Source organism: Copadichromis virginalis, linkage group LG16, assembly GCF_057382275.1.
Source record: "Copadichromis virginalis isolate Kocher_CV1m ecotype Utaka linkage group LG16, C_Virginalis_male_GT1.1, whole genome shotgun sequence".
Classification (NCBI taxonomy): domain Eukaryota; kingdom Metazoa; phylum Chordata; class Actinopteri; order Cichliformes; family Cichlidae; genus Copadichromis; species Copadichromis virginalis.
This window is the reverse complement of record NC_140633.1, coordinates 20,574,084-20,712,462: the sequence shown is the minus strand read 5'-3', so window position 1 is coordinate 20,712,462 and position 138,379 is coordinate 20,574,084. Positions and strand designations below refer to the sequence as shown.

At 40.2% G+C, this 138,379-nt stretch overlaps 9 protein-coding genes and 1 long non-coding RNA gene across 15 annotated transcripts in view; 5 read left to right on the top strand and 5 right to left on the bottom strand.

Moving 5' to 3' along the window:
• Nucleotides 1–6,996, top strand: part of sik1 (salt-inducible kinase 1) — a 10,326-nt gene extending 3,330 nt beyond the window's left edge. The window contains exons 4-14 of the mRNA XM_085433717.1: nucleotides 628–691; nucleotides 887–1,048; nucleotides 1,551–1,675; nucleotides 1,773–1,896; nucleotides 1,985–2,205; nucleotides 2,572–2,721; nucleotides 2,813–2,923; nucleotides 3,038–3,263; nucleotides 3,342–3,596; nucleotides 3,727–3,916; nucleotides 4,031–6,996. Coding sequence (XP_085289843.1) covers nucleotides 628–691; nucleotides 887–1,048; nucleotides 1,551–1,675; nucleotides 1,773–1,896; nucleotides 1,985–2,205; nucleotides 2,572–2,721; nucleotides 2,813–2,923; nucleotides 3,038–3,263; nucleotides 3,342–3,596; nucleotides 3,727–3,916; nucleotides 4,031–4,547 — 2,145 coding nt within the window. The 3' untranslated portion in view covers nucleotides 4,548–6,996. The remainder of the gene's footprint in view (nucleotides 1–627; nucleotides 692–886; nucleotides 1,049–1,550; nucleotides 1,676–1,772; nucleotides 1,897–1,984; nucleotides 2,206–2,571; nucleotides 2,722–2,812; nucleotides 2,924–3,037; nucleotides 3,264–3,341; nucleotides 3,597–3,726; nucleotides 3,917–4,030) is intronic.
• A 37,465-nt stretch (nucleotides 6,997–44,461) lies between these two features.
• Nucleotides 44,462–54,721, bottom strand: LOC146690673 (cystathionine beta-synthase-like). The gene is made up of 15 exons (XM_085433713.1): nucleotides 53,956–54,721; nucleotides 52,188–52,508; nucleotides 50,862–50,968; nucleotides 50,018–50,152; nucleotides 49,801–49,880; nucleotides 49,515–49,719; nucleotides 48,640–48,731; nucleotides 48,312–48,431; nucleotides 48,150–48,234; nucleotides 47,962–48,067; nucleotides 47,370–47,447; nucleotides 47,124–47,258; nucleotides 46,479–46,587; nucleotides 46,298–46,382; nucleotides 44,462–45,110 (listed from the first exon to the last, which is right to left on the bottom strand). The coding sequence occupies exons 2-15, from the start codon at nucleotides 52,499–52,501 to the stop codon at nucleotides 44,986–44,988; spliced, it is 1,776 nt and encodes a 591-aa protein (XP_085289839.1). The 5' UTR covers nucleotides 52,502–52,508; nucleotides 53,956–54,721; the 3' UTR covers nucleotides 44,462–44,985.
• LOC146690672 (uncharacterized) lies at nucleotides 47,398–56,418 on the top strand. The gene is made up of 4 exons (XR_014915456.1): nucleotides 47,398–47,463; nucleotides 47,968–48,455; nucleotides 52,180–52,350; nucleotides 56,368–56,418. It is a non-coding gene; the product is annotated as an uncharacterized LOC146690672 (long non-coding RNA).
• LOC146690671 (cystathionine beta-synthase-like) lies at nucleotides 54,899–72,661 on the bottom strand. Of its 2 annotated transcripts, XM_085433715.1 has the most exons (15): nucleotides 72,505–72,658; nucleotides 70,855–71,143; nucleotides 69,981–70,087; nucleotides 68,201–68,335; nucleotides 68,029–68,108; nucleotides 67,755–67,959; nucleotides 67,182–67,273; nucleotides 66,912–67,031; nucleotides 66,750–66,834; nucleotides 66,562–66,667; nucleotides 65,212–65,289; nucleotides 64,974–65,108; nucleotides 56,402–56,510; nucleotides 56,221–56,305; nucleotides 54,899–55,906 (listed from the first exon to the last, which is right to left on the bottom strand). In XM_085433715.1, exons 2-15 carry the CDS (start codon nucleotides 71,139–71,141, stop codon nucleotides 55,782–55,784), a joined length of 1,749 nt encoding a protein of 582 aa, XP_085289841.1. In that variant the 5' UTR covers nucleotides 71,142–71,143; nucleotides 72,505–72,658; the 3' UTR covers nucleotides 54,899–55,781. The 2 variants fall into 2 exon arrangements, with proteins under 2 accessions (XP_085289841.1, XP_085289842.1); XM_085433716.1 differs by lacking the exons at nucleotides 54,899–55,906; nucleotides 56,221–56,305; nucleotides 56,402–56,510 and adding an exon at nucleotides 57,447–59,602 and having other exon boundaries at nucleotides 72,505–72,661.
• Nucleotides 72,662–74,948: 2,287 nt separating this feature from the next.
• Nucleotides 74,949–79,555, top strand: LOC146690670 (uncharacterized). 2 transcript variants are annotated; one of them, XM_085433712.1, is made up of 10 exons: nucleotides 74,949–75,167; nucleotides 75,857–75,882; nucleotides 76,192–76,277; nucleotides 76,426–76,458; nucleotides 76,555–76,644; nucleotides 77,355–77,457; nucleotides 77,537–77,589; nucleotides 77,697–77,775; nucleotides 77,996–78,861; nucleotides 78,970–79,555. In XM_085433712.1, the coding sequence occupies exons 2-9, from the start codon at nucleotides 75,876–75,878 to the stop codon at nucleotides 78,529–78,531; spliced, it is 987 nt and encodes a 328-aa protein (XP_085289838.1). In that variant the 5' UTR covers nucleotides 74,949–75,167; nucleotides 75,857–75,875; the 3' UTR covers nucleotides 78,532–78,861; nucleotides 78,970–79,555. The 2 variants fall into 2 exon arrangements, with proteins under 2 accessions (XP_085289838.1, XP_085289837.1); XM_085433711.1 differs by lacking the exons at nucleotides 74,949–75,167; nucleotides 75,857–75,882 and having other exon boundaries at nucleotides 75,891–76,277.
• Nucleotides 79,556–80,689: 1,134 nt separating this feature from the next.
• LOC146690669 (uncharacterized) lies at nucleotides 80,690–84,744 on the bottom strand. The gene is made up of 5 exons (XM_085433710.1): nucleotides 83,791–84,744; nucleotides 83,426–83,522; nucleotides 82,942–83,052; nucleotides 82,326–82,492; nucleotides 80,690–81,993 (listed from the first exon to the last, which is right to left on the bottom strand). The coding sequence occupies exons 1-5, from the start codon at nucleotides 84,522–84,524 to the stop codon at nucleotides 81,531–81,533; spliced, it is 1,572 nt and encodes a 523-aa protein (XP_085289836.1). The 5' UTR covers nucleotides 84,525–84,744; the 3' UTR covers nucleotides 80,690–81,530.
• Nucleotides 84,745–87,459: 2,715 nt separating this feature from the next.
• u2af1 (U2 small nuclear RNA auxiliary factor 1) lies at nucleotides 87,460–93,632 on the bottom strand. The gene is made up of 8 exons (XM_085433709.1): nucleotides 93,549–93,632; nucleotides 91,964–92,051; nucleotides 91,675–91,741; nucleotides 90,681–90,730; nucleotides 89,764–89,862; nucleotides 89,534–89,667; nucleotides 87,882–87,974; nucleotides 87,460–87,789 (listed from the first exon to the last, which is right to left on the bottom strand). The coding sequence occupies exons 1-8, from the start codon at nucleotides 93,590–93,592 to the stop codon at nucleotides 87,648–87,650; spliced, it is 717 nt and encodes a 238-aa protein (XP_085289835.1). The 5' UTR covers nucleotides 93,593–93,632; the 3' UTR covers nucleotides 87,460–87,647.
• Nucleotides 93,633–95,821: 2,189 nt separating this feature from the next.
• Nucleotides 95,822–103,873, top strand: gabpa (GA binding protein transcription factor subunit alpha). Of its 3 annotated transcripts, none has more exons than XM_085433705.1 (10): nucleotides 95,822–96,080; nucleotides 98,416–98,493; nucleotides 98,585–98,729; nucleotides 98,847–98,931; nucleotides 99,024–99,248; nucleotides 99,358–99,552; nucleotides 99,641–99,697; nucleotides 100,762–100,887; nucleotides 101,281–101,473; nucleotides 103,140–103,873. In XM_085433705.1, exons 2-10 carry the CDS (start codon nucleotides 98,417–98,419, stop codon nucleotides 103,360–103,362), a joined length of 1,326 nt encoding a protein of 441 aa, XP_085289831.1. In that variant the 5' UTR covers nucleotides 95,822–96,080; nucleotide 98,416; the 3' UTR covers nucleotides 103,363–103,873. The 3 variants fall into 3 exon arrangements, with proteins under 3 accessions (XP_085289831.1, XP_085289833.1, XP_085289832.1); XM_085433707.1 differs by having other exon boundaries at nucleotides 98,413–98,493; XM_085433706.1 differs by having other exon boundaries at nucleotides 95,822–96,454.
• A 55-nt stretch (nucleotides 103,874–103,928) lies between these two features.
• On the bottom strand, nucleotides 103,929–122,595 carry LOC146690666 (amyloid-beta A4 protein-like). 2 transcript variants are annotated; one of them, XM_085433703.1, is made up of 18 exons: nucleotides 122,403–122,595; nucleotides 116,269–116,436; nucleotides 116,053–116,182; nucleotides 115,842–115,954; nucleotides 115,395–115,585; nucleotides 115,095–115,315; nucleotides 114,746–114,913; nucleotides 112,580–112,713; nucleotides 112,083–112,157; nucleotides 111,109–111,267; nucleotides 110,785–110,913; nucleotides 110,584–110,683; nucleotides 108,825–108,892; nucleotides 108,387–108,525; nucleotides 108,233–108,286; nucleotides 106,116–106,207; nucleotides 105,880–106,026; nucleotides 103,929–105,802 (listed from the first exon to the last, which is right to left on the bottom strand). In XM_085433703.1, exons 1-18 carry the CDS (start codon nucleotides 122,460–122,462, stop codon nucleotides 105,701–105,703), a joined length of 2,250 nt encoding a protein of 749 aa, XP_085289829.1. In that variant the 5' UTR covers nucleotides 122,463–122,595; the 3' UTR covers nucleotides 103,929–105,700. The 2 variants fall into 2 exon arrangements, with proteins under 2 accessions (XP_085289829.1, XP_085289830.1); XM_085433704.1 differs by lacking the exon at nucleotides 114,746–114,913 and having other exon boundaries at nucleotides 122,403–122,593.
• Nucleotides 122,596–122,843: 248 nt separating this feature from the next.
• Nucleotides 122,844–137,936, top strand: LOC146690665 (uncharacterized). The gene is made up of 9 exons (XM_085433708.1): nucleotides 122,844–123,101; nucleotides 125,939–126,271; nucleotides 126,353–126,616; nucleotides 134,016–134,342; nucleotides 134,424–134,690; nucleotides 136,517–136,843; nucleotides 136,925–137,191; nucleotides 137,367–137,486; nucleotides 137,657–137,936. Exons 1-9 carry the CDS (start codon nucleotides 123,059–123,061, stop codon nucleotides 137,725–137,727), a joined length of 2,019 nt encoding a protein of 672 aa, XP_085289834.1. The 5' UTR covers nucleotides 122,844–123,058; the 3' UTR covers nucleotides 137,728–137,936.
• Nucleotides 137,937–138,379: the final 443 nt, after the last annotated feature.

Genomic DNA, 138,379 nt, shown 5'->3' with positions numbered 1-138,379 from the left:
TCTGACGATAATTGCTTTGTTGTGCAACCTTTTTAGCTCAACTGCTCTGTCCCTGAGGGCTCTCATGGGAAACGGAGGCCTTGTGTGAGCTCCAGGAAAGAACCGGGAATTACGTCTTTCCGTCCCACAAAGTGCATTGAGCTCTGAGTGATTGCACTTTGAGTGTTTCTGATACACCATGTGAACAGCCCATGTGAATGTGCCCCGCTCTGTTTTCATAGATATAAAGAGATAGGGGGAAGCTTGAAATTCAACACTAGCATCCACTGCCAGCTGGTATCAGCCTCAAGAAAAACATTCCCAAGCATTGGATCAGCTGGTTTGAGTCTGAATGTTACGCATTCCTTTTTGGGTCTGTATTGACGTGTGTAAACGGGTTTTAAGACATGAGGAAAATGCGCACGGGAAGTCACTGACGGTTTACTTATGCAACAGGGCATATAATGGAAAACAGGGTGTTGGTGTTTTTTTAATTTTATGTGTATGGAGACATTTGCAAATGAGGAATGTGGTGGTTATAAATGCTGGAATGTGCTACAATGAAACACTGAGAACAACTTGAACTTTGAAATATGGTTATCCATGACACAGTTACACTCATTGTTTTTTTCTCTTTTTCTCTCTTAGGTCATGGAGACCAAAGACATGCTGTATATTGTGACAGAGTATGCAAAGAATGGAGAGATGTTTGGTGAGTGAAGCCTTAAGCCTTTTCATTTGCATTCACAAAGGTACATAGCACACCCAGAAACACAGAGGTTAATTTTAACCCTCCATGACAATTAAAAGGCCACTGGCAAAATAAAAGCATGGAAAAAGGAAGTAACCTCATAATAGACCCTCCTAAGAGTCTGATCCTGATAGTCTGGATCCTCTCTCCCTGCAGACCACCTAACCTCAAATGGCCGCTTGAGTGAAGATGAAGCACGAAAGAAGTTCTGGCAGATCCTTGCCGCGGTGGACTACTGCCATCGGCACCACATCGTTCACCGTGACCTAAAAACTGAGAACCTGTTGCTGGATGCCAACATGAATATCAAACTGGCCGGTAGGTCGATCATATTCTTAGTGTTGGCTGGTGATAAGATGCAGTGTTAATGGTTTTTAATGCAACAACGTCCTTCTGTACCTACTTGCTGTTTCTGTATTCTGTTCAGTTTACGCCTGAAGAACGTATTTGGTGCTCTGGGATTCTAATTAAATCATTGTTGTGCCATCTATGTGCTAATTAAATGTTAATTATTCACCCATTTTACTAAGACAAGCATCAACCAGAGGAAATGAGCTCAGCACACAATCACACGCTTTTACATGAAGAAACTGTAGAGCCAAATTATCAGAAACAGGAAAACAGTCAGTCTTTTGTATGAGAAGATATGTTAACCCGAGCTTACTTTGAAGTGTTGATGAATATCTCATGATGATAAATTACGTAACACACCATGAACAGTACTAAATCTGCGCTATAGGGCCTGCAGCGCTTCAAGCTGGAATGGAAAGCAAACAAGTTTGATTAAAAAAAGTTGTTCTACACTTGTGTCTGTGTGCAGACTTTGGATTTGGAAACTTCTACAATGCAGGGGAGCCTCTGTCTACATGGTGTGGCAGCCCGCCTTATGCTGCCCCTGAAGTGTTTGAAGGGAAGGAGTATGAGGGGCCTCAGCTGGATATTTGGGTAAGCTCCGGGAATGTAATACGGCATTACTGACAGAGGAAGCGATGACATTTACATAATCGTGATTACATTCTCCTTTTTGCTCTTTGCTTCGCAGAGTCTCGGTGTCGTGCTTTATGTCCTCGTCTGCGGCTCTCTTCCATTCGACGGAGCCAGCCTTCCCGCGCTCCGGCAGAGAGTCACCGAGGGACGATTCAGAATCCCTTTCTTTATGTCACAAGGTATAAATTATCCCAACAACAGTTACCGCAAATTACTAAAACGGTGTAAACTACATACAGAGACTCATTCACTGTTTGCGTACTTTAGACTGTGAGAATCTGATCCGTAAAATGCTGGTGGTGGATCCAGCCAAAAGGATCAGCATTGCTCAGATCAAGCAACACCGCTGGATGATGGCGGATCCGTCAGCTGCCCACCAGATCCTCAGCCATCCCCTCACGGAGTACAATTCCAACCTGGGCGACTACAGCGAACCCGTGCTGGGCATCATGAACACACTGGGCATCGACCGTCAGAGGACTATCGAGGTGACTGAACAAGAATCAAAATGTGTTTAGTGGTTTTATGAAAGTATTGCAGTCACAGTAAAAATACTCAGTTTACGGCTTTACAGGCAGCGGGTAGGCTGCAGCTAAGTTTTCATTCTCTCTTAAGTTGAACCTACATTGTATTCCTTCAAAGACCTTATTCTGTATTTAAATATAGATTTCTCACTCTGTCATCTCCAAATATATAAATGCAGATATATGCAGCTATATTTGTCTTTCCCTTAAAAGTTTTAAAGAGGTGCTAAAGAAAGCTATAAAGAGAGAGCACTGGTTATAAACTGTCATTACAAGCCACAGAAAGTAAACAAAATGGCAAAATGACTAATCTTCTGACCTTATCTTCAGTCTCTGCAGAGCAGCAGCTACAACCACTTCTCTGCCATCTACTACCTGCTGCTGGAGCGAGTGCGGGAGCATCGTGCACAGCAGCTGAGCCGCCAGTGTGGAACATGGAGCCAGAGACCAAGGAGCACCTCCGACTCCACAAGCCCAGAGGTCAGCACTATAGCTGCATGTAGCTGACTATCAATCTCCATTCTTATTTGCATGAAGTTTAATAATCTCTGTGCTTTCTGCTTCCTTCTAGGTGATCATGGAGTCCACTGAGAGTTTTAGAACAACAGCGTTTTCACTTCCAACCAAAAACACCCCCCCTGTGTACTCAGAGGTAGAGTGTGACCAAGCTGGATTGTTTCAGGTAAATTTCTTAAATAGCACGCTCTCTTGCATCTATATTAATAGACCAAATGCAAAAGCTGCACCCTGCCCTGCTAGCAGTCAGTGGCTAACAGTCAACCTCCTTCCTTTTCAGCGTGTAGTGTTTCCAGTGGAGGCCAGTCTGAACAGATTGCTCTGGAACCGCTCCATTTCACCCAACAGCCTGCTGGAGACAAGCATCAGCGAAGAGGTGCGACCCAGAGACCTGGAGGAGGAGGAGGCGACGCAAACTCTTGGGCCCCTGCTCCCTCCAACCACCACCTCTCGCAGACACACTCTGGCTGAGGTCTCCGCCCGTTTCCACCAGTGCAACCCTCCATGTTAGTATAATATACATGCGCACGCATGTTCTTCATTCTTGTAGCGATGCAGAGTCTTGACCTCTCCTGTTTCTTTAGGTATCGTGGTCAGCCCCTCAGACGGTGCCTCCTCTGACAGCTGCCTGAAGTCTTCTTCCAGTCCTGCCCCCACTTTGCAAGCTGCTGTAGGTGGGGTGGCAACACTTCGGGCCTCGGGGGCTGAGGGAGGAGCTCTGCTGTCTGCTGGAGCTCCCCTGGCTCTCTCTTCCCACCTCCTGCCCCAGGCCCAGGGCAGCCTGCCCCCTGCCAGCTTCCAGGAGGGTCGCAGAGCCTCTGACACCTCCCTCACACAAGGTACACACGCATGATCGTGAAATCATTTCCTGTATGCCACCTGCCTAAGCTGGTATTCAGGTTTTCTCACACGTACCATGTAGTAGGATCAACGCTGCATTGCATAACAGTTTCCCATGCCTTCACGCAGGCCTCAAAGCTTTCCGCCAGCAGCTGAGGAAAAACACGCGCACTAAAGGACTTCTGGGATTGAATAAGATCAAGGGTCTGACGAGGCAGGCTGCCCCATCACCCTCCTGTAACCGCGGTAGCCGGGGGTCACTGGGTCCAGCTCTCTCTGAGCACCGCAGCATGCTGGAGGAGGTGCTGCACCAGCAAAGGTGAGTCACATTATTGCAGGAGCACAAAGCATTATGGGATTGTTAATTTCATAAACTACAAACAATTGAACCCCAAGTCGAGCTGTTGATAACAAATCTCATCTCATTTCCCAGAATGCTGCAGATTAAGCACCAACCACAGCCTCAGGTCCAAGCCCCTCAGACAGGACCTCAACAGAAGCCCCTGCTCTTCTTGGCACACCAACAGTCACCATCTCCTCCGCCTACTACCGTGTTTGCTTCCTCCTCCATGTTTGACAACCCTGCTCAACCCGTCCTGCCTGCTCAGCAGGCTTCAGTGGGTCTGCAGCAGGGTCCCTGGCAACAGACCCTCGAGACCTCCGCCACAGGCTGCTCATCCTCACCCTGCTACTCCTCTTCTCTGTCCCCCGTGGCCTCTGCTGCCTACCTTCTCGAGGCACGTCTACACATCAGCCAGCAACCCCACCCTAACCACCACACTGGCCTCCGTCAACAGTCTGCAGCACAAGGCAATTTCCCCATCCTGTCCAAATCAGCCATGTGGAGGATGGGCTCGGTCTCTGGCACAGACCTCGACATGCAGGAGCTGGGTATGTCTGGACAGCAGCAGCAGCAGCAGCAGCTCAGCAGCTGTGTGATGGTGAAGTAAATCATCGGGCAAGCGAGACCGGCGAATGTTCTCTTGGTGGAAGAGCCAAAAAAGACTTGATGCTGAGCGCAGAAGAAAAGAGAGCAGAAGTGAAGAACAACAAAAAAAGCAGACGCAAGTGACGAATTTGTCTTTATGGGGTACACGTGAGAATGTGTCTGCACACGTGTTCGCTGTGTGTATGTGTTTTTTCTAATCGTATAAGCTAAAGACTAAGCAATAAACCAAACTCTGGATGAAGTGTTCGATTCGTAACAGCCAGAGAAGCAATAACAGACTGACAGACTCTCCTCGGCTCCGATGGACTCACTTGAATAGCTGACGTTGCTGAGTCACTCTCATATTTTTATGCTGTCTAGATTTACTTTTTGATCTTTTTTTTAACAGGAAAGTTCGCTCTTCCATTTTTTCCTGTTTGTTTTTTTTTTTTTTTTGCCACTTGTGTAAGCGCTCTCAGTGTTTTTCACTTGCCTGGACAGAAGACCAAAATTCATATTATTTTCAGTCTCCCCACTTTGTTCACCTTCCTGAAGAGACATTTCTCTGTAGCAGTGCAGTGAACACGCAGTATAGTAACCTAAGCTTACTCACACCGAAGGAGACGATTTTTATTTTTACTGAAACTGTGATTTTTTTTTTCCCCGTTTGTTTTTTCTGTGCAAGATTGTTAATTTTAGTGACGCAAAACGCTGCTTTTACCTCAAGCTGCAAAAAGACTGCTACACCCTCATCAGCCAAAACTGAGCGAAGACGGTGTTTCGCTGGTTGAGTTAAAGCACAGCAGGTACATCAGTCAGCCTGGTAGCACCCTACATGTGTGGATCCATACCCCTCCCTCTCCTTTGTCTGATAAGCACCTTTCTTTTTAGATGCTATTACTACCTCCTCAGGCAACAATTTGGAAAGGTTAAGAAAAACCTTTAAATGCTAATGAGCAAGTTGAATATCAGAGAAAGAGGGTTTTTCGTACGGAACAAAGACTGTGGGAACAGTGCAATATTTTACATGAAAGAAACCAATGGAAATGAGGCTTAACATAGGATGGTCAAAAACTCCACGTGTACTTGCCTGAGGTTTTGTGTTCGTCTTTCTTTTTTTTGTGTGTGTGTGTTTCATCTTGCCGTGCTAGCTAGCTGACTAGAAGAGGTACTTCTTATGATACTGTAGTGACTTAGAGAAGAGGCTCGAGGCATTTCAAAATGCTGTTTTGTTTTGTTTTTTTTGTTTTTTTGCTTTTTTTATTCACACAGCATGCTTGTAGATCCGAAAGGAAGAATTTGGGTTTTACCAAAGACTCAACAGCACAAGAAATAGAGGATCTGTCAAAAGACACACTACTGACTTTCCTCTTTGAATGCTGTCTCCAAGATGTAGCGTGGTGGTGTAGCGAACCAATTTCACACGATCTCCTTAGCCTTTTGCTGTGAGACAAAAGAAAAGAAAAGAAAAACTCCCGCTGCCACCAAATCCTAATGCTACGTGTATTGTGGGTATCTCTAGCTGTTACTATGAGGACCATGGTAGTGTTTGTTTTGTACTTTTCTAAAAAAAACAAAAAGAAAGAAAGAAAGAAAGAAAAAAGAAGAAGAAGAAGAAAACAATCAGAACATAGCAATACCATAATGTGCAGGAAGTGGAACTTTCTTCAGTTGCTCAGTAGTAGCTTGAAATAGACACAGATGTCCTGCACTGAATTGCATGTGCAGGCAGTCGAGTTAAGGTGTTTGAAAGCTGTAACAGATGTGTATTAATGTGAGTGTAGTTAGCTGTCTCATGTCTGTGAAACATCTTGTAGGTGAGAGCTGTGTCTTTTCGAGCCCGGCTCTTTTTTTGAAATTATATTGACCCCCCCTCCCCCCCCCTCCCCCCCCCCTTCGGTTTATTGCACTCACTTCAACACCTGTGCCTTTGCCTGAACAAACTGCAGTCAGATTGCCCCACCCCCAGCCCCTCCTCTCTGATCCCCACATTGAAGAAAAAACGATCGATGGCTCCATTACAGGACATTTCCTCAGACGTCCCCTTTGATATTTTCTTTGACCTTTGAACTTGCTATCTAAACAAGCGAGATTTGCACTTTACTCATATTTCTTATTGCTGATTTTTTTTCTTTCGTTTTTTTCTCATGATGGGAAAAAAAATCACAAATCTTTTGAAACACTAAGACTTTCGATGCAAACCTGTAAAATTACCCTTGTGATAAACTTTGGATAAGAAGTATTTCATGTTTTTTTTTTTTTTTCCTGATTTGTTACTTGACTGTGTGAGCATGAGCACGTCTTTGTGTGTATGGATGCATGCGTGTGGATGTGTGTGTGTGTGTGTGTGTGTGTGTGTGAGGTTATAAAGAGGAACAGAAGGAGGGAGGAAGGAAGGAGAAGAAATGTTAGTTGAAGAAAGTTGTTTATTTATGTGGCTATTTATTTAAATAAAGTTCACTTCCTAAACATTTTCTTTTGTGGTCTGACTTCTTGTTAAACCGCAGGATGTGTTTTTTAACCCCCTCTATACTGTTTACATTTCTGTAGATGACTAATTTTTTTATTTAGATCTCTTTGATTCAAGATTACAGCTTAAACTTTGAGGTTAAACTCTCAGAGATTCAGAAAACACCTTCAGGCCATCAGGATGGAGAATGAACGTCTCTAGATCTGTCGCATTGCCTTGGAATTAAGCAACATTTAGTGGCTGCACACTCACGTTCTAGCATTTCAATATTCATATACTAAACTAGAAGTGAAAAACAAACGTCTTAATCACAGAATCATTGACACTAAGATGCTTCACCCTCTTCCACTAACTGATGATGATGCATTAGCACCCCATCGTAATGGTGTGATGCACAGCGATGATGTCAACGATGACTGCATCGGGCCCTGATCAACCTCCTGCTGGTCGATTATTCATAAACATAAGACGGGATAGGGCTCTGATGTTTGACAGGAAGGGCTATGTGGGAGTCAAGCGACGAAACTGAAAAAGAGAAGCCAGAGCCTGCTGCCCGCCTCCACCCGTCCAGTCAAACCAGACAGAAAGAAAACAGAAAAAGGGGAAATGCGTGGATTTGCGGCTCGCTTCATGTGCAGATTTACACCATCTGGGGTCACTCACATTTACACGTGTAGCATATGGTTGGACATTTGGCATTTTGACTGTCGGGGAGCTGCTCGTGAGGGCTCAGCCTGAAAGGAACTGGATGTCCAGCTGCTACAAACACATCCGTCATCAGCTGCTGCCTGCTGCACAAGTGACTTTGTCTAATAAAATTTTTGCAACATGTTCACAGCAACTGTGTGACCATCTGCAGCATTTATGACGTGCGACCTCTGACTGCTGCTGTCTGAACTGGAGAACAATATAATTGTACCGGTAGTCATCTTCACTGGAGGTCGTTTTTTTTGTTTTTTTTTTATCTCAGGGCTCCGTCGTATCCAAACAAAGACATACTCAGTCTTGACATTAACTCTGATATTGTGCACTTACAGGGTTTCTTTGCACCGTTTATTCACCAGAGTCAAATTCCTCTTACCAGGAAGTGACACGACCGGCTTGAAAAGAATGAAACAGGTGGTTTGTGAAACAAAACCACTTATTGTTTTCTTTGCTGCTTCACTTGGGGCTTGATGAACAGGTTTAACCAGCCTGTTACAACAAATTGTTTGTATAGGTTTCTCTTTATCGATAGGAGTAAGTAAAAGTCTGATGAATGCCTCAACACGTGTTGAGTCAGGCTGTACTGCATTGTGATTTGTTATCACTGGATGTAGTAATAATCTCGCTGGTAAATCAAGGAATTTCTATCTACATGTACCTGTGTATGTGTATGTGTGTCTCTGTCCCTCACTGATCTCAACAGTACATCTCTGGTGCAGTATGCTTCTCTCTGCTGTATTTTCCCAGTCCCCAAAGAGACAAGTGTTTATGCCTTGGGTTTTTCCATGCTTATACATGCACGATCACATTGGTCAATAGAATAGTCCCAATATGTAATGTCATGTTAGTAAAACTGAATACATAAAGTCATATGAAAAAACAACGCTTCCACAGTACTGAGTGCAGTCCTGTGAAAAATACTTACTGCTTACGTGGGATTTAAAGGGATAAGTAGCAGCCAGATGCTGATAATCAGCTATTGATTACAATTGATTATTGCTGAGTGTGAGCACCTCAAACACAGCAGAAAATCTGCAACAGAATGGCTGAAAAAGAAAATCAAGATGGAGCAATGGTTCAGTCAAAGTCCAGACCTCAACCTGACTAAAAACTCGTGACCTTAAAAAGCTGTGGATAGAAGAGTGGGCCAAAACTGTGTCACAACCAATAATCACTAAGTTTAGCTGTAGAAAAAGTCTACAGACATTGGATCGTGAAAACAGGAACTGTGGAAATCTCGACAGTTTACAAAGGAAATCACAACGACCAACACACCCAGGTAGTGTTTCTTCTTTGCAAGTCATGTAAAGAGCACTTGGATCTCAGCTGCCAGTGACTAAGCGGCTGTCGACAGCTGAATCCTGAGATATGATCACATATCACATAGGCAGGTTTGAGCAGAACAGCATGTCTGCTTTTTTGCAATTTGGGTCAGCATGTCATCTGATACAAAACAAAAAAAATATTACTCCAAATGTGGAAGTACTTACGTTTTACATGTTTTAAATGGCCTTTGAATTATTCACATGTTAACAACAATATTAACAACAACGAAACAATGAAATAATGACCATGACTGTAATGTTATGTGTATATTGGTGATAGAGGTTCAGTTATGTATAGTGAAACAAAGGCACAAAGGGGGGAAGCTGTCCATAGAGGGCAAAACCATAGTAGTACCAGTCTCTAAATGGTATTTATTGTCATCTAGTTGGATAGTTTAAAGATACCAGCACTGGTTTTACAGTCCATAGCTGCTTTGTACAATCATCAGCAGGCTGTTGGTGACCCTTGTTCAGGCTGCGGTTGGTGTGTTCAGCCTCTGCACGTGGAGAAGACAGGAATTATATTACACAAATAACTTCTTTAGAGTGAAGTGAAACTTGGTGTTAAAAATAATGAAAACCACCTCTCATGTTGCATTTTTGATCTTTGATGGGTGTTTTTCGTCTTCCTCTTTGTGGTGAATTCTGCTGTCACTTCCTTTTCTGTTCTAAATTTACAGACACCTGTACTCTGTCTACACATAATAGCCCTGCCATCAGGCTACACACACTTGGCTTTTTGGAGGGCAAACTCATTATTATTGACTCTGCATACAGTCATGTTAAAAAGAAAGTGCATCCTATTTCTATTGGAGCTAAACATCTCTGAAAACTAACTTGGTAGCATAAATTCCTGTTAACAAGGGAGTCTATGAGGATTTACTCGCTTTTGGATCCAGTATCGACTGGCCATGAGAGGAACTGCAGATTCAGGCACTTTGGTTTTGGCTTAATTAAAACTGGAATGGCCATCTGTCTGCCATCCAAACCTTGGCCAAACTGGTTCATGCAACAGGACAATGACCTCAAACACACCAATGAACACAATGGCCTAGTCAAAGTCCAGACCTCAACCCAATTGAAACACCATGGTGGGATCTTACTTGCTTTTGGATTCCAGTATCAGCAGGCCATGGGAGGAACTGTAGATTCTAGCACTTTGCTGTTGGCTTGATTTTTTTAATTGTTTGATCCACAGTCACATCTTGAGATGTAAACAGTCCTGGAGTTTCGGAAAGGCAGGAAGACAAAACATTTTTCCTCTCTTGTATACTATGTGACACGTTTAGCAGCGACCTTCCACACAATCAGATTGAAATTTACAAGGAATTGTAGGAGAAGCACTTCAAGGAACATATCCAATGTCACCTCCTGCTTACTCAGAAACACACACATGCACACACACACACAGGCATTTTCTTGAGTAAGCCAGCTGTCAAAAGTCAAAGTACATGGAGCAAAAAGGTTTCCAAGAATCTGCATGGGTAGAAGCAGCAGGGCGGGCGGTTGTGGGTGGGGAAGGAGATGATACTGAAAAAGTGTAATCATACTAATGAAATGAGAAGTAACTTCCCATTCTAAGGATGAGCTACTGATAAGAGGGAAGGAAGTTTATCTCTGACTATTAAAGAGAAATTCATACTCAAAAGGTCAATGATACTAAAGTCGCAAAAAACACTCCATAAGAAACTATAAAGTTTAATGTTTGGTGTAAACAAAAAGCCCAGAACATGACGAAAAGCAAAGAAATATTGGTATGAAGGCAGCGTAAAAGCTTTAAGATCTCGCCCCTTGCTGAAAGATTAGCACACTCCTGATTATGTGTACGTGAGCGAGAAACTGTACACATGCGTCACTGCCAGTACTTCAGCTCTCTGGCAGGACAAGCATGAACACCAGAGGATCTGTGGAACTCTTGGAAGCTCAGTGCAAGGTAAATAAACAACACAGGAAGTGCTCATCATGACTCTGCACAACAGAGTTGGCTGGACAGATCATTCAGCCTTTAATCAGGAAAAAGAGACAGTAACAAAAAACTTTTCAAGCTTAGCTTTGGGAATTTAAAACAATATGCTGAATTTATTTTATAAGCCTGAGTAGTAGTACGCACATGTTGACTGAGAAAGAAAAGAAACTACTGCAGATTTCTTCTGGGGAAAAAAAACTCATGACTAACTAACTCAAAACTAACGTAATGCAAAATAATCTGGAGGTCCAGGACAAGTTAGTCAGTGTTTATTTTTATTAACTGGTTTTCCAAGTCTTTGCAATCGGGGAACAAATAAAACAATAATTTCAACTTACACACATTGGAAATTATTTACATTTCTCACAAAAGGCAGTTTTAATTTTCTCCAAAAATACAGGATTGTCACCTATGATGAATATAAAATCATACAATGTTAAATCACTGAAGTTCATCTAGTTGCTTGTGCTAGCTCTGTTTCTACAAATGTCCAGATGGTAACTGATCTCAGAGCAGTGAAACCAGGGCCAGCAGCAGCCTGTTTAGCCTGGTAGTCTACCATCAATCTCCTTAATGACAGAACACTGTTTGAGATGAAAGGAGAGAGATCACATTCACTTGAGTTTTAATAGTTGTCTGCTTTTAGAGTTCAGCGGGCAAGCACTGCCTGCCTTGCTTGCCCCCAGTGGAGTGCCACTGGTTCAGCAGTGGTAGTGTACTGGCAGTCTGCTGGCAGCTACAGACTTAGCAGATAGCAGATGGTCTTATCTGCTGCCAGATAGAAGTGTCTAAAGTATATAGTATAACTGGTTTGTGGGCTACTTTTGTTTGTGCTCCGGTAACCAGTCTCTGAGACGAATGAAGTTAAAGCATGCAAAATGCTAAAGTAAAACCAAGTGTTTAAACCAGGGGTCCCCAACTCCAGGCCTCGGGGGCCAGTGTCCTGCAGTTTTTAGATGTGTCCGTGATCCAAACCAGCTGATTCAAATGGCTAAATTAGCTCCTCAACATGTCTTGCAGTTCTCCAGAGGCCTGGTAATGAACTAATTTGATTCAGATGTGGTGACCCAGGGTGAGATCTAAAACCTGCAGGACACCGGGTTTCGAGGCCTGGAGTTGGGACCCCTGGTTTAAAACAACGAGAAGTATCCATTTCAGCCTCAGCCTGTACTTTTCATTCTGTATTTTTATTCTTTGATATGGTGTTTCTTTTTCCCACTCTTGCAAAGTGCTTGGTTTGATTGGTGAGGTTTTTCTCTTAATATTGTAGGGTCTCTACATTCACCTTGAGGTGATTGTTGTTGTGATGTGATGCTGTGAAATATGAATTGAATATTGAATTTGAAATCAATTAAAGTGAATGAATTAATAAATTTTGATCTTTTTCCATTCCTGGTGAACTCCACTGTCGCTCCCTTTCCACTTTTCAACAAGTCAGCATTCTATCAACATGTCATCCACATCATGTATCACATCATTTAAACCCTTCTCCATAAGCTGTCCATATGTAATATATAATCAAATTATAAATTAAGAATAGTCAAGTCTTCATCCATAGAGATTTTACATTACAATGCACCAACTGCACTTGAATCACAGGCACCAGATTTCAAGTAGACTTCTTAGAAGTACATCAGGAATGACTGCTTGGCCATCGTGTCTCTTGCTGTCCATGTCTGTCAGCAACGGGGAATAATCAGGCTTTAGATGTTAGAGGGTTAATAGTCTTGTCTCTTTCATTTGGTTTACTTTTTATAGCTTCACTGAAGTGTATAGCCAATATCAACTCATTTTGTCGACCTCACAATAATGGTTGACACTTTCTCAAGCCTGAATGAGTTATAACATTGCTCTTTGAAGTTTTAATGATCCTCGTCAAACCTCAAACCAGGCATTTGATCCCATTCGCTGGTGGAGTATCTTATTTTCATTCCTTTAAAAAAAAGAGAGACTTTGTCAGATGTTGTTGATGGTGATGATGATTCCAGGCTGTAAAAACCGACTTGACCAGAATGAACAGGAGGAAGTGTATAACAAAGGCGAGGAAGGAACCCTCATGTCTGTTTTTGTTAACATGGACAGGTTGTTAATCATGAAGCATGACAGCACAGAAGTTGCAGGGGGGTTTTATAGTTTACTTCTCTGTGTGTCATGTCACAGGCATAACACACAGAGAAGTATGTTTTGAAGCAACATTTCACAACAACACCTAAATGTCATTAAACTTGTAGTTTTTCAGTTGGATTTTTCAGTTACTGCCTGCAGCCGCAGCAAAAATGGTGAAGAAGTATAAACAGGTGATGAAGGAGGAACAGATGTCTTAACAGAAGTGTCACCTTAAACACGCACTGATCTATCAGAACAATCAAGATTCATTGTGTTGTGTTGGTATTGGTCGTATCCAGATAGGATGTCCTTGTGCCGTCAGAACTGCTTTAATTTCTTGTAGCATAAATTCAACAAGGTGCTGGAAAATGGGATTTTCAGACTTCAGTCTGGGATTTTGTTCTGCATATTTCATGATAACATCCCATACTTGCGCTACATAGATGATGCTTATCTCGTGTTGCTCCGCATTCCATGAGTAATCTATGGGATTAAGCTCTGCTGACTGTGGAGGGCACTTGAGTTCAGTCAACATATTGCCATGTTCAAGAAACAATTTTGAGAATATTTGTGCTATTTGATATGGCTGATTTGTACACTGAGGTCATAAGGGTATTGCTGTAGCTCAGGAGGTAGAACAGGACTACCTGTTAGACTCATGGATTAACTTTCCATGATTGGAAAGTTAGTACCGGTAGTTTGATCCCCGGCTGCTCCAGTCTGCATGCCAAAGGATTCTTGAGCAAGACACTGAACCCCAAGTTGTTTTCTGATCTAAATGATAATAGAAATGCTAAAAAGATATACACAAACTAGTCTATTTACATGAGGGGTCTCGAACTCCAGGCTTCAAGGGCCGGTGTCCTGCAGGTTTTAGATGTGTCCGTGATCCAACACAGCTGATTTAAATGGCTAAATGACCTCCTCAACATGTCTTGAAATTCTCCAGAGGCTGGTAACGAACTAATCATGTGATTCAGGTGTGTTGACCAAGGGTGAGATCTAAAACCTGCAGGGCACCGGCCCTCGAGGCCTGGAGTTGGACACCCCTGATTTACATGGTCAGCATCAAATCCTCAGACTGTGATATTGTGAAATGATGTTCATTTGGTTCTAAGAGTACCAAGGTATAAATTTACTGGGGAGCCAGTGCAAAACCAGTTTCATATGGGACATTTAAGAGGAGAAGATGGCGAGTAGAATTCTGTACCCCTTTTGTAAGTGATGATTTGCTCAGGCAAACAATAATGACTTAGTATAACTTAGGTGTGATGGAATAAAAGCATGTAATGTATAATTTCCCTTTCACAGTGATACACAATATACTTCTGCAAATAACAAAAACAAGACAATCACCGTGTTCAACAATACCTGTATCACCTTACAGTTGGGAGGAAAGAAGATCAAAGTCGGGATAGATCCATGATTTCATGGTGTTTTCATACCAAACTCTGACTCAGCTACCCAAATGTTGGAAATCAATGTACTATTGTTCCATTGTGGTGAACCTTTGTGAATTGTAGGCTCAGTTTCCTGTCCTCAGTTAACAGGAATGCCATCAGTGTGGTCTTCTGCTGCTGTAGCCCATCTGCTTCAAGGTTTGAGGTGTTGTGCATTCAGTGATGGATTCTGCATATCTTGGTTATTAGAGCTACTGTTTCCTTCCTATCAGCCTGAAGCGGTCTGGCCTTTCACTTCTGACCTCTGACATCATCAAGGCATTCTCACCCTGAGAACTGCTGCTCACCAGATGTTTCCTCTTTTTTGTATCATTTCCCATAAATGGTCTAATTGTGGAATCAGTCCACTGATTTTGCCAGATATTACTTTGCACATCAACGTTTTCTTTTTCCATTCAATGATTAATAAAGAACACACAAGGAGCTTAGTTTTCTGTAAAGATTTTGAGTCATATTATGGGAGAAGGTAAAGGTCTGACCTTTAAAACAACCCACACGATAAACCAGCTAACAGCTGTAGAAAGATTGTTATTAGTAGGATAATGCAATGGTTGCACCTGCCTTTGTGCCCTATTGTTCATCTGAAAAGGGAAGTTCTCAAATATTTTTGTCTTTTAATCCGCCTACATTCACCAATACATTTTTGGCTTTTGTATTACTCTTGGTACACTTTCCAGTACAAAGAACACTGAAATTCGCTTGCACCAGCTTGCACTGATGAATGTCTCCAGTGACTGGCTCAGACGACACGTATTCATCCATGTAGGTTCGAGACCAGTTGAAAAAATAACCAAATGGCTGTTCCAGTTGGGTAATGTCCATGTTCATTTTCACTCAGACTCCAAAAACAATATCTATTATGCTTAATGTGAACCGTTTTTTGCCAACCCACGAGGCACAATAGCCACATTAATGAGGAACTACTCTTTAAATGTCAACTTGTGCACAACTTCTCAAAATGTCTACTATAATAACTTGAATAGCTGCCTTCACTTTTTAGCTTTGAAAATCATCGTCATCATAATCACCCCACAAAGTCGAAAAAGGACCAGGAGCTATTATATCTTCAATGAGGCCTGAGGAACCAAAACACCACATAACTAATTGCCTTCTTTATCTCACACTCCATTCATAGCTCTAATCTTCCACGTAGCACTCACCCCGCGCATTACGTTAATGTGCAGCGCTGCCATTGTTCTCGTCACTATGGAGACGCCACCCAGTACTCTGATTTGGAGGCTCATACATCAGCACAAGACTGGTGTGACACTACAGTAGAGAGAGATTAAAGGGATGAGCATAGCACACACACACCCAGTGAAAGAGACTGTCAGCTGTGAGAGCTATGACGCACGTCGGGCTCCATTAATATTGTGCAGCAGGCTTTGGCGTCTGTGTGAGCATTCCATTACAGGCATTACATTCCAATACTGGCTCACACTGAGCTGTGTGCTGAATTAGCCTCTCTCCCAGTCACAAACACACACTCAGGTTGCTCAAGTTCTTTTATGCTTTGTATGGTTTTTAATTACCAAATCCCTCACATCAAACAGTAAACTGACCCAAGCTTGTATCTCTGCCAAAGACCTCTAATGTTTGTCTGTGCACATGTTAACAGAGGAAGTCTAAACTCATCGTGTTGACGTGCTTCAAATGTACATTCACCATCTGAACTACTGTAGTAATCTGCAGGGGGTTAATGAAAAGCTTAGGTTTTTGCTAGCGTTTGTGCGTGTGTCATGCTTTCTGTGCGTAAACACAATAGCACACAATACAAAGTCTTGAATCAACTCTGACCAAGATCAAGATCCAGGTGAAAATACAGTATTATAGATCCATTTAAATGAAGTTTCCTACTGTTTTTGCTTGCATTTGCAACATAGAGATATATACGGGGATTCTAACTATCACGTTGCCTTGCACCTCTGACCTTTTCTTCGAGGTCAAATAAGGTCAAACATTCCTAAAATGTCTTTTATTTTAAAAACTATCATTGAACTTCCACTGCCTTTGTCAATACTGACAACAATTAAGAAATCATGCAGCTATGAGGGCATTATAGTGCATCCAAATACCATGTCACATTTGACCTCTGACCTCACTTTTGCATTTCTCATCTGGCTTTCTTTCAAGCTGACCCCAAAGTGTCTTACATCTTTATGGAAGGTATCGTTGAGAGAAAGAAGAAGCTGCCTATACTTAGAAATATACTGTAGTATAATAAGTTCCAGGTATTCATGTCCAGTTATCTACAAATCAATACCTGTTATTCATTACCTACTCCTACATAATGTTTGTGTAATCAGAGCAAACATCAGTCATGCTACCCTTATCTGATTTTGACTACACTGAAAACGTATTATGGTATGTTTGAAAACAAAACAAAAAGCAAAATAAATTCTGCTTCCTTAAAAGTAAATACTACCCAGAGAGTGAGCAGCCTGGGTGAAAGTTTGCACTTTCTTTAGTTTAGTTGTTAGTATTTGCTAACTAGAGCCTCAACACATGACATATTACTGTGTCCTTACTTATTAAACAAATCTGAGCCGAAACGCCAAATTGAAGCGCTTCCCGTGATTCAGTAGCTTGTAGAACCACCTTTAGCAGCAATGATTTGGAGTAATTGTTTTCTTTTTAAATTTATCGGTCTGTCATGTCATTGCAGAGGAATTTTGGCTCACTCTTCTTTGCGAAGTTGTTTCAGTTCATTGAGCTTTACAGGCATTCATTTAAGCACAGCTCTTTAAATGTCTAGCCACAGGACTGACTGGGCTGTTGCAACACCTTTATTCTTTTCTTTTTCAGCCATTCTGTTATAGTTTCTGCTGTGTTTTTGGATCATTGTCCTGTAGCTACACCTAGCTAAGCTTCTTCTGGCAAAAAGATGGCCTCACATCTCACATACGGTTGACTCAATGACTGCAATGTGCTCAGATCCTGTGCACAACGAACCCAAATCATCACTCTTCCAACCACTGTGCTGATAGTTGGGGTTTGCAGGCTCTCTGGGTTTTTTGCAGTTTCTCTGAGCATTGCACAATCTGACCCGGGGGTGACTTCATTGGGACGTCCTCTCCTGGGAGGGCAACTGTCTTGAATGTTTTCCACTTTCTGTAGAATGATGAATGATCTTATAACCCTTCCAATCGCTGCTGATGTCTTTCCCCAGTGACACTGAGTTTCCACACACCGGCCAGTAAACAAATAAAACTTTTAATCGACGTGCTCGCAATAGCTGATGATCACATAATCAAGTGCATTTGATTACCAGCACTCAGCTGCTACTTACCGGCCTATGAAAACAGTAAGTGTGGGCTTAGCTTTTCATGCACTGCTTTAAAATACTTTGCATTTTGGCTTAATTTGTGTTTAATAGAATACTGACACAGTGTAATATATATGACTTTTATTATGCTTTAACATATTAAACCTTAGTAGTGGGTGTACTTTCATTCTGTACACCTATTAACCAGTCAGTGTTTATTTTCACTTTCACTACCTCTTTGTTTACGGTGTGACCCATCAACCCTTTTCATTGAAAAAGAAAACTCATGAGAATACCCCAGGCTTCTAAATGTGGTCCCCCAAACAAATATGCTTGTGAGATGAATTGGTAATGACACCACAGTAAAGTGATAAATAGTGATTGTGATAAAACAGTCCCAGTAAAAACCACATGATGTGTTGTGCATCATGTGATTCACTGCATTCTTCGACCTTTTGTCCGGTTTATTTAATTCTCTATTGAGTAATTTCCTACTCCGGCAGTTTCGTCTTTCTCTGCAAGGACTTTACGTAAGAGAAACGATGAGGAAATCGATAAACAGAGTCACACTGACTTGCTGCACCTCGTGTTCATGTCATGACACAGGAGTGTCAGAAGTTGTGCTTCTGTGGAAACTTGGAGGACTTGAGGTCAGATAGCGAGTGCGTCAATGAGACTCCTGCTCCTGTTACACCTGGCGTGTAACACCAGAAGCATCGTAACGCATGTACGCATCATGGGTATCATCAATGCTTGTCACCTGCCATCCCCAGCGCCACACTGCTGCACAAAGAGGCCTGTCTGTAGTCTCTGAAGCGGTCAGACCAATAGGACTTATGATGGAATTAACCCTATAAACTCTATAAAGTGCAGCATAGTGGTGCCATGGAAGACGTTAGCATTGTTGCCTCACATCAGTAAGGTCTTGGTTTTGTGTGGAGTCTACATGTTCTCCCTGTACCTTGTAAGTCTGTAAGGTTAACTGGCAATGCCCATAAGTGTGAATGTCAGCAAGAATAGTTCTCTGGTGACCTGTACTCACCTAAGACACTGACAGCTGAGACAAACTTAAACTCAACCCCGAACCTGAATTTGTTGAGCAGAAGGAAATGGATGAATGTAAGCTGTCATAGTTCTGAAAAACTGTGTGCAAAAGGTTGCGCAATGGCCTCGGTTAGCATGTTAAGTTTTAACTTTCGTGACAGTACCACTCGAAAAACACTAAATAAGTATGGCTTGTTTGCGATGGTTACCAAGGGAAAACTTCTTCTACATACAAAGAATGTGGCAGCACAGCTTAGGCTTGGAAAAGTTACATTTGAACTCCTGACTTTTCCCCTAGTGACAGATTTGTATTTGTAACATGTCACTGTTGGATCATTTGTCTTGAAATTTAGTTCAAACAGCAATCTTTTACCCAGAATAATATTATAATGACTTTCTTCTTTTCTTGGAGTTCCTACCACATTTTAAAATTTTTATTATTTTGTCAAATTGTATATAAAATGTTATTTCTGTCAGTTCCTCTATTTCTTTTAGGATTTGTATCGGTGATTTGTTTTTTGAAGATAGTATTAATTAGCAAAGAAATATTACGTTTTACACATTAGCCATTTGCCACTGTGTACAAGGGCATAAAACTCAGAATCATTGTTTTGCACAGCCACAAAGAGCTGCTGTAGATGCTTATGTTCGTATACTTTCTTACATAGACTGGCTATGCGCATAAAGCCACGTGAAATGTGGTTCCTTCGAAGACCGAGAAGTGCGAGGCTGTGAAATGGGACGGTCTAGCCTTAAGATTTGCGTCACCAGTTTAATAAACTCAGCCGTCTGCTCCTTGCTCCCTAAAATATAGGGAGCATTTGTTTGTTTTCATTTGTTGTTTGAGTGCCTGTTTTCATTGTGGAAGAATGTCATATTTTCTATGGCCAGAGGTTCAATAAGTTTTAAATTTACACCAATTACAGGGGTGATAGTGCAGCAGTTGTGGATAAATGCAATTCTTTTCCAGTGTTAAATTAACACTGGAGAGTGTCTATATGGGTCCACACCTCTGAGTGTTAAATACAACACTGTTGTACCTGTTGAGTGTTAAATTAACACTTTTGACAGTGTTATATGTTTAATTTAACACTCAACAGTGTTGTATTTAACACTCAGAGGTGTGGACCCATATAGACACTCTCCAGTGTTAATTTAACACTGGAGATTTTGCTGTGTGTTGTCTTTTAAGTTTAAGACTTCACTAGCATTCCCCTTGCTCTTAGGGTGAACTATCCAAAAGTAGACTGTTTTAGCACATACTGTGAAATAAAAAAAGATGGAGATAATTTCTGAAATGTAAATCCAGAGCTAAAGTGCCTTAAACCCATATTCCAGGGATGTCAAACTCATTTTACATCACGGACCAGTTACAGCCCACTCTGATCTTAAGTGAGCCAGACCATTGAAGCTCCCTTTCTACAGCAGATTGTAAAAAAAACATGAACTTTTCCATTATTTAAATTTTTATCTATTACCTAATTACTTTGGGGCAGCATGAATGGCCATGTGTGAGGTCTTTATCAGTAAAAGTAAAGAGTTTCTACTTATGAAAATAGAAATAGTCCAAAATTTTCCTTTCAAATTTAGCTTTAGTTTAATTAATTTTTAATTTTTAATTAATTTAGCTTTCCTTCAAATTTAACAAAGCTTTCCAGAGGGTCTAGATTGCAGTCTTTCTTTGCTTCTAGGCCTCATCTGTTGAACCCCCACCATATTATTTCCAGTAGTAAGAGAGTCAATCATGGGGGGCGACTCCTGTAGATGAAAAAAGAAGTCACATTTCTACAGAGGTCGATGGAAACCCCCCCCCCCCCCCCCCCCCCACCCTTACACACACAACACAGACATCACATGGGGATACAGGTCGGAGATCGGTAGCGTTACAGAAAAAAACAACAACACTGAAATATGCACTACAATGGGAAAGTACAAGAGGAAAAAAGACACCTCTACTCATGCTGGGCTCCTGGGAGGTCAGCATGAGAACAGGAAACAAAAAAACTCCTGTGCACAAAAAAGCACATAAATGTCCACAGCACAACATTATGGAACACGTGACAAGCCACAGGGTCGGGTGGGCTGTGAGGAGTAATCCGAAGCAAACACAGCAGCCATCCTGCCCAGCGCTACCATTCCAACGCGGGCTCAGACCCGCCGTGTTCCCCAGGAGGGAACAAGCATCGAAGGCGTTTGGAAAGGGAGGAGAGATGAGTGTGTGCATATCAGTGTATATGTATGTGTGTGCGTGTCCAGAGTTCAGCTGGGACAGTGTCCTTCGCCCTGCCAGGCTAAGTAAACAGTCTTCCAGCCAACCCAGGTGGCCTTGCACAGAATGGGAAGGAACAGACTAAACACAGTCGTTATCAGGGAGTTTTTGTTCGGCTCCAGCCTTGAGACCGCAGCTGGCGCTGAAAGGGTATCCGCATGAAGTGATGGTGCTTTTTACTTTAGTGCGAACAGCTCATATGAATTTCAAAGCTGTTCTAACAGTCCAACACTGGTCTCTCAATCTCCCGTTGGAGAGCCGTGAGCTTCTCCATGATGCTATCAAACTTGCGCTCTGTGATGTTGTCATTCTTGTGCTCAAAGAGCCGATTCTGAGAACTCACGACCAGAGGTGGGACCAAGTCATTGTTTTGCAAGTCTCAAGTAAGTCTCAAGTCTTTATCCTCAAGTCTCAAGTCAAGTCTCAAGTAATGTCAGGCAAGTCAGAGTCGAGTCTCAAGTCACTGGTGTAAAAGTCCAAGTCAAGTCACAAGTCTTACAACATTTTTTCAAGTCAAGTCTAAAGTCATAAAATTAATGACTCGAGTCTGACTCGAGTCCAAGTCATGTGACTCGAGTCCACACCTCTGCTCACGACCACAATGAGCCTCCCAAGATGTAATCCAATTTGCGCTCAGAGGTGTTATTCCGAGCGAGCCCTTCCAAGATTTAATCCAGTCTGCACTCAGAGATTTTATTCTGAGTATTCACAGCAGCCGTAGCCTCTCCAAGATCTTATCCGTGCTGCACTCAATGAACCCATTTTGAGAAACTCACGCCTCTTCCCATCGTTTCAATCCCAGCGGGCAGCCTTGTGGGGGTTTGAACAGCCGGTTCCGCTTTCTTAATTCTTCGATAAGTCAGGGCCAAGCCAGCTCCGATCAGCCAGAACCCTGTTACCATGGTTCCGAAAAGGTAGATATCTTCAGCACTCAGGCTCACCCAAGCCCAAACTTCTCGTTGAGAAAGGGGTGTCAATTGCATTCAGGGACCAGTTGATCAAATCCATAATTCCTCTTTTAGGTTTTAGAGAACAGAGAGTGTTCCAGGGAAAAGTAATACAAAAAACACGAGACTAGACAAGGACATAAGAGGCTAAGCAGGAAAGCTAAGGGAGAGGAGGAGGAGGAGAAAAGTGCGACCGCCTTCGTTAAGAGCAAGAGCAGAAATACTTCCTCAATAACTTTAGCAAACATTTTCCTAATGAGGTTGAGGACCAAATCACAAGTTTCAAGATGTGTTAAGTACAGCATAATGTACATTTTGTAAACTATGGTCCCATTAGAGTCAAATAAAGGACGGTAGGGCAGGGTACACTTTAAGGAAGGCCTACCTCTAATCTACAATCTGCATGTTTTGCTGTAGATTATTTGCCACGGTTTGTGCATCACAACACACTGAACCTTAATGCAGGTCATATTTAATGTTTCATATACTCTTCCCTCAACTTCAACCTCAAAACAAATTTGTGTGCTGGTGGAAGAACAATGTTTTTGATTAGAGCTCCCAGTAAGAAACACTTTAGCTCAAAGTGCATGCAGTAATCCTCACGTTTCACATGACTTTGTGCGTGCTACCGTGATTTTTGCTCTTTGTTGGTGCGTATTATAACAGCTTAATTATATATAATATAATATAATAAAAAGCCACGCAAAAATGAGTATATGCTTGCTCCAAACCAAATAATTACAAATGAACTCCAACTATTTAGTTATTATTATCATGGAGCACAGTAGCCCGCCACGCACCCTCTCCACTCGTTGCCCGGCTGCTTGTGTGTCTTTGTGTGTCACCTTTCCGTCTTTCTGTCTGTCACCCCCTGGGCTGCAGCAAACGCATGAAGTCATCGTCCTGTGCTGACGTCAGCTACGCCAGCTTCACAATAGAGCCAACAGTCTGCAAGGTGTTTACAAGTCTGCCTTTCATTTCTCAGAACTGTTGGTTATACAAGACTGCAGAGATTGTGTGTGTGCGTATGACACAGAGAGAGTGTGTGAGCCTCTTTAAATGGGTCATGTGTGTTTGTGCAGCCGCACAGAGGGCAGGGAGGTGGGTTGAGCACGGGGGCAAGGGTTGGCATTAGTGGAACTGATTGTTTGAGACAAAAAGCCCAGCAGTCATGAGGCTCTGTTGTATTTGTCAAGGTAATTAAGTCTGAGCTGAGAGATTTGAGGCATTTGCTTGTCTTTTTCCATTTGCTCCATTTTTTTTCATTTCCTCGTCGACCGCTGTATGTTCAGTGTCACATAGCCAGATCCTTGCAGAGGATTTTAAAGGTGACTGTGTGACACTTTTTTAAATCCTCTGCCTTGCTGTGCGCCTGTATTTAAAAAAACTCAGCTCCCACCTCAGCTGGAGAAAGTTATTTCATGACATCAACCCCAGTGACAGGAGCGAGGGGAAGTGATCGCATATCCTGTTGATGTTCAGTTTGCGTTTCACTTAGTGGACAAAATCACAAATTAGTCCACGATTTCACTGGACAAACACCTGCCTGGAAAATGCCAGGTCCTTAACAAAGGAGAACAAGGAAGCTGGCAGGCTAGTCAGGAAGTTTACTCACCGTTTCCACTGAAGTTATTCTCTCTAGCCTGTACAAAAAACCACTGGGCTGTGAAAATGCAGGCCCGACAGCAGCTCCCGGGGGGCATCGAGCGGGAAAACCCTCTCACTCAGCCGCAGTCGGGAGGCATTGACGTAAGAGTGGAACGGACACATGGGAGGATGGGGGCTCCCAAAATGGAAAAAGCTCCCAAGTTTGAACAACAACGAGCATCTTCCTTGGCATCTAACACAAACCCACACAAACCTTTATTTACATGTACACACAGCTTTTGTGCAGGTATTTGTCTTTAATTTTTTCCCCACTGAGATCTAATATTTGCTGCATCAAATCAATTGTACGCCACGCAGCCTGCTGCACAGCTCCTGGCGTGTTTAATAGCGGTCCTGCATGAGAGCAGACACATGCTGCAGAGGGATCTCACTCAGGCGGAACCAAGCTTATAGATCCCTGCGTCTGAGCTGTGTTGGTGAAAACAGAAACCACTGACGTTACATAAGCCCGTGGTAGCCAAGGTGACTGATAGCAAGCGGCACAGAATGAGGTTACTGATAAACTTTAAGAGGCACTGCAGCCAGTATTTTTAGTGCCGGTCCTTCAAATGTCAGTGTTATGGGGTCAACGGCATGAGGAGGAAAAAAGGAATATAAAGAGCCTCTGATACTATCTGCAGTTTTTCACGGGTTTTCTTTTCTTTCTTTAGTCTTTGATGATCTTTAGGCGTTCTCTACACTTATTTACAAAACCATTATCTTCTATGGAGTGGAAGATATATGCATCCCGTTATTTAATTACAAAAAATATCTATATTTTCTGAGTAACAGCAAATGCTAACTACCAAGAGTTAAGAGGGCATGCTTCTAATGGGCACATTGAAAACAACAAGTAACTGGTTGTAAAAGTAAGGTTAGAATTAATTAAGAGAAGTCTACTGGTCTTTATTAACATGCAAGTAAAGCCTATGTTTGCACAGCTGCAGCTGAATAAATCCTCAAGACTTCTGGAGGGATTAGACTAAAATGGAGATGTCAAAACGCATGGCACCACATTTGGTGAAAAACAACCACAGCATATCAGCACAAACACCTTGTACCAACTGTCAAGCATGGTGGAGGATGGGTGATGTCACTGAGGTGGCCACGAACTGCTGTACACCAAAGTCTTCTAGAGTCAAATGTGAAACCATCTGTCCCGCAGCTTAAGGTTGGCTGAAACTGGTTCATGCTTCTAACAAAACCTACAACAGAATAGTTACAAAAGCAAAAAATCAAAGTACTTAGTTTTTTACAGCACTGTGTAGAGTTATGGAAAGAGTTTTTCACATGACCGAGTAATTAGTGGCTGACCCTCTCTACAATCAGAGCTACAGACACTTTGATATATTAGAAAATCTACTTTCTGTATGCCTTGCAAGTTTCACTGAATTAACTACAAAACAAGCTAAAAATACATGTCAGGGAAATGGAAACGTAAAAGGAGTTCTGATGACAGTTTCATCCTAATCTTAAGTTTTATTTCTTATACCACAGAAAATCCAATAGGTCTGCCCACTTAACCCTAAATAAAAACTGATCAAGCAAAAACTGGGAGTGCCTCGGTTGATTCTGACCACACTGAGAGTTTATAAGAAATGTAGCTTAATCAGCTAACTGTAGTTTATGGAAATCTTTAAAAAGAATCAACAAGCTGCTGATCACACATGAATGCATTTTGCTCAGGAGGACAGCAAGCATGACGAACCTGCAGCGGTGACTGTAAATGAGCAATGGAAACCATTTATTTAAATAACAGGTAGAAACGAAGCTTAAAACTGACTAAAGCACATATTGCGAATATACACTCTGACGTAATGAGGGCTGAGAATAATCTGTTAATGGACGTTTGATTTAAACCCTTTTTTTTAAAAAAGAAAATTCTGGAGCACTGTGACCCTCCTATGAAGTGCTCCACTGCGTTACCTGACAGGCACGGCTGGCTTACAAAGATGTTTTTAATACTGGCCCTTGCATGTCATAAAGTATTGAAAAGCTGCAGCGACTACTGGCCCGAACTCTGGGTTTCGTAGCAGAAAAGCCTGTCCCCTGAGAGACACCTACACACAGCCCGGAGAGCAGTGTCTGTCTGGACGAGCTGACACGGCAGCAGCAAAGGCTGACTCACAGCAGCTCTACGCTCCATCTAATGCACCACCTCTGCCTTTCACTGCACATCAGCATCAAACTCCTCTCAGAGGCACGGCGGGGTTTTTGTGCTCGCGTACGTGTGTGTCTCTGTGCCAGTGATCTTCTGCACTTGTGCTTCTTTGCCCCAGTAATCTTTTTCTTTAGATACTCTGTGCACTCTCGACACTGTTACATTAGAAGGAAAGAGAAAGCGCTGAAAGTGTTCCCACCCATCATTTTTACAATTCCACATTTAGCTTGGCAGGCAGATCATGGGTGTGTGTGTGCTCCAAGAACATGACTGTGCCGGTTTGTATCATCCCTCTTTTTAATAAAGATGCTGCTAAAACTACAACTGAGAGGGCCAGACCAGATTAAACACGGAGCTTCTTTGTGCATAAAGGTTACTGCACAATTGTTCATCAGTTTATTTTCTGGGTTTGTACTGCAAGGTAAGCCCTGCCCACTCTGCTGCCTCACCCCCTCAAATTCTTCCAAAGGGACATGAGGTGTCTCCAAGCCAGCTGTGAGACATAATCTCGCCAGCGTGTCCTGCGTCTGCCTCTGGGTCTCCAGTTAGACATGCCTGAACTACCTCACATGGGAGGCAACCTGAAGGCATCCTGTCAGATGTCCAAACCTCCTCAACTGACTCCTTTTGATATGCAAGAGTTCCTCCCAAATGACTGAGCTCCTCACCCCGTCTCTAAGGGTCAGCCCAGAAACCCTTTAGAAGAAGCTCATTTCCGACGCTTGTATCTGCAATCGCATTCTTTCGGTCACTACGCACGGCTTGTGGCCACAGGCGAGGAGGGGAATGTAGATCAACCAGTTAATCAACAGCTTCATCTTTAGTGCAGCAGCTGCAATGATACCAGTCAGTCCGTTAATCTCTTGCCCCACTCTTGATCAACACCCAAACGAGGCGAGAACTCCCGAGCCCGGGGTGAAAAGGGTCACTCCACCTTTCTCAGGCTGTGAACCGTGACCTCAGACTTGGAAGCGTTAATTCTCAACCCAGCCACGTCGTATTCGGCTGCAAACCGAGCCAGTGCAACGTGAAGGTCAACATATCATCTTAAAAAAGCAAATATGTGATACTGAGACCACAGAACCGGATACCCTCCACCCCTCGGCCGCTCCTGGAAAATTCTGTACATAAAACTTATGAGCAGACAGCGACAAAGGACAGATCTACCTAAGGAACGGAAAGTGCTTGCAAATTATGATTATGGCGTAATGGTAATCTGGACCCACTTTACCAGCTTGTGGGCCAGATGTTGCTTATGCCAATCTTGCTATAGAGAACCATGTTTGTGCACCGAAGCCCTGAACTTTATAAGAGATCACCTGAACAGAGTTGCATGGAGAAATGTGCACAGTAGCTAATCTTTGACTTGTACAAGCTCCCTTGTACAAAGTGTGCTTTCCTCTAAAGCGCACAGAACAATAGGGAGAACAGATGAAGAAGAAGATTCCTGTTTTGTGCCACATTTTAATAATTTCCCACTTTGATTCTCCCATTTCTGTCTGGAGTTCGTGTGATAAAAACAAGTTAAGACTGACTTTGTGCATTTCTCTGGTTCACAGATAGGTCCGAGCTGTCGTGTCTGTTTCACCACTGCAGCTTTGTTTGGATTTTTATGAATTTATATCTTCTTGATTATACTTTAATCTTATGTATTAAGACCTAATTCTCTCCTTTACATGCTTTTAACAGCTTAAAGAATTATATATGTGCTGTAAATAAATGATATCAGGCATATTCAGTGTAGCAGGGATTCTTTAGCTTCTGGTTTATTCCCATCTTTGACGTCAGCACTCTGTATGCTATATCTGTGCTGTGATTCATTTCCCAAGGTAACATCCAGCCTTAAGAATTACTCCAAAAATGTCATTAATTACTCATTAAAGGTTACTCACTGAAAAACAAATGATATTACTAGTTACTCATAAGCAAAACCACCTAATTACACAAAGTCATCCTTTGTTAATCGCCCAGCAAACAGGTTCACGCATGTTCGTGCCAATTATGTGCAAAATAGGTGAGGCAAAGTGGGCGAAATAGGTGACTCCCAGCTTATTAACAGTGGCTAACGTCACCAACCAAGTTAAACATATTAAACCTTTTGTATCTTCAAACCCAGAGATTGAAGAGATGATGCAAATGAAGCCTATTTGCATGAGAATGGGGCTGAGTTTGGTACATGCACTGGACAGATCAGTCTGTACTACCATGATTAAAATGGATGCTGTATTTATTGTGTTTCCATGCTGCTTCTAATTTATTGCATTTGAGACTTTTAAGTCATTGTCCACCAGATGCTGTTCTGTTGTTTTCAATAAATTGCATGCGTAAAAAAATGTTTTGTCTCACTCCCATTTCTTCTTGTTGCATGTTGAAGCTCTACTTGGAACCTTGTTAAGATCCAACCATGCAAAATATGACTTTTTGCCATTTTTCAAGTGGTCTTAGACTTTTGATCAGGACTGCATTTTATTAATATCAAATTCAGGGTCACAGGGGCCTAAAGGGTCACAGGGGGCTATATATATATTGGGGTTCACAGTGGGTTCTCCCAGATGTTTGGGGATAGTGTTGTGTAAAAACAAATCTATATGGGTAGATTTCTGATTTATATGTTTTGACGGAGGAATGACGCAGAATGAGAAAGTTAAAACTAGGACATGGTTTCTTCCTGTCAGCTATGTCTGCTCTTACTTCGCAGTCTATAATAAAAACCTCTCACACTCTTTTCCACTGGGCTGCGTTCCTCCTGGCCAGAGTGGCATTTCCTAACAGGAATCCCGGGACTCCTTTTCTGAGAGGAAACTGAGCGTTCTTAAGGGGAAAAGTCACTTAAAGCAGGGACCAGAGTTGCTCTGCAGTCAGTCTGACCTTGGTGCAGTTACACAGAAGTATTACTCACTGCGTACAAAGGCAAAACGCTCAAGTGGAAAACCAGATGTTTCTGTTTAAGACTAGTTGTGTAAGTGCTGGTGATGGATGAGGCGGAGAGCTGTCAAGGTGGTAAAAAGATTAAAGCTGAACGGATCTTTCACTTTCATTTTCAAACCAAATTCTGTGCCAGCTGTCGTCACAAAGGATCCCAGCAAGAGAAACATTCAAGTAGGTTAAAAAAAGACAGGCTGTGCTCTATAACTACATTATAATGACAGATATATTGAATTAGAAGTGCATTTGGGCTAAAAAAAATGTGTTCAGTCATCCAAAAACATGCAATCTACAGCTGGCTTATTACTTCTCTGTGAGGCTTTACAATAATGCTGGACTGTAAGGGCATTTTTGTCAGATACAGAACAAAAGATGAGCCATGATGTTACCCACTGGTTAGTGTGATGATGATGATGCCTCAAAATGAGGGTTTTCATAGTCACCATCTTGAGGTTTTGAAGCACAGGGTGTTCCTCCTTTCTGACCCTAATCAATACCTCAGTTTAAGAAATGCACTTCATGCATACGACCTGAAGCTAACAAGTAAAACATAAGATCATCCAGAAAGTTGAGGTTTACTAACGTTAAAGAGGTTTTTTTTAGACTTCAGTGTAAAGCTAGATTTAGACTGCAAGAAATGCATGTCTTAACTTACGTGGTAACCAAACTACTTTTAACCCTATGTCGCAACCTTCCACGCCAATCAAGTCAGTATGCTGTGAGTCAACCCAACATGCAATTACATCATGTTACATAGAAGGTTGTGGCATTGGGTTAAAATGAGGTTCCATTTACGGCATACAGTATGACAATCTAACGCAAAGTATAATTTAGGGCTGGGCGATATGGCCTAAAATCCATATCACGGTATAATTTGAGGCATGTGCGGTAACGATATATATCGCGATATATTCTTTTCTTCTGTATAACGTATTTTCCACACTATAAGGCACACTTAAAATTACAGGTATTACAGGTACTGCACTGCAGTGGTTTGTATCATATCTATCTAATAGACTCCAATTTGTGCATGTAAATGGGGAGTCCTCTTCACACACTGAGGTTAATTATGGAGTTCCACAGGGTTCAGTGCTAGGACCAATTCTGTTTACATTATACATGCTTCCCTTAGGCAGTATCATTAGAAGACATAGCATACATTTTCACTGCTATGCAGATGACACCCAGCTCTATCTGTCCATGAAGCCAGATAACACACACCAATTAGTTAAACTGCAGGAATGTCTTAAAGACATAAAGACCTGGATGGCCACTAACTTTCTGCTTCTTAATTCAGATAAAACTGAGGTTATTGTACTCGGCCCTGAAAAGCCTAGAAATATGGTATCTAACCAGATTCTTACTCTGGATGGCATTACCTTGGCCTCCAGTAACGCTGTGAGGAACCTTGGAGTCATTTTTGACCAGGACATTTCCTTCAATGCACATATTAAACAAATATGTAAGACTGCTTTCTTCCATTTGTGCAACATCTCTAAAATTAGAAATATCCTGTCTCAGAGTGACGCTGAAAAACTAGTTCATGCATTTATTACTTCCAGGCTGGACTACTGTAATTCATTATTATCAGGATGTCCAAAAAATTCACTGAAAAGCCTTCAGCTAATCCAAAATGCTGCAGCAAGAGTCCTGACAGGGACTAGAAAGAGAGAGCATATTTCTCCTGTTTTGGCTTCCCTTAATTGGCTTCCTGTTAAATCCAGATTTGAATTCAAAATCCTGCTCCTCACATACAAGGTCTTAAATAATCAGGCCCCATCTTATCTTAATGACCTTGTAGTACCATATCACCCTATTAGAGCACTTCGCTCTTGCTCTGCAGGCCTACTTGTTGTTCCTAGAGTATTTAAAAGTAGAATGGGAGGGAGAGCCTTCAGTTTTCAGGCCCCTCTTCTGTGGAACCAGCTTCCAGTTTGGATTCAGGAGACAGACACTATCTCTACTTTGAAGATTAGGCTTAAAACTTTCCTTTTTGCTAAAGCATATAGTTAGGGCTGCACCAGGTGACCCTGAATCCTCCCTTAGTTATGCTGCAATAGACATATAGTGGGGCAAAAAAGTATTTAGTCAGCCACCGATTGTGCAAGTTCCCCCACCTAAAATGATGACAGAGGTCAGTAATTTGTACCAGAGGTACACTTCAACTGTGAGAGACAGAAGGTGAAAAAAAAAAATCCATGAATCCACATGGTAGGATTTGTAAAGAATTTATTCGTAAATCAGGGTGGAAAATAAGTATTTAGTCAATAACAAAAATACAACTCAATACTTTGTAACATAACCTTTGTTGGCAATAACAGAGGTCAAACGTTTACTATAGGTCTTTACCAGGTTTGCACACACAGTAGCTGGTATTTTGGCCCATTCCTCCATGCAGATCTTCTCGAGAGCAGTGATGTTTTGGGGCTGTCGCAGAGCAACACGGACTTTCAACTCCCGCCACAGATTTTCTATGGGGTTGAGGTCTGGAGACTGGCTAGGCCACTCCAGGACTTTCAAATGCTTCTTACGGAGCCACTCCTTTGTTGCCCGGGCGGTGTGTTTTGGATCATTGTCATGTTGGAAGACCCAGCCTCGTTTCATCTTCAAAGTTCTCACTGATGGAAGGAGGTTTTGGCTCAAAATCTCAAGATACATGGCCCCATTCATTCTGTCCTTAACACGGATCAGTCGTCCTGTCCCCTTGGCAGAAAAACAGCCCCATAGCATGATGTTTCCACCCCCATGCTTCACAGTAGGTATGGTGTTCTTGGGATGCAACTCAGTATTCTTCGTCCTCCAAACACGACGAGTTGAGTTTATACCAAAAAGTTCTACTTTGGTTTCATCTGACCACATGACATTCTCCCAATCCTCTGCTGTATCATCCATGTGCTCTCTGGCAAACTTCAGACGGGCCTGGACATGCACTGGCTTCAGCAGCGGAACACGTCTGGCACTGCGGGATTTGATTCCCTGCCGTTGTAGTGTGTTACTGATGGTGACCTTTGTTACTTTGGTCCCAGCTCTCTGCAGGTCATTCACCAGGTCCCCCCGTGTGGTTCTGGGATCTTTGCTCACCGTTCTCATGATCATTTTGACCCCACGGGATGAGATCTTGCGTGGAGCCCCAGATCGAGGGAGATTATCAGTGGTCTTGTATGTCTTCCATTTTCTGATGATTGCTCCCACAGTTGATTTTTTCACACCAAGCTGCTTGCCTATTGTAGATTCACTCTTCCCAGTCTGGTGCAGGTCTACAATACTTTTCCTGGTGTCCTTCGAAAGCTCTTTGGTCTTGGCCATGGCGGAGTTTGGAGTCTGACTGTTTGAGGCTGTGGACAGGTGTCTTTTATACAGATGATGAGTTCAAACAGGTGCCATTCATACAGGTAACGAGTGGGGGACAGAAAAGCTTCTTACAGAAGACGTTACAGGTCTGTGAGAGCCAGAGATTTTCCTTGTTTGAGGTGACCAAATACTTATTTTCCACCCTAATTTACGAATAAATTCTTTACAAATCCTACCATGTGAATTCATGGATTTTTTTTTCACATTCTGTCTCTCACAGTTGAAGTGTACCTCTGGTGCAAATTACTGACCTCTGTCATCATTTTAAGTGGGGAAACTTGCACAATCGGTGGCTGACTAAATACTTTTTTGCCCCACTGTAGGCTGCCGGGGGATTCCCATGATGCATTGAGTTTTTCCTTTCCAGTCACCTTTCTCACTCACTATGTATTAACAGATCTCTCTGCATTGAATCATATCTGTTATTAACCTCTGTCTCTCTTCCACAGCATGTCTTTTATCCTGTCTTCCTTCTCTCACCCCAACCGGTCGCAGCAGATGGCCGCCCCTCCCTGAGCCTGGTTCTGCCGGAGGTTTCTTCCTGTTAAAAGGGAGTTTTTCCTTCCCACTGTTGCCAAAGTGCTTGCTCATAGGGGGTCATATGATTGTTGGGTTTTTCTCTGTATCTATGAAGCGCCTTGAGGCAACTTTTGTTGTGATTTGGCGCTATATAAATAAAATTGAATTGAATTGAATTAAAATCCTTTAATTTTCTCAAACATCGACAGTGTGCCTTATATATGAATTCTGGTTGTGCTTACTGACTTTGGACCGATTTTATGTAGTACACAGCGCGCAGAAATCTATCAAAAATGTTTTAGTACAACTTTGGAAAGCTATGAAGGCGCACCACTTGATGGATTGCCGGAGCATTACGGAGCCGCGTGGAGTAATCTGGTTCCAAAACTCCGTCCTCTTTAGGTCCCAAAGTCAAACGAACACTGCGGCACACTGAGAGTTAAAAACTGTCTAAATTCTTTCATCTTTAATAAAATGATCAGCGTTGCTGTTTTACCAGGTGTAACAATTAAGTTTAACATCCAGGCATCCATGAAAACAGAATTTATTAAATTCAACGGAGTTAGAAGTTTGCAGGAAGTTAGCTCGCTGGTTTCCACCTAAACATGATATGCCATGTTCTGACTGAGAGATTTCTGAAAAAATGAAAACGTACAGCTCTGCTATCACTTCCAACATGAATGAAGACAGAAAACTAAACAGCAGTGACTTTTGGAGGGTTACTGAAGTTGGACTAGCTGGTATATAATGATGTCCTACGTGATTGCTAGCAAAACAGCTATGTTAGCATAACATTAGCACAGTGAAGCTGAAGGATGAACGCCAACTTTTTTTCCACTCAATAAAAGTTGACGTGAGGGTTTCTAGTTGTTAGGGACAAATGCAATTGCATGGCAGGATGCTATACACGGGCCAAACTTCAGTCAGGAGAACAACTGAGATTATTCATCCACAATACGAGGTTAGTCATTAATATACTGCAACAACATGGGAATAGAGAGAGAATTCGGCATTAATGAATCAATGGTACGGAAGTGGAGAAAGCGCCGTTTTTGGCTTTCCCCATATTCTGAAAGTGCTTCATCTCTTTGCTATTACTTTTTTTTTTTTTTTGCCTGTCCCGTTTGGTTCTTTTGCCATCAAAATTGTTGTCTAAAGGCAAAGAAAGATGCCCAACTGATTTACTTTACCAAATGGACCATCCCAGCCTTGCCGTATTGGTCTATTTGAGTCACCTTTCCTTTTATTGTTTATTTTATTTTCATTTGCTGAACACAGGACAGACTTGACTGGGGAAAAGAAAAGGGAGAAAGAAAGGGAAAGAAAAAGATCGGGGAAGAGGGGCGGTGATAAGGGGCAAAAACCAAAAACCAACAAAACAAACAGACAAAAAGTACATATATCAATCACCTGGATCACATGTTGAGAAACAAAAAAGGGAAAACAAGCAAAGAAAAAGAGAGCAATATAATAAACAACATCATCACGATGATCTATGTGAATATAACAGTAAATACTAAATATTAAACATTATTGTGCAGCACGCAAGATCGACAGCGCACAGTGTGCTTTTAGGTAGCAGCCAAAAAGGGTGTAGTTTGTGTGTACACCTGTGAGCATGAGCGCGCTTGTAGTTAAAAGGTTCCTTCATGTAATGATCTGCTAGAGGGTGTGGAGAGCCACAGCCCCGTCCTCCAGGGCATGAAGCAGGTATGGAGGAGATCAAAACTCCAGACATCCAGAGGCCCGGGCCCGGGAAACCGTGCCACTATCCCGGAAAGAGCAGCGGGGGAGCTGGCCCCCTCCCAGCTGACTCCAGTAGGCACCCCCACACGCTGCAACCCACCAGGGAAAGGGGTCCAGGCCCATCCGGACTGGGCGCAGTTCAGCAGCGCCGCCCAGCCACACAGAACCCGGGGCAGCCCACCCGACCCCACCACAGAGAAAACTGCACCCATCCACTTATCTTCCAGACTACACAAGACAATAGACACCCAGGCTGAGTATATCTCTCCCCACCTGCAGAGTCAGTTCCTGGAGAGAAGAGACCTCCTGCAAGATATAACAGCCTCCCCCACCAGCTGAAGAGCCCCCCAGGTGGCTCGATGCACCGGCGGCACCCTGCACCAGGGTTGAGCCAACCAGGACCCAAGCCCCCAAGACCCAGCCAGGGCCCCAGCCCTCTCTTTGCTATTACTGTTGCCCGGCATAATTTGCAGATGATATTGTTTGCAGCCGCTGCAATGCTTTTGACCAAAACAGGTGCCGCTTGATGACACCATCAACATGCGGTAGAGCGGTATAGTCAAAATCTCTACCGTTGACCAAATTTATATCGTTTATACTGCCCACCCCTAGTATAATTCATGTGTAACTCGAAGCCTTTGTGGCAAGAAATTCCAACAAAAAAAATGAATAGTTTGAAAATACAGAATTCAAACGTTCCATCCAACTTTTGCCTCTTACCTGAGTTCAGGTCGTGGGGATTCAGTGGAAATATTCAGTCACCTATATAATAAAAATTAACTTTGCCCTTTCTTTGCATTTACACATACAAAGAGACCACACAGTGTTTGTGTTACATGTGGATTTCAGTCCCCGTGGATGGCATTCACTGAACTTTAACAGTAATTGGACTAAATCGTCCTAAAGCCAAAAATGGTTTCTAGCTACCGCTGTCTGCTTCTCCTGCTTGGATCTCTTGACTCATACATTTGTGACACAGACAAAATGTACTTTTCAAGACTCTGGGAAAGTTTTCCAAACATACGTTTTCAGTGGATTAAATCAATGAATCATCATTGGTCTGGATTAAAATGCTGAATTTTATAGTTCTTTGTAAATCTCACATGAAACCCTTTTCACTGAATTTTCCTTAAAGTCCTTCAAGATTTATTTGTAATGTGCACTTGCAAACCTGTGGGGACTGAGCCAGAGTGCTGCAGTAGCTCTCTGGACACGGTGTATTCTTCATCATTAAACATTTAACTGTGCTATTTTCAACTTTATTGATTTCCCAGAAAGGATTTGCAAGGTTGCACCATTTGCTGCACTGACGCAAGTGTAACTTTCTTGGCGAGGGGTCGTGACTGCAGGTGTGTGACCCGGTGACTTCACTCTACTGGGTTAGATAATGGTGGCCGGGAGGTGTGATGTGCTGTACCAGCAGGACTGTTAGTGGCACTGGCACTGAGGGATTTGAGTCCCGAATCTCACTAAGTGACATAACTGAAGGCAACAGGCCAGTGACGAGAGTCCTCCATCACTGCCGGTAGCTGTGCACCGGCTCGGAAATGATGAGATTCAATTTGGGCCACTTAGACAGAGACATGTCATTCACACCTCAGTGTGTGTTTTCCGTGTGTGTGTCACTGTCGAGCATGTGTTGACAAGCACATCGATTACGTCTTTCCTGCATATCTCAGCATCCTCCATCTGATTCCCTGCACACTAAACAGAGAGCAGACAGGCATTTTTTTCATAGCAGCACAATCTCTGAACTCAACTGCGAGAGATGATATGCTTTGTCATATATGGGGAAACAAAACTATGGAGCCATGTCTTGTATGCAGGTTATACAGCATAATATGTAACCTTGCACGGGTGAGATCAGCGCTTATGCAGTCTAGGGTAGGGCTCTCTAACCTGCAATTGCAGGGCTGCATGAAGCTTCTGCTGTGGCTCTGATTAAAATCTAGATGAACAGGAATAATATATAAATTATAATTTTATTTATCATTGTAAGGAAGTCTAAATTTTCCAAATGTTAAAGGGTGTAACCTCTGCAAGTTTTAAAAATAAAGTTAGTTTTTTTGTCAGCTTAAATGTGCCATTGCTTATGCCTATCACTTTATTTCATTAGTTTATCCGAACCCATGCACACACATAAATGGCTAGTCATGACTCCTGCTATTTAATTTTATCTGTTATGAAAATTTGAATATAAAGAATTTAATTGTGCATGAATTTAACTGTGCATCAACCAACCCTGCTGCTGTCCCATGTGCATGACCTGCAGCTGGACTTTGGTCAAATTAAACTGAAAGTGGCCTATGTTTTTTAAATTTTCATTATTTTTAAAACTATTGGGTTTTTGTGTGTTTTATTTCTTATCAGTAATTTTAATAGGACTCATTTGCACAAACACAGGTAGCATTCAAATTGACCAACACAGATTAATATCTACTCCGTTTTAAATTAGGCCTATGCAAGATAATTGTTTTTTTTTCCCCAATTTGAGAATTGTTCCATAAAAAAGGAAATAGCATTTTTCTTATTTTTAGTGTTTAATTTCATTTTCAAGAAAAACATGGTATTATTTAAAGGAATATCCAAACAGTCATAAGTAGCACAGCGTAGGCATAAGTGATTATAGATTTGAATGTTTACACCACTTATAATATTGATAGTCTGATTTAGACTTAACAGGCTGGATCACCTTTATTATAAGACTAATATATTCTGTGGCTCCATACCATACATATACACCATACATGGCACATCTGTGTTTAAGCTACAGGCTAACATTGCCTAAATTACATCTCTGTGTGGATTCCTCTCATAATACATGTATGTATTGTATGTATGTTTCATATTACATGCTAGAGCCCAACAGTATATTTGCCAATATGTCAGTGTTGGTATTTTTAAGGAAAATAATTTAATAAAAAGTGAAAAAGCTGTGGGAGAAACACCCTTCAGCCATGTTACCAGTGTTGTTGTTGGATATTTTGTCCACCAGGGGGCATCCTGCAGTTTTTGCAAACACACCAACCAGCTGATCTGAATAGAGCCAGATCGTCAAGGAGTCACTTGTTGTGAAGGTGAAACGACCTTATTATGAAAAGGCATTGTCTTATTAGCTCAGTAAGGACTCATGCTGGGGAAAACTCAATGTTTGTGTGTCTCCTCCTTTCTCCTTTCTCCGGCTCCTTGCAGGGGTCTCCACAGCAGATCATCTGCATCCATCTTACCCTATCTGTAGCAGACGTCTCCTTTACATTAAAACATTTTTAATGTACCAAAAAGTACCAGCTGATATATTGGATTTTTAAATGACCCCTTATTTTTCTCAATATTAGTCTTTAAAAAATATGTCAGTCGGCCTAAACCACATGCATCGTTTAATGGGATGTGTTGCACTTAACAGTAATGACAAACTCTACTGTCATGCTAGTTTCTTCATTTTGTGAGCTTTTGACTGCACATCTAATATTAAATTCTACATTCTTCTGTCTATAAGACTAACGTGATTAACTAGGTCCAAATGCTTGAAAGCAAATAAGCTCTTGGAGAAGATGTTGCCAAGTTAGGTGTAAAGTGTAAAAGTGATTTCAAAATATATTCACACTATTTACAGACACTTATGATGATGTGTTAGCTTCATGGTTTCTCACGGAAGACCTTTCAGTTTCTGACAGGAAGAAGCTGTGTGGCTCAGCTTATGAACAGTGGCAAGAGTAAAGGCGCTGTTTCTTTTAGTAAAAACAGAACCACATTAACAAACAAAACAAAAAAACAAGCAAAAAACAAAACAAAACATCATATTCCAGAAGTTTTAGAAATTAATAATACACTACGTAGCTAGCTAGTAAGTTGACGTCTGTGTTCTGGTTCTTGGTATATCTCCAAAACAAAAAACAAGCCATTGCAGAAGTGACTTAAACCTGCCTTCTTTCCAGCTGAGGTTTTGCAGTGGCATGACCACCAACCACATGACGTTAACTTGAGACTTAATGACAATGCAGGGCCAAGTGAATAAGGCATCAGTCACAGTCTTTAACCATCTGGGAACCAAGGGTCACAGGGTGAGGGTTAAAAGTACCAGCTGAGAGTCAGTGAGCGATAAGAGATGTGCAGGAACAATGGGCCCAAAATAATCAGTGAAATGTGTTTGTATGTATGTATGGAGGCATGGTACATGAGGTACACTGTCAGTTTATATTGTTATATTAAGCACACCTAAATGAAGGAAAATGCAATCAGACTTTTGGTTGCAGTCTTCTTTACAGCTCATCTGGACTTTGGCTGGGTCAAAGTTGGTATGAGGTTTTCCAGACGTCTTGTTCAGATGCAGTTTTGGAAAACCTAATCCATGCTGCCGTGTTCTTTTAATGCGAAAGAGGCTTCCTCCTGGCAGCTTTTCCAAACACAGCATAAGTATTCAGACTTTTTAAGTGTAGTGTTGTGACCTTTAACATTTAACATGCTAACTGAGGCCTGTAGAGTCTGAGATGTAGCTCCTGGGTTTTTTGCAGTTTCTCTGTCTGGGTCTGAGGCTTGAGTGAATTTTTTTAGGAAGATTATAGCATTGCTCCAGAACAGAAAACTGTCAAAACGAATGCTTTTATTGAGGTGCTCACAGTTGATGATGGTCAGTTATTCAAGTGCATTAGATAAGAAACACATGGCTGTTGCTTACGCTCTTAATTCTTATGGATGCAATAAGGATATACTTAGTTTTCCCAGAACTGCATGTGATAATGTGATTATAACAGTAATACTCTGCATTTGCAAATGTATCTCAAGTGAGCTTGTAAAGCGGTCAGCCTGCATGAGGGTCAGCCTCAGTGGTTTTGTGGCTGAGGGCTAACGACCAAATGGGGAAGATGCAGACGTGAGAAAGGCAGAGATGGCGAGTACCAAGATTGTAATGTTGTATTTTCCAAACATGGAGGCATTTGAGTGAAGGTCACAGGCTGATTTAACATTTCTAATCATTATGAAGAAAATGTGTTTTTGCTCACTCTGAAAAGATTGTTGTCTTTAAGCTGTTTAAGTACAATGGCATATTAGGGCCACTGAAGAGAAAAGTGGCAAATTTGCCAGGAATAACTCAGAAAATATAATTATTTCATCAAGGCAACTCATCGCTTTGCACATCTCTTTGGTGTGCACTATGCCAACATTAGATGACCTAATTACATGAGGCTTTTCAACTGGATTTAGTAACAAAGAAATACTTGTGATTTTAGTGTGAATCACCCACTTTATCATGAACTGGGTCTATTCAGAAGAAAAAACCACACTGATTTGGATGAGGTCATAGTGTTTGTGTACCAAGAACTACAGCACAATGGGCATTTGGCACTTTAAAGGTAAAAATCTTGTGTTCCCCCCTCCCCCTTTAGTGGCCCTGATAAGCTGTGATAAGGAAGTGACATATGGAGAGAGAAAAAAGAAATGACAGGAAAGGACACGTTCACGATTGCGCGTCTTCCTGCTCGTGCCTCACAAACAGCACCGCACAGACAACATCCTGTATGCACAGAGTAAAGGGGGCAGTGCACCCGAGCGCTTGTGGAGTGCTGTGTGACATCATTTGTGTGCAATGACGTTTGTAATTACAGATAATGACGTATAATGTTATAGACAGCGTTAGTATTTAATTTTTCTCTGCGACCTCATATTAGTCACATTTACTCTATTCACGTCTTTATTTTTAAATGGCAAACATAAACATGTCTGAATGATTACAGTACACTTTCAGTCTCTTCATGTAGGTATTACCTACAGAGTAATACCATTTAATTTGAATATTTGTTGGTCTGCAAGACCCACTGAGGTTTAGTGATTGTGCACATGCCTATTGTAGCCAATTGTTCGCAAACCAAACCATGAACTGTGCAGCTAATTACCCGAAGCAAAGCTTTTCAGTCAGAGACATAAACGTCAGTTTGCTATTTTACGAGATCTTATCTCCCTTCCTGGAGTCTCAGTTGCCCGACAGCTGCTCCCAGCCAACAAGCGTCGCAGCACGTAACAAATAACCACGCCCACAAGGCCACAGCGTGGAGTTTCTACACTTTATTTTTTGTACAAACAAGATAAAAATGTGTTCATTAGTGAGCTTTATAGATGCTTGTGGGAGCAATTTGTTATTGTTCAGCAAACAGTTTTCCACTCATTTGTAGGCTTTGCATGCTGGTTGTTGCATCATATCTGACATACAAATGCTTGAGTGGTATCACACTTCTTATCTACCTGTCATGAGCAAACCATACAGACCGCATATATATGATGCTCGTAGCTACCATCATGGGCATTTTAAAGCTTTAAGCCTGGTTCTTTTAGTCGTCATGGTTTATTTAAAACCGATCATCATGCTAACATAAAGGGGTACACAGCAATAAAAGACTACTGCAGACTTGTTGACCAGTGGGGATTAATAATATTTAGTGCAAAAACTGAAGTGGCTCCCCCTGAAAATGAGTTACTGCCTTTAAGCTGCATTGTTTTTACTGGCTCTTATACAGAGACATTATAAAAATGCTTTGAAACCAGATGTGATGAGAGAGGGGCGGTCGGACTGGGAAACGTGCTTACCAATTAGCTAATGACTTCACAGTTCATGAGCCAAGGAGCATATCTAGATAATCTGGAACATAGTATGACCACGATTTACCAAATGGACCAAAATTTCGGTCCAGCGCGACCCAAAATGTGCAACTGAACCCACAAACTCATGAGGAAAATGCTTACAAAGGTCAGGGCAGGACTGTTTTCCCCCACAGACTTCCATAGGACCAGAAGTGTTCTTCAACCACAGCTATTGCTCCCAGGTGGCCGTTGAAAAGAATGCAGAAGGCACCTTTAAGAACCAGAAGCTACAGTATGTCCATCTTTTGTATAGAACATGTTGTACAGATGTCTGTAGGGGAACAACCTACTGCCCCCTCGCTGTGTGACCTGTGTAAGCATGAACTCTAGTTTATAGAAGCATTTTGTTGATATTAAATGGAAAATGTGGTCAGTTTTGTAAGTTATGGTATTTGGATAACAACTTATCAATCTCAAGCCAGGTTGGTTGCATCCATCTTTTATTGACGCCTCCTCAAGGATTCATTGTTTTTGGCGTCCGACTTTGGCTTCGGGTGCTGCTTGGTCTAAGTGCTATGCTAAGCTAACAGGCTAATTTGTATTTTATGCATAGATGTAAGTCTGGCAGTGAACACGTCTATTCATTTTAATTACTAAGACCTTTTTAAACTATTAGGAATTATAAAGGAGGCTTTGTAATTCCTGTCATTATTATTATTATTCAATAAAGAGCCATGTCAGAAAAAAGTCAAAGAAGGTAAACGTACTAGCAAGATATAGTGGATTACTAATTTTCCCAAGGGGCCACATGAGAACTGGAGGGCCTCAACAATAAGCTGAACTCCTTTTTTGCTCAATATTCATTTTTTGTCTTTTAGCTTATTGGTCTCGCTCCCCTAAAATTAAGGCATATTGTAATAGCCTTGAAAAGTAAACTGCAAACTCTCTCTACAGATGTATTGTACTAAGTCAGGTTCTGCATTTAAGGTCATTTAAGTGTTCCAGAGCTCCCCTCTGTCTGTGGTGTAACATTAAAACTTTGATTGCTTTTAAAAGTCTGTTTTGTGACTTCAAACACGCCCTTCCTGATTAGTAGCTTCAAGCCTGCAGGCCCAGGGCAAATAATTAACCTCCAATTCTGCAATTATCCCAGCAGGCAAAAGAAGCATTGAAAGACAGAGAGGACCTGAGCTGGAAGTGCGTCATGCTTAATTTTCGAATGCACCGACTGTTTTTAGTCGCCAGTCACACACTGGCAGCAATCTGCAGCACTTTGGATAACCTGTTGATTCTGAAAATGGTTTCATTTTCTCTTTACGTCAAAAACCAGCCGGATCTAAACAACCATCTTTCCAAACTAAATAGACCCACATCGGCATGCAGTAGTGTTATGTTAGAGTGGGTAAAGAAACTCAGCAGGGCTTTAAAGATTGAAGACATTTAAAACAAGGAAATGAAAGTGTGAAAGCCCGTCTGTCTGTGTGCCTCTGGCACTATAACTTACTAAAGTCAAAGTATGTGGTTTTATTCCTTATGCTTGATGATAAGAAGTTTAAATTATGTGTCTTTTACCATGAAAAACCACTTTCCATGTCATTTTAACCTACAAAATATTGTTATAGCTGCTTTAGAAGGCTTTTCTACACTCAGGGGGTCACTTAATCCAGTTGGAGTTTCTGGAAATCAACGTGTAAGCACATGGATACAGCCTGGTGTTAATGACAGAAAGAGACCAGCGTCATCATGGGATACTGCCTCTGCCTGCTGGTGATGACAGATCAGGCGAGGCTGTGATGTGCAGAGGACAGTCAGGGAGAGTGTGACAGTGGTTTTCCATCTGCTCTGATATTGGTTGTGCAATGACTAGTTTGGCTCTTTAGAGTGATGGTGTTAATGGTCATTTTGATGTGAGGGTCACCTTGTTAGTTTAAAAACGAAGTCTTTTACAAGACAGGAAATAATGGTGCAGTGACATGACAGATACATCACAGTGTGTTGCTTTTTAAATGTGATGTGCTCCTTGACAACGACAGGTGAGAATGAAGGAAGGAAGCAGCAGACTTTCAGCACATTTCTCTTTGACCAGACTCGCTGCTGGAAAAAACACGGCTGAGAAAAATAAAAGCTTTGTAGAAAGTTTAAATACGGCATGTTCCTTTATCCACTTTTGCATCTTTTTGTTTTAAATCAGCATTCAGACATGACTTTCATGTCATTTCCTTCTTATTTGGGTCTTTTTGCACTTTTATCTATGTACAATAAAAGCTTTCAAAACAAAAATAAAAATTAAATACAATAAAAACAATATAAAAAAGCTGCCATTTGGTCTCAGCTTTAATTGTTGTCAAGATAGTTTATTAAATCCAAGGCAGGGCATTAAGTTACACCTTGTTACACCTTGAATTATTGACATTACTGGCTGAAGGTCAGAAGGATGACGCTCCTACAATCTGTGTGTGTCCAGGAGGAACTGAATATACAGAGAGTTGCACAGCTGGTCTACCTGTGCCAATACTCCCTCCCTGTGGTTTAGTGAGTCATTACACTTCAACGCAGAGCAGTGAGTAAAATTAGGTTTATGCACAGAAGTGAGAGAAATGCTCAATTAAAAAAAAAGCACATGCCAGCATTTATGCATGTCTTCTATTTAAATCGACTATAGACAAAAATGAAATCTAGTGTCAGATTAAGCAGTAGAATAGAAACATCCTCAAACATGTTTTGGAGCACAAGAGGGACTTTAAAAAATAAGAAAATGAATAAAACAAAATCTGACATTGTCCCTTTTCTACTTTGTTCTAAGACATTTGAACTAATGTTTGAGCAGCAAATGAAAAAAATAATTAATAAAATAAGTGTAACTTCTCTACTTTATCATTACACGCTAATAGCGCTGTATAAACAGCGGAAAAGGCCTCAAAGTATCTCTGCAGAAGAAGCCGATACCTTTTGTCTTTTCACTGCATGATGCCTACATTTCCCACGGTGCAACTTGACAAACAGATAATCAGGTGTCCTCACAGTATTTAATGTAAGCTTGAAATGCAAGCCCTTACCCTCAATAACAACGCCACAAGTGACAATTTAGCCAAAACGAAAAAAAAAAGTTTGAAACGTTAAACTGAGGTTGTTTCCTCCTTTAAATGAAGTAAAATGTAGAAAGCAGCAACACCAGATCACAAACCCCGTTTTATGAGCTGTGCCGTAAACTTAGTTAAAGAGAAAAGTTGGACAACCTTGAAGCTCTATTCACTTTAATTACACTGCAAAAGCATTTTTTGTGCAACAAGCTTATAACTAAGCTTAACAAGTAAGTAAGTAAAACAGTGAGCTGAATTTATCATCACTTTCTGTTTTGCAGGTACCTGGTTTGAAGGTTTCTAGGTACCTGCTAGCTAAGAGGAAATACAGAAAATTAATAAAAACATGTCACAGAAAAGCAAAACAAACCAGAATCTGTAAGGCCCCACACTTTCCGTATGGCTCAAGTCTTTAATAGTAGGAGTAAAATGCAAAGAATATAAACACTGAACTATTCTGTAAGAAATGAGACTGTAGGCCTGCTTTCCACCATTCAAAGATTAAATGTAGATATCAGACCTAAGCCGGTCGCTGCATTATTGACGGTGAAGGGAACACATTCATTTCGCACAAGTCGGAGAAAAGAGTCAAAAAGCTCCAGAAAGATGATGGTAAAGTCCCTCATACAGCATTTAAAGCTGCAAGGTGAATACACTCAGATTACTTGTAACAACACTGACAGGATTAAAGTTAAAAAAAGATAATGTTATTTTCTATTTTGCTTCAACTGTCAACAAATCCCAAAAAACAACAACAACAACAGCTATAAATATAATTACAACTTCTCTGTCCTCTCTGCGACTGTATATCTTATAATTTCGGTGACACTGTAGGTGATTGTTTGCTGTGTCTCAGTGAGAAGAGAGTAAAATCCACCTTAAACAGGACACAGTCACTGGGTTACACTGCCTGACTTTGATGGTTGCAGTCCTGCCCCTCGTGTGTGGTGATGTAGGAGAGAAGGTCAATCGATGTCACGACGGCAAATAAAATCTCCCTCTGGAGGGCCGACCCATCGACCCCGTCTGCACAGAGACACAAAACTGCTGATGGACACAGATCTGCTAATCTCATAAACACGTATTTTATTTACAATATAGAAAATATATCAGATCTTTAAACTGAGACACACCGTTACAATAATAATACAATGTTTAAAGCGTTAAATGTTGACTTCAGAATTTGATGGCAGCATCACGAAGGAAAACAACAAAGGAAAGCCAGAACTGCAGTTAAAAGAAGAGGGGATGTTACACAGTGTCGAACACGGCCGTGTCCCAACTTCATTCAGACATCAAATTTAAAATCAGTTCTATTGTGAATAAAATATCAGCTTTTTTTAGGGGGGGGAGTAATAATTCACTCATTTAACAGTTGATTAATCCAGCCTCTGGGTCTCTTTTGTGTGACTGTAATTCAACATCTTGTTAGGATGCCTGGGTCGTCGACCCAGGGTTTTTGAGTTTATGTTATTATTTATAATTTCTAGTTTTTGGTTTCTTTGAGTTCCGTCTTATGGCTTATGTCTCTGTCGTCTTTAGTTGCTCTGTCTCCCCTATCACCTGCATCCCCTTGTCTAGTTCGCGTCTATGTGTATCTTAAGTTCCTATATCCCCGTGTTCAGTCAGTGTTTTGTGTCTGCCCTGTTCCCACGTCTCTGTTCCCTTTGTAGTGCCTGCATGTGAGTCTGTGTCTTTGTTCAGTCTGTGTTATGTGTTTCCTGTTTTACTTTGAAGGTCTCTGTCTTTTCTCAGTGTGTTCAGGTTATGCTTCTTTGGTCTCGTCAGTTCTGATTTGCCCCAGCTGTGTTTCCCTCCTGTTACCCATTCCCTGATTGCTCCCTCTGTGTATTTAAGCCCTGTGTTTCTCTGTGTCCGTGTCGTGATCTACCGTTTACTTTGCTGTGTGTTTTGTCATTTTTCTAGTTTAAGTTTGTTTTGAGTTTTTTCAGTCATGTTATATTTTGAGTCTTAAATTAAAGCCTTTTTGAGTTCACGTCTGTCTCCAGAGTCTGCACCTTGGGTCCTATTCCTGCCTGCACACAGCCATACCTAACACATCTTTGGTTTTGGTCCATTAGTCAGTCAAAAAAGTGGAGCCCTCGCAGCTTTGTGAATGACATTTATCAACCATGCAATAAACAGCTCATTATAAAAATGATCTGCACATAAATGTCCTGCATAAACACTATTTAGGAAATTAATTTTCTCACATTGCGTTTGATTGTGAACCACCAGGGCAAAGTTATCAGTTTTGAGGATATGGGAAAGCTTCCCCAGGTCGTCTGTCAGGTGCACCTGAAAGCACAAGTGGAGGAAGATTAAACAAGCGTGTAAAAATGTTCATTATGTCATCAAAGGTCGCCATGAAGAGCTCTGCATTCTCTGACTGACCTGTTTGAAGGCTTTGAGGAGCACCGCGCTGACAGCAGCTGAAAGTTCAACCTTCCCCGCCAACAGAGAGGACAGAATGGTTTCCAGAGTCACCATTCCCAGGATGGCCCTGTGGAAATACACAAAACCCACAAACTCCCATCAGACTCAGGTGACGAGAAGACTAACCCATCATGTCTCTGTCTGCTTATTTCAACCAAATGTCAAGATTAAAAAATGGGTAACCAAACTGGACGATTAATCAATATAGTTTTTAACTAGAGTTTATCTTGAGACGAGATCCAACTTATATGGTTACACACTCAAATAAGGATACCTCACATGGGGATTTACACTGGAGGGACAGGGTTGTAATGTATGTGTATATACCCATCAGACGTCCAACTGCCCACACACGTCTTTAAACTACAACACACATCTTAGCAAGCTGAATCAATTGACCAGAGGCAATGAGTAGTTAAGTCCACTAGAGGGCAGTCATCCTGGCACAAGTCAAGGACAGGACCCCAGGCAACCAAGAACTGCCAAGTACCAACATTCACAGGAAGGCAGGAACTTGTCCCATGTCCCACAGGGACCAAGGCTCAGGAAGCCTCAGGCCTGGCATTTATAATACTAACCTGATATTGAGAAGAAGAGACATACCCTGACTCAGTGACGACTGGTGCCTGATCCAGTGAGTTCTCCTTTAGGATCTCAATGGTTTTCTGGCAGGACACAGAATATGTGACAGTGAGGGGGGCAGACAGGTGTAGACTCTGAACAGTCCGGTTCCACCACCTGCAAGACGGAAAAACAGAGGTTTTAACACCAACCTGCCCCGTCATACCTCCTCTGAGGGGCATAAGCTATAGCTGATTCGGGGTGTTTTGTTATTATGGTGTTTTTTACCAGGGTTTTGGGTCCATTTGAGCGTCCAAGCAGAGGAAGCCTTTCTCACACATCCACTGATTCGTCAGGAACTTTGACCTGCAGGTAAAAATCGGTGAGTTTGAAGAAGTCTGCTGAGGTTTGGTCAGACTTCCACCTAAAACATGTCTGACTCTAGAAAATCTGTTTTGTAATGGTTGCAGCATTTCAGTTAAGGACAGGAAAGACACGTGGCTGTAAAAAATAAAAATGAAAAAACATAACAGCTGAAAGCCATCTCTCATTTTCTCTCACCTTTGTCTTGTAGAAAAAAATCCACATAAAAAAGAAAGTGTGTTTGTGTACTGATGTCTAACTGCAGAGGTTACTGATTTTTCTTTAGCATGTTTAAAAGCAGTAACATCGGTTGAAATGTTTTATAAGTTAATAGCAAACTTGTGAAATGACCATTGAAAAGTCCTAACGTCACCCCTATTTAAAAAGTATTGATGTTCATGGGCATGATGAGTGCATGTAAACGTCTGCCCACAACTGTATTTTTGAAGGCATGAAGGCCTGTGAGCACTCCAGACTCTCTCTGGATTCAAAGTGTATCTGCCATTGTGTCTCGTACATGTAGTTGCGGACAGAGTCAGGCAGGATGACCACGCAGCGCTGCCCCTCCTCCAGCTGCTGAGCCATCTTCACAGCTGCTGCCATCGCTGAGCCAGAGCTGCCACCTTCAGCAAAACAGGCAAATCGATCATTTAGAGCAAACTGAGGTTGCTCATAACATACCACAACTCACTGATATGAACTTACCGCACAAAAGACCCTCCTCTCTGATCAGTTTGCGGGACATAAGGAACGTTTCTGTGTCGGTTGATTTGTACCAGACATCCACAATCTGTGCAGATTCAACAGAGACGGGCGTTTAGCAAAAATACTCACTTTACAAATGTGCACGTTAACAAAAATACTCACAGATCTGTCCAGTACTGTGGGGATGAAGTCAAGGCCGATTCCCTCCACTTCAAATGGAAACTTTTTATTCTTCCCTTCTGAGCCTTCCAGAACAGAGCCTTCAGGATCCACACCGACTACCTAAAAACAGACATGAGGAATTGGGTAAGAGGCTGCAAACACTGCAGGGTTAAACAGTTATCAAGTAATGTTTGATGGAGCTGCCAATACATGCATTGCTTCACTGATGGATATGCATCAGTGTGAGTCAGAAATAATAAGAAGAAGAATACAGTAAATAAAAACCATTCATTAAAGACTGTGGACTGATAGGTTGTGTGGTGCTCACTTTGACATTTGGACATCTTTCCTTTAACTTTCGAGCAACACCAGTGAGCGTGCCGCCTGTGCTGACTCCAGCCACCAACATGTCCAACTGACCTAAAACAAAAACACATTTCCTTTTTCAAGCTGTAAAAAAGTTTTTTTTTAATAATAATATAATTTCACATTCATGCCTAATAAGCTAATATGAACGATTAGAGGAATTTTCAAGGTTTAACAAAGAGGACAAGCTATATGCCTTCATATATTCGTGCAGTTTGATATACAGCTCAGTGTTTCAGGCATGTTTCTTGTATGATTAAAAGTAATTTAATACATTTGTGCAAATAATGTGGAATCTGTCCATAGGTTTACTGTTCGTCTCCTCCCAACCGTCGACATTTTGTCATGTTTTCATGAGAAACAGTGGGAACGGGAGTTAAATGTGCTGTTTCACACGCCTCCATGGGCAGATCAAATGTGCAAGTCTAACCTCAGTGCACAAAAAGATTACTTCTGATTGGATCACTTCCAAACTCGTCCCACCTCATGTCTCCAGAAATTCTCATTATACTTTGTTTTTTGTTGATGAAAGTGTCAAAACATAATTTTGACACTTTTTTTGTGCGTTCGTTTTTATTTGGTTATTGTCTTTTCTCGTTCTTGTTTTCATCAGGAAAAAAAATATGGTTGTTGAGAACAAAATGAACGCTGCTCCTCAGAGCCAGGCTCAGACTTTCTACTTCAATGAGTGAAGGGAGAGAAAGAAAAGACTTAGTGGCAGAGCCATGTGTTTCTTTTCATTACCCTCAAAATCAGTTGTTGAATTAAACATGTACAGCAAAAATTAGACTCAAGCTAGAAGATGCATCAAAAATCAGAGTTTCTATCAGCTCGAACCATCACACTGCTCCAGTATCTCCTCAGCCGTGGTGTCGTAGTGAGCCAGGGGGTTGCTTGAATTGCCATACTGGTTGAGGATGTGCGAGTTGGGGATCTCGTTCTTCAGACGCCAGGCCGTACGTATATGAGACTCTGGTGAATCAAAAGCTGCAGCTGTGGGTGTGCGGACAATTTCTGCCCCGAGAGCTCTCAGGACATGCACCTAGGACACAGGAGAGGATGAAACTTCAATGCATTCCTCCCACTGAAAAGAAGAAGAAGAAGAAGAAACAGGGCTACTTACCTTCTCCATGCTCATCTTCTCAGGCATCACAATGATGCAATGGTAGCCTTTTACTGCAGCTATGAGGGCGAGGCCAATACCTGCACAAAGAGCAAGATTTATTTAAATGACCTTTTTCCTTCATCATGGAGCTACAATACTGCACTTCAGTTTGGTTTATGTTAAACCGTATCAAACACTGAGCCTTCAACCCATTTGTTCATTCACACTCATGTACCCGTGTTTCCAGAGGTGGGCTCGATGATGGTGTCTCCTGGTTTAAGGACCCCGGCTCTCTCGGCGTCCTCCACCATGCGCAGGGCGATCCTGTCTTTCACACTGCCTCCTGGATTGAAGAACTCACACTTGGCCACTAAACACAGTCACCCGTTAAAAAGAATACTGTCATACTACACAGATAATGTGTAAAAACTGAAATTAAACTAACAGAAATGAATAAATAAACAGATAAAAGAAACGCATGAACAAGAGGAGCCTATAGAGAATTTATACTCTCATCTTGGAAAAGCTAAATGTGTTTGGCACATTGCGTTCGGATCATCAACGTAGGTTTGAAAAGATCAAAGAACCTGGATTTTGAGATGGGCCGCCAGTGTGAAACACAGGTGGCGCAAACAGTTTTCAGCTTTCCAGCTCAATTTAATTTACAGGTGTTTTTGTTCTTTCATCAGAGAAACAGAGAAAGAAAGTCTTTCAGTCTCACCTCTCCATCCAGGGAACGAGCTGCCTCCTCATACAAAACAACAACAGTCTCACAGTAGGAAACATGATACTTCAACGCTCCCTTCTCAGCTATTTTGCTTGTTCTACGGCTGTGCCACAGTCATTCAAGGCCCTGCTGTTTACTTCTCCCATTTAAACAAGCGAAGTTTCGTGCAGATTCATTCACATAATGAATCTGCACGAAATGCATAATAATCATTCTAATGTTTATTTGGAAGATTTTGCAGAAACTGAAAGTAAAAATAGTCAAAGTGATTGTGTGCAGAGAAGCTTATGGATTCTGCTTGTACTGATATCCAGGCATGTGTGGGTGTGTCACATTTTACATTCATACTCACAGATATCACACTTGAGCCCAAACTCTTTTGGGATGTTGTTCAAGCGAACCAGAGGTGTGTGTCCAATTTTCTCAAGGATGCTGGAGAGGATGCCAGAGGGCTTGGTGCTGTAATGTACGAGATAACACACAATTAACAGTCATTACCATCTTGGAGATACCATACAGCATGTCATGTTCATTACATCTCGTGAGAATTTAATTTCAAAATACCAGAAATACCGTATCAGAAGTATCACTACAACATGCTCTAACTGGCCAATTTGTTAGGTACACGTTTTTATCATTGGGTTTAACGCCCTTTTTTCTTTCAGAAATGCCTTAATTCTTTATGGCATCAAATGGGTGACATGACCCATTTGGTGCTGCAGACCAGGTGCCTGACGTTCCACCAAATCCCAAAGATGCTCTACTGGATTGAGATCTGGTGACTGGAGGCCATTTGAGTGGAGTGGACTCATCATCATGTTCAAGAAACCAGTTTGAGTTGATTTGCGCGTTGCAGCACGGTGTCCTATCCTGCTAGAAGCAGGCATCAGAAGATGGGTACACTGTGGTCATAAAGTGATGGACATGGTCAGTAACAGTACTCAGGGAGGCTGTGGGGTTTAAATGATGCTCAGTTTATACTAAGGAACCCAAAGTGAGCCAAGAAGATACCCCCCAAATTATTATACCACCAGCAGTCTGAACCACTGACACAAGGCAGGATGGATCCATGCTTTTATGTTGATTATGCCAAATTCAGATCAGGTGAAGTTTTTCCAACCTTCTATTGTCCAGTTGTCCCTGTGAACTGTAGCCTCAGTTTCTGGTTTTTAGCTGTCAGGAGAGGCATCCAGTGTGGCCTGCTGCTGTAGCCCATCTGTTTTAGGTTTGATATGTTGATAACTTAGTTGTAACAAGTCTTTTCCCTCTAACTTCTGTCATCAACAAGGCATTTCCCCCCCAGAGAACTGGATATTATTGTCTTTGTTTGACCGTTTTCAGTAAAGCACAGAGATGATTGTGTGAGAAAATCTGAGTAGATCAGCAGTTTCTGATAGTTCTGAGTCAATTAAGTCACCGTTCTTCATTCTGGTGCTCAGTTTGAACTTCAGCAGGTCATCTTGATCATCTTGATCATCTTGATCATCTCTACATGCATTGAGTTGTTGCTGTCTGGTTGACTATTTATATGTTTGCCCATGAGTGTATGTGTGACATCTGTTTGTGAATCAACATTCTTTTACAGCTGTAATAGAGTTTCATTATTTAAAGACTGAGCTTAAGCTCAGAGCATTCTCTCCTCTACACAGCAACCTCTTTATTTTTTCCAGACTCTTACCGTGCTGAGTGGCTATGAGGCGACTCTGACATGGGCGCGCCCAGCTTCCAAGTACATCTCCTGGGCAAATCAGGACGGATCCACTTCGTCTCATCAGGAGTCTCGTCTGTGTTCTCCAGCTGAGTCTCAGTGAATGATTCATCCTTATCTTCATCATCAGCAGGTAACCTGTCACCACTGTTCACAGCTGCTGTAGCCTGACACACACTTGAAGATGCTTTAGCACAAGTGACTTCTGCATTTGTTGGGTTAGCTGCAAATGTGCAAGGAGAAGGAACTTCTTCCAAGGACTTTGTACCAAAATCAGTGGGCATGGTTCATCTGCAGCAAGATGGGACACATATTACACCACATTTACATCAAGCTTTCAAAAGTTACTGACAAGTTGGCAAGACCTTTTGTTTTAGTGGCCACTTAATTTGACTCATTCATCAATGACTTGTATCAGAAAAAGCTGCACTTTAACCTATCCCAGCTGTCTTAGGGGAGAGGCAGGGTACATGCACAGGTCGCCAGCCTGTCGCAGGGCTAAGACATAGACACAGACAAGCATTCACACTCACATTCACATATGCAGGCAACTTAGAGTTTCCAGTTAATCCCTACTAATTGCATGTCTCTGGAATTTGGGAGGAAGCTGGAGTACCCGGAGAGAACCCACACAAACACAGTGAGAACATGCAAACTCCACACAGAAAGACCCAGGCCTGATGGTGGAATTGAACTCAATAAATAAGCTACACATTATTTTATCTAACCTTAAATTAATTTAAAGCCAATTTGCATGACACAGTTTGATTGATGTCCTCCAGACATAATTTTAAGAATATGTTGCCCCTTCTGTGTCCACCCACACATTGTTTTGGCTGCCACTGGCCGACACAGGTCGCTGGTCCATTACGTGGCCAACACAGAGAAAAAGACAACCGCACACTATAACACCCCCACCTACAATTTAGAAGCATCAATTATCCTAGCAAGCACGTCTAATCAGTGGAAGGAAACCCACACAGACACAGTCTGGCCTCACAAACTTCACACAGACAGGCCCCGGCCAGACCGCAGTAGTAGTATGATCCTTTATTCTGTGCTGTTTTTCAGCTTTCTGGTTGTGGGGTTACGATTACTTTCCTTGTGCTTGATATGATCCTGTGTTCTGTGCCTTTTGTCTCCTACTTGCCTGAGTTGCTAGGTTTGTTTATTTCATTTTTCCTCTGTTCCTTCTCTCTTTGTGTGTCTGTTCCCTCATTACCCTCTGTGTGTATATATATATTATCCCTGCCCTTTGTCTCTCTTGCATCGTAGCCTTGTTCCTGAGTCCTACGTTTAGGACCTTAGTCCTGCCTGACACACAGCCTAAAGAAGAAATACATATTCCGACTCCAGTTTCAAAAGACTTCCAAGAACGCCCAGCCCGCATAATAATAAAACCATTAATATATACAGTCACAATGTTACAGTCATCTGTGGCTATAGGGACCCAACATTTCTGCTTAATCTTCAGAATAAATATAATGACAATTTCATTCACTTTGTAAACCATGGAATATGATTACATACTTTATTTTGTGAATTAAATCATATACTGCACTACTGAAAACACTGAACACTTAAAAAAACAACAACATAAAAGTACTAAAAGTACACAGCACAGATGTACTTCTGCATTTTAAGGATGACCCAGGTGAGGAAACCACACCCAACTCTCGCTGGCTGATACAGTTAGCTAAATCAGCTTAGCTAAAAACTTACTAAAACATTTACTCACCAAGACCATGAGAAAGTAGTTGGACATTATCAAGCTGGTACCACAATCACTTTTACTTTCATTCCTAAACAACAAGAAGAAGAAACAACAGGCTTTTTTTCCCACTCCTGTGTTGTTGCATTCAGGTTCAACCGGAGTGGGCGGGACTTGTTTCCTCCCTCCAATAGAATTTCAGTATATGCCCTAGGGGAATCCAAACTTCAGTAATACACAAATTAACCTAAGAGCTGGAGTTCTAAATCAGAATGTAAAATAAGACACACAGAGAGTTGCTGCTAGTGGGCTACATTGTAATAACATTGTAACAAGTGAACTCTGCTTTCTGCTGATAGCACACAGGTGAGTCCTAGTTTCAGCATAACCGCACCCTGGAGATAAAAACAGGAATCAACATGTTTCTCTAACTGTGTACTGAAATGCTGAATTCCTACTAACTGCAGTTAAAGGAGTGGTGTGCAATAACATTCACAGAAAGGCATGGAGTGACGCCCACCTCCATACACATGAACGAATATATCTTCCTCCGCTGTTTAGAAATTCAAGATAAATTGAATCAGATTAAAACATACCATTTGCACTCCCTGTCTGCAGAAAGACACAAACCTGTGTGCTGGTAGTGTGTCAAAAACTGATTTCCAATATTTGCCATAAAGATGATTGTTGGAATTTAAACAGTTATAAATGATTGCTGGCATCTAAGATATGCCAAACATATAATATCAAGTCATTTTGACTCAGCGATAACAATTTTTTGTGTATTCACTGTTATATGTCCTTTTAATTTTAATGTCTCACCAACATTAAAAATGTTTTTATTCAAGAGTGATCCGGCCATGAGGGCAGCTGAAATAAAATAAAAAAATCCAATTTCTGTGAACACGCTGAGAGACCAAAAAGAACTAGATTGATTATACTGCAGTTGCAAGAAGGCAGAGTCATAAAATGTTTGCAAAACAGGTTATTTCTTTATTTTCTATATAACCACATAATAAACCCCGTTCACTACAGTCTAATTACAACGTAAGTAAATATTAGACATAAAAGCACACGAGAACAGCAGAAATCATTGTTTGGCTTTTTTGGCACAACACCAACAACATCTGATATCTCCTATTGGTGCCGTTTCTGCATCATCATCATAATATTGGTCCATGATCAACATTGCAACTGACCAATAACATTGTCATGATGTTATATGCTTTGCATTGTGAGGTACACAGAAGAAACAAAATATGCCTCTGTTTATATCATACTTCTGGACATAATTGTATCTATATTCATTTATACAACATAATAAACTATTTTATCAACGTAGGCTTCTCTTAGTCAAATTTAGGTTATGTTGGTTTGCTAGTTTTTAAATGTATAAACTAACTTCTTGGCTAATGCTAAGTGACTTACACGGAGCAAATAAAGCAAATTGATAAAAACATGTACAAAAAAAGAAAAAACACTAAACACAAAGGCACCACACTTAAAAAAGACATTATGTGTGGCAGGAAAAAAAGAAAGAATAGAAATATTTTTACTGTATTGTAAGAGAAAAGAGTCAGTTCCAGAAAGATGATGGTAACGTCCCTCCAAAAAAAAACTAAGCTGCCCTTTAACTGGAGATTTTTCACTCATTACAAGATGCACAGTGTTAAAAAAAAGAACAAAGATAGCTCTGAATAGTGCTTTACAACTTCTCTGTCCTCTCTGGAGCTCTATTATTATTATCATCATCATTATTATTATGATTATTTCAGTGACACTACAGGTGATCGTTTGCTGTCCCTCAATGAACAGGAAGTAAAATCCACGTTAAACAGGACACAGTCACTGGGTTACACTGCCTGACTTTGATGGTTGCAGTCCTGCCCCTCGTGTCTGGTGATGTAGGAGAGAAGGTCAATCGCTGTCACGACAGCAAATAAAATCTCCCTCTGGAGGGCCGACCCATCGACCCCGTCTGCACAGAGACACAAAACTCCTGTTAAACACAGAAGACTGTTGTGGTTTGTTTACTGCACAGGCTCATGAACAAAGTTTCCCATGTCATCCACAAATACAGGTTTTAGCTCAATGATGGAAAGAAAGAGCCATATGTGAACATGATCCAGGAGAATGCAAATGTGTGATTGTAAATCAGTGTCTTTGGGTGTCACAACCAAAATGAAGCTTTGTGAATGACATTTATCAACCATGCAATAAACAGCTCATTATAATAATGATCTGCACATAAATGTCCTGCATAAACACTATTTAGGAAATGGATTTTCTCACATTGCGTTTGATTGTGAACCACCAGGGCAAAGTTATCAGTTTTGAGGATATGGGAAAGCTTCCCCAGGTCGTCTGTCAGGTGCACCTGAAAGCACAAGTGGAGGAAGATTAAACAAGCGTGTAAAAACGTTCATTATGTCATCAAAGGTCGCCATGAAGAGCTCTGCATTCTCTGACTGACCTGTTTGAAGGCTTTGAGGAGCACCGCGCTGACAGCCGCTGAAAGTTCAACCTTCCCCGCCAACAGAGAGGACAGAATGGTTTCCAGAGTCACCATTCCCAGGATGGCCCTGTGGAAATACACAAAACCCACAAACTCCCATCAGACTCAGGTGACGAGAAGACTAACCCTGTTGTGGCCATTTTTGTTGAATGTTTATAAAATGCAAAATGCAATTTGTATTCATTTTTGTTTTTTCTTTAAAGGTGTAAGAATATTCTGACCTGGTTTTGTTATGTAAATTTGTAATTAATTTTATTGGAGAAGCTTTTGGAAAGTGATTGGTTTATTAGCTTATGGACCCTCCCATTAATCAAGAGATTAAGAGCACCCTGGATGGGTGTGGTAAAGAGGTTTTTCGTTTTTTGTTTGCCAAATGTCAGATGGGAAGACGGGAGGGTTAGAAAATGATTTTTTGACCACTTTTGAAGAAGTTGTTAAAGCAAATTAAATTAGCTTTCGTTTAATTTTAAGTTTTAAGAAGTTATTTGGTTGATTATTGTTTATAATTTTGCACGAAATAAACCACATATGATTTTTAAACAATGGAGTCAGAAGTGCGTTCTAAAACAAACCTCCCGTTGCCACCCACGGCCTTTTCTTGGACTTTTTTGGTGTTTGGAACGTAAAAGGCCGCGACATTTAAGTCAAAAAATCATTTTGACTCGCTTGGATGTCAACTTGGAAGATGGAAAAGCTTGCAAGATTGGACTTGGAAGACTGGATCTTCGCAGAATGGACTGAAAAGAAATGACGCAAAGTTCGTGAGTAAATGCGAAACTTTGTTTGGATCAACCGAGATGCTGAGCTGCAACTTGAAACATTTGTATTAAACAATTATCTTTTGGACCCTGTGAAACGAATTTTCTGGTTAAAATGGAGGAACAAGAAAGAGAGCTTTTTAATTTAATTAAAAAACGCAGAGCGAAGCTTGGCGTTCTGACAAGAAAACGAAATGACATTAATGCTCTCATTGATGCTGGAGAATCAAAAGCCTCCATAGATGAACACATGAGAACATTTAATGATTATTTGGGAGAGTTTATGGACTTACAGACTTCAGTTCAAAAATTGCTGAACGATGATGAAAAGGAAACAGATCACAGCGATTGGTATGAACCTAAGCTGAGCAGTTTTAAAGACTTTCTGCATGAAATCGACACTTGGATAAATGCAGACCCTGATCCACAAAAGGATGAAGTTGCAGCCTCTAATGTTGAATCAAAGGTAGCATCTCATGACAGTGACATTGCGCCGCATGATAGTGTCTCACAAGTAGCGCAAGAAGCGAGCGACATGATTTCTGAACGAGTTGCTAAACCTGTCAGCAAGGGCTCTAGTAAAGCGCCCAGTAATGTTACTGCAGCCTTAAGTTTAAGGAGTAAAAGCTCGCGTGCGGCTTCAATGGCGCTGATGGAAGCTGAAGTGGAAAGAGCCGCTTTTTGTTTGCACTGAAGCACCGCAGCAATTTCCTAATGTTGTAAACCTGCTCAACATTTGGCAATAAACCCCATTCTGATTCTGATTCTGATTTAAAAGCGGAGGTGGACGCACTGCAAGAAAAACATGCGCTCGAACTGGAAGAAGTTCAATTAAAAGCAAGAAAAGAAGCATTGGCTCTAAGAACTAAGTTGGTTAAGGCTGATGCAAAAAGGCAAATTCTCACCTCTGCTCAGGATCGGCAGAGCCTTGCATCCAGGGCTGAGGTTGAATCAGAAGGCGGGATTACAGCGCCTTCTGGAACATCTACTGAGTTCATACCTGCTGCTACAGCTCGAAAGGCTCCAAGAACAAAGAAAGCCCCTTTAGTTCATTCTCCTTTGCCAATGCCCCTAGAGACACATGCACCTGCTAAGGTCAAACCAGAAGGGGAAAGCCCAAGGCCAATCTCTTCACAGGTTGATGTTCACAGCAGTGCCCTAATAGAGATTATGACAAAGCAAAATGAAATTACTCAGATGCTTGTAAACCAACAGAGGTTGTCACTGCTTCCAGCTATAGACATTCCTGTTTTTGGTGGTGATCCTTTGCGTTTTAGATCCTTTCTTAAGGCTTTTGAACAAGGAATAGAGACTAAAACTGATAATATGCAGGATAGGCTTTATTATTTAGAACAGTTTACTACAGGACAGCCCAGAATTTTAGTGAGAAGTTGTATGCACATGAGTCCACAGACAGCTTATGTTGAGGCAAAAAGGCAGCTTGAGTGGAACTTTGGTAACAGAGCAAAGATAACGTCTGCATTTATAGACAAGGCTCTTAACTGGTCAGTTTTAAAGTCTGATGATGCTTCAGCATTACGAGCTTACACATTCTTTCTAAGAAGCTGCTTCAACACAATGGATGAAGCTGGGTTTCTTGATGAGCTGGAAAATTCAACCAATATGAGGATTCTTGTTTCAAAGTTGCCTTTTAGACTTCGTGATAAATGGCGACTAATAATCGTTGATATAACAGAAAAGTGCGATCGCAGAGCAGGATTTAAAGATCTTCTTGATTTTCTTGAAAAGCAAACAAGAGCTGCATTAGATCCTGTTTTTGGAGAAAGTCAAAACACAAAAGAAAAGATGGCTTCAAAACCATCAAAGACACCGCTTAAAACTAAAAGCAGTAGCTTTGCTACTTCTGTTGCTGTAGTTTCAGAACAGATCAATGACAAACACAAACCGGAACGGACTCAGATAAGCCATGAAGATAAAGGGTTAGATCAAACTCGGTGCTTGTTTTGTGACCAAACTCATTTTTTGGACGTATGTGACTCATTCAAACTAAAAGCCAACAAAGAAAAGGTGACATTCCTTAAGAGTAAAGGTTTATGCTTTGGTTGCTTAAAGAGAGGCCACATGAGTAAAGCTTGTCCACATCGTTTGACGTGCCACACCTGTAACAAAAATCACCCTACTGTTCTTCACATAGACTCAAAAGAACGGCAGTGGCAAGCAGCTAAAGCTGAATTTAAGGAATCATCAGTCTCAAATGCTCTTGTTTCTTTGAACTTTGGTAGCCATACTGGGGCCGGGGCTAATGAATGTGCCTTGTCAGTTGTTCCAGTAAAAGTGAAGTTGGAAAATGGGACGAAGGTTGTGGAGACGTACGCCTTTCTTGATCCCGGCAGCTCTGCAACTTTTTGCACTGAGGCGTTGATGATGCAGTTAAATGCATCTGGAAAAAAAGTGGAAATCATGTTAAAGACTATGGGTCAGGAAAGGCCAGTAAGTAGCTATAAACTTTTTGGTATGGAAGTAGCTGCTTTGAAACAGAATGAGTATTTGAGGTTGCCTGATGTGTACACTCAAAAGGTTATTCCTGTCACTAAAGAAAATATCCCTAAAGAAGAAAACTTAAGAAAATGGCCTTACTTAAAGGATGTTGAGTTGACACCGATAAATGCTGGCATTGGGCTGCTTATTGGTGTAAATTCTCCCAAAGCGCTGGAACCTTGGAGAATCATTAACAGTGAGGGTAATGGACCCTATGCTGTGCTAACTCGTCTCGGTTGGGTTGTCAATGGGCCACTCAATCAGGGTAGTGAAAAGGATGAGCATGATGCTAGTTTTGTTCAGGTAAACCGCATTTCTATAAGTAGTTTAGAGGAAATGCTGGTTAAGCAGTATAATCAAGATTTTGTGGAGAACCAGTGTAATGAGCGTGCAGAAATGTCTGTAGAAGATAAACAGTTCATGAACATAATGTCAGAGTCAGCTGTACTTAAGGATGGCCATTATTACTTGAAATTACCCTTTCATAAACCTGAAGTAAGAATGCCAAACAACAAGCAGGTGGCTCAGCAGAGGGCGCAATATCTGCTAAAACGGTTTCAGAAGGATCAGTTATTCTTTGAAGAATACAAAGAATTCATGCACAATGTTAGTATGGAGGGACATTCAGAAATCATACCACAAGAACAGTTGAAGAATGAGGAAGGGAAGGTGTGGTATATGCCTCATCATGGGGTCTACCACCCCCGCAAGAAAACACTGCGTGTTGTGTATGATTGTGCTTCAACATTTTCTGGAACATCACTGAACAAAGAGCTATTACAAGGCCCAGATCTGACTAGCACTTTATTAGGTGTGCTGATTCGCTTTCGGCAGGGTCCAATAGCACTTATGACAGACATTAAAGGGATGTTTCATCAGGTCAGAGTAGCTGAGGAACACGTAAACTTTTTACGTTTTCTCTGGTGGCCTGATGGTGACATCACAAAACAGCTGGTGGAACATAGAATGCTAGTCCACATTTTTGGTGCAGTATCCTCCCCCAGCTGTGCCACCTATGCACTACTAAAGACTGCTGATGACAACCAACATCTGTACCCAGAGGAGGTTATACATACAATCAGGCATAGTTTCTATGTAGATGACTGTCTTAAATCTACTCAGTCTGTTGAGCAGGCCATCTCACTTTATCAGCAGCTTACTGAAGTGTGTGCCAAGGGGGGATTTAAGCTCAATAAGTGGGTATGTAGTGATCGCTCTGTCCTCTGTCAGATCCCGGAGGAAAATAGAGCCACAGGTGTAAAGATGCTGGACCTTAGTTGGGATCAGCTACCCACAGAAAGAGCTCTCGGTGTGCAATGGGATGTTGAACGTGATGTTTTCACATTCAGTATTGCGAACAAGAACAAACCACTTACAAGACGTGGTATTCTGTCCAATGTCAGCTCCATTTACGACCCTTTGGGTTTCTTAGCTCCAGTCATTCTGCCTGCAAAACAAATTCTGCAACATCTATGTAAACTGAGGTTTGGCTGGGATGAGACAATACCAGCAGAAATGGCACAAACTTGGCAAAAATGGGTTGAGGATTTAGTTCTTCTTAACAAGTTTAGTATTAGTAGATGTGTCACACCCAAAGGATTTGTGGAGATAAAAAATGCACAGCTGCATCACTTTTGTGATGCCAGTGAAACTGGGTATGGTGCTGTATCATATCTTAGGCTATCTAATAGCAAGCAGGAAGTGTGTGTTTCCTTTATTATTGCAAGGGTGGCGCCGTTAAAACAAGTCACCATCCCACGTCTTGAGCTGGCTGCTGCAGTTTTAGCTGTGCGCTTGGACAAAATGCTATCAGTTGAACTCAATCTTAATCTGAGTGAGTCAGTCTTTTGGTCTGACAGCACAACTGTGCTACAGTACATTGCAAACACAACCACACGGTTCAAAACGTATGTAGCTAATAGAGTTTCCACCATTCATGCTTTGACAAAAGTTGAGCAGTGGAGGTACATCAGTTCAAAGCTGAATCCAGCTGATGCAGCCTCTCGAGGAATGACAGTTGGCTGTTTCCTGAAATCTTCCACCTGGATCAATGGTCCAGAATTTCTCAGTAAACCTGTTGTTCACTGGCCTGTAGGCATGAATTGTGTATCTGTCCATTTGGAAGCTGACCCAGAAGTAAAAGTGTTGTGTGCAGCTGTGCTGAAAGAAGATGTGTGTCCCACTACTAAGCTGCTGTTGTACTTCTCCAGCTGGACAAAATTAAAAAGGTGTGTGGCATGGATCCTGAAAGTAAAAGAAAGACTTAAACTGCAAACAAGGAAAAGACAGAAGTTGCTGGGCACGCACTGTGGAAGTCAAATATGTGTTAAGCAAGATGATAAATGGAACCCTCTGCTCAAAACTGAGGATTTGTCCAAGGCTGAGGAAGCTATAGTGAGCTTTGTGCAGAGAAAACGTTTTGCTGACGAAATGACTGCCCTAAACTCTGGCACTGTAAGGAAGTCAAGTCATCTGTATAAGCTTGATCCTGTAGTTGCTAATGGTGTCTTGAGAGTGGGTGGAAGACTGAGCAAAGCGGATTTACCTGAGGAAACAAAACATCCGGCAATTTTGCCAAAAGAAAGCCATGTTTCAAAGCTTATTCTTCAGCATATTCACGAAAAGATTGGTCACAGAGGAAGAAATCACATGCTTTCAACACTTCGCCGTCAGTACTGGATTCCTCATGCTAATTCAGCAGCTAGAAAAATAATCAAAGATTGCATAGTGTGTCAAAGACAACGGCAAAAGCCAGGTGAGCAGAAAATGTCTGATCTTCCTATTGACAGAATCTCAGCTGATCTTCCACCATTTACCTATGTTGGTGTTGATTATTTTGGACCAATGGAAGTAAAGAGAGGCAGGAGTCTTGTTAAGAGGTATGGAGTTCTCTTCACATGCCTAACCTGTCGTGCGATCCACATGGCACATTCTCTTGATACAGGCTCCTGCATTAATGCCATCAGGAGATTCATCTGCCGTAGAGGACAGGTCAAAGAAATCCGGTCAGACAATGGAACCAACTTTGTCAGCTCGAATCGTGAGTTAAAACAAGCTATGTTAGAGCTAAACCAAAGTAAAATCCAAAAAGGCTTAGCACAGGATGGCATAAAGTGGACCTTTAACCCGCCCTATGGGGCCCATCATGGTGGAGTATGGGAGCGCTTGGTGCAAGAAATGAAGAGAATATTATGCTCTATCACAAACCAGCAAGTACTAGATGATGAAACCTTGCATACAGTTTTTTGTGAAGTGGAGGCTATACTGAATGACCGCCCAATCACACCTTCTTCTGACGATCCCAATGATGTAGAAGCTCTTACTCCAAATCACTTGCTCCAGTTAAAAGGCAAACCTGTGCTGCCACCAGGTTTATTTAAAAAAGAGGATCTGTATCTGCGAAGACGATGGAAACAAGCCCAGTATATTGTGGATCTATTCTGGAAAAGGTGGGTGAAAGAATACCTTCCTATGTTGCAGGAACGACAGAAATGGAACAAGATTCGTAGGAACTTTTGCATTGGTGATGTTGTGCTTGTTGTTGATGGAGCTGCACCAAGAAATTCTTGGCCCATTGGCCGCATCACTGAAACCATGGCCGATGCACACGGAGTAGTTCGCCGTGTTAGAGTTAAGACACGAACAAATGAGCTGGAGAGGCCAATCAACAAAATATGTCTCCTGGTGGAGGCCATCTAGAGGAAACAATGAATGTTTGCCTCCAACTGAGCCAAGTTCTGGAACCTCTGGCTCTACATTTACACTGACACTCACTTTGCTCTACACTCCATTATGCAACATACACCTTTTTTGAATACACACAAAGCAAACACATGAACAACAGAGACTTGAAATCATAGAACATTGACCTTTCCTTTTGTTTGGTTTTTAAGAAGACTTATACGGATGGACTACTGAAGAAAATTATTGGTATTGCATTTTGTGATGGCCACTTAGACAGATATAATTCATGTTACACAGGAATTAGGGGCCGGAATGTTGTGGCCATTTTTGTTGAATGTTTATAAAATGCAAAATGCAATTTGTATTCATTTTTGTTTTTTCTTTAAAGGTGTAAGAATATTCTGACCTGGTTTTGTTATGTAAATTTGTAATTAATTTTATTGGAGAAGCTTTTGGAAAGTGATTGGTTTATTAGCTTATGGACCCTCCCATTAATCAAGAGATTAAGAGCACCCTGGATGGGTGTGGTAAAGAGGTTTTTCGTTTTTTGTTTGCCAAATGTCAGATGGGAAGACGGGAGGGTTAGAAAATGATTTTTTGACCACTTTTGAAGTTGTTAAAGCAAATTAAATTAGCTTTCGTTTAATTTTAAGTTTTAAGAAGTTATTTGGTTGATTATTGTTTATAATTTTGCACGAAATAAACCACATATGCTTTTTAAACAATGGAGTCAGAAGTGTGTTCTAAAACAAACCTCCCGTTGCCACCCACGGCCTTTTCTTGGACTTTTTTGGTGTTTGGAACGTAAAAGGCCGCGACAAACCCATTGTGTCTCTGCCTGCTTATGTCCACCAAATGTCAAGATTAAAAAATGGGTAACCAAACTGGATGATTAATCAATGTAGTTTTTAACTAGAGTTTATCTTGAGACGAGATCCAACTTATATGGTTACACACTCAAATAAAGCTACCTCACATGGGGATTTACACTGGAGGGACAGGGTTGTAATGTATGTGTATATACCCATCAGACGTCCAGCTGCCCACACACATCTTTAAACTACATCCCTGCAAAGTTTAACATCTCTGACTACAAGTGAGCAACACTGCTGGAAGTGTTAATAAAAACATAAATAATCACTGAGGTTTTAAAAGCTGTGGGAAATACAAGCTTCACATGTTCATATTATTTATGTTTAAAAATATTTCAGTTGGGTAGTTATATAAAGATGAAAATAAGACAAAAAGATCAGACAAGACAAAGGTCACAGACAAAGTGTTAGAATCTCTTCCTGACACTGTGATGTCATCCCGAAATTCAATTTCCACCATCAACTCGAGAACAGAGCCACGTTTCAGTGTGAAATCCTGAGATCAAACTACGACCTGTGGAACATCTGCCGAGCATTTAGCTGCTCTGCACGAGCGAAGATGACGATACAGAGGATGAGATCTGTTTCCCTGAAATCTCCATGGAGACCACTGTTTGTGTTTATGCTGGAAGTTCCTGTCCTCTTCCTGTTTATACAAGGTCATATCCAAACAGAGCATTTATAATACTAACCTGATATTGAGAAGAAGAGACATACCCTGACTCAGTGACGACTGGTGCCTGACCCAGTGAGTTCTCCTTTAGGATCTCAATGGTTTTCTGGCAGGACACAGAATGTGTGATGGTGAGGGGGGCAGACAGGTGTAGACTCTGAACAGTCCGGTTCCACCACCTGCAAGACGGAAAAACAGAGGTTTTAACACCAACCTGCCCCGTCATACCTCCTCTGAGGGGTATAAGCTATAGCTGATTTGCGGATTTTTGTTGTTTTTTACCAGGGTTTTGGGTCCATTTGAGCGTCCAAGCAGAGGAAGCCTTTCTCACACATCCACTGATCCCTCAGGAACTTTGACCTGCGGGTAGATACGGGTGAGTTTGAAGAAGTGTGCTAAAGTTCAGCCAGGGTTCCACCTAAAACACATCTGACTCTAGACAATCTGTTATTTATCAGCTGCATCACTGCTTTACGTCAGTTTTTCTTTTTTTAATGCTGACAGCTTTATTGTGGGATTTATTGGTTATTTTAGGGATAGGAAATGGCTGTAAAAATAAAAGAAAGAAAGAAAGCATCCTAGTTGAAACACATGTGTCTCTTTCTCTCTCATTTCCTGTCACTGCTGTTCTGTCCTTAATAATGGGAAAAACATCCACACAAAGGGTTTCAAAAGAAAGTGCTTTTATGTTAAATTCTTGTCTAACTAATGGCTGGTGGGAGCCACATGATTACTGCTTTTAGCCAGACATAGCTCAGAGGAAGAGAGTCCAACTCTTTGAAACCATGAAGATCTCTAAACTGTTCAGTGGACTGAATCATTTCTACACACATTTACACATTTTTGAGGACAAAGCTAAAAACTGTTGGATGGTCTGTGGTTAAATTTGGTACATATGTTCATTCACTGGCTTTTAAAGATTTCATTAAAATGTTCTTTTTAAATGGGGAAAGATTATAAAGCATACATCTTTAATCATCTAAAAAAAAAAACAAGAATGGAAGCAGAAATTTTAATACATTTTCTCTCTAATCCACGCAGGATCAAAAGTATACGTACCAGCCCCTGGCCCAAAATCAGCAGCTTCAAGTTCAACGGAAAAGAGCAGCTGCCCCACATAGACAAGCCAAATGCCTTCTGAAGCAACGTTTTATGATCAGAAGGGACAAAAACTGAGCTATTCGGCCAGTAACAAGAGGTGTATTTGTAGGAATAAAGCGGAGGCATTCACAACAAAGAAGATTATAGCATCTGTTCATGCTCAAGGGTGTTTTGCACCCAGTAGTGTGTATGGATGCACAAATAATGAAGAAGGAAAACTACCTCTAAATTCTGAAACTTTACATCAAATTAACAGCTAGATAAACTTGACCTGATAAAACCTGGACACATTAAGGTGTTCCAGCAGGACACAAACACACATCCAAACTGGTTTTGGAATGGAAATAGCAAACTTGTGAAATGACCATTGAAAAGTCCTAACGTCACCCCTATTTAAAAAGTATTGATGTTCATGGGCATGATGAGTGCATGTAAACGTCTGCCCACAACTGTATTTTTGAAGGCATGAAGGCCTGTGAGCACTCCAGACTCTCACTGGATTCAAAGTGTATCTGCCATTGTGTCTCGTACATGTAGTTGCGGACAGAGTCAGGCAGGATGACCACGCAGCGCTGCCCCTCCTCCAGCTGCTGAGCCATCTTCACAGCTGCTGCCATCGCTGAGCCAGAGCTGCCACCTTCAGCAAAACAGGCAAATCGATCATTTAGAGCAAACTCAGGTTGCTCATAACATACCACAACTCACTGATATGAACTTACCGCACAAAAGACCCTCCTCTCTGATCAGTTTGCGGGACATAAGGAACGTTTCTGTGTCGGTTGATTTGTACCAGACATCCACAATCTGTGCAGATTCAACAGAGACGGGCGTTTAGCAAAAATACTCACTTTACAAATGTGCACGTTAACAAAAATACTCACAGATCTGTCCAGTACTGTGGGGATGAAGTCATATCCAATACCTTCCACTTCAAATGGAACCTTTTCACTTTTCTCCTCTGAGCCAACCAGAACAGAGCCTTCAGGATCCACACCGACTATCTAAAAAACAGAGATGAGAACTGAGGAAAGAGGCTGCAAACGGTGCAGGGTTGGAGCTGCCAATATACGGATTGCTTCACTGATTAATATAAATTTCAGTAAAACAAAACTTTTATTTCAGATTCTAGATAAGTGGGTTGGGAATCTCGCCTTGACATTTGGACATCTTTCCTTTAACTTTCGAGCAACACCAGTGAGTGTGCCGCCCGTGCCGGCTCCGGCCACCAACATATCCAATTTACCTAAAAACAGAAACACATTTTCTTTTCCAAACTACAAAAAACATATATTTTTGGGATTCAAATAAACACCTGTTCCATGAGGATTCGCAGTTACAGGACAAACTATTTACGCCTTCCTTCATTCATGTCAGTTTGACGTATAGATCTAAGTTCCAGGAAATATAAAATACACACCATGAAATTGTAGGCAAATCATCACTTGTTACAACTAAGGTCTGCAAAAGATCATCTCTGTTTGCACAAGACAAATCTTGTGCTACAGCAGCAGAAGACCACACTGGGTGTCACTGACAGGAGTGAATGGGAAACTTCTGCTGCCACATTCGAAGGGTAAGGTCAAAATTTGGCATAAAAGATAAGATCATCTTGTGTTAATGGTTTAAGGTGGTGGTGGTTTAATGGTGTGGGGGGTCATTTCTTGAAAAAATTCAACTTCAAGCTAGAAGATGCATCAAAAATCAGAGTTTCTATCAGCTCGAACCATCACACTGCCCCAGTATCTCCTCAGCCGTGGTGTCGTAGTGAGCCAGGGGGTTGCTTGCATTGCGATACTGGTCAAGGATGTGCGAGTTGGGGATCTCGTTCTTCAGACGCCAGGCCGTACGTATATGAGACTCTGGTGAATCAAAAGCTGCAGCTGTGGGTGTGCGGACAATTTCTGCCCCGAGAGCTTGCAGGACATGCACCTAGGACACAGGAGAGGATGAGACTTCAATACATTCCTCACATTGAAAAGAAGAAACAGAGCTACTTACCTTCTCCATGCTCATCTTCTCAGGCATCACAATGATGCAATGGTAGCCTTTTACTGCAGCTATGAGGGCGAGGCCAATACCTGCACAAAGAGCAAGATTTATTTAAATGACCTTTTTCCTTCATTATATAGTTATAATACAGCCGTCAGCTCATTCGCTCAAACTGATGTACCCGTGTTTCCAGAGGTGGGCTCGATGATGGTGTCTCCTGGTTTAAGGACCCCGGCTCTCTCGGCGTCCTCCACCATGCGCAGGGCGATCCTGTCTTTCACACTGCCTCCTGCATTGAAGAACTCACACTTGGCCACTAAACACAGTCACCCATTAAAAACAAAAAAAGATATATTGCATCAGGGAGTGTTCAAAGTTAATCCAAAAGGTTTGCATTAGATAATGCGTGACAAATTTAATATGCATTGTAAATAACTAGGACTGAACCAGTGCAGAGAGAAGAATAATAGTTAATCTATTAACCTTTACCAGGTCACTGACGACCCATCTATGGTTGGTAATTTGAGAGGAAACATCTTAAAGCTTTTGAAATAAAACCTCTATATATAACTCTAAACTTAGATGGCTCCCCAATCACCCGCTAAAAGGTTAACAAGTATGAAAAGCATGCTTCTGTCATCTGTAACTAGATTCTGGTTCCCACGAGAATCTAGTTTTTACTTTGCTTTTATTTGTCCTGCTGAAAGTGCGTGTCTATGCCAGTCCACGTCTTTTATTTCCACAGAGAACAGTTCATGTCAGATCTCCCTCTGTAATCCTGACTGACTGTGTTTGAAGGAATTAGGAAATTCAATTTGTGGAGTGTGAGATCTGGATCTGCTCTTTTGCAAACTCATAGCAACACAGGGATAATGACATGCCTGCCAGCTACTGCATCAGCAACAACATGTTGTTAAGGTACCGGAACAAATATAAACTCTATTATTTCTCAAGTTTAGAGCTGCATTTTATTTGCAAAGGTTTTCTTTTTACTCTGTTGGATGACAGAACAAAGAGTCTTTCAGTCTCACCTCTCCATCCAGGGGAGCGAGCTGCCCCCTCATACAAGAAAACAACAGTTGCACAGTGAAAAAACATAAGGCCACCAGCTACATGATACTTCAACGCTCCCTTTTTAACAGCTGAGCAGGAAGCCAAGAGGGACACACTGGGTTCAACAGCCCTAGATTAAACAACGGCACCTCTTCCACTCGGATGCATCAACTTAACAACATATCCCCTAAAAGACATTCTTTTACACAAATATGGTAAGCCAGGTGAGATGTCACTCTGTAATCTGCTGCTGCTCAACTACAGTCTCATCCAAGCAGAGGTTTTTTTCACCCCACTAAACACAGTAAACTTATCAGCTTTCTCGCTGCTTAGGAGGGAGAACAATAAAGCTGCTGTTAGGACATTTAAAGCATCTTCTATCCTGAAAATAAGAAGACTGCACTCCTGCTCATTTTCTTGCAAGGACATATCAACGTCATTTTGGGGTGAGCGAAGGGGACTATTCAAAGAGAAAACTTAACATTTCACATCCATAAATATCCATAAACCCATATCTTTTGGATTAAAGTTGTAGCTTTGCAGTACAAGTACATGGATAGCAGTCAGGTTAAGGATCATGTTATTTATTTATCAAGGTTAATGTCATGTTTTATATTCTAAAAGGTTAATTCTGTTTAAATCTGTTTTGTATAGTACTAAAACTTAAAGCATGAAAAATGTGAACCTTTCTCTAAGTTTCCTTTTCCTTTCTTTTTTACTTATTTATTTAATTAGCTTACCCTGTTGTGTAATATTCAAGCCTCTGCTTTTACAAGCAAACTTTCAATTAGACTTATTTGCTTGAATGCAGAATAATAATAAAGATTTTGCAAAACCGTAAGCAAAAATAAGTCTTTTTTTTAAATCATCTTCTTACTTTTACATAATTTGTCACATCTTTTACTCACAGATATCACACTTGAGCCCAAACTCTTTGGGGATTTTGTTCAAGCGAACCAGAGGTGTGTGTCCAATTTTCTCAAGAATGCTGGAGAGGATGTCAGAGGGCTTGGTGCTGTAATGTAAGAGATAACACACACTAGGAGATACCATACAGGATTTCATGTATCTGATGAGAGTTTAACCAAAATTAGTGGAATTGTCAGAAATATCATCACATCATACACTCACTGGGCAATTTGTTAGGTACACCTTGCAAGCACTGGGTTGGTTTTCAAAACTGGCTTGAAAACCAACCCGGGAAACATTCCTCAGAGATTTTGACCCATGTCGACATGATACTATCACACAATTCAATCACCTCACAAAGATTTTCTTTTGGATTGAGATGTGGTGACCTGTGAGCTGAGATCATCTGAGCTTTACAAACACTAAAGAGGGAAAAGTGTAAAAAAAAACAAACCCTGTACACTAATCCACCAACACAAAGTGCCAGAACCACTGATACATGTGATACATGGCAAGATGGAGCCATGTTTTCATGTTGTTTACATCAAATTCTAACCCTGCCGTCTGAATGTGGTGGAAAAACATTACCATTTTCCCTCATTCTGATGCTTTGTTTGATCTTAAGCAGGTCATCTAGATCGTGTTTACATGCACTGAGTTGCTGCCATGTGATTGGCGGTTTACATATTTGCATTAACCAGCAGTTGAACAAGTGTACCTAATAAAGTGACACATCAGTGTATGTGTGACATCTGTTTGTCAAATCAGAATTAAATATTGCTGGTGACTCAACTCTGCTGCAAAAAGTAAGTAGACAGAGTCACTAGTTTTATTTAAAGACACAGCGACCTCTTTATTTCTCCAGACTCTTACCGTGCTGAGTGGCTATGAGGCGACTCTGACATGGGCGCGCCCAGCTTCCAAGTACATCTGCTGGGCAAATCAGGACGGATCCACTTCGTCTCATCAGGAGTCTCGTCTGTGTTCTCCAGCTGACTCTCAGTGAATGATTCATCCTTATCTTCACCATCAGCAGATAACCTGTCACAACTGTTCACAGCTGCTGTAGCACAAGTGACTTCTGCATTTGTTGGGTTAGCTGCAGATGTGCAAGGAGAAGGAACTTCTTCCAAGGATGCAGCACCAGAAACAGAGGGCATGGCTGCAGTGGGATGAGACATATATTATCATCAAGCTGTATTTTTTATTTTATCTAACCATGCATTAATTCAAAGACAACTAGCATTAAACAGTTGGGTTGATATCCTCCAATTATAATTTTAAGAATTTGTTGCTTCTTCTGTCTCTGTCTCCACATTCCATTTATCCAACTTTGTCTTTGGACAGTGGGAGAAAACTCACACTGGTACAGTCTGGCCACATACACGTCACACAGACAGGCCCAAGCAAGCAAGCAGGCTTGAATCTAAGCTGTGTTGCTGTGAGGCAGCAGCACTGACCCGCACAAAATATGTGTCTGGTACAATTTATTTATATGGGGGGGGGGGGTTCCTACATAATTTTCTAGTGTTTAATCGGTTTTTATACTTTTTGCTCATTTATATCACAGCGCCACAGTCAGTGTTGGGGAGTAACGGAATACATGTACCGCCGTTATGTATTTAAAATACAAAACATGAGTATTTTACAATTGTGATGATCTCAGCGACATATTTTCAAGGCACAAAACGAAGAGTTCTTACATTAGTGAAATCTGAAACAAACCATTTGGCCTTCAACAGGCGTCTCCTAAAAGATTAAGAAACTAATGTAGCTGAGGGAGTGATCTCTGTGGTATTTCAACCTTGTACCAGCCTGTGATTCTCACACATCAATTCTTGGGTCAAAGAGAAAAATAACTAAAACAAAGGGGCCTTATTGAATGACAGAGTTTTCCTGTATAATGTCACTATAAAACAATATCCAGTAAATGCTACCATGGTACTAAAATACCTAACAGTAACCTTCCCAACACTGTCCACAGTGCAGTGCTTTAGACATCTGGCTAACAAGCAAAAGCACATTTTTGCTCCAGAATCAAAATCAAAACATGAATATGAATTGGAAAAATTATGATACACATTCTCCCTGATTGGCATTTGCTTCAGTAAACAACAAATCGATTTATTTAATAATTTAAAAAGTGATAGCCATTCCTCGTTTCACATTATACAACTTCAGTTTTGGGGAATTACAAGCTAGACAATTAATAGATAAAAGGCCTTTAAATTTAATAGTGTCAATAGTGTCAAAATAGTGTCAAATATAGTTAAATGTGTTCATATTTTCTCCCGACATAACAATAGCTCACGACTAGCATAAAAAAACAACGTTGTAATAACGTCGTAACATCTCAGCAGGTAAACTTGGGCTCTGTTTTTCCTGATAACGCACAAGTGAGTTCAGGAAAGCCTGGAAATAAGAACAAAACCAGTCTTTCCACAGCTGTGCACCAGAGTACTGAATCTCTGCTGTGTTTAAAGCCATTCATATTGAGCAACACGAAAAGGGCAGTGCACTCACCTGTGTGCCGGACATGAACCCTTGCAGCTGTCAGATGGACACCTGAGTTCTCTGCGCTTTATTTTCAGGTCCCTATCCGCCAATCAGCGCACAGTGATTGGTCTTGCCCCTGAGCATTTATGTCCAATAGCATGCAGCGTGGACGCTTCTTACAATGAATGTTCAGCGATCGCAGGATGCTTTTTATAGAACTGTTTTTACTTCAAAATGTATCTATATTTTCTACCGTTACTATCCAAACATACAAAGAAGTCTCTCACACAGCAGGGTTTAGCAGTGGGCTTTCAGTTTCACGTTTATGTGGTTTTGACTGTTACAAAGAAGCCATTTCTGAGAACTTTCATGTATATAACTTCTTAATTTTCAAATTAACGTGTTTTTAATCTGTAATTTTACATCGATACAGATTTTAAGCCTCTGAAAATGGGGCATTCCTAATTTAAATGAATTTAAAGGTCCGGGCTTCAACCGCATAATGATTGTTTGATTTAAAATCACAAAAACTGCCACTCTCCTAAAATATATTGTGGCATGAAGAATATATACTACGTTTCTGGCATCATTGCTGTTCACAGTGCTGCTACCGTGCATCGTCAAAAAAAAAAAAAAATCAGAGAATCTGGAGAAAGTTCTGTATGAAAATCTGTAGTGGATGCCCGTGATGTTTGGGTCTTTGAAATGCATTAAAAGCAGACATGGAAATAACTTTCTGTGAATGCAGTTCACTGTACCAACCACAAAAGCTCCATCGTGTAAAGAAAGTGCGTGAACGTGATCTAGAAATGCTGCTGTTTTCACTGAGCCAAAGATCGTTCAAAATGGACTTTTTGGGTGTTTCGTGGCCCGGGGGTTGGGTCAGGCAAAATTGCAGTAGCTTCCCTGATCATTTTACAAACATAAGTGAAGAGAATCTGGACTAAAAGGCCTAGACTTATGGTTGTGTGCTGAATCTATGAATCAAACTATCACCTGGAAACATAATTAACTGGTCCATAGCTGTGAAACTGGACATGAGTTCTTGATTCTATGGAGATTAACAGTAATTTACAAATTTGTCCTGGTACATCGCGTAAATGTTGTCCCTGGGACATCATGTAGAAGTTGCCCTGGGACATCGTGTAGATGTTGTCCCTGGGACATCGTGTAAATGTTGTCCCTGGGACATCGTGTAAATGTTGTCCCTGGGACATCGTGTAAATGTTGTCCCAGGGACATCGTGTAAATGTTGTCCCAGGGACATCGTGTAGATGTTGTCCCTGGGACATCGTGTGATAGCTTGTAAATAATGGAATGAAAATTATTGATTGTTATTAACTTGTGAAAAAGAAGTGTAACAAATCCACATGTTATGTTCTTACACCCTTACAGAAACTGTGACTCCTTCACAATGTCAGGTAAATGTCAACTCATGTTGAATAATCAACCAATCAAGCCTTTTATTATCACATGCAATGTTACACGTACAACTGCAATGAAAATTTCACCCCCTTCTGACCATACATATATTGCTTAAACATCACATTGGGAAGACAGGTCGGAAACAGTTAGGAAGGTCAGAAAACAATTTAATTAATAGATGAAGGGAGAGAAGGAGAAAAAAGAACTACAACCAGACAAAGCTCCTAGAAGACTGAAATGGATGATGGTTGCAGCATGCAAAAAGAAAATGATATCTGTTGACTACAGCATATGCTTTCTCACAGATTACCTTGTGGGAGTAGCTGGACCAAACTCTATTGGTATTTCAAGTTTGAAATCCCTGTTTGACCAGACTAACATTTCAGATGAGGTACCTCTTGACATAAAAATCCTTTTATGTTGTCATAAAACTAATGTTAAATTCTGCTTTAAATACACTTTATTGTACAATTTACTTAATGAATCGTATTCCTTAGTTCTGTTTTTATTTATATGTATTTATTTATTTGTTTTATAAGGTAATAGATGGCCTAATCTATTTGCAGTGTGAGGTATGTTTAAGCCTCTGAAAATGGGGCATTCCTAATTTAAATGAATTTAAAGGTCCGGGCTTCAACCGCATAATGATTGTTTGATTTAAAATCACAAAAACTGCCACTCTCCTAAAATATATTGTGGCATGAAGAATATATACTACGTTTCTGGCATCATTGCTGTTCACAGTGCTGCTACCGTGCATCGTCAAAAAAAAAAAAAAATCAGAGAATCTGGAGAAAGTTCTGTATGAAAATCTGTAGTGGATGCCCGTGATGTTTGGGTCTTTGAAATGCATTAAAAGCAGACATGGAAATAACTTTCTGTGAATGCAGTTCACTGTACCAACCACAAAAGCTCCATCGTGTAAAGAAAGTGCGTGAACGTGATCTAGAAATGCTGCTGTTTTCACTGAGCCAAAGTTCGTTCAAAATGGACCGAGCCAAAGTGGAAAACTGTTCTGTGATCAGATGAGCACATGTCCCCCGGACGATCTGATTTCCTCGTGTCAGCATTGTTCCCACATCATCATAATTAATGTTGTTCCAGGTTCAACATTGCAAGTGACCAATCACCTTCTTGTGACGTCATTCCTTTGCGACTTCGAAATACCCGCCTTCGATTATTTCGAAATACAAGTGAAGAAGCGAAAAACCGCCGCCTGTCCGCCGAATTTGAAGTCAATTTAGGATACTTTCCTTTAATAAACGGTAAGCATTATACATATGTTCCTCACTTGGCTTGCTGTTTGTTTGCTAGCGATAGGCTACTTGACGACAGCATTAGCTAACCAGTGTTCCCCAACTTTTTGGGTGTTTCGTGGCCCGGGGGTTGGGTCAGGCAAAATTGCAGTAGCTTCCCTGATCATTTTACAAACATAAGTGAAGAGAATCTGGACTAAAAGGCCTAGACTTATGGTTGTGTGCTGAATCTATGAATCAAACTATCACCTGGAAACATAATTAACTGGTCCATAGCTGTGAAACTGGACATGAGTTCTTGATTCTATGGAGATTAACAGTAATTTACAAATTTGTCCTGGTACATCGCGTAAATGTTGTCCCTGGGACATCATGTAGAAGTTGCCCTGGGACATCGTGTAGATGTTGTCCCTGGGACATCGTGTAAATGTTGTCCCTGGGACATCGTGTAAATGTTGTCCCTGGGACATCGTGTAAATGTTGTCCCTGGGACATCGTGTAAATGTTGTCCCTGGGACATCGTGTAAATGTTGTCCCAGGGACATCGTGTAAATGTTGTCCCAGGGACATCGTGTAGATGTTGTCCCTGGGACATCGTGTGATAGCTTGTAAATAATGGAATGAAAATTATTGATTGTTATTAACTTGTGAAAAAGAAGTGTAACAAATCCACATGTTATGTTCTTACACCCTTACAGAAACTGTGACTCCTTCACAATGTCAGGTAAATGTCAACTCATGTTGAATAATCAACCAATCAAGCCTTTTATTATCACATGCAATGTTACACGTACAACTGCAATGAAAATTTCACCCCCTTCTGACCATACATATATTGCTTAAACATCACATTGGGAAGACAGGTCGGAAACAGTTAGGAAGGTCAGAAAACAATTTAATTAATAGATGAAGGGAGAGAAGGAGAAAAAAGAACTACAACCAGACAAAGCTCCTAGAAGACTGAAATGGATGATGGTTGCAGCATGCAAAAAGAAAATGATATCTGTTGACTACAGCATATGCTTTCTCACAGATTACCTTGTGGGAGTAGCTGGACCAAACTCTATTGGTATTTCAAGTTTGAAATCCCTGTTTGACCAGACTAACATTTCAGATGAGGTACCTCTTGACATAAAAATCCTTTTATGTTGTCATAAAACTAATGTTAAATTCTGCTTTAAATACACTTTATTGTACAATTTACTTAATGAATCGTATTCCTTAGTTCTGTTTTTATTTATATGTATTTATTTATTTGTTTTATAAGGTAATAGATGGCCTAATCTATTTGCAGTGTGAGGTATGTTGTAAAGCTTGTTTGATCATAATGACATAGCATGTTTACGTTTTTTGTAATGTATTTGAAAACATAGGTGTATTTATGTTATTTTTATAGAATTTCCCTCACATTTATCCAATACCAAGCCAAATCACTGGAAAAATTTTGGATGGGTCCACAAGAGCACAAAGTGCATACTTTTTGAAGGTATGACTTGGACTGTGGTAACTATGTTCTTATCACAAAGGGTTTATAAGTTGCCACTATAAACAAACAGCATTTTCCAAAATTGAAGCCTTGTCAGAAGAACCTGAAAAATACCTTTCTGAAACCTTTTCTGTGTAAAGACTTGTTCAAAAGCAATGCACACAGATTAAAACATTTCTGTCTTGGCCAACTGATAAAGAACACCAAAAATTGAGTGGTGCGTGTTGAGTCTGTGGTCTTGATTTGTTTTGTACACACTATAGAAATTAATTAATGTAAACCAAAAATGACACTTTCTATATGTTTGTGTATCTGCAGAATTAATTACAAGTCTCACCTGACAAGCTTTTGCAGTTTTGCAGTGTCATTCTTGACAGAAAAACATACTTGTCACATTATTTTTATTTCCAGAAAAACATCTTTCAGATGTATGAGAAATTGATTGGAGCCTGTCTGGAAAACGGCAGCCACTGGACCTTGTTTGTAAGTTGCACAGATTTTGCACTCTCTCTAGTGCATGATACTTTTCAGTGTCCCTCATTAGGAAAGCTCAAGGCCCAAGAGCTCAAGGCCCAAGCCTACCATATCCATCTTTTTACAAAACAGTTTTGTGACATACCCAAGAGGACCAAAACAAACAAACATTTCTTTGTTAATCTAATTCTTTTTGTTCTTTTTTTTTTTTTTTTTTCTTCTTCGTCAATTATTAGTTTGCCCAATCTCTCATTGACGGTAAAACACAAGTGGAGGAGTACAACACTGAAATCACAAAGCTCAGGTCCCGACTTTGCCACTACTTATTTTCCTCAATAGGTAAAGATAAAATTAGCTGCTTTCTTTTTCTCTAACATTGGAAAATGTAACTTGTACTTAAACAAATTATATTTTGCAGATCGAACTAGGAAGTGCAGTCAGTGCTGGTGTGTGATTGCAGCCAAAGACCGGGTACACTATGACATGTCCTTAGCCATATAGATTGTTTATATAATGGACTTTGTTCATTTGTTTTTTGTTTGTTTATTTCTTCTTCTTTTTTTTTTTTTAATTCACAGGTGCAGTGCCAGAAATGTGGTGCATACAAGCACATGCGTTGTTCAAAGTCTGTTTGTGGCATCTGTATCTTCTGTGAGAGTAAGTCACAATATAACTAAACAACGTCCAAAAATGTTTAAAGTGAATTTTTTTTCGTAATTTTGCCTTTGCACACCAGGACTGTGTAATTAAAGTGGACGTTTCAAGATCCAGTTTTTACACAAAACTATTTTAGACATAACTGTGTCGTATTGTGGGGATTTCTCTTCACAATTAAATTGATATAGTGCTGTTTATATCATTCTTCTTTATGTAACAGCACAGTGCAGCACAGCAGAGGGAAAGGAGTTGTGCAGCATAGTGGGTGGCTATACAGGAGGAGCAATAGAAGTAGCCAGTGAAGAATGTCATCAGGGAAAGCATCAGGCAGCGAATGACAAAGGAAAAGTTCCTAAGGGAGAGAACATCTGCAGCAAATCGACAAGTAACAGTGAGATAGGAAGACTGACAGTCAGAGATGAAGGTACACAGACTGAAGACAACGAAAAAGAAGCAGAAGTATACGGCACAAGTCTGAGTACAGATAATGCTGCTGCTGATGATGTTGACAGGATCGATGCAGATACAGAATTCCAAACTGATTCAGAAGGAACTAGTACAGTTTACAGAGTGCATGGTCGCTTATCTGTACCAAGCTCAAAAAAGAAAACCTACACAATAACAGAAGACGAGATCAAGCGCAGAATCAACGCAGAGAACATGTCAGTTCATGTTTTCAGAGGTTTGATTGGGGTAGGTATACATTTCGTGATTTTGATGTCACCTGAAATAAATCCGGGTTACTCGTATCAATGAAGTGACAATGTGGCTGGAAATTGTGCATTTGCTGCAACATATACACAATTACACCATGTAAACAAAAGCATTTAACTTTGTGCGCGTGTGTGTGTCTCTCTCTGCTCTTTTGGTGTTTGCATTTTTTCTTTTTTAGGGCCGTAAAGCCAAACTGCCCGCAATGATTCTTGACAGGCCTAAGAAGGCCAAAACTAAAGTAACAGTGTTTAGTGTTCTGAGTGAAGAGGAGGCTGGGGAGCTAGCCCTCGGGTTTGCCGGAAGATTGGCCTGCGATGTCACAACAGACATGGTCTGTAAAGGCATCGACCATTCAAGTGCTGATATGACAAAGTAAGTTAGTAAAACAATATGAAAGTTGTATCTTTTTTGGTATTATTTGTCATTTCCCCGTATTTGGGTTATTGGTGTAACATTGTTAATCTTACTTTCTAATAACAGACAGACTCTTCTCAAAATCCAACACAATCTTAAACATGAGCTGACTGATTCCTCAACCTTCAGTTTGCTGACACACACCTTTGGCCCCGCTGCACTGGATTCTGTCATTTCATTCCTGTGTGAAAAACTTGATCTTGTCTCTTAAATAATGAAACCTTTTGTGACTTTTGTTTGTTCTGTAAATCAGAATCTTGAAAATTGTTCATTGTTGTTCTAAGTTTGTGTTAACTATTTGGCAAAAATGATTGGTTCCTAATCCAAACAGCATAATGACTGTTCTAACACATATCTTAAAAATGCTACAAAGAAAGAAAATTATCACATATGTTTCAATATGAATGTAATTGTGTCACACTCGGTTTGTAGTAGCTTTCCTGTTTTATTTTGAGTTTTGGTATGTTTACACTGTTATTTTTATTTCCCGTGTGTTCGTCTTCCCTTATTAGTTTTACTGTATTTAATTAGTCTGATTTAATAACTTATAATTATTTACTTTCCAGTGTGTATATATGCTCCTCGTTTGGATTATTGTTTGTTTGAGTTCTGCCTGTCTTTTCTATTAAAGATTTGGACTTTTGGACTATTAGTGGACCTCGTAGGTTTTTATTCTGTTCAATTGGTAATTGACTGGGTTTAATTTAGTGGCCTGGAAAACAGGCCGGAGGGGTCTGGTCATTTTAACCCCCCAAGACCCGAAATCTTCCATGGCATGCATTTTTAATTTCTCTTTGATATTTGGGCCGATTGGAACCCGATGAATGTAAAAAAAGAATTACCAGGTTTTGTTTTTTTTTACCTAATTTTTGTTTCTGAGAAAAATGAGAGCCACATATGAGGACATTAATTTGAAATTTCGATAGAACAGTTGCAGTATAATGTCCTCATAACTGTATATCAGGCACTTGTTGATCAAGATTTAGTATTTTGGTCTAAATAACCCAAAATGTGATGTCCACATGTGTGGACGCCAGGCTGGAGTAAAGAGCTATTTATACCTATGTAAACTTTTATACACTGGTTTTTACCTGTCTTGTTTCAGAAAGGTTTAAAAGGGTAATGTCCACAGTTTATTTGTTTATTTATTTGTTTGAATTCAACATATTTTATTAAAGTAATTGAGCTTGAACACAGAAAAAACTGAATCAAATAATCATGAAATCAAATCACTTGCACTATACTGAAGTCTAATCTACTCTGAGCTAATGCCGGTTTCCAACACTAATGATCGGGTGAAGGAGAGAGATGAGGGTGTGCACGGCCACTGGTGCTCTTATCCCTGTTCTTTGTGATACAATCCAACAGGAAAGCAGTCAAACCCTTGGACATTAGCCAAGTTAACGTTCACAAATATATACACACAGAGGAACTCTGAGCCCCAATGTCAGCATTAGCACAAACATGCCACTTCATACCAAATCTCAGTGTGAGGTCAGGTGTTAGTCTCATTCCATTATTCTGGCTATATTTTCTTACTCATTACTATTAAACTTATACTTAAGACTAACTATTAACAAAATCACACCCCAATAACTCTGTTATTACACTTTGTATTTAATCATAAAAAGGCTGGATGTTGAAACCTTTTACTTCTATTTTGTATGAGCCAGGATTCTCAACAGCTGATACTCTATGTCCAAAAAGTGACAGGTATCGTTTTATGGAGCAAAAAACTTAAGAGCGCATATTTTATAAATAATACCAACAATTACAAATGCAGACCTTTAGTAATAAGTAATCCTTTATTTATAATGCATAGCAATATAAAAATAGTAACATATGAAAATATTACAATGGGCACAGATGAAAACAGCAAAAACAGCAACCAAGCCAAAGTAATGAATAACACACATAAATAACAACTGCTTGAGAGACCAAACAATTTCTTTTCATCTGTTCCTTGGCAGAAAGTTAATACAGCTATTCAGCTTTAGGTTTCAATAAACAGAAGTAATGGATGCAGTCCCTTTGAAATGTCACACAAAAGTCTACTTGTGCATATACTTAGCTTTAACTCTTCTCTTTTTTGTTTTGTATTCCAAAAGGTTTTCATTTTCTCCAGAGGATGTCTCTCTTTCAGTGGTTATCGACTGTTCACATTCATTTTCAGACTGTTGGAATGTCGATGCTGGCCGAACGTTTCTTGCTAGAATACAATGGCCTAATTTTGCGTGCATTATCTGTCGTCTTTATTTCGTACTGGCATATACTTTTGCCTACTTGTTTTGTTTTTAAGACATTTGTATGCAGTTCATCTATCATTGGAGTAATACCCTCTGGAATGAATGTCCACTGTTTAACTGTATCTAAAACAGCATTTAGTTTTCCAACTGCATCTTCTGTGCATTTTTTGTCTGTGCTTTCAACTACAGGAGTGTCATTCAAAGTTGATAGAGGACTTTTCAGAGAGTTTTTCATTTGTTTAAAATGGCTACAAGCCACCTTCAGGCAAGCACATGTGTTATAGTGAGAGAACGTACAACAAGTGCACTGAAGTGTTTCAGCCGATGCAAAAAAACACAGATTTCCCAAACAAACTTGGCATTTTTATCACTTTCAAGTCCTCACAGTGTACAAAGTAATGCCTTTCTTTCACTGCAATTCTTGCCAAGGTCTGTTTCCATGTTTGGATAGATGTCATTGTCAGCCTCTGCTAATTTTGCAAGTAACACTAGATGCTTGCAAAGAAGTCCTCGTAAGCCATATGTACAGTTGCAGTAGGACTCAACAGGGCAGACATCATACACCATGTCTTCTCTTGACTCAGATGGGACTTGATATGCATTAACTCCATGGCTGTTCTTGACTGTAATTTTAAGAGCCCAACCACTTTCCATCAGTCTTGAAGCAGAGTCTGAAACTTGAGACAAGGTGTCAGCAAACCTGTTTTTCATGCGGCCCACATCTTGCAGGGTTTTTATGACTGAGAAGTAGTCGTCGGCCTTCCCTAGGAGCACTTCAATCAGATCATCCAAACGCCTATTCTTGTAGCCAGATAAAAACTGGTATTTCAGGCGGTGGAAAAATCTGAAAAACAGTTATTTGAAATGATTAGTAACTGTAATTGAAGGAATTTAAAGTTTTAATCAAGACTGTATTATTTTTTAAAAAATTGGAATACCTATTGCACACGTCTTTTATAAAGGAATGCTCTGTGCCGGTTTAGCTGATTTAGGCAAATCCACCTACTCTGTTTTTTGTTGTGATAACATAAAAAACGCTGCTAGAATTTAAAGGATTTGCCTAAAACCTGTTCTGGCAATGACATGACGAACCTACTCAGTTTAGCCTCTTGGATTAAAGCATAATATCTTTTTTTCAGCAATACAATTGAATGAGGTCAAAATAATAAATCATACCTTTCAATCACATTGTTTGTTTCAGAACGAGCGTGACTGAAGCGACGGCCGTAGTCACACCACATGTGGCCAATGCCTTCCCAGTGCTTCTGAAAATACTGGCACACCAAAGGGTATTGCTTAAATGTCTGGCAGAACTCTGCTGATGTGGCTTTAAAGTCGTCCTCCTAAGAGAATTGGATGCAACAGAATATATTTCAATCCATTTAACAGACCTATTGAAATCTTTAATATTATGTATTGAAGCCCTTTTCCTTTTATTGAATAACATTAAGAATTTTAAGTTATTAATAATATGTCATGTTTTTGTATTAAGAAGCAATTATTTCTTCCCTTACAATGGCTAAGAAGGAACACTAAACCTATAAGCATATTTGGTTTCAGCATCTGTCTGTGAAAGAATCCCACTCACAAGTTCTCCTGCACAGTGGGTGACACAATGATGTTCTGCACAGCTTAAGTACTTGTTTTGATAAGCAAGATAAGAAGCCAGTTTTAGAAATTGTTTCAAAAATCTATTTTGTATCTCTCTGTAACTTTTTTTTAGCAACTGAAAGTTATTATGCTCTTAGTGTAATCAAGAAATCAAAATGTGAAATAGACAAATTACACTTACAGATGTGCAAGCTTTCAGCTTACAAAAGAAAGAAATGATTTCATTTCTCTTTTGGGTGTTAGAAAGCCCATGGACCCCGGACTCTGATTTTGAAAGCCATCGATTAACAGCCTGTGAATGTAAGAGAAAAAAAGTTAATCTGGAGAGAGAGACAGAGGAGCAGCTGTACAAAAAGCATAAAAGAAAGCTGACGTCCAAAAATAACTTTGTCACTCACTGGACAAGAGGACCTGTGCATTACAGAAATCAACCAGGCAAACATATTTTTAAATGTCAAAAAGAGCTTTGGGAAGCAGCCACCAGAAGATGAGTGCACTGTGGTCTTAAATGGATGGACATAGTCACTCAACATTTTATCCCTTTATATTCATTAACCTGAGTAGGTGAATATCACAATGAGGCAAATCATAACAACAGGACCCTGTTGTAAAAATGTGTTTCAGGTGCATCTTAGACAACGTGAAAAGAAAACAATGTGGTTTACCTGCAAGACATGGTACCAGCATAGAAGGATAGCTGACTCTGGAAAAACCTTCTGCAAAGCATTTATTTCCGCAAAGTCTTTGTCAACCATAAATGCTCTACAGAAAAAAAGAAAACACTAAATGAGATTAAACAGTATTGAAATGTTTTTGCTATCTCAAAGCACCACTTCAATGCCAAATTAAACATTTCAACTCACAAGTAGATATATAAAATACTGCATACAGCCTATAGGAATAACTTTAACAACTGGAAAGGAAAGTTTTTTGCAGCCCATGCTGCAGCTATAGCATTAGATTCTGGCATGTTATAACTTTTTTGAAAAGGAATTGTTTCAAAATTAATAGCTGTCAATGTATTATTTACCTCGGGGAAGTTGGGAAATGCTCACAAACTATTCCAAGAACAGTTTCCAGGGTTTTCTGACTTTCGTTGCTGACAATAGCATAGGCCACAGGGACTCCATGCCCATGATCATCTCTTACAACAAGTGTGAATAAGGGAAATGAATACTGGTTAACGCAGTGCGTGGTGTCAACAAATACTAACTGTTTTGCATAGTTCTCCATGTTTGATTTCATTACAGGTGTCTGCAAAACAATCATTAGTTCTTGGTCAGATGTGTATGGTTGATAGAAGAGAACATGTTCTTGATGTTTTCCATTAAGTAAGGTATGTACACTTTGACTGTCTCCACAGTTAAAGTGCTTCTTCCTCATCATGCAGGTTCTAACACTGTCAATGTCACGTGGTGTGACAAAATGCTCTCTGTTGTGAAGATCTCTGTGTCCATGTTCTTTGGCCCATTTATGACATTCGGTTAGTATGATGGCTGGCTTAGTTCCAAGGGAAAGCAGTTCCTCAATCTTCCTCCTCAAATCACTGGAAATATTGTTGAAATGTGCGTCTTTTGGGTCCGAAGGATCATGCCCATCATGCTTATCATATGTACGCTGCACGATGACTGTGTGGTCTTTCCAACATTTGAGTACTTTAAATGAAACATAGGCCTTACAGCCCACTGCTCTGTAGCTGTTTCGACTTTTTCCCCAGCTCTGATGCAGTTGAATTTGTAATAGTCTCTTTACCTGAGGCAACATTTAAACATTTATAATGTCCATGAAGGGTTAATGAGTTCAATTTTTCTAACACAACACTGAATGGGTCCTCCTGGCATTGTGACACATGCACACAAAGTTGTGTGTCTTTTCCAGTTCTTTTTTTTTCGTCATTCAGAACACTTCTTCTAATTATGTCGTCCATTTCTGGTGGAAAAATAACGAAGGTTTAATTAGTCAATATTCATTAATTCATTTTAACTTGTTTTGGGGTTTTTTGCAATACAATGTAAATATTAAATATAATATTAAAAAAATATATATATATAAAATAATATAAAACAAACAGGGGCTAAAAGAAGCTAAACTTTCATATGGTATGTCTCTGGCAACTTTAACATGATGTCCCAGGGACAACATCTACACGATGTCCCAGGGACAACATTTACGCGATGTCCCAGGGACAACATTTACGCGATGTCCCAGGGACAACATTTACGCGATGTCCCTGGGACAACATTTACGCGATGTCCCTGGGACAACATTTACGCGATGTCCCTGGGACAACATTTACGCGATGTCCCGGGGACAACATTTACGCGATGTCCCGGGGACAACATTTACGCGATGTCCCGGGGACAACATTTACGCGATGTCCCGGGGACAACATTTACGCGATGTCCCGGGGACAACATTTACGCGATGTCCCGGGGACAACATTTACGCGATGTCCCGGGGACAACATTTACGCGATGTCCCAGGGACAACATTTACACGATGTCCCAGGGACAACATTTACGCGATGTCCCAGGGACAACATTTACGCGATGTCCCAGGGACAACATCTACGCGATGTCCCTGGGACAAATTTGTAAATTTCTGGATTACTGTTAATCTCCATAGAATCAAGAACTCATGTCCAGTTTCACAGCTATGGACCAGTTAATTATGTTTCCAGGTGATAGTTTGATTCATAGATTCAGCACACAACCATAAGTCTAGGCCTTTTAGTCCAGATTCTCTTCACTTATGTTTGTAAAATGATCAGGGAAGCTACTGCAATTTTGCCTGACCCAACCCCCGGGCCACGAAACACCCAAAAAGTTGGGGAACACTGGTTAGCTAATGCTGTCGTCAAGTAGCCTATCGCTAGCAAACAAACAGCAAGCCAAGTGAGGAACATATGTATAATGCTTACCGTTTATTAAAGGAAAGTATCCTAAATTGACTTCAAATTCGGCGGACAGGCGGCGGTTTTTCGCTTCTTCACTTGTATTTCGAAATACTCGAAGGCGGGTATTTCGAAGTCGCAAAGGAATGACGTCACAAGAAGGTGATTGGTCACTTGCAATGTTGAACCTGGAACAACATTAATTATGATGATGTGGGAACAATGCTGACACGAGGAAATCAGATCGTCCCATGTCCCCCTCCTCTTCAGGGAAGGCCTTGCATATTTCAGCAAGACAATGCTAAACTTCATACAGCATCTATACAACAAGCATGGCTTCACAGTAGAAGAGTCCACGTGCTGAACTGGCCTGCAGTTCAGACCTTTCACCAAATGAAAACATCTGGAGCATTATGAAAAATAATGATGACGAATACAACAAAGAAGACCCGGGACTGTCGAGCAACTTATCCTCTATGAAACAACAATGGAACAACAGTCCTCTCCCAAAAGTCCAGCATCTGGGTCCTGGACAACGAAGCTAGCTCGCCACATTCGGTGATATCTTCACATTATCTGAATCAACTTACCTGTAACCTGCACAAATCAAATCAATGAGCGGCCACACGATCAACTCGATAGATTAACCCTGGGTTTCCCTGCGCGTTCACATGAAAGGGGTGGCGTTAGCAGAATCTGACCAATCACAAGCGGTGCGACTGACTTCAGAGAGATAAAACTATATTATAAGAGGTTAGAAGCACGGGGAAAGAGGTTAATAGAATTCAATATTGTTGAAATTACAACTCCATCGTAAAGTCGCGTTATGCTTTTAGGGATTATAATAAATATATATATATTTTAAATCTTTATGCATTTGTTGTTTAAAGCGGAACAAAATCCAGAATCTGGGCAAATTTGATGTCAGCAAACACAAATAAATGCTCTATTTTGACATCGTGTATTTATAGAGCGATAATACTTTAAATTATTTTCCAGAGAGCTGATTGGTCAGTAGGGTGATTTCATACCAGCGGATCTCTAATCTTAAAACTACAACCGGCTTCAGAGCAGGTTATGGTCACAGCATAGGTTTCCATGGAGACACTCCTCCTTTAAGAAGTGAACCACCTTAAATGTGCAGGAAACGCAGAGTTAATCCTGAAATTAGCTGGATAAGACAAAAGTGCTTCATAGTATGGGCCTCTGGTCTCAGTTCCCCACGGAAGAGGATTAGGGCCAACAAAAAACAAAAACGTGGGCACATCTTTTCTTTTTTTTCTCCTTTTCCAGATTAAAGTCAGAATTCTGACTTTTTTCTCAGAATTCTGGAAAAGAAGAAAAAGGACATACCCATGTTTTTCCCCTCGGTGGCCCTAATCCTCAGTTGTAGTTTAAACATTCAGTTCTGTTCTACTGTGAATAAAACAAACAAACAAACAAATAAATGTTCTCATGAGATTCGCAAATCATTGCATTGTTTTTATTTACATTTTACACAGCCGGATATTGTTTTATCCGCCTATGAAACAAATGATCCAATTTCTGTCTACAGCCTATATGAGATATAAAATCTTGAATCACATGTAATAGAAATGGAAGTAACTATGGCAGCAGAAATGAGTGGGCAAGAAAATCCTGTTTTTAAATTTTTAAACTAAGAAATTATCCTAGATCATGAACTTCTTCACGACTAAGTTCAACAACACACTACATGTGAGGAATAATGACTCATCAGTGGCTATATCTGATTTTGAAATGAATGCTTACTATGAAATATGAAATGAGACTCAGTAATCATTATCGTTTGGTACAAATTTAAATTTAATGAAGTGAAAGTCATTTTCAGAAATCAAGAAAAACCAAACTCCTCAGTGGATTCACATCTTCGAAACAGCTACCTTTCAGTTAGTCCCAAAACAGATCTGCAAGGGTACAAACTTAAAAAAAGACAGGGATGAACACAGGGAGGGCAAGTAGTCACTGCTCGAAGTTCAGAATCGCCCCGAACGTTCTCTGTCTCTGGAGCGACGTCTCTCATGGTCACGGCCGCCTCCTCGACCCCTGTCCCTGTCTCTGTCCCTGTCCCTCGAGCGAGACCGCCTGTCTCTTGACCGAGACCGAGACCTGATGCGGCTGTAGGTGTGAGGAAGTAGAGGATTAGGAACCGTGACAAAATGTGAAACATCCGAAGGTTTAACGACGTGCCTGACATGCAAAGTTTGTACCTCTTCCTTCGACGGCCGTAGAGCTCTCTCCTCAGCTCACGTGAGATGGGTTTCAGATGCATGAAGTTACAGAAACCACCACGAGTGCATTCCCTGTGGAGAGAGCACACAAAGCATATGAAAACCAGGGCAGCAAGAATCAGAGAACCCAGAGGACATATTTCACCCATCTCTCTACTATACTGGCTTCTCTTCATTGGTCCCCTCTTGAATCAAGAATCTAATTTAAAATAATTCATATACAAGGTCTTGAATAATCAGGCCCCATCTCATCTTAAAGACCTCATAGTACCATATCACCCAAATAAAGCACTTCACTCTCAGATTGCTGGTTTACTTGTGGTTCCTGGAGTAGTTAAAAGTAAAATGGCTTTCAGGTCCCCTTCTCTGGAACCAGCTCCCAGTTTGGATTCGGGAGACAAGACACCTGCTCTACTTTTAGGATTGGGGTTAACACTTTTCTTTTTTGCTAAAGCATATAGTTAGGGCTGGATCAGGTGGCCCTGAATCCTCCCTTAGATATGCTGCAATAGCTGTAGGTTGCTGGGAGATTCCCATGATGCATTAAGTGTATCCTTTTCATTCCCCGTTCTTTCTCTCCAATCACTATGACTTTATACACCACTCTCCATTTAATCATTAGTTATTATTAATCTCTAGCTCTTCCATAGAATCTTCTAGAACCTGGTTTTGCTGGAGGTGTCTTCTCATTAAAAAGGAGTTTTTCCTTCCCACTCTCGCCAAACCACTTGCTCACAGGGAGTCATCTGATTGTTGAGTTTTCTCTGTATTATTTTAAGGACTTTACCTTACAATATAAAGCGCCTTGAGGCAACTATTGTTGTGATTTGGCGTTTTATAAATAAAAATTAATTTAATTACTTTTCCCAGGAACAAACAGAAGCTTCTAGTTAGAAACTTTACCTTGAACTTAAAAAAGAAGTACTCATGAGTGGACTGTGACAGTGACTTTCATTAGGCGCACCATGAATAGGATACCAAACACTGCTTTAAACTTTAAACCTCTAAAATGAATCAGCTAATTGGCAAATAGGTCTTACTTGTGCTGATTAAATGATCAGAAATTGCCGAACAGATCTGAGTTTCTGTTTCTCTCCAGCACTTTTTTTTTTTTTTTTTTACAATAAATAAATAAATACATAAAACAAGGTAAAATAATCAAAACTGGCCAAACCTATACTGAACAAGAATTTCACCACTGCTAAAACATTTTTCATATTTCTACCATCCTCACTTTAGTTCAATAAAACAAATACTGAACTACTGGAAACACATAGCTGGTTTTGCAAATGAACTTGATGTTGGAAAAAACAAAAAACAGTTTAGGACACAGTCTGAAGCTGTCCTTTATTACATGTGGTACACAACATTAAACAACTGGAAATACTGTGTTGGTTTTGGCTGAAGCAGCTGGCTAAACAGAGCGAATAATAATGCAACGGGGGGGGGGACGACGACACACACCAGGCATCTGCTCACTAGCTGTGAATTTACCGAACTATTATAATCTGACTCTGTATCAGAAAGCTGGCCCACCCTGACTGTGTTGGATATTCCTGTTCTGGACCCTCTGTAAGGCCTTTTGGGGTTAAATACAGCTTGTAAGCTGTTTCCTTTGATGTAAAACTCACCCGATCTCATACTGGCGACAGCAGGCTTCTCTAAAGTCTGTGACAGGAGACAGCTCAGCATGGATGGGCTGTCCATTAAACCACCGATTGTTTAGGTCTATCACAGCCTTCTCAGCGTCCTCCTCTTTACGAAACTACAAAGAGAGATGGCAGTCGAAGAGAAAAGTTATGTCAGTGGATCAAAGCCAAATTTCACTACATTTCAGGGAAAGTGGAAGCCTGACACTCACCTTCACATACACGTTTCCAACTAGGTGGTCACCGAGGTTGTCACATACGTTCATTTCCTCCACTTCGCCGTACTTTTCTTCCATCTCTGTGAACACCTCCTGTGAGAAAATGATAGAGAAGTCAAGTCTGATGTTATGTGCGCAGTGTTTGGGAGTAACGGAATACATGTACCGCCGTTACGTATTTAAAATACAAAATATGAGTAACTGTATTCCGTTACCATTTAAAAAGGTGGTATTTAGAATATAGTTACTTTGTTGAAATAAATGGATTACACGGCGGTATTTTCCTGTTTCATATTGTCGTGGGTCAGGACTGTTTGGGTTTTGTTTGACAGCTAGGTTCCAGGTGGCAGCGTTATGGTTGCCATGGTTACAGACTCTCTGCGACTGTGTGTTTCCTGGGTGAGAGAGCGCCTTTTTGTTGTTGTTGTTGTGCTAAGCTACAGAATGCTACAGGCATAGCCCTAAAGAATGTAGCCTCATGGGCAGTGTAGTCCGTGCTGCAGGGAGAATGGACTGCCATACCCGTTATGTGTCTGTGAGCGTGAGGAGGGAGAAAAAGGAAGTAGAAAAGTACAAGCTGTCATCGAGTAGAAACGGGAGCTGGAAGCATGTAAATATAATAATAACCAGTATTTATCTTAGACTAAGCAAACTAACTGCTGGTTGACGTTCACCATACAGACATCAGAATGACATCAGTTGTCATCCAATTGCCCAACAAAAACTATATTTTGCATGATGTCACACCAATCCAACAACTTTGCATCTTTTATTTTTAGTTCTTGAGAATGGATCTTCATTAATTACCTCAAACACGGTTAGAAACAAATGCACCAGTGGAAAAGCGGTGCGGTCATGGTTTGAGGCAGAGAGGCACAACATGAGAAATACTTCACAAGGGAATGAATTACCTCAAAAAACTCATCATAGTGCTCCTGCATCTCCGTGTCACTGATGGTACCTAGTGGTTAAAGATAATTCACAGTTTCAGCAACAAACACTAAGTTGCATAAAATAATTGCTTGCAATGACATCAATGGTCAGTTCACATTAACTGCTCGTTTTCAGGTGGTAAACGTAATTAACGTGCAAATGCATTTCTTTAAATTAATAGGTGTGAGTTAGCATTCAAAATATCTGATAAATGAGACTTGAGAAACACCCTTAAACAGCGTCATGAGTGGCACTGGCAACCTATGCTTGGAGCAAGAAATTAGGAACTGATCTGAGCAGAGCCAGGGAAAGCTCGCATCTGTTTGGGAAATCTGTTTATACTTTATATGCTTGAAAGTAAATAAAACATATCCACAGATATATTTAAATATTTTAGATTTTAATATCAGCAAATGTCATTATCAGTATATCGGTCTTAAAATCCCTGTACGCAGAACGCTCTTTCAGAGTAAACCTCAGACTCTAATGTCTAATTTGTCTGTGATCCAAACAACACAGGTTAAACCAAGCTAACCTTTAAATGTAACAAATGTCGAATAAGATTAAAAAACAGCTAACCAACAGTTTGTTATAAATAACAGAATAAATAAATCCAGTGAATAAGTGCTTAAGATGTAGACATGAATAATCTATACACAGTGTAATTGTTGCTATATTCCAGATAGAAGACACTTTTCAGTTGGCGTGTTTCTGTAAGTACAGCTAACACATTGATTTTAATTAACTATGTAAATAAAACCATTAGAAAGGGCTTGATAAGCTTCGCTTCATTGTGTCACTTTAAACCTCAACTGCTGTCTACTCGCAGCAGCACGGGTGGCAAACAGACACAACATGGGTAAAGGTCAATAAAAAATAAATAACTTTTCAGACACTCACAGACCACATTTTTAATAATAGTAATATTTTAATATATAATAATAATGGCCTATTTTTTTTTTTTTTACTTACAGGTCAGGCCGTCCACAGACTGGGCGCTGTTCTGGGGGTTCCGGTAAATGTTCAGGAGGGCAATCGTCTGAAGCACAAACGTTGATGATGATGAGCACTTATACACATTGGGTATCAAATTACAATATTTAGCAGATCAAGCCAATCCCAAAATCAAAAATTGTGATTGTAAAGTACACTTTTATTTTGTGCGCAGTTTATTAACTCTTATCTGCCATTTCTGTGAGGTCTGTGCTGCTCTTTTATCAATTTGAATACTAGAAATAAAACTCGAGGATCGGCAACTTACCTGGCTAAATGTCGGCTTATTGTGTAATCTGGAGCAGCGGTCACCATGTCGGCAGGCACCAATTTTAAAATAAAAAGAGCAGTTCACCCTGTAAAACAAAATATATTAAGAGCACTGAAAAATGGGAGGCTGTACTCTCAGGTGAGGTAAACATAAAAACAATGTTTATTAATATTTCTGAATACAAAAAACAAACAAACAAACTGATACCCTAAAAGATCTAGATGGGACTAGAAAACATGCAACACATAACAAATAACATTAAAAAGAACAAGTATGGAAAACCCTGTGAACTCCTGGTAGTTTACATGACTACTGACATTATTTCTTATTTCATTGTATCTTCTTCCAGCTGCTCCTACCTCAATCTGCCTTTCCTCCTTCACTACATTCATCAATTATCTGTTGTTTTCCTTGTTTCCCTCCTTCCTAGCAGCTCCATATTCAACATCCTTTGTCCAGTATTTTCACCACGTCCAAACCATCTGAACCTTGCTTCTCTATCGTTGTCTCCAAATCACTTAACTTGAGTCATCCTATTTTACATATATACTCATTTCTAATCCTGTCCATCAAGGTCATTCTCAATGTCAATCTAGCATATTCAACTGTTTTTTTGTCAGTGCCATTATCTCCAAACCATGCATCATAGCAGGTCTCACCCCTGACACTCCTGCCTGCACACTCTTCTTCAACTGTTGTTTCGGATGACTGTATGGCCCAATATTTCAGAATTGTTTATAATACTGAAAAAAGTACGTTTCCGTCACCTTCGAGTTGTACCATTTACTTAAATGGTAAATTTCAAAATTCTACTGTACAAAAAATCAGCTCAATTTCTTCATAATCGCCCTGCTCTAATACACCCAAACTACTGCTGGTTACACATTCCACTTTCACTTTACATGATCATTTTACTCAGTATTGAACCGTTTTCACTCAGTATTATTATTAAAAAATGTTTTAATAACAACCCATGAAGTTTTACACGTTTTCATTTCAATGTCTGCTTTACATTTCTACGAGGCTACGTTGCTTCATTGGGCATAAAACGCTTTTTTGTTGGCGGTTCAGCAAATTAACTGTTACAACCCGGAAAGAGGACAATAGAAAAAAAAGTGCAATGAATAAAATAGCGGTCTAGACAAATTACAAAGACGAAGTTCATTTACCTAAATGCGATTAATGAGCACTTCTAGTACGTTGGAGGTTTCCATTGTTTCAAACACGTGTGAGTTTTACAAAGTATGATATTTGTTAACGCCAATAAAGGGTCTAGTTTGTGCACCACTTACGCTCAACTTGGAATATGAATTTACTATATTTTCATTTAAAGTTACCCGCTGTGATTGCTTTCTGACCAGCTCAGCACTGTTCATCACCCAGATGTTGCTAGCTAGCTTTTAGCACGCGCGGTTTTTCACTTGCGAAAGCTAGCATATCGCGCTAGCAGATAAAGCCACAGAAGCCTAGCCAGCTGCATGCTGTAAATACCACAAGACCAAATCCTGTCAGCAAAAAGTAGCCATAGGATAAACAGATGAAAATTAATACTGAAATTACCAAGTTAACATTAAATACTTACTTATCTTTTTCTGTCCCAAAAATGGATGCTAGGTACTCCGCCATCTTGGCTCGCTTGTAGCGTCAACAATTGTATTTCCGGTAAAGGGCCTCCAAAGTAAAAGCCTAACCTCTGTCTGCGCTAATAATAAAAAAAAATTAACAGTTTATAAGGCACCCATTCATAGTATCTTTGTAAAATTATTTTTTTACCAGCATAGGGAACTGTCCTTTAAATTTAAAATGTAAAACGTGCTCAACTGCATAATGGTGGCATCATTAAGTTAAATTATCCCCTGTACAATGAACGGTTAAAATTTATTTATTTATGTGTGGCTCAAGAGTTAAAGTTTCTTTTGTTTCTTGCCCCTTTTTTTTAAGATTAGAAACTCCCAAAATATTCCTCAACAGAGAAAAATCATTTATATTTGTACAAAAGCCCCATACTCTTACAGATTTTACATCTGATTATTTATTTTATATCCAGCTAATTCGACCCTTAATCTAGCAAATCTAGAGTTGACATATTTCAGAATTCACTAATCAACTTAAACTTGTTTTAAATTCTGATAAAATAAGGTCTATATTATACACATGCTTATTTAAAAGTATCCAGCCAGTCCATATTGAAACAAAATGAAACTACTGATTCTTATGGATGTTTAAGACTCTGCCTGGATGCTAGTCTCATTTTTAAGACCTATGTGGAACACCTGTGAAGAAAATCAAAAGGAAAGATTGGATTCATATTTTGAAACAAATTCTGTTTTTCAATCATTAGTCATCACATAGCTTTACAAGTCACAATTTTGTCTCTGTGTTATTATGGTAATATTGCTAATATACATGCTTCTGCATCCATCTTCAAGTTTCTTGATTCAGTCTCACAGTTGTAATTTATCAAAGCAGAATCTTTTCTTATTCAACCTTGCTATAATATGAAAAGATGTGATGGTAGCATTGTGTGATGTTTATTTCCAAAGTTATACTGCAAAGATTGCCTGATTACCTCTACTCTTTGATTACTATTAAATCAAAAATTAGATTTAAATGGAACAAGCAACAAGTCTCTGATTTCATTGGATCTGCATCTGAATCCCTGTATTCTTTTTCTTTCTGTACACAAATGTTTTTGAAAAGGAGATCTCATTCTCAGTGCATCAACCTGTTTAAATGAAGGATTTAACAATAGTTCACATGTACGTGTGTGTATTTGTTTTCCTTAGAAATGGTTTAATAATTTACCGATTTAGCTTTCTTGATTACATTTTCATATTACATCATTAAAAAAACAAAATGATAAATTACTGCAACATCCAGCGCCTTGAAATACATGAAAGTGATACACAAAACCGACTTGCAATGTTTTACAAATAAAATAAGGAAACATGAATGCTATGGACTTCATCAGAAGATATTTATTTAGTAATCTCTATATTTTACATGTCAAAACATTACAGGGAATCAAAAGGAAACATAACCACATGTTTAGTGGATAGATTGGCTGGTCCATTGCATTATGTTTGCAGCTCCTTTATGAAAAAAAAAGAAAAGCAAAAACACATGTAGGGTCTATACCCATCAAAGTAAATGGTAAATGGCCTGTATTTGTATAGCGCTTTTCTATAAAACTTTAATGATTTAGCTTTCCTATTAGTTATAATCCCATCAGTGATAATAATGCACATCAATATAGGCATGGACAAAAAACTGAAACTAGACCCTGAAAAGTTTATATATTTACTTATAATGTAGCACTTTTCACAGACAGACAGTCACAGTGTTTTGTACAAAATAAAAAGTAGGAATAACCAGAAATAAAAATATAATAGCAACTTAAAATGAAGTTTAAAGCAAAAAACCCCAACATGTTAGAAAAGAGAACACCAAAAAAAATGCGAGAATAACATAATCTTAGTAGAAATCTGCTTTTTACAGAGGTGGTGTGTGTCAAAGGCGGAAAATTCAGCCTACTCCTAAAAGGAAAAAGAAGTTGAGATAGAGGATCATGTGGGGATGCACACAGCTCATTTCTTTGCCCAGAGGAACTGTTGCAAATATTTGAAATAGCCCAGTACAAAACTTTTGCTTTTCACATGCTTTTCAGTACTGAAAACAGTCTGTAGCATACATTAAGGAGAAAAACTAAAAATCAGTTACGGGAGGGCATGGTTGCAGTAAAACTGATTAAATTTATGGTAACATTTTCAAGAGACTACCTTTATATTTACAGTTGGTCCTATTAAAAGGCAGTTTTATTTAGCCATTAATGCTATCTAGTCAGGATACATCTGGACTAGACATTTGTTCCTAAATTGCCACAAAGTTGGAGCTGAGAAAGGCACGTCCAGCTACTATTGAAACATTTAGCTGGCGGTTTTTCCACTACACAGACTTTAAGGTAACTACAGTCTCTCCGGTTAGTCTCCGCCCCTCCTCAGATTGAGTGTAGTTGGCTAAAAACTTGCATGATATCTCTCGACTGTGTGCATTTTTTTGCCGATTATCTTCCACAATAGAACATCAACATCTCTGAAGGTCTAAATTTTAAGAGGTATGATTATTTCAGAGACATATATGCTTGTTGTGAGGAAAATGTACCACACCGTCGTCACGTTTGTTGTATCTGGGGTGTTCCCGCTATTTTATGTAGCTCAAGCAGCAAAGCTAACCTAGCTAGCGTGTTGTTGATTCCTAGTCAGCCTGCTGGGAAGAGGCCGCCCACCTACGAGGCAGAAACCCACATTAGCCAACTTCCACAAAGGCTAGGCTAACGCTGACTCCCTCGGACTTTTGCTTCCTCTTCGGCTTGAAAATAGAAATAACGTTGGTTGTTATAGCAGTCGCTAGTTAGCTGTTTTGCTAACAGCACAGTGGAGAAGCTGCGTACTGTCGCGGTGCTGATTACCGTCCAACCACAAACTCAGGGTGGGTATAATTCCATACGCGGTGAAACAGATTTTTTTAGTTCTTTCTTCTCCTTATTATCCATTTACACGTCTAAACGAGCGTTGTTTCAGTGTATCTCGGTCGCTTTCCTCTAAAACTTGTCGTTGGATCGATCATCGCTGCTCTCGGAAGTCTTGCAACGCTGTAAAACCTTAGCCAGGATTTCCGGCTCCTTTCCATTTGCCCTATGCTGTTTTGTTTCCGTTTATTCTATTTCCGTTTTAAAAGTTTTCTACGTGCAGAGTTAAAGTGTGCTTTAACAAAGATTTGCTGAAGTTACGAAGCACTCGGAGTTTATAGGATATTTTCACGGTTGTTTAGCACGCCGGGATCGATGGTTGTGTAATGCAGCTGCCTCGCCCCGCGTTGCTATATTGAAGCTAACTTGTTTTTTGTAGGCCTGCTTCACTGTACACGTGTAGCCTAACGCATAAATTTGAGTTTGGTGAATTTTTCCAACACGTTTTTTGGACGTGTAGTTATACGTGGTTACTATTTTCTGTAACTACTGGCCTACTAGTTGGCCTTTAGAAGCCACAGCCTCGCCCTCGAGTTGGCTAACGTTAGCAGTCACTGAACTGTTGTAGACGGCCAATGAGGAGTCGAGGCTGAGAGGCCTTTATGGTAGAAAACCCCCATCAAAGTGCCCTGTTTTATTTAACAGGCACAGTATGCTCTTTAAGTAACACGACAGTGAAGTCGTTATTGTTATTTACACTGTAGTATGTATTAGTTGTTTGTATTACTTCGATTAAAGAAATTACAACAGAAAGGTGTTATTGTAGTGATATTGCCCTGTTAATACCTAGTTTCATATTTATTTTTAAACTTTTTTAAAGAACGTAATTATTCGTTTAATAATTTATTAGTTTAAAAGATCTATTAAATATCGTTTTTCAAGTATGTTTTATTTTAGGAATTTATTAGAAGATTACAAGCTATATCAAAACAACCACTTTTATGTTTATTTTCACTTTATTTTTACTTAAATATTTTTAAGAAAGTAAGTTTAGAAATTTAGTAGAAGAATAAAAGATCAATTAAATATCCACTTTTATTTAGTTCTTTTTAACTTTAAATTAGTATTTTAAATGATTATTAGTTCTATCAAAAATCAACTTTTTTATTTTTATTTTTTTACAATTTTAGGTAAAAAAATATTACTTGATTTATTTATTAGTTGATTAAAAAGATAAATTTTGTTTAATGATTTCATACTGTATTTGTTATAATTTTGTTTTACAAAACCAAAATTTGCTTGCACCAACTTTGGCTGTTTAATATAATTTTTGTGATTTAAAAATAAATTTAATTAATATTAGTCTTTACAAATGGGTTAATTAAATTCTGATTAAAATATATTTTTGTTTATGGATTGTCTAAAAGTAACTAAGGTAACAAAGACTCTTTCCCCATATAAATATATGTGGACCAGTCCTTCTTACATGTGTAGTGACCCCCAGAGGCCTACTTTGGAAAAAAAAATAATGGTGCATCTCATGTTATAAAGTTATTCCAAAAAACCCAAAACAAAAGCACATGCATTGATAAGTCAGTGCAGCATGGTGTTGTGTTGGTTAGCACCATCACCTGGGTTGGACTCCCGCCCAGCTGTGAATGTAAACTGGATAAGCAAGAGGAGATGGATGGATGGAATGCCATTAATAATCACTACAAACATCAATTTGATGTGCTGGATAGATTTTTGGGTTTTCTAATTAAAATTAGCTGTTTAATTTAACAGTGAGGAGGAGGATAGAAGCTAATTATAGTTTTAGTTTAAATTTAGCATTTTTTAAGTGATTAATTAGGTAGTGTGACCAGCTACCTAATTAAGAGTTTATTGGTTCTTTTCTTTTATGCTGATTATCTGGTTGACAGTAATTTTTGTTTAATGTGTCACTTTATATTCGTGTTGGTAAAACGTTATCTCCCAGCAGAATGTCTAAAAGTGAGCCAGAAGAGATGATAGAGATCGAGATAGATGAACGGGAGAAACAGGCATGCCTGGAAGAAGGGTGAGAGAGATGATTGCATAAATAAAACAATTAATTTGTTCATGCAGCAGCTGTGTTTTTACATTTCTGTCTCATGTTATTTGATTTGTAGTGTTGAGGAGCAGACCATCACTGCGTCAGACTTGATTCAGCAAGATATCGACATAAACGAACCAATTGGTAATCTGAAGAAGCTTTTGGAGCCTCGTATCCAAATCTCATTGGATGCTTATGAAATTTGTTTGCAGGACATTCAGGTAAGAATTAGATAATGACACCTTTCATAATCTGTTCATGATTAAATGATTTTTGTTTGGTCCTGGGTTGAACTGTTTCTCACTGCTGTCTCGCTTTATCTGTTCTTTTCCTCTTAGCTCCACCCTGATCACAGTCTCTTCGATCAGGGAGTAAAGACCGATGGCACAGTGCAGCTCAGCCTGCAGATAATAACCAAACCAGGTACCAAAAGCGTGACACATTTCATATCAAGTACTCAAGTTAGTAAAGAGAGAGTACATTTTAAAATGCATTGTTTTTACTTTTGTTTCTAGGAGAGGAGAGGTTGAACATCTTGGAGATTGTAAAGCCAGTAGAAACAGTTGAAGTAGTGATTGATCCAGATGCAGCAGGGGAAGAGGGTGCTCTGGTGGAGGAGGGACAGCTTATTGCTGTAGAGCGGTCTTCCCTGTCTGATGAGACCTCAGAGCAGGTTACACGTTGGGCCGCAGCTCTCGAAGGCTACCGGAAAGAGCAAGTCCGCCTGGGCATACCGTACGGTGAGGAATACTTGAATGAACTACCTTATTGTAGTGGAAAACAATCATTATTGTGCTAACAAACAAAGACACAAACACGGTTGGTAATGTGTGAGGTTTCTCTCCTCAGACCCTATGCTCTGGTCTGCTGATCAGGTGATCCACTGGGCTGTGTGGGTAATGAAAGAGTTTAACATTGATGAGATGGAAATAGGAAGCATTCACATCCAGGGGCGAGACCTCTGCACTTTCACTCAGGAGGAGTTCCTTCAGAAAGTGCCCAATGGAGAGATACTCTGGAGTCACCTGGAACTCCTTCGCAAATGTAGGTCTGACTCAAATGTTTGTTTCAGCTGATGGAATAAAATGTGTTTTCATGCCAAAATGAAACTAATATTTTGTGCTAATTTCAGACGTGTTGGCCAGCCAGGACCAGTCTGGAGGAGACGCCACCGTCACGATTGATCAGCGTAAGTGTTAGCGTGAAAAATCATCCAAAAGACAATTAAAATAACTGTTTACCTTACACTGAAGAACTCAAATGGATGAGTGATGAACAAATGTTCCCTCTAAGCTGCGCGTGTGCGCAATTGCGCACTGCTGGCACGGTCTCTGCGCACAGAAAATCTGCGTTGCGCACAAAATAAAATCTAACCTGAATTGAAATTAAAATTAATACTCTGACAATTCTCTTTTGCAGTGTTAGTCAGTAAGTGACTGTCTGCTCCCGTATGGAATTAGAACGATGTTCTGTAAATAGTTTGCAATGTTTATTTAAAAAAAAAAAAAAAAAACCCGCCTTGGCCGCATTTTTAGGTAAACAGCTGCAAAAAACTTTGTTTGCATAACTCTTTTTTGAAGAACTATATAATTAATTGCCCAACATTGGTCATTATATACTGTATTTTGCAGACAGAGTTACAGGACTCTGTCCCAGACCACTGACTCATAATACAAGTCAGCTTTTATTAAAAAATAAAAAGAAGAAAGAAAATTTTGTTTTCAAAATTGGAGTTCCAATAGTGTTAACATACTAAACAGGTCATGGACAAGATTTATTTATTAATTTTCATTGTAAGTGGGCTAAAGCAGTTAATTAAAACCAGTCTAACATAAATGTAAATGCTGTAATTTGATTATTTTAATAAACCATGTAACTTGGATGGATTCGATGCTGGCGTGACCACAGTGTACAAGTCTGCTGTTGCTCACAGTGGTCCAAGGGACCGCTCAGGGAGTTTGTGTGTTCGCTCAGACACGTGAAAAATTAGAGGGAACATTGTGTTTTCAGTGAGAGACATTTCATCACCAATGTCCAGATAAAGATAATCAACTTTATTGTGCTATGTTTAAACTTTGTAAATTCCCTCGGTTGTTTGGGTTATCTTGTCTGATTATACATGACCATGCCCTCCACATAGTTCTGCTCGTTAAACTCTGGACAAAATCCATATATTTAACAGGAAGTTATTTATTAAATAGATTCAGATCCAAAACACATGTTAATGAAGAGTTTTCCCATCTGTTCCTCCAGCTGTGCAGATAATCCCAGCTCAAGTGAGCACACCCACTGCTATAAAGGTGTTGAAACAGAACCGTGGTCCCAGAGCACCTCGCATTTCAGGAGGGGAGGAGCGCAGCTCACCTGGGAACCGTACAGGTAGGACACACGCACACAGCCGCTCTCTAGGCAACTCACTTTTTGTAAAGTCAGAAAGTTTTCAAAAGTGTTCAGGGATAGTTTTGTCACCAATTTTAGGTTTTAGTTTTTAAATTTACAATCTGACAGTAATGTTGCTTTGCATTCAAACTGAAAATGCAACGTTTTTAGCCATTTTGTCTGACAAAACCTTCCTTAATGCGCTATTTTAGACTAAATAGTTGAATACATTTAGAATTGGCAGATTTAGTAATGGTACAAAATACTCCTATTACCATTTCTAATGTTATGTTCTAATCAGTTGTGGCTGTTAAATTGTCTTTTTATTACAGATACACACATTTTATTTGAATAATCTTTTTCAAATACTTTGTGTTGTTTTTCTGTTGTCAGGTAACAATGGTCAGATCCAGCTGTGGCAGTTTCTGCTCGAGCTGCTGACCGACAAGGACGCAAGAGACTGCATCTCCTGGGTAGGCGAGGAGGGAGAGTTCAAACTCAACCAGCCTGAGCTCGTGGCACAGAAATGGGGGCAACGCAAGAACAAGCCTACCATGAACTATGAGAAGCTCAGTCGAGCCCTCAGGTTTGTGTGTTTTTGTTTAATGGCAACTTTTTGTGGCACTCTATCTAAAGTTTGGAGCCAGACATAAGCCATTACCTCACAGGCACCGCAGACAAATGTCTGGTGCAGTGAGATTGACTTTAAACATGCTGCCAACTTTCCAGTACAAAGTCGATTTAGAGTGTAGCTGCAAGTTAGCAAGGCTTCCTCCTGCAGACGCAGACAGCAGTCTTCTTAAAACAGAATATTTCCAGTAGTAGGCCGATGATGCTGACTGTTTCCCTTATGTGGTAATAACAATAATAAAAACAATAGTACATTTTATTTTTTGGCGCCCTTCAAACACACCCTTTGCAAGCCTGAACATTACAGTTAAAAGGGGGATTTTCCTGTCAGTGTAGCTAGCCAAACAACGGAGAACCACTTACTGCTTAAGAGACAGAGTGAAAGTGGACAGTAGAGCCTTGATTTCTTAACAAAAATGTCATTGTTGCAGCCAGGGACAGCAGAAGAGTGATCCCCTTATTTTCAGTTTCAGTGCCCTTTTTTCTGACTGAGTTATTGGGTTTTTTTGGGGTTTTTTATTAGTTAGCTAAAATAAACTACTGTAAGTCTATTAGCAGTAATTAACCAATTAACCTGGAGATGACACATTCTGTACTGACACAAGATGGCGCTCAAAACTTTAAACACTTATCTTAAATCCAGCTTCACAGACAGCGTGACATCTGTCAGGTTTTTGAGAGCAGGGCACCATGGTGTAAATGAGCCTTTATACATGTAGTGCAACATGCCCACTTTATAAATGAAATGGTCGTAGCTTAGTTATAGCAGGGTTTTGAGGTGCGATTTGAACTGTGTCAAAGAATTTAGGCGATAAAAGTGAAGTGGAAGTAAATTCCAAAGACAAAGTGCATCACACCTAAAGGCTCTGGCACTCATCGCTCAGCAGGAGAGCAGCTCAAGCTGAGCAAAGGGAAGGGGTGTAAGGATGAAGGAGGTCTGAAAGATATGGGGCTGCCAAGTCACCGAGAAGGAAAATCTTGCATTGGATATGCTGAGGAATAGGGAGCCAATGAAGCTGGATGAGAATGGCTGTAATATGGTCAGAGTTCTGTACCGTCTGGAGCTGATTAAGGAGATTTTCTGGGAGACCAGAGAGAGTGGTATTGCAGGAATCCAAATGGGAGGCAACCAGGACTTGAGTGCTGTGTTGAGAAAGAAGTCTAGAAATCTTAAGTGGGTGGTAGTAGGCCGAATGTGATGTGGACGATAAAGAGTATTGTTCAAGATGACTTTAAGACTTTTGACGCTTTGGGAAGTGTGGACCTGACAACCATCTTTAGAGACAACAAAATGGTTTATTTTGTGAAGTCAGGATAAGTTTTATTGCCATTGATATTTAGCTGATTGACTGTCACCCTAGTAGTGATGGCCTGTAGGCAGGAGTGACGATCCAAGATAGGAGGATATGAAGAGGAAGAAGAGAGGTTCTTTCTGCTACTAAGAGAACTTAGAACAAACCTGATTATTCTGATATTTTAAAATGTAAAGCTGCTGTAATATAAAAGAACGGATACACTGATGTATTGTCCATTATTCATTTGTTGAAAGCCATCTGCATATCTGTTGTCTCTCATCAGTTGATATACTTTGGTGTGATTCTGAGTTTTGTATTTTCATTCAGATACTACTACGACGGGGACATGATCTGCAAGGTGCAGGGAAAGCGCTTTGTCTACAAGTTTGTGTGTGACCTGAGGACTCTGATTGGCTACAGCGCTGCTGAGCTCAACAGCCTGGTGACCGAGTGCGAGCAGAAGAAACTGGCTCGCATGCAGATGCACGGCATCGGGCAGCCGATCACTACAGTGACCCTGGCCACCACGACGCTAGACAAGGACAGCTGAAGGTCGTCACATTATAGCGCTTGTCAGGTGTTGCGGACAAAACGTGCGCTCCACTGCTGATAAAAAACGTCTCTCAGACACAGAAATGCAAAGCTGGTCTCTGATCAGCGTGGATTACCACCTTTATTATTGTCTTTACAGTTTGATTCAAGTTAGACTGAGACAGGTGAAGTTTTTTTTAGCTTTTCTGTTACTCTAACCAAGAGAAGAGTGTTCAGGATGAAGGGAGAATGTCTTTCTGATTACTGATTGTTGCGTGCATGTCATTGAATGCTTGAGTGTGACTGAAAAATCCAGTTAAGAGCTTTGTGTTGTGTGTTCCTTGTCTGTAGTTAGGACCATTTCCACTGTATATACCGGTATTTCATGTTTTTGATAGCCACAAGGGCAAGTGTATTTTCATATTTTCCATTTATAGAGGACCCGTTTTGTATTTTATTTAGTGTTTGTTCCCTGAATTATTGGACCCTTTTTGTCCACTGGGGGAATAAAGTGGCAAGCATTTTCTTAATAGCTGTGTGAGAAGTTTCTCTTTTTAAGACTCACATTGACAGACACCCAAATGCTTCTATGTACATTCAAAATTTTATTGATGGTATAGTGAGTGTAGAAAGCTTTTTCTAAGCAAATTGTTCATTTAACTACACACAGAGAAAGGTCACTGAATCAATGAGCAGAGGGACAAAGAGTTTGTTTCATCACTAGGCTCCAAAGATACCCAGAGTGAGCATCAATACAAATTGAAACATTTGCCTGATTAAGAGCTTCAGTCAGTGTCTATCCACGTGTGGGTGCAATGTGCAGGCGATATGTGTTGTATTTCTCATAGAAATGCACAATATGTCACATTCATGGTTAATAATTTAGAGAGAGGGCCATGTTTCCTCCTAATAAGTTACAGATTCGACAGGAGCTGAAATATTGAGCACAGGACAAACAGAAGCGCTGTACACGTATACATTGGTGATGTAGAAAAATAGAATGTGACATTTGGTGGAGGAATGTGTCCAGAGAGGAGAAAATGTCTGATTTCCCCACGCCCAAACAGTCCTATTTATGAAATGCTCACATACGACGTCCCAAAGTGCCGCAATGTACAATATTGCTGACACAGCAAGAAGGAGAGGATAAACATGAGGGAAGGGGGGTTGGGAAAGAAATGACTGGAAGTGGGAATGGAAGTGAAGGAAGGTGTCGTCATCTGAATTATTTACAGCAAAGACAGTGGAATGATAGGCTTTCATAAAAACTTTCCATCTTAAAAGGTTTGAACCTCGAGCCTCTTTCTAAGAAAAATCCAAAGTGCAGCGACAGTTGGCATCAGAGACTGTAACAGCAATATTTGGTGGCAATAATCAAAACTCCCAAAAATGACAAGAGTGCATAGAACGCAAACAAGTAACACAATCATCTTCCTTTCGGATACTATTACACTTCATATATTACATACATAGAGCTTTTTTTTCTGCCCATGCAGCTAACACAACAGTGAAGCATGGAGATGAGCAATAAAGAGCCAAGATTCAGTTAAAGCAAGTCTGTGACGACAAAGCAGACCGGATTCTGAATACTCGTTTTTTTCTTCATGTCACAAAGAAGACGCCAGAAATGTACAATCCTTCTAAAATATCTAGGGAGAGGACCCCCCCCCCCCTTCCCCTCCTCGTCCTGAGGACCTTCACATACAGTATACTTTTAATCAGTCATCAATATTGCCATGCACTACATATACTTACAGCTAATCTCTGTCTTAATATATTACACGTTTAAAAAAAAAATGTTTTTCCTGCTTTTACATATTTTTGATTGTATATATTTATGTATTTTTTTCTTCATTTTTTTCTCATTTTTTGAAAAATAAACCTGAAACACTATTCGTGCGACGGGTCGCTCTGAGAGCTCTCGTCGGACCGGTTTGAGGAGCAGTGAGGGAGTAATTGGTAAATTACAAGTTTCGGCTGTGGGTGTCTTACTGCCGTGATGTCGTATAAACAGTCGACGAGGGGTTTTCCAGTACAAATGCTATGAGAACTCCAGGGGCTGACTGAAATGTGTAGGTGTAACAGGATACCTTTGACTAACCGGGCTGCTGGGTAATGCTTAGCTCTGTACAATCAAGGGATTTAAGGAGGCTTTGTTCCATATCAGTTTTCTTTGGCCCAAACCCCTGACAAAAATGTCTCCTTTCCTTACTTTCAAAGACACAAACCAGGCTATGCAGTCATCCTCGCACCCTTCACCTCCTGAACAGGGCGCTGAAGGTGCTGGGGCTGAGGGCAAAGGAGCTGAATGGAACAGAGCGCAGGCTGACACTGTGGGGGAAATGTTGTGCAGCTTTTTAGTTCTGCATCTGCTCGAAGAATTTGTAGGTGGGATTCTCGTAGCCGTTCTGCTGCATCTTGGCCAGGTGACGCTCCTCTGGCGTCACAGCTGCATCCACCTTTGGACAAGAGGATGAGGAGTTACTAACACGCGAACCGTGTTTGATCTATGAGCACAAACTGGTGAGCCTTTTACCTCGATCACGCCGTGGTGAATTGAAGTGTACTGTTTCTTCCTCAGCATCACCAAGGTAATGACAATGACTGTTGCTATGACCACCCCACCAACCATCAGCCCGATAATGGCGCCTTTATTGGATCCAGCGTCATTAGCGAAAAACACCTGACATTAAAGAAAATAATAATAGTAAGTCAGTCATAAATCCCTGAAGGAGATGATATTTGATGACTGGGTTTGCTGGGTTTTCCTACCAGTTTTTCATGATAAACTTCATATCCAGCACTCTGCCTCTCTTCAGTGTCCATCCGCACTTCTGGCATCTCCTCCGGCTTCAGGGCAGACACTGAAACCACAGAATCAATCACCCAAATTAATCCCAGAAATCGAGCACATGGATTTCTGCATCTCTCCTAAAACAGAGAGAAACAGAAAATCATTTGCACCCACAGCCATCGACCTTTTAATTCTCATCCAAATAGCAGATGAGCTATTTAAGACATATGAATTTCCCTCTGGGATTTAAAAAAAAAAAAAAAAAAGATTCTTATCCTTAGTCTTATAGGAAATGAAGCAGTAGAAAGACATTTAGAGGTGAAATAAAACCCCAAACTGTCTTTTAATACACAAACAGAGGGAGGAGGTGATTTCATTTGACACTGTGGATTCCTGTAAAGTCCTCAGAGTACGTGGGATTATTTGCCCCCGTATTAATCTATCAAGTAGTTGAACAATTTTTGGTAGATCAAAGGACACTTAAAAGAGTCTCATCGAAACCCAGGAGCCAACCACATCTCAAATGAATCTCGAAACTGGATATAGACCTGCCTTGTAAGTTTGAGATGTTTTTATTTGGCATAAGTGTCAACTGCTATTATCCAATTATAATCATTAAGATAAGATAGAACTTTATTAATCCCTCGGGTGGGTTCCTCTGGGAAATTCGACTTCCAAAAAGCACAGCAACGACCGAAGTTACAGTTACAGAATTGTTATTTATATATATATATATATATATATATATATATATATATATATATATATATATATATATATATATATATATATATATATATATATATATATACACACACACACATACATACATACATATAAATACAGAGACAAATATAAATAAAATATACAAAGGGGATAAATAGAATAAATAGGAATAAAAAAATAAAAATACAAGTGAATTGCACATTTCAAGTATTGAGTCTAAGAAATCCTTCACCAACAGCAACTGATAGAAAACTTGCGTGTGATTCAAATACAAATCATTTACAGGAAATGATTACAACAGCTTTGTGCAGATGTTGCAACACTTTGATATGGACATATGCACACCACTTATTAATGTAACATTGTAGAGTATTTCAATCACTTTACTGCCCAGTATCTTGTTTGTGTGTGTTTAGTGTTATGAGAACATGTGTGCAGTAAGACTGCAAAACCACAATCAGCACCACAGCATGTGAGTCACGGTCTACTCTGTCTCACCCTCTTTATGGGAAATATGAGTTACTACCATAATGTCAGGAGTACAGGGTACCACCTTTTTTTAAAATTTCTCAGATATTCTTCTCACCTCATGATCCCACCATCATTAGGTGTGAGTCTCCTGTCACACTGTGGTGCTCCGATTCTTGGTGATGATGTCGCTGCCGTTATGGAGCTCACTTAAGTTTATCTATGAGACACTTCTCTATCAAACACTAAATGGTTTTTTTCCCAAAAGGATCAAAAAGGCTACAACCTAATATTAAAGAAAGCCTGAAAGCTTTAGTGGAATTATAAAGACTCAGGAAACTGTAATAACTTATTGCTGTCTTTCAGCTCTCCAACTAACAGTTTAAAATCACTCATTTAAGGTTAGCTTTTCGCTCCTGATGCTTTTAGACGCCACTCTTCTTCCTCCTCTCATTTCCCTCATCCCTAAACCAATCGTGCCAGAACGCTTCCCCCTCCTTTAGCCTGGTTCTGCCAGAGGTCTCTTCATCATGTGTGTCCTCACAGGGGATTCTCTCTAATATATTAGGCTCTTTTTCATGTAGTATAAAGCACCTTATAATAACTGTTGTTGAACTGGTGCTTATTAAATAACAGGAATTGAGTGAAACTGAATATAGCCAGTGTTATATTATGTTCATACTCCCTGAGGTTTCTCTCTTCAGTCTCCTTCTCTCATCTGCTTAAGAGGAGCACAAGTTGCACCTGTGCTGCTGTTTCGACTGACTCTTAGCATGAGGTCTGGCAAGTGCAATGTTAGAAACGACCTGAATTTTGAAACCTGTCCTTAATATGCAGTAAATGTATACGAGTGAGGATGTAAGTATGTACTTGTGTTTCCGTTTGGACTTCACATACATACCAGGCCGTGTGGGGAGTCCTCTGTCTGGAATTGGACGAGCATCGACGGGTTCAACTACAGAAATACAGCGTGTAACAAAAATATTCAATATCAAACCACATTTTTTAAAAGTTAATAAAATTCAATTTATGTCACAAAATGTAGTGTGTGTTACCATGGTTCTCTGTGTTGGGCTGATTGAAGCTCTCAGGGTGAATGAACCCCAGCCCATCCAGGCCAGGGTCCATAGGAGCCGAGCTGTAGGCCTGATCAGGCATCAGAGCGTCGTTGCCATAACTCACCCTGCCATCCATCTGCAAACACAGAGGAATGTTAATCAGGATACGTGGCGTTTGGGTGGCTTTTTATTTATAACCCGATCAAATTATGATGTCTATGTGGAAAAGATCACTAATAAAACCTCATTTAAACAGGCGCAGTATCACAACATCATTTTCTTTGTTAATCGCTTTAATTACACTACTCCCATCACGTCAGTGGTTACAGTGACTTTGTTTTGTCATGTCAGTCTATGTGATTCCAATATTTATGCCAGAATGTCCACGTTCACAAAGAAGACTTTGCATTTGTGAGTTGGTGCAACTTGACTCACCCGACCATCGCTCTGCAGTGAAGAGACTTGCTGAAACAGCTCCGCCTGAACTCGCTGCATTATAATTGCTACAAAGAAAAGGAACAAAATGAGAATGAAGCAGATGGTTAAGTGATAACAAATCCGAGAAAGGAATGTGGCGGTTAGAGGGAAAAACAAATCAAGGCTACAGAATAGCCTAAAGTGGTGAAAGTAATCATGGCGGAATGAAACTGCATTATCAGTGTTTTAGTGTCCTGTAATCAGTGGACTTCAAACACATGTTAAAAGCATCGCTTTAATTCACACTACAGGGAGTTAAAGGGTACTGAATAAGTGTGGTTTGGATGGTTGTTGCATAACACAGATTGTATAATCTCAAGTTTTCTATTTAATCAGGACAACATAAGATCTCAGAATCTCTTTTTACATATGCTGCCCAAAGTAGCAGCACATACATAACAACAGTTAAGTACATGCAATTAGAAAATAAACATACATAAAAACAGAGAAACAACCAAAATTTATAAACTTTGTTGTCAATAAAAAATGAATACCTCAGTAAAAGTAACTGGATAATGCTGGAAACAAAGGTAATAATACTCAGGCGAAACATTTGCATCCGAGGAATTTAAAAATTGCCTTAAATTCATGAAGTTAGAGCAGTCCCTCAAGTTTTAGTTGATTCTCACTTATTTCAGGAGGAAATTCCAAATTCCGCATGACCCTTTGGGACAGGTAGAGGGAATGAATCTTGGGACCTTGGGGCCTAAAAGACAAGCTTCCCACACTTTTTTTGATGAACGCAATTACACTTGTTTTCTTAATAACGGCCAAAACTGGTCTGATTCGATATGTAGCCATCTGTAGTGGACTACAACGGTGAAACAGGGGAACTGCAAAAAACCCGATGAAAGATGCAACATTTATTATCTGACTTTTTCACTCTCTTTTATGAGCTGAGACTCTGTCCGTTGAATATTACTGTCACTGTGGCTGGACTTATGCTTTGCCCTACACTAATGTTGAAAGGCATATTCACATTTCTGCCATTGTCAAATACAGGCTTTTGCAGTTACATATAATCTGTAGGAGTTGGTACACACCTCATGCTGTAACTGGCATATCTACATGAGATCTCCTCTGCTTCACCTTTCTTGGTTAAAACGCAAATCAAAACTAAGCTATCAGTCTTTCGATGAACCATGCTCGCCTTTATTTCTTTTTAATATTACATTCTGTTCCAGCATGGTCCCTTTGACCCATGCCTGAACAGCATGCCTTAGGAACGAATTGAGAAAGACTTTCTCCCAGCAGGTAAACTGCCCCGTCAAACAAACCAAACAAACAAACAACATAAAATATAAGTGAAAAACTTTAGTCATCGGCTTTCACAACAATTAAACAAACATGCTATTATGGTAATGGTAAATGGCAAATGGCCTGTATTTATATAGCGCTGGAAGGTTTTTCCCATTCTGAAGGCAACAAAACAGCCATTTAATAGGACTGTCAAAATAATCCCTTTATGTCTGCTGAGCACTTGTACCTCTTGCTGAGTGAGCAATCGCGTTTAGCATGTGAATAAAACAACAAGAATACTTTCATAGATTTCGCAACCTATGACCTAATTTTAATACCAACTGCCTAAAACCAGTGAGGCGCTGGAAGCTACAAATGACATTTGGATGAATTCTCAGTAATAGATGTTTCGGGGATTTACTGTGATGAGTGTCCTCAACCTTTGACTTTTAAGAATAAGACATGAATAAACACATACCGACTTGGTTTTGGATCTCATTTGCCACACTTGGCACCTTGTAGAGCAGACCCAACGACTGATTCATCCTCTCATCAATGACACGAAGATGAGTCAACACCTGGAGATGAGAAAAAAAACCCACTTTGTGATTGTGTCTATTTTAAAAGCCGTAACTTATTTTTATGATGCTTAAAGACTTTGACTGTTTGATCCAGATACCTGAGGGCGGATCTGAGCAGCCTTCTTGGGATCGACTGTGCGGACATGCTCATAATGCTTCAGCGTGTGCTGCCTGTCCTTTTGCTCTGCGCGGATGTACTTTTTCAGCAGGCTCAAAACTTGACGGGGCTGGTGGTGGCACAGGGTTATGTAATAAGTGGAATTATAACACGTTGGATACGCTTCTTAAACATGTGCGCCTTGCTGATAAACAACCTCAAAAGACTCATTGATCGAAACTGTTTGGCACCAATTTAGAGTATTAAATCAATGTAGCGTTCCTGTTATTAGGATGTTGTTAGGTGTGTGGGGACGTGCACGTACCCGTGGAGGATTGGCCTGCAGGGCGCTTAGGTAATTTTCGAGAGCCCGGCGTCGGCGGCTGTTCAGCAGAGCTTCCACCCGGGCCATGTGGGTTTCCACCAGCTGCTGCCTCTCCCCCGCTGCCTCCTGCTCCAAAGCCTCCACCTTTATCTGGAAGTGCTGCAGATACAGTACTTTTTACACAGTCGGTATATGAACAAATACCCACACTGCATTACGGTAGAAACATGTGTTTGGAAAGAAGAGGTCTGTCTTATTTCCACCATTAAATACAATGATACACTTTCAACCTCAGGCCTGACAGATATATTGGCTAACAAGTATCACAGGCTGATATTGGCCATCATCATTTATTTATCTGAAATGTATTCTACAGGGTTAAAAATACTGACGACCTCCAATGCTACTCCTCAGCCTTCTTGAGTTATCACATTTACAAGATTTTCAGAAGACTTGACATGTGGACCTTGAGGTCAAGTATTTTAGTAGATGCACATATGGTATCAATTTTCAAATTTTACGTTGCCTCATTCTTGAATTGTCTTGTTCATAAACTTGGATGTCCATGCTGCTCGCCCAGCCACCCATCGGGATGACGACAGCACCCCATCGTCCTTTTACTGCTCAAGTGTAAGTTTAACCTCTCGCTGACCCTTTTCAGAATATCAGCTGACACATCGTCAATTACAATTATTAAATCTTATTTTTAGCTCCCCATCGCAAACTCCATGGACATTTAAATCCATTCAATTCATTAGGGTTAATTAAGATATAATAACTCACTTAACTGGCTTTAAATGTAATCTCCCTTATAAATGCACCCGTAACCAAGAAACTCTAAATTCTATTTCTCTTCAACTTTTGCCAAATTTGTCCTGGATAATATAAATCTCAGTTATGTAATGTATATGTATGTAATGTAACTCTTTTTGGCAATTAGACATTTACAGCAGACACTGTGGCCTGATTCCTACCTGGATGACTGCTTTCTTGTCTGCACGAGGCAGATTCTTGGCCTGCCTCTCAGCCTCCTCCCACTCCTTCATAACCTGAAGTGTCAGATTGAAAGAAAAAGCAAGACGTTTAAGCTTCTGTCATGGTCTACATCAGCGGTCCCCAACCCCCGGGCCTCGGACCGGTCCGTGAGTCATTTGGTACCGGGCCGCGAGAGTTGAGGCTCAGGTGTGAAATGTATGGTTTTCAGGGTTTTAATCGGTTTTCAGCGTTATTTTGTTATCGTTTTTATCGTTAACTCGGTTTTCCTGGGTCTTTTTACGTGTGTCATCTTTTTTTTGTTTTTCGGTACCGGTACTAGTTTTATTTTGTTGTATTTATCCGCGACACCTTAAAGGCCGGTCCGTGAAAATATTGTCGGGCATAAACCGGTCCGTGGCGCGAAAAAGGTTGGAGACCGCTGGTCTACATCACATTGAGAGGAATGCTTACGATAAGAAAACACACAAACACACACCTGGGACATCTTTTCACGGTGTTTGGCTTCCAGGCTTTCTTTGGCCTTCTGGAAGTCTGTGTGTTCGCTGTCGTCACCGGGTGATTCCAGGTAGCGATCCACAGCGTCTGGAGGACTGGGGGCCATTGTTGGTACTGGATGAGAGTACGGGGAGATGGGAATTAAACACAGAGCAGTTGAAAGCAAACTGAGGTGCAGAACAGAGATAGACAGATGTTTAAATGCAGGAAAAACACTGAAATCGGTCAGCTGGAAACCCACAATGCATTCAGTTATAAACAATTCCACTTGTTTGATGAAAGGGTGGGTTAGGGACTTGAGAGATTAGGTACACACAGAAAATTAATGGAAATTCTATGTAAATATTTACATAAGAGATAAGCAGGATTTCAGGGGACAGAAAGTGAAGTGTTTCCCACAGTTTTGTGTGTCTGTTGAATGTGGGACCATGGAGATAAGGACTGCTCAGTCAGGATGAGGGCCGACTGTATCGCTGATGATTTCGCCGTGAGGAAACGGAAACCAGCTTAAAACTTAAAAGAGTGCATTCCCTTTTTCCACACACACCACCAACACACATCTGGTTAAGACACACCGATGGAATCTTCACTACTACAGAGCTGCAGGCACAATTTTTTTTTTCTTTTACAAACACACACTGCAGTGTGAAGCATGCAGACACACACGGGTATAGAAACGCATGCAGACACAAGGTGGCATTCACCGTTGGGTCTTCACACTGTTATGACGGCGGTGCGGGTTAGAAATGATTCAATGAGTGATTAAATGGTTTGGAGGTGAACGACTGTGTCATGGCCACTCTGCACCATGGAAACTCTCCCGTTGGCCAGTAGGATTTAAAAAACTAAACTAAACAAAAAAAAACAAGCAAAAAAAACAAAAACAAAACACTGCTGGCACTGAGTCACGCACTAATAAAACTGCAGTTTATCTTCATTTAATCCCTCGTTTATCATTCTAATTAAGCAGAATTAACCCTGTTTTAGTGATTTGCTTAAACCCACAGTGTCCAGAGGTTTCAGGGAGTAATCAGCCTTTTTAAATAATGAAATTTATTTTTTTCATATTTCATATGTGGGTTTGACTTATAAGGGAGTTCTCATAAAGAGGTATCTGAATTGCAAAGAAGCAGTGAAATCACAGATCTGTGAAGCCTGCTGACACGTTAACAATATTACTTATATAATGTTAAAGTCACTTTTCAATGCAAATTAGTTTGATTTGTAGGATTTCACACATTAAAACTAACTAGGAAAATAGGATTTCCAAAAAAAAAAAAAAAAAAAAAAAAAAAAATCTACATGCCACGTTATCTGTTGTTAACGCCAGCAAGGATGTATTTCAACATCGAGCTACCACAGGTGAGTACACTATTGTGCAAGCTACACCTGTTAAGAACACAAAAGAATGTTATTGAAAATTATGTAAACATTTGAGCTGCACTCTTAGCCAAAAACCCCACATGTGTTTGTTTAACGCTGTGTTTGAACCTCGTGTGCTACAGTGAAATCTATAACAAAGGCAGCAGCTAAACTCTCTCGAGGCAGGCGTTGCCGATTTGCAACTAACATTCTGATTACCGCACATACATATTTTATGAGTTTTTTTTACTCAGAAGTACCACTGCAGGACTTGGTTGTGCATTAGCAACAAAAGGTTTAATTTGAGCCTGAGAGGGTTAATGTTAGAGTTAGGGGGGGGGTTTCTCTTTTTACCTAAAAAACAAAATGAGCAATATTCCCCAGAGTGTCAGCAGTTATTTGGTACACTGTATGTGTGCCAGATTTTCACTTTTGACTTTTGAAAGACTTTTTTTTCTCCGGTAGAACTAACAATGATTTGGTCCTTTTGAACTAGGTTTGCTCACAGCCTTGTAATGTTGTGGCCCTCTTTTTTCTTCTTCTTGTGTCTACTTTTGCTTTCCAATTCAAAAATACAGTTTCTATCTTGATGGAAAAAATGATGAAATGAATGAAACTACAGCCAGTTGTCAGTGCTCTGAAAGGTTAACAGGCCTCAGACGGTAAGGTCAGTGAGAGACAGAAAGAACGAGCAAGCCAGAGAAACAGTCTGCAGCAGCCTGAGGACAGGAATCAGGCTCCTGATGTGGACACTTCAGGTTGTAGCTTCAGTCCCGGGACTTACACGAGCTGCTGCAGACAGCGAGGCAGTACTCCTCCGACTCAAAGTTATTCCTGTTGCCCCCACAGCCCCCAAACAAGAAGGGGGCGCAGCGGCCCGTCTCAGGCATGAAGTACCAACGCTCCAGCATGGCGTGACATGGGCCTGACTCAGCACGAGCCCAACAAACCGCTGAGACATGTACACATAGGCAAATTAAACATGAATGCAAAAGGTGAGGTTTGGAATTTTATGGGAGACAGAAGTAACTCAACATAGCGACACATGATGGAAATCAAACCATGAACAAAAAACAAACAAACAAAAAAACTTAAGGAGAGTGAGAAGAGGGCAGAACTGCTTCATTTCTCACCTCTAACGACCTCTTCAACTGACTCAGTGGTGGTGGTTGTCGTTGTTGTCATGGCGATGTTAGCGTTGGGCTCATCGCCATCTCGGTCATCCGTCATATCGACTTCCTCGTCATCTTCTTCTCCATCCCCGTTGTCATCCCTTTCAAACGTTTCCACCTCTTCTTCCACATCCTCGTCATCCTCCCTGGCGGCCAGCTGTATGTCCGTTGGGCGGGTCATGCTGCGGTCAGAACGGGTGGTTCAGCCTTTGTATCAACAGGCGTGCACAGAAACGAGTCAAAGTCCACCTGTGATCGTACCTGTTATCAGAGTATTCGCTCTCAGCTCCGCCCCACCACACATCGGATTCCTCCCCCTGAAGCTGTGCGCTGTCTGACTCCCGTTCAGCCCAGGCCGGGCAGCACACAAACTCCACCCCTCGAAAACGGTCTATACCACATGGCAGCAGCATCCCGTAGTCGTGGAGATTCATGGAGCGGTCTCCGCAGTACTAATTTTAACAGCACACAGCATCCAAAATCAAACACCATAATGTTCAATCGGTTTAATCCTTATGAGAGCTAATTGCGGCAAACCCAGAAACCTGAACTATGGCTTACTGAATATAAACAGCACAGAAAAGGACAAGAATAACTCAGAAGAAAGTGCCAGGGAAGGCTGACAGCACTGAGTCATACAGTGGCGCTACCACAGAAACAGAAGGACAATGAGGGAAGCAAACAGACACAAAAAGCCACCCTCCTCACCTCTTTGGCTACAGTGTGCCAGTACAGGTGGCTCTCGCATTGATCCATACGCTCCTGGTGCAGAAACTTACACTTGTCGGGAACGAGCAGGGCGTCACTCACAAACTCTCCTACTGCAACAGAAATACACCTTTTTGCATGTATTGTACACTTTTAAAGATGCAACCATGCATAAACACACTCAGTAACAAAGGGACTAAAAAAAGCTCACCCAGACAGCGGTGTGGCACCACAATATGTGCATGACTGCGGCATTGCCTGCGGTCCTTCTTGCACCAGTTGGAGATACTGACAGGCTGGTTGGCCTCCACAACATTTGTAATCTGCAGCTCTGGGTACACCTGTGCAAACATGGGAGATTTGAATGTTATTGCTGCAATACTTCATACCTCTCTCTCTGCAGTGCTGTTTTACTCGGTTGAAATACCTCCTGGCAGTACTGCAGGATGCCCTCCTTGGTGCCAATGCAGCTCTTGGTACCAGAAGGGTCGGACTCCCATTTGCCGCTCTGCACATTGATGTGCATGTTGAGCTTCCCGCAGAACATGGCCACCTGGGGCTCGGTTAGCAAACCCACCAAGTCATCATCTGGCACCTGGACAGAGAAAAAGTATAAAACAGAACAATAACGAAAACTACCAAACTCCCTAAAGTATAGCTTATCCATAAATATCTCATCATGCAGCTTATACTGTATGTACCAAGTTCCTCTGAAGTCATTCTACTGCATACTTCAAATATAAAGTAGTGAGATTAGTAAGTCATAAAGATGAATGCTTTTAAATTCCTCAACAATACTACTGCCATAGAACAGCACATTTTTTGTTTTCTTAATCTGTCTGTCAAGTCTGGCTTTACTCCATTAGTTAAAGTACAATGGGAGTGTTCAGAAGGGAAAATAAAAGTAATCTACAAGGTATTAAATTCTAGCTACGGAAAAACCCCCATAAGGTATAAATAATGTCTTTCCATAGAACCGGGTTTGGCAGTCGATTTCATAGGACACTGCTATCAGCATATTTTTCCATCCTTTTTGTTTGGGACACAATTGGTGGAAGTCTCTATGTGTTTTCGTCTTTGTGAGGCCTTGATTTTCTGGCAGATAACACAAAAAAGCTGATGGTGCACACTGACAAAACGCTAGCCTCTGAGCCAAATGACTAATTCTGACATTATGATGCGTTTGCCTGTGAATAACAGCACATAATTAGACTCCTGTGAATATGCATGTCATAACCCATTGTTTCTAGTAGCTGTTCTGCCTGGTCTGCATTATGTTACCCAATTACTCACTTATTTATATTTCTAATTACATCTTCTTGGGGCATATCAACTGAGGATGTGTGTGGTTTAATATCTGCTGAAGGGCACATCATTCCACTCATAGCTATTCACCCCATATACTAGGTGGGTGTCTCGCTCCAAATATCTGTAGCATCAATACTAACGCTGGTACTAGTATTGGATCGATACGAGCGCAATAGGATCGATACTTTGTTTCTACCCTCCGAGTTCAGTATACAGCCCACTGAATTGTGTTAAAAAAATATTTTCTTTTGGAAATGTAAGAATAAAGCTCAAATATTAATTTTAAAAAATGTCTGAAACTTTTTGTGTTGACTGTCACATTTACTTTATTCCAGCTTATAGCACGTTTAAACAACAGAAGTTCACCCAAAGCACTTCAGAGAGGGGCAGATGTGCATTCCAGGTCTCACCCCAAAAAAGCAGTCTCAAACTACATGAAAAGCTGAAAGCTGTGAAAATCATGATTTAGTGGTCATCAAAATGTGTTCAAAAACCTTCTTGTGTCCTCTGTAGTTAAACCTAGTTTTTACCAACTAGGTCTAATCTCTAAAGCCAAGCCATACTTACCACATGAGGATCTTGAAAAACATATTCATGCCTTTGTCACATCTAGATTAGACTACTGCAACTCCCTATACACTGGTCTCCAATCTGCCCTTCTACATAGACTGCAACTTTCTCAAAATGCTGCGGCACGCCTCTTAAATGGAACTGGTAGGTTTGAGTCTATTACCCCAATTCTCTTTGACCTACAATGGCTTCCCATTAAATATCGCATTGATTTTAAAATCTTATTGCTTACTTTTAAAATCATAAAAAATATTGCACCTAGCTACCTTACTGATCTTCTCAGCCTCTATATTCCCAGGAGAGCACTGAGATCAACAGGCTTATTGCTCTTGGTGCAACCTAGGTCACAGCTAAAGACCAGAGGTGACCGTGCTTTCGCTCCAGTTGCACCTAACATCTGGAACAATCTCCCACAAGCTATTTGCATGTCTGATTCGATCCAGACTTTTAAATCTCAATTGAAAACGTATCTATTTGGTTTAGCCTTCCTGGCTATCTAGAGTACGCTTCTTGTAAGTATACTCTCATGGAACCCCTTTTCTTCTGTTTTGTTGAACAATGTTTTGTATTGATTTTACCTTTGAAGTTTTATTTTGATATCTGCTTACCTTGTATGCTTAATTAATCAATGCTTTCTACCTGCTAGCTTATTTGCATTTGTATTTTGCTACTACCGGTACTTTTACTGGATTTTGTGAAGCACTTTGGTGTACCTCTGATTTTAAATTTGCTATACACATAAAACTGTATTGCATTGTACAATTTGCAGATTGATGATGCTTTAGATCATAAAGCAACCTCTTCTCGGTGAGAAGCCGGGGCTTGGGAGAGCCCGATTGTCCTGCGGAGACGTTTCCCATAAGGCTGGCCAACATGATAGACAATGGGCAGGGCTGTGAGTACTCAGACTGTGTTTACTGAACGCAACATGGATAAGATCTTGGAGAAGCTCATGGCTCTGCAATATGGATAAGATCTTGAGGTGACACTGCATCGGGAATTGAGAGACCTGGTGGCCAGTGATGGACATTAGACCAACTGCAAAATTGGATGCAGTTTGTTCGCACTGACCAAAACAACTACCATCTCACCTCATTCTGCCCCCTGGCACCAGCTGGATGCTCAAGGCAAAAGCTGATAGGAATAACAAAATTCTCCCTTAGATGACAAAACTGTTTTTGTGACTTTCTCCCACCTCCTTCAAGGCCACCCGTGTTGACCAAAGATTGTGGACTTTTGCCTAATCGAGTAAAGGGAGACTTTCTCTCGGCTGAACACGGAGAAAACACACACACACGCATATGGGCTCAAATTGTGGTCATAAATATTTTGTACTTTTAAATCAGGATTTGTATATGTAAAAAGAATTTGTGCGTGCGTAAAAAAGATTTGTTTCAAGTTACAAGTACGAATTTTGACCCTATTTTTCTTCCTTTCATCTGGTTGGTCAATGTCATGTCAATCACAAATTTAACTATCCAATCAGAGAATAGATGGGTTTGTCTGTCAGAGGGGCACTTTTTTGAACTGCAGGTCCTTGAAGGGTAATACAGTTGGAAGCTAGAGGATCTCTATGTAAATATCCGATAGAAGCTAGGTCCCCTAACTTTCAGTAGCTGTTGAAAGGATCAAGTTGTGGTATATCAGTGGTTAGAAATACCATTATTACTTTAGGATGAGTTTAACACAAAGTCAGGGCTGACCCGGCTGCTGAGCTCTGTGGGTTTTTGCAGCAGCTCTACCTGTACTAGATGCACCTGCTCCTTGTCGTTTCTATCTCTGACTCTGACGCTGTTGAAAAGGCTCTGGAGGTCCCTGTATTAAGCACATAAACCTGTGACACAAAACTCGGACCACCACAGACTGTTTTCCTTCGTGGTGATGAAGGAAAACGCTGTGCTGCACTGCTGGCATGTAAAAGGGCATTTATTCCCTTCAAGGACCTGAAGCTCCATAAAGCACCCCTCCAATAGCCAAACCCATCTGTTCTCTGATTGGATAGTTAAATTTGTGATTGACATGACATTGGACAAACAGAAGAAAAATAGGGTCAAAATTCATACTTGTAACTTGCAACTTGAATGCAGTTTCACACATATTTTTTTGGCTAAGCCCACACACAAATCTTTTTTTACGCACACACAAATTCTTTTTACACATACAAATCCTGATTTACAAGTACAAAATATTTCTAACCACAATTTGAGCCCATACACGCACACGTACGCATGTACACTGACACAGACCCACCCCCCGCTTCCCGCCCCCTCCCTTCTCAAACTGATTTCCTGTTGGAGCTCAGTCTGGGGGGAGTTCTCCTCCTTCTGGGTCGCTGCTCGTGTGGTCGACCGGTGTTGTGCCAAAAAGTGATTGTCTGCCAAAAACTGATTTCCAATGTTTCTGTGTATTTTTTATGTGTAATATCTTTACATATGTTCGTAAATAGACTTCGGTGAACAGGGTTTACAAAGGGGTTATATAGAGAATTAAAACAATATCTGTTTTTCAAGTATCTTTACAACTCTCTGCTATTGTACTTACATTATAACCAATCCGGTCCTTTATCCCCACTTAAAATATTTTTACAGAAATATTGTAATATTTGCTGCCATTTCTGCTGTCCTCTTGGCCAACTTACTCTTACAAAAGACATTTTTAATGTTAATGAGATTTTTTTTAACTGTTTAAATAAAGGTTATATAAAAGTCACTGCCAAAAACTGATTGCGGCTTCTACCTTGTTACACGAATGTTGTTTGTGGCTCAAGATGACTTTATGTCATCCATGAGGGATGCATTTGACATATGTTTCACATATTATAGCCCAACAAGTTACTTATAGCAGTTTAAATACGAGCAATCAGTTTTTGGCAAATACCGGAAATCAGTTTTTGGCAGACAATCACTTTTTGGCACAACACCGGCCAGTCAGCTGAACAGTTTTGCGTTCTTAAACGTCATGCTGCTCTGTTGTATCTTAATTGCCCCTTGGGGATAAATAAAGTCTCTCTGACTCTGATAAATCATGACACACTGCCTTCCCTGGTTAAAAGTATAGGCAACACTGGCCCTTGATTTACTTGGTATCACATTGATATCAAATTTGCGTTATCACAGCACTACCATATACTCCATTACTTATTTATGTCTTTCAAAGTGACGCTGCCTGTTTTCATATTTAAGCCTCAACCAGTTTTTCATAAAGCCGCATGTTACTAGTAAACCAATCCAAGATTACCCTAAAATAACTTAATGTATTTTGGTGCTGCAGGGCTTGTATATCATTTTCACATTACGACAAAACAAAACAAAACAAACAATAAAACAAAAATAGAGAAAGCGAAATCACTACAGCATAATAGGCTTGTGTGTGCTGGGGTAAACTAAACTGGCAAGAGAGTAAAACAATCCTCGGTATGCTTACCGTGACAAACCTCGTGGAAAATTATAATCTCTATATCGCCGGAGGCTTGGTGCGTAAAAGGCAGCACAATGCTGATTTCAACGTTACAAAACAAATGCAGCTCAAATGTCACGACAGACACGGGTATGGTGTCGATAGTGTGTACCGCATAATTTTGCTGTGGAGACATTTTCACTGCACCACACACAGGGGCTGGTGAGCCTGCAGCGTGAAAAACAACCCCTTCGCCGTGAATGTAACGTGACAATGAGGAAAAATGCACTAATTGATTTACAGGTGCCCATTCATCCTTTTTTCCAGCTGTCCTGGGCAACATATTCCTCTGTGGTCCATCAGAGGAACACCAAGCTGCAGGCGCCATCTTGCTTGTGTGAAACTAATAAGGCTGCATCCTTTTTCCATTCTCCTCAGCAGTTTCACCGCCCCGCAGCTCCGCTGGACCAGGCGGCCCAGCGCGATATTATCTACGCTATATAAAAATAAATAAATAAATAAAAGGCTGGTGTCACCGGACACAGCTGGGTTATTTACACACAACCCTTCTTGTTTTTCTAGAATGGTACTGGGTTTAAATCCGTCCAGGTATTTAACAGTGGACTTGACATTTACAGCTGTGTTGTCATTTTCTAGAAAAAAGCTAGCCACCGTTAGCTCCCTACACCCTTCTCGGTGCTATAACCCGGCGAAAGGCGTAGCGGTTAAACTGTTAATACTTCTCTTAACGTAAAAATCAAACATTAATGAGTAGTAGAAGAATGAAAAAAAAAAACACTCCGTGATTAATAACATCCGACATGACAGGGCCAAGATACCAACCACTGACATCTAACGGTAGGCCGCGGTAGCATTGCTGACATTCCTGGTTTGGTGGTTTATTTTGCGCAGCGACTCTGTGTGTGTACACTGCAGGTCTGCGATTAAGGTGGATTCACAGGGCATATTTTCACCTCTGTTAAAAACAGAGGACATCCATTTATAGGATTAAAGGCTGCGTGGGCCGCTCACAAGCCCTTACATCGCGTTATCTTTGGCAGCAGCACCTTCTAATAGCTCTTATGTCATCCATTAGCAGCCACGCCGTGTTGTTATGACTCCATCTAATCTGCATATGTTATTTTTTAATAGTCGTTATGAAGATTAAACACGGTGTGTGTATGGAGAGGGGGTGTCGGGGTTAGTGTTTGACAGCTACGGTGGCATAAGAGTCTGGCCCAGGTAACGGTTAGCCGCCACAGGCTGCGGTTTCTCCGCTAAACTCACCTCGGATGAAAGCGTCAAGGTCGCCGCGAGTAACAGCAGAAACGCCGCGTGCTCCCCCATACCGTCCTCCCGGTGTCCAGCAGCGCCGTTATGTTCACGATTTGTCCGTTTGCACAAAGAGAAATGTCGGAATATGCGTCGACGCAGTCCTGATCCTGCTGATCCAGCTCCCGGTGACGGCGCGAGGCTGGAGGATGTGTTTGGATTGGTGGGAGCGGGCGGAGGGAGCGCGTGTGTGTGTGCGCACGCGCTTACATGCCATTGAGAACCTTTACAATAACAACTACAACATCACCCATTTCAAATAAGATTGTGTTGCATACATTTATGCTGCAAGTCTCTAATGTCCAAACCCACGAGTGTTTTAATATTCTTTGTCCTCAGTAGGTGGCGAGACTTTCGCCGCGTTAGTGATTGATTTCCTTTTATAGGCGTAGTGTGACGGTATTCCGGAGAGGACTTTCATTTCCCAATAACACGACGTCTAAGTGGAGTGGTTTGGCTCGAGGCGCACAGAAGTTACAGAGCTCTCGAAAATGTAGCATCAGAAAGTGTTGTCAGAAGGAGCAGATCAGGACAGCAGACTAACACAGATTATCAATCGCAATCTGGGAAGTACAGATTACCTCTAGCAGCAGTCCACCCGTGGAGGAATTATGCGTTTTTTCCTGCTCTCCGCGTTTTTTGTGGTGTCCGCAGGTAAGTCTTCATGCCAAGCAAAACATTTAAATGCAAAGAGATTTATGTCGTTCTCTTCTCATAAAAAGGGTACACATCAGAAATGCCAGTGTTGATTCTTCAATGTTAGCAAATCAGCACGACTTAGTGTTAAATTTATAACGCTAAGACCGGTGTAGAAATATTATTGGCACTGCTCAGTGTTAATCAGTTAAGTAGGTCAGTCAATCTTCAACTTCAAACGTGTTGATTTAACACAAAAAATCTTCACGATGTTTCTTGAGTGTTAATTCTGCATTATATTTGCTGTAAATGCTTAAAAGACCTTCATCTGTTAATCGGTTGTCCGTTCCCAGGTCACACTTTCATGTCAGCTTTTAACACAAAAGTAAACTCTTGAACTTAAGAAGTTAAGACTTAATGCTAGTCGTGAGTTTTATGCTTCCCTCCCTGTTTCAGCTCATAGCTGGGTTCCCTTGACCCCTCTTGGAGGTATTCAGCAACACACTCCCAGTTTGCTTGTTTATTCTGAGTCGCATCAACGGTCCATTAAGACATCTTTGGTCAAGATGTTATGAGACTTATTCTTGGGTGGAGCAATTCTATCACACTTACAATGATAGTGCTCCACATGTTTGCTTTATGTGCAAAGATCCCCAGTTTGATTGCAGGAGCTCACTCTTGGCAGCCTGGATCAGAAAATCCAGTGAAGAATTTGTGCCAAATCAAACACAGATCCGTCCACCTGGGGAGTAGCCAAAAGTACTAATGTGTGAACTAGATGAAGTTAAGACCACATTCAATGAGTAACCAAATCATAAATAGTTTAAACAATTCAATTACATGTTCTGCTACAGCAATTAAAAATACCACAGTGTAAGAGCTGTTTGAAAAGCTGTTCTTTTATAATCAAAACTGGATTAAAAAAGCTCACACACATTTTTTTTGTACACACATTATCACCTTATGAAAACTACATCATACAATTTCTAATAGTCTTATTAAGACAGTTACATAATCATGTTAATTTTCGCACAGCTCTTACCTAAAAATCAGAAAGGTGAATCACTTGCGTGGGTAGAAATGCAAAGCAATAAAATCTGTAGTGCGTGACATCCTAAAAGACGTATCAAGTCAGTTCAACCTTGACTCATTCACCCAGATTCCCAGACGTGGATTAAAACTAACTCTGAACTAAAAGACTAAAACATTTCTAGTTCATGCCTTAATCTGTGAAACTTAAGTTTTAAGACTTATGAAAGCTTTAGCTCTTCCTTTATCAAAGACATTGCAATCATTTTTTGTTTTTTTAAATCATACTTTTAGCTATGAGCTAAAGTGGGAGTAACTACTGGGCTGCTGTGGTAAAGTCTATTAGATTACTTAAGGTTCACATCTTTTAACACTCATAAAAGTTACACTTTGTTTTCCTTTTTAGCAGTGAATGTTCATAGAAAGTTTTTTCACTAATGTCACGTGATTGGAAATGTGTTCTTCTTCAACCGTAAACCACTGTTAAAACAACAAGGTCAAGTTCAGGTCTAACCTGTATAGGAAGGCAATCATTTGTTTTTAGTTCTTTCATTTTAGTATTTGTTTTAATTCAGTTTGTACGTAAGATTAAACAATCAATAATAAAAATCAAATTATGTGCTAAATGTGGTACAATTACATGTAGTTATATATATAAAACTCATACATTTTTAGTATTTAGTAATGACTAAACCTAATGCGAATCCTCAGAGATGCAATTTGAATGCACATATATACATTCTCCCCAAAAAATCTGAAACCTTTCTCATCAGAATCGAGAAATACTTTGATTAAAAGAATTTGATTATTTATAGATACAGAAACAAACACGCCTACTTTGTAAAATCCAGTAAAAAGTCACAGAAGACCTTTGCCTTGACTGTTTTAATTATTTTAGTTTATTGGAGATGACCTGAACTGTCAGGTCAGAGCTGTCTGTTTACATCGTCTGGTTATCATCAGCTCTTTCAGCTCTTTTCTTTCGATGTCTTTTCTTTATTCAATCTGAAGAAATGCAAACAAATTGAGGCTCAAATCTCTAACAAGGAGTGGTTGTGCAATCATGTATAGTTTCATGCCTAGAACATGTTGCTAAATTCCATGTAGCAATTGGCACAATAGAAGGGATTATAATTTGAATATAGAAATATTTAGGCAGTTATCACTTGAAGTGCAAAAGAACAACAGATGGAAAACATGAAACACACAAACAACTGTGCAGATGTACTGGAGATTTATCAGAAAGTGAAACAAGAGCAACAAAAGCAAACATGAGTGATTGTGTGGATGGTAAATAAAAATGTGGCGTTCCCGGGTGGATTGTTTTAAATGTACAGTTGTTAAATATGATGATTGTTAATATTTCACAGGGAGGAATGTACTCAGCTAAACATTACACAAGAACTACATGAAAACAACTAGTTTTAACTAGTAGTTAGTTATTTAGTTCGTTATACTCACTATAGCCTACATAAATATAACACTTTATTCAGCTATAGGCACTTGACTTTCTGCTCTTTTTGTACTATTGATGAACCCAAATCACTGAATTGTATTTTTATGATTATGCCAGGTCTTTTAGAAGATAAAGCAAATCCTACATATCCTCACGAGAAATACTTGCATCTGAAAATGACTCTAACAGCAGAGCTGTAAAGCCCACAAGTTGTTCCTCAGCTTCTCTGTGATTATTGAACTTTTGAGAAGCAGCAAGTTCTGTGTTTTCCTAGTTTATCAAGTTTACTTTTGATAATTTAATGCAGCAGGAAAACTGACATTGTGATTCTCATAACTGGACTTATGATTGGTCATCTTTTCTGTCGCAGGTGAAGGCATTCCTGTCACTGTCAAAGGCTTTGAGAAAGACGATGTGCTCCTGCCATGTGACTGCCCTAATAGAGATTTGAATAAGGACTTCAAGTGGCAAGTGGACGAAGATGAGGAGAGAGGGGTGGAGGCAAAATTGATCTTCAGATATAATGATGGGACCTTAGATTTTAAAGACAACCTGTCACACCGATATGAAACATTTTTTCATAAGGACAGCAGTAATTGTTCTGTTCTATTAAAAAACATCACAAAAGAAGACCAGGGAAAATACAGTTGTCGTTTTTATTCTCCACTATACAGACGTTTTTTTGTGAATCTTGTGGTTTGTGGTAAGTTGTACATTGTGATTACCAGCAATTTTTGAATACTCATGAAATTTCATTATTTTAACAAAAATCATCTCTCACCAGGGACACATATTTGTCAGCACAGTGAGACTCGCCCAAATGGTGGAAACATTTACCAATGTGTTGTAAAGCTTGACTGCTACAAAGAGCCTAACATTCAGTGGACTTTGAATGGAACGTGTCTGTCAAATTCAACCACGACTAACATCTCTACCACATACAGCCTGGATGAAGAAACTGACGTCCACTATTTTCACAGTAGACTCGAGACTGAAAGGAACTTCCTCTCAGAGCCTAGATGTCAAGTCAATGTCACATGCCCATCTGGTAATCATTCATTTTAAATTGTTATTTCAGCAAAGATTGATCTGAGGTGTTGCCTGGTACTTTTAAGATAAAAGTGCTCTGATATTAAATGCAAAGACAGTAACACTTATTATACAGGTCACTGTGGAACATTTCATAATATCAATTATTATAATTTTTTTTATTTCCAGCGATAAGTTCAAAGTCAGGTACCAGCAAAGACCCCAACCCAGACCCCTATTTCAGGATATTGTGTAAAGGGGTCCCTGTTGTGTTGGTGCTTGGATTTTTGCTGATTTGGTGCCGTCGTGGAACGTCTCACAGTGAGTTTCGTAACGCCACGTGAACTGCATTACTGGTTAAACCAGAGTGACTCTGTTGCTCTTGCTGCAGCTTTTTTATCAGCCACTAACAGTTTTGCTAGTGTTTGTTGACATTTGGCTTTGTTACTGTGTCTCTCCAATAATTTAATCTTTCATTTTCTCTTTGTTAAAGATTTTCCGGTGAGGGAAGATGTGTAAAATGGGTGTAAAATAGTGACTTCTCTCAGACGAGCTCCAAAGTGAAAATGGGAAAGTACTTTCTTCTGAGCCAAAGGAGGTGATTACTCACTGCTGATGCAATAGTGGCTGTTTGCGAAATCTAGTTTTCATCTTTTGTTCCTGCTCATGGAAACTACATCTATTTTGGAAGCTAAAGGAGGAGGAGACTATTCCATTCATCAGATTTCCTTGTAAACTCTGAATTATATGCCATATTTACATATTTTATATATGTACCATAACTAGTTTACTCAACATTATTCTGACATTGCTGCACTAATCGGTTATGGGCTTTATTTTCCCTAAGTCTAATATTTGTACCAAAATATTTTCTTGTTGTTTATCTCAATGTACTTAAATACTAATTTGTTATGTATGAAATGTATATATTTTATTACCAAACGTAAGTTTCTGTGTAAAGGCTTCTTTTCTTTGATGACATGGAAAGGTGTAATTTGTTCTTCTGTAACTGTCTTTTTGGTACATGGAGCACTGTGAATGTTTTTTTTTTTTTTTAATACTTGTTTTTTTTTTCACTTTTATAAACAAGTAGGTTTAGGGTAATGTGTATAATGTATAGTTAATAGAAAAAAAACCCATTCAGGTGCCATGCAAGAAATTTGTAAATGATGTTGTTTAACTCAACTGTGAAACATCACTGTACTAAGTCGCCGTGCAGCTCTTGCTTTTTGGGAATTAGTTCATCAGCCTTGAAACTGTGACCGCAGTCAGGACAGTACGCCAAAATTTGAAGAATGGAGTGTAATGAAATGTGAATGTGTGGCCTTTTTCAGCACCAAAAAGAAAAGTGTATAAACAAGAGTAAAACAAACATTTTTGTCTTGTTTTTTACAAAGTTGCTGATAATGTTTGTTTTTGTTTAACACCCTGTATAGTTTTGTATCCTGATATATTGACGTATGATTTTTAATGTCAATTCTAACATGTTTAATAACCACATACAATAAGGTTGAAGTGTTGTTCACACAATACTGACAATAGAAACTGAGTGTGATTTACATCCACACGATCTACCTGAGATCTGGTCAGATATTTTGCAACACCTTTCTATATTTTTTCAAGATTGATTTGTAAAATTAAATTCAGCAATAAAGTTTTTTAAAGTTGTTTTTTTTAAACTGCATGATGGGTAATTTTTGTCTATTTAAGAGCTTTCATTTCTCCTTTTTCTCTTTAATGAACACATGCACACCACATGCTTCTAGAAGAACACAGATCCTGTTTTTTTTTTTTTGTCCGGTGTAGCACACTTTCAGAGTACTCCATCACATGAAAGTCCTGCATGGAAAACTGCAGGATTCACTGAAAATTGTTCTAGTTGTGACAAAGAAACATCATGCAGTGGATGCCTGCTGTAGCTAATGTACAGTCATGTGACACAATCACATCAGGACATAATAAAAAAAAAAGATGGTTCTAAAATGAAGTAAATAAAACCTCAGATATTAAACCGTTTCATTTTTAAGTAGACACTAAGATTCAAAAGATTGTATAACGAGTTTATCATTGTGACTTTATCAGTCTCTCACATCATGAAGAAATATTTGACCGTCTGTTTGTTGAAAATTGTTTCCATTCATTGAGGTTTGCAGGGAGTCATTCGTCCATGGCTCTTTTGAGGTCCTGCCACAGCCAGTGAGTCGAGATGAGGGCGGAACTTTCGACTGAGCCATTACAACATATTTATTCTTTTCTTTTTAAACCACTCCTTTCTAGATTTCCTCTTGTGTTTGGAATCAGATGGCCTCACATTTGACTCTAGTATATGGAGGAGTTCAAGGTGCCCAGGTTCTGTGGGTGCAAAGCAAGCTGAATTGATTGTCCCTCCATCACTGTACTTTTCACTGAGTATGAGGCGGTCAAACGTCTTCACTTTGGTCTTATCTATCCAAAGGACATTCCTCCAGAAGTCTTGTGGTTTCTTCAGGTGTGTGTCTGAGCACACCTGAATGCTCCAGACCAGCAAATTGCTCTAGTCTTTGCTCTCGCTCTCTGAGGCTCAGTTAATCTGTAGATACCACACGTCTATAGGTAGACCGGATAGTTGTAACGTGGGTCAGTTGTAACACTTCCAATTTCTCCAATCAGGGAAACATCAAGTTTCAAATGATGTGATTCATTCTATACATGCCCAATTCAGTTCTTCTATCACATGTGAAAAATGAGCAAATTTTGGCAAACACAGACAATTTAAGAAGAAGAAAAGTAATTTTTATGCCAAAAAGTAATTTTTAAAAAATGTATTTCAATTTCTAATAGCATTATCTACTTTGCAGTTAAACTCCATCCATTCCCTTCCGCTTGTCCTTTTCAGGGTCACAGGGGGCGCTGGAGCCTATCCCAGCTGTCATAGGGCGAGAGGCGGGGTACACCCTGGACAGGTCGCCAGTCTGTCGCAGGGCTAACACACAGAGACAGACAACCATTCGCGCTCACATTCACACCTAGTGGCAATTTGGATTAATCAATTAACCTATCCCCACAAGCTGCATGTCTTTGGACGGTGGGAGGAAGCCGGAGTACCCGGAGGGAACCCACGCAAACACGGGGAGAACATGCAAACTCTACACAGAAAACCCCAGCCTGATGATGGAATCGAACTCAGGACCTTCTATATGGTGATATATTCTGTGTAGGTCTTTAGTGCTAATGTTTTAGCAGTTGTCTGTAATATTAGTTAGTTCATGGCTATAGGAGTCTGGGTCAGCTGTAACAATAATGCAGATGTTACAACTTACCACACTATTACTTTAACTTATTTTAAACAAGTTAGGGCAACGACATCAGCAGAGAGAGGTTCACTGGTCACCTTTGTATATGCGGTTAATGCCATTGGCAACACAATTCCTCCAATGTTTGTGTTCCGACGCATACGTTATGCAGACCACTTTGTCAGAGATGGGCCAGTAGGAAGTATTGGTAGTGGAAATAAATCAGGATGGGTGCAAGAAACAGATTTCCTCATCTTTCTGAAGCACTTTGCAAACCACACCAATGTAAGCCATGAAAAAAAGTAATTCTTCTCATGGACATTGCAATGGAATTGCACAACTACACAAGTGATGCACAACTACATTTTTTCAGCTTCATTGTTATATTCAAAAGTTGGTGCAAGAGTTGTAGGTTACAATGCCCATTGAGCCAATGAGGCCAAACTCAAGGAAGACCAACCAAAATGAATGAAATATTCAATTGTTGAAAATTCCATAATTTGTCTTTTTTGGGGGGTTGGAATATGTTCAAAAGCTAGATTTCTGCATTCTGACACACACACACACACACACACACACACACACACACACACACACACACACACACACACACACACACACACAGCTACATAAATAGTTCTAAGTGTATTCTGGTGTTGAATAAAAAAGGTTAGATGTTAAGATTTTGTCAGAACCCTTATTTCATTGTGTTACATTTCATCCCAGCATATGTTACAACTAACCCAGACAATGGGGTTAGTTGTAATATTTCACTCTTTGTGTTTGAGACCACACCATCCAATAAGTAATTGTGCTGCAGAGAAAATAGCTGCACTATTTAATAGCAGAGACATGTAAATACTATACATTACATTTTGAATCCACACCTTAAAAGAGCTCCAAGCTACAACCAGAAATGTCAAAAATGTTACAACTATCCCCGGTCTCTCCTAAAGATCTGGCGGTACACACTGTTAAACCACATGCCAGTTACTACGTTTCAAGTGATGTAGAGAACACCAGGAAGTAGCACAAGCGGCTAAGTGGCTAGCATGTAGAAATGAAACCACATCTGGAAAAAGACTGACTTTCCACCCTGGGTAAGGCAGTTTGGACTGGGAAAGTGGTCAGATGCTTTTTAAGGTTAAATGCGAAAGGGCGTTTGTCGCCATGATTTAAACATAACAGGTGTAAGCTTCAGTGCATTTACGCTTTAGAGGAGTTTGCTACCTCACATCAGCAAATCTGTACAAGTGTTTTGATTCGGCTGGTGTTATGGGTAGGAGTAGGAAACTTATACACATGGCAGTACTCACGGTTTGGGGTTGTCTATGAGCTGATATGGCACACTGTGCAAACATGTATGTGATGATATTCAGACTGCGCTGTAAAGGTTACTTTGGATGAATATGATAAAAGCAAAAGGTTTCTTCATATTCGAACTTTTTTAAATGTTACATAAAATGCAAAAACTCAGCTACAAATCTTCTGCAAAGTTTCCGATGTGCGGTTTTGTTGACAGTGTTTGAGAAGTGTTGACGTGTGGTGAGATTATTGGGTGTTGATAATGTTTTGGCCGCCCTATCAATGAACAGCAACCATGGTTCAGGACAGGTGGGCCCTAGCGGGGATTTGTGACCTTTCAAGTGCTTCGAGGTGCACGGAGAAGAGGATAAAAGTTAGAAGAGCAGACTAACACACATATTATAAATCACATGCTGGGAAGTACAGACTACCTCGAGCATCAGTCTACCCGTGGAGGAATCATGCGTTTTTTCCTTCTCTCCGCGTTTTTTGCGGTGTCTGCAGGTATGCACGTCTCCATGTCAGTCAAATTATTTAAATGCAAAGAGATATATGTCTTTTCCTGAAAATGTGCACAGAAATGCCAGTGTTGATTTTTCAATGTTAGAAAATCAGGACTACTTAGTGTTAAATTTCTAACCCTAACACAGTTGTAGAATATTGTTGACACTGCTCAGTATAAATCAATAAAGTCAGTCAATCTTTAAGTCAGTGTACAGTAAAAACTTGTCTTCTGTGACACGTAAATAAGAGAGGTTTGCAGAGCTGCTGGATTAAAAATATCTCACACATATTTTTTTGTACACACATTATTATCCTATGAAAACCACATCCAACCAATGTCAAATAATCTCCTATTAGTCTTATTAAGACAGTTGCATAATTATATTAACTTTGCACAGCTCTTATCTAATAGTCAAAACATTAAACACTTGAATGGGTAGAAATGCAAAGGAATACATTTTGTAACAAATGACATCCTAAAAGCCGTATCAAGGTTAGTTCAACCTTGACTCGTTCACCCAGTTTCTCAGATGTAGATTAAAGCTAACCCTGGACTAAAAGACTAACAGAGCTTCATTGCAAAACATTTCTAGTCCACGCCTTATCTGTGATAAAAAAAAATGGACTCATAAAATTTGCAAAACACAGCAGTGCACATTCTTTTCCTTTTTAGTGGCAAAACTTTCTATAGACATTTACCGCTAATGTCTCGTGATTGGAAATGTGTTCTTCATCAACCATATCATTCCACTAAACCACTGTTTAAACAGCCTAGAGTGTTTGAAAAGAAAAAGAAAAAAGGTTGAGTTCAAGTCTAACCTATATAGGAAGGCAAAAATTTGTGTTTAGTTCTTTCATTTTATTTTATTCAATTTTTTTATTAGTATTGATTGTTTAATCTTATGTGTTAAATGTGGCAAAGTTATATTCAATTCAAACTCATAGGCTTTTAGTATTCATTAATGTCCAAACTCGAGGTGTCAAACTCATTTTACACTGCAGGCCACAAAAAGCCCACTTTGGTGTCAGCGGACTGGATCGGTGAAGTTTCCTATTCTGTCAGTGTAAAGAAGTTGCATATTTAACTGTTTTTCAATATAAAGAAAAAGCTCCTGTAACAAAGAAAGAAATCTGTCAGCATGACTCTTTGGAGTTAAATTATAAGAAATGTGTAAAATTACGTAAAGTTGTTTTTTGTTTTTGTTTTGTTTTTTTAACTGTGAGTGAATTTTGGTCTGAGAGTGACGGAACCTGCAGCTTAGGAATCTGTCAGATGTCATCTTTCAGCACCCGACGGCATGTCTGTGTACGTGCCCTCAAGTGAACGGGGGATTTGCACTTTGTGTTCACATTTAATCTGCACACAAAGAACTGTGCAGATGTACTGGAGATTTATCAGAAAGTGAAACAAGAGTAACAAACACAAACATGAGTGATTGTGTGAATGGTAAATGAAAAATGTGGAGTTGCCGGATGATTGTTTGAAATGTACAGTTGTGAAATATGCTGATTGTTAATATTTCACAGGGAGGAATGTACTAAGCTAAACATTACACAAGAACTAGGTGAAAACAACTAGTACAGCTTTAACTATTAGTTACTTACTTAGTTTATTATACTCACTATAACCTACATAAATATAACAAACCAGCTCTGTAGTGTCAAAGAAATAAACTCCAGAAGTGAAACAGTAACTGGCAACTTACAGCAGACTGATGGCATTAACTCAAACACAGTTGATATGAAATCACAACACACTTTTATTTTACTTGATTTATTATCATTTACATAACTGAATAACTTATTTCCTGCATTCTTTCATTTATTCACTCTTTCCACACTCTTCAATGAAAGAAAACAATATAAAGATATGTTTCTTGTTCTCTTTATTGGTATCTTTACTATTTTCCCCAAATGTTTCTGCCCAGATTTTTCAATAAATAAAATCGATGGTTGCAAATAAGAGGTCAGCCACTTCAGAACACTTGACTTTGTGCTGTTTTTGTACTATTGATGAACTCAAATCACTGAATTGTGTTTTTATGATTATGCCAAGTCTTTTAGAAGATACAGAAAATCCTACATATAATGCACAGTGGAGAGTCACTGGTTGGATTCCCACGAGAAATACTTTCATCTGAAAATGACTCTAACAGCAGAGCTGTAAAGCCCACAAGTTGTTCCTCAGTTTCTCTGTGATTATTGAACCTTTGTGAAGCAGCAAGTTCTGTGTTTTCCTATTTTGTCAAGTTTACTTTTGATAATTTAATGCAGCAGGAAAACTGACATTGTGATTCTTATAACTGGACTTATGATTGGTCATCTTTTCTGTTGCAGGTGAAGGCGTCACTGTTAAAGGCTTTGAGAAAGACGATGTGCTCCTGCCATGTGACTGCCCTAATAGAGATTTGAATAACGACTTCAAGTGGCAAGTGGAAGAAGATGAGGAGAGAGGGGTGGAGGCAAAATTGATCTTCAGATATAATGATGGGACCTTAGATTTTAAAGACAACCTGTCACACCGATATGAAACATTTTTTCATAAGGACAGCAGTAATTGTTCTGTTCTATTAAAAAACATCACAAAAGAAGACCAGGGAAAATACAGTTGTCGTTTTAATTCTCCACAATACAAACGTTTTTATGTGAATCTTGTGGTTTGTGGTAAGTTGTACATTGTGATTACCAGCAATTTTTGAATACTCATGAAATTTCATAATTTTAACAAAAATCGTCTCTCACCAGGGACACATATTTGTCAGCACAGTGAGACTCGCCCAAATGGTGGAAACATTTACCAATGTGTTGTAAAGCTTCACTGCTACAAAGAGCCTAACATTCAGTGGACTTTGAACAATGGAACGTGTCTGTCAAATTCAACCACGACTAACATCTCTACCACATACAGCCTGGATGAAGAAACTGACGTCCACTATTTTCACAGTAGACTCGAGACTGAAAGCAACTTCCTCTCAGAGCCTAGATGTCAAGTCAATGTCACATGCCCATCTGGTAATTATTCATTTTAAATTGTTATTTCATCATCATTTCTGTCAAACGATGCTGTATGAAACGTTTCTCCCGGTTAGTATCATGGTTGCTAGGCAACCTGGGCAGCGCGACGAAGGCTAGACCGTCCCATTTCACAAGCCTCTCACTTCCGCACTTCTCGTACTTATAGTACACACCGTACTTCAAGCGTGCGGTCTCCACAGCCCTCGTCTCGGTAACAGCTTCGCCCCTTTGCTCTTTGCGGTCATCATCACTTCTGCTGTTATCAGTGTTATATCAGTGTTACCAGGCTTTCTATTTAAAGCTGGAGGCTGTGTGGGCTTAATGTGGTCAGACTTTTTATTCAAACGCTGCTACTAAATACGTTTCTATTGCAGGTCTGGTTTAAGTCGCAAATGTGGGTTTCCATGGTGACAGTGGCGCGCTACATCATCAAAGCAAAGAATTTGTGGCGATAATTTTTTTTTTAAATTATCGAATTCTTCGAAATACTCGATGAATGCTGCAGCCCTACTTTCTTTATTTAATCTGAAGAAATGCAAACAAAGTGAGGCTCAAATCTCTAACAAGGAGTGGTTGTGCAAACATATCTTAGTTTCATGCCTAAACCAGAACACGTTGCAAAATTCCATGCTGCAATTGTCACGATGGAAGGGATTATAATTTGAATATAGAAGTATTTAGGCAGTTATCACAGGAAGTGTAAAAGAATAACAGATGGAAAACATGAAGCACAAAGAACTGTGCAGATGTACTGGAGATTTATCAGAAAGTGAAACAAGAGTAACAAACACAAACATTAGTGATTGTGTGAATGGTAAATGAAAAATGTGGAGTTGCCGGATGATTGTTTGAAATGTACAGTTGTGAAATATGCTGATTGTTAATATTTCACAGGGAGGAATGTACTAAGCTAAACATTACACAAGAACTAGGTGAAAACAACTAGTACAGCTTTAACTATTAGATACTTACTTAGTTTATTATACTCACTATAACCTACATAAATATAACAAACCAGCTCTGTAGTGTCAAAGAAATAAACTCCAGAAGTGAAACAGTAACTGGCAACTTACAGCAGACTGATGGCATTAACTCAAACACAGTTGATATGAAATCACAACAAACTTTTATTTTACTTGATTTATTATCATTTACATAACTGAATAACTTATTTCCTGCATTCTTTCATTTATTCACTCTTTCCACACTCTTCAATGAAAGAAAACAATATAAAGATATGTTTCTTGTTCTCTTTATTGGTATCTTTACTATTTTCCCCAAATGTTTCTGCCCAGATTTTTCAATAAATAAAATCGATGGTTGCAAATAAGAGGTCGGCCACTTCAGAACACTTGACTTTGTGCTGTTTTCAAGGTTCTTTATTTGTCACATGCATAGTTATACAAGTATAACACACAGTGAAATGTAGCCTGACACGCTCCTCGACATGTGGAAAAAAATTGGGGGGGGGGGGTGTAGGTGTAGTTTTTGTACTATTGATGAACTCAAATCACTGAATTGTGTTTTTATGATTATGCCAAGTCTTTTAGAAGATACAGCAAATCCTACATATAATGCACAGTGGAGAGTCACTGGTTGGATTCCCACGAGAAATACTTTCATCTGAAAATGACTCTAACAGCAGAGCTGTAAAGCCCACAAGTTGTTCCTCAGTTTCTCTGTGATTATTGAACTTTTGTGAAGCAGCAAGTTCTGTGTTTTCCTATTTTGTCAAGTTTACTTTTGATAATTTAATGCAGCAGGAAAACTGACATTGTGATTCTTATAACTGGACTTATGATTGGTCATCTTTTCTGTTGCAGGTGAAGGCGTCACTGTTAAAGGCTTTGAGAAAGACGATGTGCTCCTGCCATGTGACTGCCCTAATAGAGATTTGAATAAGGACTTCAAGTGGCAAGTGGAAGAAGATGAGGAGAGAGGGGTGGAGGCAAAATTGATCTTCAGATATAATGATGGGACCTTAGATTTTAAAGACAACCTGTCCCACCGATATGAAACATTTTTTCATAAGTACAGCAGTAATTGTTCTGTTCTATTAAAAAACATCACAAAAGAAGACCAGGGAAAATACAGTTGTCGTTTTTATTCTCCACAATACAAACGTTTTTATGTGAATCTTGTGGTTTTTGGTAAGTCATCCATTGTGGATACCAACAGTATTTTAATACTCATGTAATTTCATAATTTTAACAAAAATCATCTCTCACCAGGGACACATATTTTTCAGCACAAGAAGACTCTTCCAAATGGCGAAGACGTTTACCAATGTGTTGTAAAGCTTGACAGCTACAAAGAGCCTAACATTCAGTGGACTTTGAACAATGGAACGTGTCTGTCAAATTCAACCACGACTAACATCTCTACCACATACAGCCTGGATGAAGAAACTGACGTCCACTATTTTCACAGTAGACTCGAGACTGAAAGCAACTTCCTCTCAGAGCCTAGATGTCAAGTCAATGTCACATGCCCATCTGGTAATTATTCATTTTAAATTGTTATTTCAGCAAAGATGGATCTGAGGTGTTGCCTGGTACTTCTACTACAATAAATGTGCTGTGACATTAAATGCAAAGACGGTAATAGTCATGATACACACAACTGTGGAACATTTCATAATATCAGTTATTGTATTTTTTTTTCTTTTTCCAGGGAATTATCTATATTCATTAACCAGCCTGGACCCCCTTTTCAGGATATTATTTAAAGGGGTCCCTGTTGTGTTGGCGCTTGGATTTTTGCTGATTTGGTACTGTCGTGGAACGTCTCACAGTGAGTTTCCTTATGCTACATTTATTGCATTACTGGTTAAACCAGAGTGACTCTGTTGCTCTTGCTGCAGCTTTTTATCAGCCACTAACAGTTTTGCTAGTGTTTGTTGACATTTGACTTTGTTACTGTGTCTCTCCAATAATTTAATCTTTCATTTTCTCTTTGTGAAGGATTTCCCAGTGACAGAAATGTGCAAAATGGTGACTTCTCTCAGACAAAAACAAACTCAGACGAGCTTTAAGTGAGGATGTGAATGTACTTTATTCTGAACCAAAGGAGGTGATTAATCACTGCTGATGCAATAGTGGCTGTTTGCGAAATCTAGTTTTCATCTTTTGTTCCTGCTCATGGAAACTACATCTATTTTGGAAGCTAAAGGGGGAGGAGTCTATTCTCTGTATGCCATTTATCAGATTTCCTTGTAAAGAGTAAAGTCTGAGCTATACAGTAGCTTGCAAAAGTATTTGGCCCCCTTGAACTTTTCCACATTGTGTCACATTACAGCCACAAACATGAATCAATTTTATTGGAATTCCACGTGAAAGACCAATACAAAGTGGTGTACACGTGAGAAGTGGAACAAAAGTCATACATGATTCCAAACATTTTTTACAAATAAATAACTGCAAAGTGGGGTGTGCGTAATTATTCAGCCCCCTGAGTCAATACTTTGTAGAACCACCTTTTGCTGCAATTACAGCTGCCAGTCTTTTAGGGTATGTCTCTACCAGCTTTGCACATCTAGAGACTGAAATCCTTGCCCATTCTTCTTTGCAAAAGCCTTGAACATCCCACGGAGCACTGTTCAAGCCATCATTCAGAAATGGAAGGAGTATGGCACAACTGTAAACCTACCAAGACAAGGCCGCCCACCTAAACTCACAGGCCGAACA

Coding starts and splice junctions, on each gene's coding strand:
- u2af1 (XM_085433709.1), bottom strand. CDS start 93,592: ATGGCGGAGTACCTAGCATCCATTTTTGGGACAGAAAAAGATAA. Junction 92,052..93,548: donor TTTGGGACAGAAAAAGATAA/GTAAGTATTTAA, acceptor TTTGTTTTACAG/GGTGAACTGCTCTTTTTATT. Junction 89,863..90,680: donor ACTATGATGAGTTTTTTGAG/GTAATTCATTCC, acceptor ATTTTCTCACAG/GAGGTGTTCACAGAGATGGA.
- LOC146690670 (XM_085433711.1), top strand. CDS start 76,065: ATGAAGGGAGAGAAGGAGAAAAAAGAACTACAACCAGACAAAGCTCCT. Junction 77,458..77,536: donor CTACTTATTTTCCTCAATAG/GTAAAGATAAAA, acceptor TATATTTTGCAG/ATCGAACTAGGAAGTGCAGT. Junction 77,590..77,696: donor TGATTGCAGCCAAAGACCGG/GTACACTATGAC, acceptor TTTAATTCACAG/GTGCAGTGCCAGAAATGTGG.
- gabpa (XM_085433705.1), top strand. CDS start 98,417: ATGTCTAAAAGTGAGCCAGAAGAGATGATAGAGATCGAGATAGATGAA. Junction 99,698..100,761: donor CACCGTCACGATTGATCAGC/GTAAGTGTTAGC, acceptor CTGTTCCTCCAG/CTGTGCAGATAATCCCAGCT. Junction 100,888..101,280: donor CTCACCTGGGAACCGTACAG/GTAGGACACACG, acceptor TTCTGTTGTCAG/GTAACAATGGTCAGATCCAG.
- LOC146690671 (XM_085433715.1), bottom strand. CDS start 71,141: ATGCCCTCTGTTTCTGGTGCTGCATCCTTGGAAGAAGTTCCTTCTCCT. Junction 56,511..64,973: donor CCAGTCGTCACTGAGTCAGG/GTATGTCTCTTC, acceptor GTATTTCCACAG/GGCCATCCTGGGAATGGTGA. Junction 56,306..56,401: donor TCCTCAAAGCCTTCAAACAG/GTCAGTCAGAGA, acceptor TTGTGCTTTCAG/GTGCACCTGACAGACGACCT.
- LOC146690666 (XM_085433703.1), bottom strand. CDS start 122,462: ATGGGGGAGCACGCGGCGTTTCTGCTGTTACTCGCGGCGACCTTGACG. Junction 115,316..115,394: donor AGCGAATACTCTGATAACAG/GTACGATCACAG, acceptor TTCTGACCGCAG/CATGACCCGCCCAACGGACA. Junction 110,684..110,784: donor CTGCTCAGATCCGCCCTCAG/GTATCTGGATCA, acceptor TCTCATCTCCAG/GTGTTGACTCATCTTCGTGT.
- LOC146690665 (XM_085433708.1), top strand. CDS start 123,059: ATGCGTTTTTTCCTGCTCTCCGCGTTTTTTGTGGTGTCCGCAG. Junction 123,102..125,938: donor GTTTTTTGTGGTGTCCGCAG/GTAAGTCTTCAT, acceptor TTTCTGTCGCAG/GTGAAGGCATTCCTGTCACT. Junction 134,691..136,516: donor CAATGTCACATGCCCATCTG/GTAATTATTCAT, acceptor TTTCTGTTGCAG/GTGAAGGCGTCACTGTTAAA.
- LOC146690673 (XM_085433713.1), bottom strand. CDS start 52,501: ATGCCCACTGATTTTGGTACAAAGTCCTTGGAAGAAGTTCCTTCTCCT. Junction 47,448..47,961: donor GACTCTGTCCGCAACTACAT/GTACGAGACACA, acceptor TTTTACCTGCAG/GTCAAAGTTCCTGACGAATC. Junction 46,588..47,123: donor CCAGTCGTCACTGAGTCAGG/GTATGTCTCTTC, acceptor GTATTTCCACAG/GGCCATCCTGGGAATGGTGA.
- LOC146690669 (XM_085433710.1), bottom strand. CDS start 84,524: ATGTTGCCTCAGGTAAAGAGACTATTACAAATTCAACTGCATCAGAGC. Junction 83,053..83,425: donor GCTGGTACCATGTCTTGCAG/GTAAACCACATT, acceptor TTACATTCACAG/GCTGTTAATCGATGGCTTTC. Junction 81,994..82,325: donor ACAAACAATGTGATTGAAAG/GTATGATTTATT, acceptor ACTGTTTTTCAG/ATTTTTCCACCGCCTGAAAT.